We start from the raw sequence: 144,179 nt of genomic DNA on the forward strand, positions 1-144,179 counted from the left end.
CACCTGATTTAAATGAGTTGAAAGTATTTAAATTAGTTTTGAGTTTGATTGGCGTCAGATAAATTGATTGAGAGAAAACATGTCTATTTTTAGGCTTGTATTCACAGAGTCACTATGAATGGAACCATACATGATATGCACAAGAACACATAGGATGAACACTTTCATTTAGGTCAACCTTCTTATTGTCATTGTTAGAAAGTTGCCCTTTTATGTTAGCGGGTCATTTGACCCATTTAACTCAGTCCAAACAATCAAAAAAGAGTATCATCCAATATAATTATTTTACACCTTGTAACTAACTTAGTATGCATTCATAACCATGCAGTGATGCATACCATACTGAAATATTTAATTAATTATTAAATGAACACAGCTGTGGGCTATCAAGCCAGGTATTGGCGAACAGATTTAACACAGAGGGCTAATTATCTATGGCATTGAAGAAGGCCCTCGTTAACCTTGGCACATTACCTTTTACTGATGATAAATGGAGACTCTTAAATTAACCATCTGTTAATACTGTACCTTTACAAAGCACCCTATTGAAGGGAAGAGACATACTGCACGGCACCTTGAACTGAGTCACTTTAACCATGAAGCGGTCTCTGCCGGATGACTCGTAGACAACTTTTCCAGTACTATCCAGACCATACAATTTGATTTGGCTCCCATCTTAACTTTTTCCAGTCATGTCAGGGGCGGTAATGCACTCTTGATGAATGTCTCCATCTAGCCCAACGGACACAAGTGGAACTAAGTGTAAATTCTGTCTATACATTTCTGAGTCTTCCTGTCTTTTGAGAAACCAATCAAATAAAAGAGAAGATGGGAGCCAGGAGCTGTTTCATGGTCGTCATGGAAATATGACAAGGACAGCTGCTGTAATAGGTTTACTCGGATCAGAACCTGCTCCCATCATGCAATGTCTCACTGCCCCTGATGACGTTTTAGACACGCGGATCTCAAAATGGTGCCCTTATTTGATATAATTTCAGACTCATTAACATAAATATCATATGTACATATAAAGTCTATTTGAATATGGGTGTGTGTTGAGGAGAAACAGCTTGAAAGCCCACTTCTTTCACTGAAATTAAACATGGATATACAGGAAAAGGTTGTCTTTAAATCAATATTTATTTGTAAAACAAAATAATATAATTCAAACCTATGGTTGATTAATTACATAACACAAAGAAGAATCATTTCATTGACTGAAAATAAAACAAATGTTACAGTAATTTTCCTTTTAATTGTATTTTGATATGCAATGGAGCTTATAGCCATACAACAGTTGCAACCATATACTGTACATGAAATGTAAACACAGACACAACAAACATGCCTTTAATAAAAATATCTATAAAAATGTACATTTCTATACAACATTTTCAATTGCACATCTCTCCCCTGTCTGTTTGTTCCCCAAACCAAGTGTTGGTCTTTTTTGAGCACACGGGGGTCAATTGCAACATTGACAAGATCATTTCATGGAGATCATCCCCATCTGTGGGACATTTTATTTTCTCTAGTCTAGTAAAGCAGAGGTATGACAGAACTGATATCAAATGTTGTCAGTCGCAATATATATTTACATAGACTTGAATCTGTTTCAAGTTCAGTCTTATAAAAAACATATGGTGTCTGGGTTGCAACTGACCCTTTAAATGAAATGAAGACACATCAAAGCATGTTTTCATAGCACAATGTCATTAGCTGAGGATCCGACTCAAACCTGCACTGCAGTAACTGCGCTGCTGAACTACCACTGCTAAAAAGCTGGTGTTTCAACATCAAAAATTGATGTTTTGTCTCAATTCGGGCTCCTACATTGTCCAATTATCTTTATGAGCTATTTAAAGTGTGGCGAATATTGCACACTGTTATTAGTGTTCAGTGCAGCCATTCTGCAGTGAAGACTTGATTGCACCGGTTTGAGAGTGCTGAAACTCTTTTTCTTTAATTTAACACACAATAATGATTAATCAAATCTATTAGGCTGGCAGCAGAAAAGATAAACATATAGCAAAACCATTACTTCAAATAGATTTGGAAATACAAAAATAGTGCTAAATATTAAATATTAACAGACATTTTTAATTGAGTGATTTGTTAAGAACAATTGTTCGTGTGGTTTGGAGATAGTGTCATGAGACTGTTGTCCTAAACAGTTCTGATCAACAGACCTTGGATCAGAGGAACTCTGACTAAAAGGCAGAACATTATTTTGGGCGTCAAAGTGAAAAGGGGATAATTTAATTGGCAGATTCACATTCCTGCATCCAATCACACTGATGACTTCAAACGACATAATTAGTCCACCGGGAAAATTGCATTAATCATCCTATTAGGTTTAACAAGTACATTTGCTAAATTGGGTGAGATGTGAGTCTGTACTGCGTCGGTACTCTTTATCTATGCCGACTGAATTATTATTATTTTTTTAATCCACTCAGCATACGGGTGGTGCAGTAAGAAGGAACCAAAGGGAGAGCTGAAAAACATCTCTCCTTCTTAAGTAAAGGTCAAACCAGTGTGGGAGGAGAGAGGCCTTCACCCCCTTAAGAGGTGTGCCTGCCAGGCAGGGAGCGACGCGGGACGCTGCTCTATGGCAGGACGCCCGGACTGCGCTGACTCTGGCTGGGTACCGTGGAAGGCCCACTCTGCTTTATGCGTTTGGCAGGAGCTGGGGAATACGTGATAGGAACATCCCCCATAGGGCTAGAATGTGATAAATGGACAAGCTGCTACAGTAAAATTATGGTCGAGTCTAATGGCTTATGCATGAGTAAGAGCTCCCAAGAAGTCAAGACTAATTATCCTCAGGTTTGAAAATCCTTTTTTAAAGTCACTTCATGTTTTGTCAAACTGAGATGGCGGAATATAATCACGGTATCAGTTGTGTACGATTCATGATGCATACAGTACAAGTAGTATGAGTTAAAAATGGTTCTCTTGGTGTGTTACAGAAGTTGGACAGCATACAGTATACAAAACAAACACATTCTAAAAAAGAAATGGCAACAATCAGACACTGAGAATAATCTCCCCACTGTTGTTTTTTTCTTCTAACATCAATATTTAAATCAGTCTTTTAAGAACAATGTGAACTCAGATTTAGATCAAATGGAACTGAACAGTGGGTCAACATTCACTTACTGTTGCACGGTTGGAGTGTTTTTTCTCAGCCTCTCGGTAACAAAAGGGAGGAGGACAGCAATCTTGTTTACACTCAAAAATGTATCTGTATCCCCCTCCTGTGTTGCTCCTCGGAGGCGGCGATAACACCGTGACCCATGGGCCCGGCGGGCGCTCCCTCCTGAAGGGACAACGATTAAAAAATAATAATGAAAAAAGCAGAAAAAATACTCTTGAGACGGTGTACACCAAGCTTAATGTTGATTTATTTTGAATGGTCTCAGAAATATCTCAGTAACGTCTAAGAAATATCTAATTTGGGAGCTGGGAGGGAATCCTGCTTCTCTGACCCATTCAGTTACTCATGGAAGCTTTTCACTGTCATTTCCTATTCCTACGGTACAATATTGTACTTCTGAAAGAACCCAAAAGGGATTGTCAGTATGCGATTGGAGGCCCTGCTGTTGATAGAATAGCTGTTTTATATGTGGGTGAGTGAGGGGGTAGGGGAATTGGAATATTCCAGATTCATGGAATAACAGAGAATGAGTGGGAGAGAGAGAGAGAGAGGGAGGTTGGTAGTAAGTTATTAAGATGGGTGGCATGTTGACCCGTGCATTCATATTTTATATCTCATATGCTTTCCTCAAACACAGGGAGTCACACATGTTTAATGGCCAAACAGACACACGACACACTACTCTGCGCTACTCTGAAAGAGCTTTGGTATTAATGTGGCGTCATCAGGACCCACACTCATAAATACCCAGAAGTAGCTCTGCTAAGATAACCCAACTAGCATCAGGCCTCACTGATGATGCGTCTGGATCATTACCCCCCAACCCGAGAGGCAGGATCCGGGGAAACACATCTCCTTATAGCCCTGCCGTTCACGGCCACTTCCAACACAATTCAATTAGATGGATGTTGTTTATAGGCTGTTCTGGGCCATTGAAACGTCATTACTGCTCCCTCTATCACAGCCTGCATTAGCCACCCTTCGCTGGAGCTGGTCTTACAAATGTCACCCAGCTTATGAGTTAGGACATGATTAATGCATGTTTGGTGATAGTGCAAGAGACACTCGGTTGGGTGTGCCATTAATACAGTCCTTAAGGCCAGAATGCTCTAGAGGAGCTGTGCAGCCGTCATAATGATGCCTGAATAAAATAAACATGGTCCTTAACAGCCCTTACCTGTTCTCAGTTGTCAATGTCTGATACATGGTTCTCTATCTGGAAAGAGAAGGGCACAAAAGTACTTCAGCACACAAAGAAAACACAATTCACTTCAAAACGAGCACTTTACTCAAGGAAAGTCACAAGGGGGAAAGTTCTGCCAACTTGCAGAAGTGTCTTTGGCATAAATTATAGCCGCTTTCCTCATTCTGACCTTCAACGTGGCAACAAATAAATCTCCCCGCACTTTGGCCCCGAAAAAATAATCTCTTCCATTAGAGAGGAAGACAAAGCTGAGATCTAGGACCACATGTTCGTATCTGCTGTTTAATGGGTAATAAAGATAGCGGGGGAAAAGCATGGCCGTGCTGAACCACAGACAGCCCTGATAAAGAAAAGAAGATCATTCCTTTGATCTATCTGTTTAAACTTGAAAGGCTGAGTAGAATGAAACAGAATAAAGTGATTTCATATTTCTCTCTCTATATACATACACACCCACACACACACTCACACATACACACAATATTTAGTTGAGTTAATCACAATAATAAGCTTTGATTAAGCATGATTAATCACAGGTTTTAAATACTAGTTTTTACTTGTTTTTTTTTGGGGGGGGGGGGGAGTGAAACTAACAGCCTACATGGTCTTAGAATAAAGAAATGCATGACAAAGTGGTTAGTAGCCTGACATTCAGATTCCGGGCTGGAGCCAGGCTAGGTGGAGGAATCAAGTTATTGTTGCTGTTTTTACTTGCTTCGCTGGAAGACATGTCATCACTGCAATATGCACATAACCTGTTTTAATCTAAACCACCTGGAAGCTTTTTGAGACGAAATTCACCATACTGAATGTGAACGTCCGTTGAATATCTAATATGAAACCAACTTTACCTCGGACCGTCTCGTTGTCCCAGCGAGTCTTGTTATCTCAGCGAGTGTTTACGTAGCTGAATTACTGCATGTGAAATGCAAATATCTTATCAGCGTTTCACATGCCTTTCAGTAATCCAGCCAGGTAAACACTGGCGTTTTGAATTACGAGAGGAAGTTGGGGTCAAATTTGGTAACATGATTAATTTGCGTTAATTATTTTTAACACGTTAACGTTTCCAGATTAATCACGAGCATTAACGTGTTAATGTTGACAGCCCTAATATATATATATGATAAATATAGGTAAGCGAATAGATAAACTGAAGCAGTTCAAACCCATGTTTCTAGCACTCCACACACGTGCGCCTCTCCAGCCGGAGTACAAAGTGACTTTGCAGAAAACTCTCTTTTTGCCCTCGGTCTCAGTAAGAACTCTCCTCCATCATCACTTTCATCTCTACACTAGTTCAGACAGGCCTCAAACTGTCCCCTGTGTGGCCACAGCTCTGTTTTAATTACTATATGTGATGCTTTGTGTGTGTGTGTGTGTGTGTGTGTGTGTGTGTGTGTGTGTGTGTGCGTGTGCGTGTGAGGCCTGCCACTGCCTTCTCTTGATCCAGGGCCAGCAGGGACACACTTGTCAGCCAGGGCGCCGCTCCACCGCTCACTCACACAGTCACCCCCCGCACTCTCAAAGATCTCAAACCATGAATAATTCCTGTGAAATTAAACTTCTGCAAAGGGCGAGACAGCGTGACCACTCCAGACCCCCCCTGACTGTCTGGTCCTGTTTTCCTGTACCAGATGGTGGCCTCCCTCCTCTTCGTAGTCATCCTCGCCGCCGTCGGTCATCTCTCCGGCCTCCACGTCCAGCGCCCCATCGCCGGCCTCCTCCCTGGAGTTCTCGGCCGCCTCCGACACCGACTCCTCCTGCAGGGAGTCGCAGTTGTCCTCGTACTTCCTCTGGGCCTCTTGAGCGACAGGAAAGGAAAGCGGGGTTAGCGGAAGACATGGCGGAGGAGACCGGCCGCAGTGCATTACGAGTTAAAATAGTCGGAATCCGTGTGTGTTTTTCCAACAGGACCGTCTGTGTAGTGATGAAAATGTTCTAGACTGAACCTCTTCCCCCACCCCTCCTCCCCCTCCCCTCACCTTGCAGTGAAACCGCGTCCTCTAACCTTGAACATCTATAAAGGCCTCTCATATTGAGAGAGCCAGCGCCTGGCTGACACCCAGCTCTGTGTTATGACAGAGGGCTCCGGCTGCTTATCTGCCTCTCTGTCAAAGAGACTGATGGCCGGTAAGCTCCCTTAATTTCCTTCCCCCTGGGCTGGCAGTAGTGTGTGTGTGTGTGTGTATTACATCTACCAGCGGTGTGAGCATACAGGCTCTGTTGCATTTTCTCCCTCCCTCCCCTAGACTACATCTGAGGGAGATTTGTAACAGTATGTATGTGTGTATGTGTATATATATATATTTGTTTTTACCGGCCTTGGCCTTTCCCACCCCAACGCCACCCGGCCCCGCCCCTATGTCCTCTTCCCCGGTCTATGTCCTCCTCCCCGGTCTATGTCCACCTCCCCAGTCTATGTCCTCCTCCCCGGTCTATGTCCTCCTCCCCGGTCTATGTCCTCCTCACCGGACTCGGCCCTCTGCTGTTTCTCGATTTTCTCCAGGCGGCCGAGGAGGGAGTCGATCTTCATCTTGATCTGAGTCAGTTCCCGCTTGATGGTCAGGAGCTGGTCCGACTTCACTGCTGAGGCGAACAGATACACACACACGCACACACACACACACACACACAGACGCCGAGCGCGCACACACGCAACACACACGGGTATAAATCGATTTATCACTAACTAGATGAGTGCTTTTTTTGTGTCCCCCGCTGCTTTGCTGTGTTCAGCGGTAATATAATTCCCTACATGATTCCGGATCATAAACAGCTCATCACAGATCTCATGTTATCATCCGGTCGTATTACCAGATTTCTCTCACGTTTCATCAGCCAAATTACTCCCCCCCACCTCTGCCAGGGGTGCACATCTCAATTTGCCCGACTGCAAGGTTATGCATGAAGCTGCTGCTTTCAATCACAGGATTAGCTTGTGGCTTACGTCCGCCATGCTGTGCGATTCCTGCTCAAACCGTGACAACACCTCTGTCCATACAAGCCATCCATCTTACTGTACTGTTATGTCCTTATCTGTCCCACGGCTGTTTGAAGATCATAAAAGGAGGACACAAAGCCAATGGCTTTCTTCTTTTTTTTTTTTACATTGTAGAACTAACAACTAACAGCGCAGCATGTCAGAGTAGATTGAATCTACTTGAATCATTCATGGACTGCATTACAGGGCCTTGAATTAAATCCCTCTACTCATCGCCAAACCGTCTCGCTAAATAACCATGGGAAAGTCTGAAAAGCAACAGTAAAGACCTTGATCTGTCAATGTGTGGATCACATCAAATAAATGTATGTTAGGATCAATTCCAGCAGACCCGTCTCTCTATAAATAAGGGTCAGTAGGTACTGTAGAGCTGAGCTGATTAGGGAATTTATGCTCAAAAGCTTTAGTGATACCCCCCCAAGCCTCGACCAATATGTCAGCGAAAAGAAGGAAGACAAACATTCAAATAGTGATTGGTGAATAGTGAATAATGAATGGGTGTAAAACATTGGTATATTTAGGTTATATGTCTTAAAATGTGTCAAAATAATTCCGTAAGGGATGGGCCATGTTGTGACGGCAGGACACGAAAATAAAATTATTCATTCATTCATTCATTCATTCATTCATTCATTCATTCATTCATCACAGTGGAGCCCGAGCCTCAGAGTCAGAAGCAGGGGCCTTAAATAAAGGAACCCATATGGAACCAGCAGACCAGGCCGCTTCTACTGCTGCTGCGACAGAGGACAATGTTCTAGAGACGAAACCCCCTGCTGCCACAAAATCCTCAAACTCCGGCTACACCACACAGACGCCGTCGTATCCCTTTAACCATCTCCGTCTGCATCGTTCTGCCAAAGTGTGCGTTCGCGGTGTACTGCTACCAGGGCTGGACTGGGACAAAAAATCGGCCCTGGCATTTTTGGCCCAGACCGGCCCACCACAATCGGCCGGACCCAGGGCTGGACTGGGTGAATATTTCCTACCGGGAAATGTAGCCCCAGTCAGGGGGGGGGGGTGCTTCGCGATTTGTTGACGGGGGGGGGGGGGTGCTGCTGCGCGATTTGTTGACGGGGGGACAGGCCAGCTGGCTCTCTAACGGCCCACGCAAATGACACCTGAAACTAACAGAGGGAGGGGTGGGGCCTACATATGATTGGGCCAGCCCAGTGTCAGTATAGAAAATGGACCAATGGGCCGCTGTCCCTGCTCTATGGGCCGTTCGTTAGCTCTTTTTTTTTTTAGATCGGCCCACAAGTAGGTCCGGCCCACCGGGCATTTGCCCGGTACGCCACATGGCCAGTCCGGCCCTGACTGCTACTCATGTACACGCACCTCTGTGAACATATGCCCGTGCTGTGTGCTGTGTATGTGCACGTTCAGGCGTGTGGAATGCAACGTCACATCAGAGGCATGGATCTCACAGAAAGAGCCTCCTGTTGTTTTCCGAAGTGGCCATCAACCCTGAAGGACACTAACCACTGTGAAGAGAAGCTGGACACGGCGAAGACAGGAGCTCGAAGGACAGGGCTGAGAGGCTGCGATTCATTGAAGTGTCCCTCTCTGTCCTTGTCACAAACACACTTAATTCACAGGCAGGTATGCACATTCGCACACGCACACGAACAAACAAGCGATCTGTTCCGTGGAACATCTTTCTGTGTTATCTCTGGGCATCTTCCCTGTTGCCCTGTGATGATAAGAAAGTGTGGATTTCATCACCAGCGTCAGGCTCTGGTCCTTATAAGCCATAAAACCCCATAATGGGAGGCATTCCAGATGCCACAACTTAATCCCAAATGTAATCAACACAGCATCCTTTCATAGCTTCGACTAAGGGGGGGGGGGGGAGACATAGTCCTCTTATAGCAGTTTTGCAGGGGGTTGGTGAGTGGGTGGAACTAATTTGGGGATTTCACGAAGGCCACAAAAAGAAGGTTCTTCTGAATCATTTTGAGATGAAGAGTAGTGAACAGTGGGAACCGGGGCAGCTGGTGCTGAAGGTTTAATTCTCTGAAGAGCCTCAACAGGATCCCATTACTGCTGTAGCACGGCCCCTTGGGGCATCAGAGCCTCACCCTGACAAAGCAGCAAGGCGGGACCGTTGTCAAAACAGACCACCAGATCACACTGAAATTGTGTTTGTCGCTCATACAGATGTTTATCATTTAATATGACGCCACTCATGGTCGGCGACGGATGCTAAATGATCATTTCATGACCTTAGCTCCTGAACGAATGAATGGGTTAGGCTCACGAGGGCGTCACTGTCACTTGCTGGATTATCTAGCTAGCTGCTTTACGTTCTGCCAAAACGTGTATTTACTGTGCAAAAAGAGGCATGCAATGTGCTGCTAAATACGTGAGCCACGAAGTCGACGTTCCCCGTCACGTAACCTGGTTTCGCAAGTAATGCCTGGGTTGCATACAAATGCCTTTCCACGCGCAGGGTCCCTGCGTCAAGAATCTTGGGTCAGTGCCCAGTATTTTGTACATGGTCAAAATGGTTATTGAACTCCAGAATGTAGCACAGTGAAGGTCAGTATAGAAAAATATGAGTCCATTCATCAGATCGTCCATGTCCTTGACAGTCCAGGTTGTTATACAAGTCCTGCAAAGGGCCCAGACAGCGGGATGGCTTGGACCGTCCTCAGTGGGCACGTAACTTAGCCCATCCGTCTACGCCGATGTAAACAGCAATTGCTCATGATACTGGCTGATCATTACCGCCGAGTCTCCCAGACATGTTGCTGAAGATTTGTCTCCAGGCTGAAGAGAGAAAATCTATAAACTCCCAACCAAAAAAAAGGAGAGAAAATATGTTTTTCGCCCCCTTTACTGAGACCAGTACAGCAGGCGCCCTGGCAGATATCCCCAAGCTGTTTTTCCTGATAAGGCTGCCCTAAACAGACAACAATAGCAGTTCAGACCACACTGTGGGTCCAGTCCTGCTGCCTACAGTTAAAGACTCCTGCTTAGGAAAACACAACTCGCCGCACAACTCCACAGGGATGGCCTGGACTGCCTCTAATTACATTTAGCAACACCACAATGTTTTGTATTTTGAGGGCATCCTGACTCAGTATACCGTTTTGTAGAATGTGGTACAGCTTAATCATGGCTCACATAATCGAGTAACTTGCCTGAATAAATACATTTCATTTTTTCAAACGGCTGTAATACAATACAGCTAGCATAATGTTTTTCTGTTACTGCTGGAATGGCTGTAGTATTAACCAGTGAGTGAGATGAGGCAGTCCTGGGTTCTACTGTAGTATCGTCCATCCAGCGAGTGAGATGAGGCAGTCCTAGGGTGAGTTCAGCCCCAACAAGACGTTGCAAAACGTTTATTGAAATGGCAATGGTAGTGTGCTGAACACCCGCTCTGTTACGCAAGCATTGCACCTATGGCAGCTGAGAATATAGGGCGGGGTTTACATATCAGTCTGCTGATCGGGTAACACCTCTGAGGCACCCACCAAACGAGAGAAAACCTAAGAACGTTGCACGCCGTTTCCCACCATTTCGAGGTCATTCAACCCGGAAACCGTAGCAAAACGATGCGCACCGTTTTCTGATTGAACTCACCCCTCGTGAACTTACGTTTGAGGCCCGAGGAGGAAGAGGAGGAAGAGGTGGGTGGCCTGGAGGAGGAGGAAGAGGAGGAGGAAGTCTTGACGGGGAAGGTGTTCTTCCCACGGCGCGTGGATGGGGCCAGGACCCGAGAGCGTTTGAGGGGGATCACAGCCCTGGGGGGCGGGGCTACCCGCCCATGGTAGTCGAACAGCCTGGGGATCGGTGCGGAAGGTCAGTGAGAGCTTTTGTCCTCGTCTGCAGACCTCCATCATATCTCACCGACTAAACGTCTCTTTCTTTCTGCGGGCACGTTATCTTTCCAAACAGCTCCTCTCACATGCAATCAAATGTCAAATCTCTCACTTACGGCCCCTTAATCTTCATGACTAAATCGTTTAGCAAAAAAACAACAAAAATCGTCACATCCCTCAAAGGAAGCGAAAAGGGACAGAGAAAGTGGTAAATGTCAACAGAAGGGGTCGGCCTCCATGTCTTTGATCGGCGCCACAGAGTAGACTTCTATCACGTCTCAGTCGGCGTGACATTTAGAAAATGGCTCCCCAGATAAACGCTCTGAGCACCGCCAAATAAACGACTGAGACAAAACGAGGGGAGGGGACGATCGTATGCTGAAAGGATGAGCTCTGTGCTTTCTGTTCTGTCATTTCAAACGTCTCTTGAATCATCCTTTCAATTTTCTACTTTCTGTTCCTCCCGCTCAGACTCAAGTCAAGGATGATGTTTGTCCAGTGGAACAGAATATTACACGGAGGGCAACTTTGATGACGCAAAAAAAAAAGTATTTTGATTCACCTGTGCCATCTGAGAAGTGGATAATGTGCTTCGTACCTGCTGTAGAAGTCGTCCCTGTAGTAGTCATAGTCAAATTCATAACCGCTAATAAAACAGAAAATTAAGGGGAGAGGGGAAGGGGGTGAGAGAGAGAGAGAGAGAGAGGGAGAGAGAGAGGGGGAGGGAGAGGGAGAGAGATTCTCAGTCAGGCCACTGTAGGTTTAACAACAAGCCAAGCAGACATACTGTACAGCATGGAGGTCAAAATCTAAGGTTTTGAATGGTTTCAGAGTTTACCTTTGGTTAAAACCTTTGGTCAAAACAGACAAAATAAATTAATCTACATTTTGGTAACAAAAAACCCTATTCAAAATAGGAAGAAAGCCTTTTCACAGTAAATGTATTAAGATTAATTAATTGTAATTTCCATTTAGAGCTGGGTGCAGTGTTGGTTCTACCGTTACTCTTCCATAATGACCGTGTTCCATAATAACTGTTTTTGCACTGCTGTATTAAAATGAAAATTAGGTTTTAATTAATTTGTCTCATCATAAACAAAGGGCACAGTTATAAATAAGTAAACAAAAAGGCATAATGGAACAAGCCAATAACTGAGAAAGACAAAGATGGTCTTTGTGATATGTGTCAAAGTTGATGTGTGTCAAAGGACGACATTTCACTATGAAGAGAGAGATACAGTATCATCTGTATTTATTCCATTGAACAGACACAACCACATTCACTACAGTGATCGGGTTCCTATTCAACAATGGCCTCATTAGGACCATAATATCTTCATAACTTGTCATTACATTAATATGTCAAGATCCTACTGAACAGTGCACGCAGTGAATGAGTTCTGCCTCTGAAATAGGATGAATTAGGATTTCATTTCACTTGGTACAATTTCAGTCTCCTGCCTTTGAGAGAGAGAGAGAGCTGACTATATCAGCCCAGGTGTATGCATAGAAAGAGAGACAGAAGAAGAACGGGAGAAGGAGAGACCGATATGTCCTTCCCGTATGAATACCTGAAATGTTACTGTACATTCAAATCACTTTAGGCAAACGTTTGTACATTACAGTAAATGTCTCTGACAAGCCTCGTGCTTTGTTCATTCAGGTGTGTGTGTGTGTGGGGGGGGGGGGGGGGGGGGCAGACAGAGAGAAAGAAAGAGAGAAAATAGAGAGAAAGAGAGAAAATGAGAGACAGACAGACAAAGAGAGCGAGACAGAGAGAGAGAGAGAGAGAGAGACAGTGGCCTACCTGTAGACGGCGGAGATGGGTCGTTTGGACCCTGCCTTGGGCCTGTATGGTTTAGGCTCCCCTGCCATGTTGATGTCTGGGGAGAAACAGAGAGGAATGGTGATTACTCAGCTCCCCTCTCTCTCATAATGTCTTTGTTTGTTGTTGTTTTTTTTCCCCCCCCGTCAGGTTTTTAAGTAGGGCCGTCAATGCATGTCAGGACCAACCCTGTCTCCTCTGAGTCATGCCAGCATCCAATCCAATTTAACACTCTGCTGCTGTGTAAATGAACAGCTGAGCATCAGCTGTGTGAGGAACAGCTGCCAGAAAGGGGATGCAAATTACCAGTCATGGGTTATCTCAGCTGAGGAGACTCATTTTGTGTACCCAAAGGGATTGCAAGTATAAAATCCGGCATTCATTGCAAATTGATTTTATTCAAATGCAATACAATATATGTACTTCATTATTATAAACAGCTTATTGACTGTACTGTATATAACAGAATCACTGAATAACACTGAATAATTCATTACAAAAAAAATCCACGGTATTACAGTCTATACGACAAACAGGTAGGCTAAATGAGTCATGCTTGGTCATGTGATGGCACAGCTCCTTCTTGAAACGGGGGGATAATCCCAGAGGCTCAACTCTTAAGCACATTCCTCAGAAAACACAGATAATAACCTTGCAAGAGCCTCAATAAGAGCATGGAATGATATCCCCAGACTAGTGTAGGAGTGATGCCAGTATCCCACGAGTATCATAAAAATATTAATATGCAGGAATGGTACTGTAGCCAACAGATGTGTGTGTTGGGGGGGAGGGGGGAGGAGGGGGTTGAAAGAGAGGACTTTGATTCATAACCATTCACTGTCTCGGGGCAAAAAGTTTCTCAGATGCAAGTGATCACAATTTAGGTTGAAGAAGACCGCTCAAAAATCTCTTCACCTCGCACGGTCGTTGCAAGGTCTCCCCGTGCGACTCCTAACATCCCTTCTCTGGAAACGTATCCACGCGGTCGAGAACCCATTTGAGAACCGATGTCGTTCAGATTTTTTTTAGTACAGTTCACTGTGGTATGGGCAACAACAATGCTGTGCACTCAGTTAAAATCAGCCACCTCTAACTAAGCAGATGAGTTGGCCCTGAATAACACATGCCCTCCCTGGACACCAACACCAGGGAGCAGGCAGAAAGCCTAAGACTGGGATCTCAGCAGGGAGAGACTAGGGCAGCCAGAGAGCCTAGCACTGGGATCTCAGCAGGGAGAGACTAGGGCAGCCAGAGAGCCTAGCACTGGGATCTCAGCAGGGAGAGCCTAGCTCTGGTGGGGGGGGGGCAGCGTCATGTGCGTTAGTGTGTGTGTGGTTGTTGGAGCTTGAGTTTTTGATCGCCGTAAGGCCTGATATTACATGTTAAGCTTGACACCCCTGCACCTGCAAAAACACACCAATCCACCAATCATCCTTTCCACTTTAATTACACATCTTGTTGCTAATAGTAACAATATTCTCTTCTGAAGTCAACCAGGCGACAAATATCCCCTGCTCGATTTTACAATCCCCAGCAACGGTCTGTGTCCTTCGAAGGTCACCCAGCAAGACCTTCCCTGCGCCATCCCTTTAAAGATTAGCCAACGCGACTTTCAGCAACATGGACAGCACAGCAGAGAGAGCCACTCAAGTGTTCACTTACATACACTGAATTAATTCCAGCCAGCAAGCTGACAAAGGAATTGACAACACTTGGCAGAAGCCTCAGAGCAAGGGCGTTAGATTTACAAGATTTGAAACTTTTCAGAATCAGAATCCATTAATTGCCATGCAGTTTTACAACGTGCTAGGAATTTGCTTTCCAGCGAGGTGCATAGCATTTAGATTTAGATTAGAACATTGGACAGGGTGCAGGAACGAGACAGGACAGTGCAAATAGCATTTAAAAGCATTTTGATAAATTGAGAGGAATACGTGATTGAACTCCTCTGTGAAAACTGCATCTTTGTAGACTGCAGTTTCACTCCACTACAGAGATTAAAATAATGATTGTAATTTGGTGTCGGGCATAAAAAACAAAACACGCCTGGTTCAAACTAAAGCATGCTGGGATCCTATCAGGAACACACAGGGCCTTCTTCTATGGCCTTATGGGTACCCAAACCCATAAACCGTGAGACTAAAGCAGATTTGAATTGAACTTGGTAGACCGAATTTTCCCCTCATTACCAGCTCGTAGCGCATCCGTTGCATGCGTTGACACAACCGCAACACACCACAACACAGTTAGGGAAAACAAGGGAGGAAATGTTACGAGGGAGGAAATGTTTTTTTCCCCTGAGCTCTCATTACGGCTGTCGTATTCAAAGGGACGTACGCGTACCACAGCGCTCCAGAAGACCGGGGGACTGTCTACGCTGCGGGTTCACGTTCCCAAGGTCAATGCCGCACTCGCAGCCTGCGTGGTTTATTCATGGTCAATCAATTATTCATTTGTTCGCTATTCATCCTTCCATTCGTTCAGTCTGCCACCTGTACACACACACTTAGAGCACCAGGGGAGCTGTCCGCAGTGCTGAAGGCGGGAGCTAGTACTGGAGAGAGGAGGAGAGAGGGCAGCTGTCTGTGGTGCTGAAGGCAGGAGCTAGGACTGGAGAGAGGAGGAGAGAGGGCAGCTGTCCGTGGTGCTGAAGGCAGGAGCTAGGACTGGAGAGAGGAGGAGAGAGGGCAGCTGTCCGTGGTGCTGAAGGCAGGAGCTAGGACTGGAGAGAGGAGGAGAGAGGGCAGCTGTCCGTGGTGCTGAAGGCAGAAGCTAGGACTGGAGAGAGGAGGAGAGAGGGCAGCTGTCCGTGGTGCTGAAGGCAGGAGCTAGGACTGGAGAGAGGAGGAGAGAGGGCAGCTGTCCGTGGTGCTGAGGACTCAGTATACACAATGCGGGGCCAAATCCCAGCTTGTGAAATATACAAGGTGATCTGAACTGGCGGTGATGCTAGTGGTGATTCAATGCATGAGATGCACAAATTCAAATGAGCAGAGCTCCTACTGCATATTTGAAGATAATCCTCAACAGAGAAGACATGGAGGCTGCGGTTCACTATGCCTAATCAGAGCCTGCTAGAGGAGGAGGGGGAGGAGGAGTAGGAGGGGTAGGAGGCGGGGAAGGGGTGGGACAAGGGGCCAGCTTTTGACTGCAAGAGAAATTAAAGCTCTCTATTCAAGAGAGGCTTTTACGCAACAGAGAACTTCCACACCTCAGTGGATGTCATGATTTCAATGCGCTGTACCTGCAGACTATAAACCAACATAAAATAAATGTTACAGACACAGGAGAGGATGGTAGGTCGCCCAGCGGCACGTAGCCCAGAAGTCAGGGTGTCTGATCTGCGACTGAAAGGTTGCCGGTTTGAGACCGTGCCAGGCCACTTGTCAAGTGATTTCCCATCCATCAATTGCCTGTTTTGCCCTTGAACAAAGCACTTAACGCAAGCTGATAATTACAAGCCGCTTTGGATGAAAGCATCTGCTAATTAACTAAAAGTAAAAATGTGAAGACGCTTTAGACTTAGAACAATCAAAAATATTTCTGTAGCCCATTATTGCGCATATACGGTGCATTCGATCTGTTTAATATTACACAGTTGGATAAACAAGTGAAAGAAGAATAAATATTCTTCAGAAAGATGAATAAACAAGACGCCACTGTGGATTCAAGGCGGAGGCCAGCGGCATCTTTTCAGCTTGGTCTGTTTCTCTGACAAGCCAGCATTCAGCCCACCACCTCCTTGGGGAACCCTGGCCTGCTGGACTCACTTGTGCTTTCTTTCTCTCTCTATCTCTCTCTCCTCTCTCCATTCTCTCTCCCCTCTCTCATTTTACCTCCGTCTCCCTTGGAGTCTTTGTCTTGTAAAGGAGCACAGACCTCATTATAAGACATTTCAATGCTGAGGATCACCTGTGAGCCCTTCTCTATGTGACATCTGCGCCGGGACGAAAGCCTCGCACGACGGCCCCCCCTCTCCTGGAAGTGGGGGATGGGTGATGCCATCAATAGCAGCGCAGCGCTTGAATAAATCATGACTGAAACCATTAAGCCATATGCACAGGCTCCCAACATCCACCTCTGCGGAAGTAGATTAAGATACGGCATATTACTGCCACCGACAAATGGAGAAAGAGGAAGAAAGAGAGAGAGAGAGGGAGAGGGGAAGGCTATTATGGTGATCATGCTGCTGGAAGGATATTCAACTGAGCTACTTAAGCAGATACTGTAGACTTGGGAGTCGTTTCAGATGCGCGCACACACACACACACACACACACACACACACACACACAAGCAAATATACACACCATGTGCATACGGACACACACACACACACACACACACCTACACTGGACCACACAGTCAGACAGCTAGAAACAAACACACACACACACAGTTGGACAGCTAGAAAGGGCAGATCTAGATGAGGTCAGTGCTCCTCTTATTGCGCACGCGCACACACACAGATGGAAAGGGCAATTCTATAGATCTTGATGTCAGTGTTCCTCTCTCCCGCAAGCACGCAACACACACACACACACAGACGCGCGCACACACACACACACACACACACACACACACACACACACACACACACACACACAGTTAGGAAGGGCAGTTCCATAGATCTAGATGAGGTCAGTCCTCCTCTCTCTTAGGGACAAACAAACCCGGGACAAGGGAGTTCAGCTCATAGCCTGGGGCTTCAGAGAGGAGCTGGCAGGCAGTGACAGTGACCAGCACAAGGGGATTGTTGGTGACGGAGATCCAAAACAAACCAGCATTACTGTGGGAGGCGTACGGTCTCCAGACGGGAAGGACACAGAGGAGAAAGGTGACTGGATGGAGCGAGTGGGTTGGTGTGTGGATGGAGGACTGGGAATATGTTACAGTTTGATTAGTGTGTAGCTGCCATCGGCTGGTTTCAGAATAGGGCAGATATTTTCTTTCAGACTCTTCCTGGTCCCTACTTCAACTTGACACGTTCACAATCAGCTGATGCATGGACACCTACTGTAGCTCCATCCTCCTACCTTGAAGTAACTCAAGATCAAGGTCAAGGTTATCTTTATCATTGCGCAAGGAGAAAAATGTTACACAGCCAGACAAACAAGCAATACACATGAAATCACTACACACATTATGCCATATGGGTACAGAAATAAAACTACTAACTACAAAGTATGCTGCAGATTTAGATGCTACCCTACAGTAGATAAACTGCATTAATGCGTCCGCTCTCTCATCCTATATTGCAGTCACATCTCAACTCAAAACAGTTCTAGCAATGGGTAGGAAGGTACAAAAAGCACATTTTCTCTTGATTAAATCAAAGCATTGACGCTGCCTATCCGATGGATACTGGCACTGGCGTGAGACGCTTGATCGGCGGCATAACAACCCCCCCTTTTTTTGGTCACACAACAACTGCGACCTTCAAGGAATGATAAATGTGCACATTCTACGCCTTAAAAAATGGGGCCCGGATCCCGGCGGGCTGACGCCCCTTAAACATCTTTGTCGTATTTTCCGTGAACGTTTACAGTCCCTTTTCCCTCCCTGTGGTCCCCCTGTCTATTTGACGAGATAAACAATAAAGGAGGACAGGGAGAGGGAGGGAGGGGGAGAGAAAGGGAGAGCGAGAAAGGGAGAGGGAGAGCGAGAGGGAGAGAGAAAAGGAGAGTGGGAGGGAGGGGGAGAGAACGGGAGAGAGGGAGGGAGAGAGAAAGGGAGAGCGAGAAAGGGAGAGAGGGAGAGCAAGAGGGAGAGAGAGAAAGGGAGAGCGGGAGGGAGGGGGAGAGAACGGGAGAGAGGGAGGGAGAGAGAAAGGGAGAGTGAGAAAGGGAGAGAGGGAGAGCAAGAGGGAGAGAGAGAAAGGGAGAGTGGGAGGGAGGGGGAGAGAACGGGAGAGAGGGAGGGAGAGAGAAAGGGAGAGCGAGAAAGGGATAGAGGGAGAGCGAGAGGGAGAGAGAGAAAGGGAGAGCGGGAGGGAGAGAGAGAAAAGGAGAGATTTGATTGGTAATAGCTAAAGCATGCCGCCAATCTTCCTCTCGTCTTAATTAATGGAACGGAATAACTAATTAGGGTATGCGGCGGTAGTGGGAGTGAAAGAATGGAAGAAGAGAAGCTGAAACTGGAGGAGGGGTGGAGGGGAGGGGGGGGGGGGGGCTGACGGACACATGAAGGCAGGGGGAGCTGTCCGCTAACGGTGTTCAGCCCACACATCTCGCCGGAGAGAGTTTGTGTTTGATGTGGTCTGTGCTAGTCGTGTGAGGAGGAGAGTAGATGTGTCTCGGGAGGGAGGAGTCGTGTTGCATCTCCTGCCAGATGAAATGACAGCAAGACCAGAGAGTAAACACGAACCTGTAGGAGGTACTCTGTTCAACTCAAAGAAACCTTTTGATCTTGGATGTTTTTCCTGGTATTTGGTATGGTCTTTTTCCATCCATCAAAAATGCCCATACACAGCTTTTTTTTGTAGAGCATAATTCCAGATGCTGCATAGAGAAGATACCATTAACACATGATTCGAAATGTACCTTCTATCTGCCCGTGGAGCCAGAACTGGGGTTTAGTCAAGCTACATATCAGAGTCTCACAAGACAAGTGAACTATGCAGCGCAGCTCACCTCACAGAGGGAAGCCGTCACAGAGGCCTGCCTCCCTGCTGTACCACAGTGAGATGACTTTGTAGTCACCTTCCAGTCAGAGACGTCACTCTCCCTTCTCTCTCCCGGTCCCGCCTTCAGCCGAGGTCACCCCGCGGCGACGGCCCCATCACGCCAAACCATTTACTTTGTCCTTCTTTTTTCACTTCAATCACCACTCGCCTGCGAGGTTCAACGCCAGGCTGTTAAACTCTCCCCCCATGGCGAAGCATAACCTGTTAATGTATAAGAATGAATGCTAGAGTGAAGTAACAGTGGCGGGGGGGGGGGTGTCTGGCAGGGATGCGGCCTGTGGCCAGCCCTTTTGTTTTTATATCAGTAAAAATACTGCTCTCGTAGGCTTCACCTCACTCTGCATGTCTATGTAATTGTCCTCTGGACCTCAAATAAAACAAGGTCATTCATTAAAGTCACAGAAGGAAGATCACATTGATGGAGTATATTACTGATGCCTGTAACATACAATGCCTATACAGGCAAGTGGTTGACTTATCCAACTCCATATACAGTAGTATGAGTACCGTAACTAATGCATGTATGGCTGAAGTATATTTCACCCAAATTGAAGCCTGGGCCACTTCAATACTATTGGCTTGCATGAATCTCAGCCAAGGTTTCAAAATGCCCTGCAAGCAAAACTTGTCCTCTCTGTGATATCATATGAACTACAGCTCACCCTGACCCTCTACATTAGACTATTAGGGGCCGTAGTATGAGGGATTGAGTTTCACACTTCTGCTCCACTTAGACTCAGAGGAACGATAGCCCGAGCTGCAGTCCCGAGTGATCATCTCAAAAGCGACTGGCACCACAGTAAGAGATACGGGGGAAAAGGCATCTCGATGAGATAGGATCTCAATGCATACTGTAGCGAAATGGCAAGGGCGGGGGTCCGTGTGTCCTTTTCAGTGTCCCTCATGTGTCCCTCCTGAGAGCAGCCTGTATGTTGTCCTGTGCGCAATAAACCCCCGATAAGCGAGGATTCAACTATCCTGCTTCCTTCCCTTTTCATTACAGTACTGTTACATGAAAACCAAACCATAGACCCCCTGCAGCGTGCAAACAAACAACGACACACTTGGTCAAGAGCCAGAGAAATCAGCCTGTGGGGACGGACAGATTAATATTGCAGTGTGGCTGAAGGTACCAGACAGTCATAAAAGTGAATCGGCTTAAAAGCTCCTGATAAATTGATTGTGGGGCAGAGACGGGGGAAGAACAACAAACAAACAACAAACAAACATTTAGTGCATGCGTTCTCTTTGATACTCACTGGTTAGGAATCACCATGACGGACCATGATAATCAGGTTACTCACTGTGAAGGGTATATCTTACAAAACACTGCTGAACACAGGCTAAAAATACTGCTACATCATCTCGCTTTGAATGGCTCCGACATCATCCCTGCTTAGCATTCTCTAGTTCAAAATATATTTATTTCAATGAGGAAATAAAGAGCTTTACTAATAACAGTAAAGCATCATAGTTTGCATAGGCCTAGCAGCAGTTGATGTAGACAAAAGACTAAAGGCTTAAGACTTTCGGGGCTGTGGCTCCTAGACTCTGGAACGCGCTCCCACAGGATCTGAGAGCTTCTGCGTCTGTGGACAGTTTTAAAGGGCGCACCTCTACAGACAAGCCTTCGAGTGCTAGGCCGTCTCTATCTGCCGCACTCTCTCCTTTCAGCTTGCCTGTTTTCCCCTGGCTCTGACCTCTTTTATGTCACTATGTTTATGTGTACTCTTTCTCTTTAATGTATTCAGTGCACTTGTATGTATCTGATTGGACTCTGATGTTTTTAATGTTCCTACTGTAAAGCACTCTGTGCACTCGTGCTATATAAATACAATTTTACTTACTTAAAACTTAAAAGTGTGATGCCCGCTATGTTTGTCCTTCAAAATGTGTGTGTGTGTGTTTAACAGATGTAACATTCGACAGAACTGTTCCACAGAATGCAGTGGTAATGTACACGTCAGTCAACTTCTCATTTTAAGCCCAATTAAAAGTCATTCACACACAAGCCTGTTGTACTACACAGTCAATATGTTTCTAGAAATGTGAAATTCACAGAACTCATCATTAGTGAAGCAGAAAAGTTGAATCACAATCTGTCAGTCATTGTGTAAGCGTGTGCACGTCCTGGTGCATGTGTGTGTGTGTCAGAGTGAGTGACAGAATATTCCTACAATATAGAGTGCCTAAGTGAAAGCAGGAATAGAAAACTCCCATGGGACCTTAAATCTGAAAGAAAAAAAACAAACGGTAGCAAGACAAATAATTAACCAGGCTAATCTACAGTATATCTTGAGCCTTTCCATCGATGCATAGATCCTGTGTGCACTAATGACCATGCCTTCATTCCATGAGCATGCATGGTGCTGTACAGCAGCAGTGTGTGGTTGGGCATTCGCGAGATGCAGAAGGAAGCGTGAGGGGAGGGAGACGCCGGTGACAACATCTGCTCTGAGTCTCCGTCTGCCACACACTGCAGCCGCTACAACATGGTAGGACCGGCACACTTGAAACCAGAGGAAGGCTGCGGGCATCTGGAGGGTGGCGACACACACCTGTGTACTTGTTAATGTGCGCGCGCACACACACGCATAGCCTCATTCACATATAGACAAAGCCAGGGTTGGGAAGGTTACTTTTAAAAAGTAATCCCTTACAGTTACAAGTTACTTGTGAAAAATTGTAGTCAGTAACGTAATCCGATTACCACAATTTAAAAGTAAAGTAAGGGATTACTTTCAGTTACTTTTGGATTACTTTAAATAAAATGTACTGTGTATTTCACCAGATATAAAATGCACTGTGTTTTTCACCAGAAATCCTACATTATTTATTCTTTTTCTGTGTTCTAGAGCTGACAACATAGCTAAACAGCAGTTGCCCAACGCCCGCCCAGTTAGAGCAAGTGTTAATGCCAAGAGGTTAGGGTGCGTGTCATCTTGCCTTGGCTAGTTAATTGCAGTCTGCAAAACACGACACTCGTTGCTAATGTAGCTAACGTTAGATGTAAACGTCGGAGCCAGCTCTAAACTCCAGCTCTAATGCATTCTAAGCAGCTGTGATTGGCGCTATTCAGCTATACAGCTTGCCAGTGGACACACAGCCTATATTATGGATAAAGCACCCACTGACCAGTTTTCCCAGGCAGTTAGTTATAGCTCTTGAATAATGGTGCATTCGTTTATAAGTGGGAGGTGGCAAATTGCGACTTGCTACTAGGAATGATTAAATAAAACGCTGCTTGAACTCGCACTTCCTCGTCGCAAATTCGGATATGTTTCTCAGCCTCCAGTTGCCGGCTGATGTCAATATCATATCATCGTATCATTCGCTATAGCTCGAATGCACACAGGTCGGAGATAGGTATTTTGCCACTTGCGACTTGCCACCTCCGACCACAAACGAACGCACCATAACACCGACAGGCACTATTGAGTGAAAATAATCTGAATGGGCGCTTGGGTCTGGTTTTCTGGTTGAACATTAGTGCTACTAGGCTATAGAAGCCTACTGCTAGCTAATTTAGCTGTCAGTGGAAGTAAGGTTAACGTTAGCTACCTTAACGTTTGACATTAGCTAACGTTACCGGCAAATGTTTTTTCAGGTTGGACATTGAGTCCTTGGCCGTCGAGGCAGGTGGCTGGGAGGCATAGTTTACACTGTGCTGTAATATTGTTGTGGTTCTGTGACAGGTAAATAAAAAAAATGCTGGTATTTCCAGGATTTTAATGCACATTGCGGTATTTCTGCCATGATGCCCGTGCTGCTCGCTGTATGGGGGCTGTGGTCCAACGAGCACATCAGTGGGAATCTTGTTGGCGCGCTGCGCGCAATTGGTATTACTAGCCTACTTCTTTTTTTTTTATTTTAAGCTATTTTGTAAAACTGATGAGGAGGCGAGGGGTGATTGTAATCACGCCTGTAATCCCCGTTACTATGCAAATGTAACTAATCTAGATTACATATTTTAAATTGTACTGTAACGGATTACAGTTAGGCTACTGTTTTTTTGTAATCTGATTACGTAACGGCGTTACATGTAATCCGTTACTCCCCAACCCTGGACAAAGCCTACACATACAGTGCCCCCCCCCCCCCCACACACACACACTCATACACATAGCCTAAACACATAGTCGTCCACCCCCCCACCCCACACTGACGCTCAAGGATGAAATCTCTGTGTGGATCAGGGAACTGAAACTGAATCTGGGCTCAAAAGATTCCTGAATTGCAATAACTTCAATATTCATGGTTTCAAACTGAAAATCCAGACCGCAGCTGCAGACACACATGAAACAAACGGAGCTTTTTTCTTTACTAAATTGCAAAGGGCCGGAGCCGTTTCTCAAGTTCAAAGACTGATATTACATTTAATTTCTCCAGATATCGCACAATCGCAATAGCCTACATTGCTTGTCGAGTCTTGGCAGTAAAGTTGTCCCATTGGACAGACAAGCATAAAATACATTATGGATCTTAAGATTGCTAGGACTGTTTAACGTCAATAAAAAAATCGAATATCTTTCCAACTATGAATTAGGACAGCACTTAACAATTATTTTGAAAATGTAACTGCTAGGGGTCGAGATTGTAGCTATGTATGGTCTGAAAACATTAAACATAGCTTGAGTGTAATATACAGTAGTATACACATTTTTTTTTATTTTTTTATAGTTTTTTATTTTCAGTCACTACTCCAATTAGCAGAATCTGCATACCTTTGATCGCATTATCAAAAACACCATCACATTGAATAGAACCTTTAAAGGAATTAAACTCTAGGGCCTCCCCTAGCCTACACCTAAAACTGCATTCGTAGTTTTATGAGATCACAGCTTCGATCTGAACGGCAAGGCACTTTTAGGTTGATTAGAAATGTAAAGTACAGTAGGCCTAAAATACAGGGCTTATCTACACAGCGTAGGACTCAACCGTTTCATGCTATCAGTTAATGATACAAAGTTCACAACTTCATAAAACGTAGGTGGATGCAGCGTCCTCAAAACAGATGCTTAATCGACTAGTCAAGTCTCGACCGCAACTTACATCGCTGATTACGACGTTTCCCCTTATACATGGTCATTCTGTATGGGTCCAGTTTTGCGCGAAGAAAGATCCCTTTCGAACGAAGTCGACACACAGGAACGTCAATCTACAGCACAATGTTTGGCTAGGAAAGGAATCAGCTTTCTAAAGGAACTGGAACCGCTTCTTCAGTTAGGACCGTACCAAGTAGAGGGACCAGAGGGGGGTGTCTGATTTTTTTTTTGCAGTGAGCCGACGCTTTCAGTTCACAAAGATGAGACAATACAGATTTAAATGATGTAACTGCTGCCCCACACATTCCATACTGCTATGCAATCTTTATTCAAACTCTGCGACATTCTGTCTCCATTATGGCAACAAAAACATAGCCTAGGATGCTGTGAAAGACTAGATAGGTTACTGCTTCATTACACAGTATGGTCTAATTTGATTTGGATAGACTTTGATTTGATTAAAAATATATCTTATATATCAAATCCATCCATCTGCCCATCTACAGAACAATGATGACAGTATTAGCCTACACATTATGTACAGAAGGTATGGCTATGAATTATATTATCTGTCCATGTGTGTCGTGGGTGAACAAACAATGCAATAGTTTCTATAATATCACATAGGCTACGGTACCATACCTATTATTTGAAATGTACAGGTGCATTTGCAATGCAAATTCCCATCGTGAACACAACATTGATCTCATTGTAGTTCATTCCAGATAAAATGAGCAGTCCCCCACTGGCAAATACAACAGGACCCAGGGCTTAGATGGACAGAGTGATGAAGGCTTTGACACTGCTCTGGAGTCTAGAGATAGCAGCACTGAGCGCTGGACAAATCCTTGCCACAGCAGAGCTAGACTCACTAGTCAGTCTCTACAGCAGAGCTAATACGATTAGTAGGCCATACAATCACCAGAAGTTGTAGCATGAATTCTTCAGTGGGGTCAGTACATCATATTCCACGGTGTTCCACCTCTGGGAGCACTCGCGGGAAAGATCAGCTCATCTCACTTGCAAAGAAAGAACTGTGTTGCTAAGGAGACTAGGGGAGTAGGAACACGGGTTAGTGTGGTGATACCATGGATGTATTAGGGTGATACCGGGCGATTCATTCTGCTATGATATCATACGTCTATTGTGGTGCATACTAGCAGTTTTCGTCCAGAGATGAATTACACACTGGAAAAGAGCAAGACAAAAAACAATTGCATTGTATGGTAATAACAAGAATCCAATCAATATTTCTGGGCTCTGTGTAACTACAGCTTGCTGCAGCTTGAAAATGACAAATAGCTTTGTTTATTTATTTATTTTCCCTCAAGAAGATGGCTGATGAATTTTAGTAGAAATGCACTTCTATTGCGCTACTACAGCTTGGATCTATGGGTTTTTCAGAGGAGCAAGTTGCTATTTTTTCATTAAACACAACTGCTGGCTGCGTGCAATTGCATGGGCATAGATTTACAAGTGAAATGGTGGTAATACATCTTCTTTTTTTTCTATAAAATAAACCAAAACAAAGCAAAACAAAATGCAACCTTGTGTTCCTAAAGAGACAAGGGTTAACAGCATGATTAATCTTTTCAGGCCCAACTGAAAGCTTACTCTTTGCCTGTAGGGCCATCTAGTGTCCTTAAAGGAATATTGCAGGGCATAAGGCTCATATGGGATGACATGAAACTGAATCCTTAATATGGTCTCCCGAATGTGATTGCATAGCACACACTTTCTGAGTCTCGAGGAATTAAATAAAAATCAAGGCAAAGTTATTGATGCATCCATCAACATTTCCCCTTCGACTAAAGGGCAACATAAAAAACAAGTGTTGCTTCAATTAATATTCAGAATTATGTCATTTCTATTTCAAAGGGATCTTTGGGAGAATTTATAGCAAATACTAACTAAAGAGCTGATGTAGAGCTTTCAAACTCAAATTTAATGTCAGTTTTGCACACTCCCCCCCCTTAAAAGCTTGTTTAAAGATTTGGGAATGAAGAACACATGAATAGGCTTATGGAGCAACTTTACCCTGTTTCTTATGGAGCAACTTCACCCTATCCTCTCCACTATAATAGTGCTCTACTGTAATTGTAAAATAAACTTACTAGGTACAGTATACAATAGATGCTACATACAAAATAAATGGTGGATACAGTCGGATTTAGAACCACTCATTTATATAGCCCATACTGTAGGCCTAATGTGGAAACTCTCCATAAAACAACACCACATGCTACCCCATTAAAAGCCACAAGAGCACCACTGCTAGTGGTGAGAACAATAATTCAATTTTAAAATAGAGAACCACATAAAAAAAAACATGGCATTTCTAAGGCTGCCATTTACTGTAAAAATGACCTCCATTTGTAGCGGAGGTGGAGAGGTGCAGTACTTACCCTATGGGATACCGCACCATTACTACAGCATGGATTTTCAGCTTCCAACACCATCAAATCTCACTCAACCACAGGCTCATAGCATCTATAGCTACAGTAATAAGAAGCATACTAGGAATTATGTTCTATTGGATATACAGTAGCCGGAGTAGCCGGACTTGAGAGTAGTCAACTGAAAAAGTATTATAAATATGCTGTAACAAGAAGATAATAGTGTGATCCATTATTTAGTAGAGTACATTAGACTTGCTAGTGTCCATACTGTGCATGCAGTAGGCTTTCCACATCTTACTTGTTGAACCTCTTCCTCCATTTCATGGACATATGAGCTTTTTTACACTGGCGGACACAGAAATGCTGAGAAAAGTAGTATCACAACATAAGTCCTCCACATGCCTGCTCAATCCTATCCCCACTGACTTTTTAATTTTTTTATTTTCACTAGCCATTGTAAACGACTCCCTAATTACAGGTAACTTCCCACCAACTCAAAACTACCTTGGTGAGACCCATTCTGAAGAAAAGTAGCCTAACCTAGACTCTTCATTTCTTAGCAGTTTCAGACCAATCAGTAACGCTTTATAATACAGCCTGTGTTTTACCTATGTCTTACGGGGTACTTACCGGGTACTTACAGGTAAGTATGTGTTACGTACGTCCAATGTCTGGTTGACAGGAGCATGGAGTCATGTCCCCTTCGCTACAAGTGTCTTACCCGTGTCTTACCAGTGTCTTACGGGGTACTTACTGGGTACTTACAGGTAAGTACAGGTTACTTAGTGGGTACTTACATGTAACATGTCCCTGTGACTTACATGTAACATGTCCCCACTTACATGTTACATGTCCCTGCAACATACTAGTGTCATGTCCAGGGGGTGTACTTGTACATCAAGCTGCCTCACGCTACAGAAACAAGAGATAGGCTCCTGCCCTATGGGCTACTAGGCCTGAGAAACATTGGTTTTCAAAAGGCTTACTTATTATACATGTAAGTATGGGGTACTTACCAGGTACTTACAGGTAAGTATGGGATAAGTACCCCATACTTACCTGTAAGTACACCGTAAGACACTGTTAAGACACGGGTATCCTCATAGACAGACAGACAGACAGACAGACAGACAGACAGACAGACAGATAGATAGATAGATAGATAGATAGATAGATTCCTAACCAGATAGTCTCTAGAGTAACATTTTTCGTTCTCTTGTGTTTTTGTGTGTGTTCATACTGTAACATTACGGATCCTGTTGTGCCAGTGAACTTTGTGAAAAGTTTCACAACTTTGTCTTTGTGGAATTGCTAAAGAAACAGCCTGCTGTAGATACCTGCGAATCGACGCGCTGAGTATCCGCTTAAATAGCCCATCCACAACTGTTCCAGGATCCAACCCCCCGGCAAGAGCGGGGGTTTGAACAGTGAGACACTTGCAACTTTAATTCTGAACCATTTCAGTTGGGCTGTACCAAACAGCACTGAAATTGAACTCTGTACTCTAAGTCTGAGCGCTAAGTCCGAACTCTGAGTCTCTGCGACTCCCAAAGTTCACCAAACAGCCTACCTTCAAAGCTGCATCGACGGAAGAGCCGGCGTGCGATGCCCTGCACCAGATCCAGCGACCATTGCTCACGTGACTTTTCAAAGTCTCCACGCCGAGAGCTGCCAGCGACGCTAGTCAGCGTGCATCACATCACGTAAGGTCGCAACCCAGCTGCTCTCTATTGATGTGGGGTGATGCCATGCTATTTGAGCTTAGAACATTTAGGGCAGGCTGCAATCTTATATCATTCATTTAATTTCTGCTGTGTTTTCATACTGCCACATTTGTGTTTCCATCTATTATTGAATTGTGTTTTCATATTATCTTGATAATTGATTAGTGTGACTTCAATACATTTTATAAGCTTTGATCACGTTGTTGTAGCGTCATCAACTGGTCAAAAGGAGCTAGCTTACTACTGCACCGATCGGTTTCATTGAGGACAAAGCGACATTTGAGCTAAACTTGCTATGACAGCGCCGTTCCCCTTTAATCAGGCACAAACTTGGATCCTGGGGTTACGTGTTACTTGGAGAACACAGAACCTGAGAGAGTTGAGAGAGACTTGAGAGAAAACTTTGAGAGAGCGAGAATCTATCCGGTCCCCACTTAAAAAGGGCAGGAAATTGAGGTGTGACCTGTTTGCATAGACAGCACCAATTGGTCATTCACACAGAGTGGGGGCCTGTGGGCTGCTTTGACCCCCACTCTCTTCGGCCGTAAAAGAGGAGCCAAGATTCTCTTAGGAGTCTGGAATCATCAAATATCCCTGTTATGGTTTCAACATATTACATTTCCCCAACATGCATCAACTGATTCATGATTTTAGCTTCAGATTGATACCAAACATTGCTAGGTTGACTTAGCAGCATAGAACCAGTTATTTACAGCAGACAGTAACACTTGTTTACAAATACAATGCGTCAATGTCCATACTTTATTCCTAGGGCCTGTTCTCATGGTGGTTGCATCACAGAGTTAGGAGAAAGTAATTGCACTTTATTAACGAAACAAGACAAAGAATGTTCATATTCCATTTTTTAACTGAGTCTGCTGGGAGAGATCTTCATTGGAATGTTGTGCCCTGGGTTTTTTACCGCAGGGGCGGAGAAGAGAGGAGGACCATGGCGAAGAGAGAAAGAGTTAATGGTTTCCCCAAAATCCCCTTTCACAGAACCAGTCCTTGCTAAAAGGGTTTTGTCAGATTTACTGTGGCTGACAGGAAACAGTCTAAACTGACCTCTCATTGATTAGTAACTGGGTAGGGGAGAGCAAGCTGTCTCTGGCTTGCCAGATCTTTATCAGACATCACCAACATTCCAGTCAGTGAGATGGTCTCACAGTATGGTCTGTCGAATATTTGTCATGTTCATAATATGCTACACTTTCATCAGAAGCAGGCTGGACTACTGCAATGTTGTACTGTCTGGCCTACCAAAGAAATCCATTTGTAAACTACGAATGATACAAAATGCTGCAGCACGAGTCCTCACTAAGACTAGACGGAGGGCAAACATCACTCCAGTCTTAAAATCACTACACTGGTTACCTGTCAGTTTTAGAATAGACTTTAAAATTATTTTACTAGTCTTCAAATCTCTCCAGTCACACACCTGAATACATTTCAGACAGTACATGTCTAGTAGATCCCTCAAGTTCTCAGGTAGTGAACTCCTAACAGTTCCAAAAACAAGGACCAAGAGACACAGAGAGTCAGCTTTCAGTTTCTACAGTATGCCCCTAACCTCTGTAACACCGAGCCAGAGAACCTGCAGGGTTGAAACTGTGGATATATTTAAGCAAATTCTTAAGACTTACAGTATCTATTTAATCACGCCTACAATCACTAGGACCTTGAGACACCTAGAGACAGAGGCAGCCGCCACCTAGTGAATCCTTCGTGTACATCCTTGGTGTATATCATTTTATGCACTGTGTGTATATCTAGATGTGTGTTGCGTAGAGACTGGCATTGTTTGGTGAAAATGTGTGTTGCTTATGTGGCTCTGCATGCTACTACAACCCTGTTCTGCCTCTCTGCTCCCTAGGACGATTAAAAGTCAGCACTCGGCTTCAATCAGTAATGCAAAAAAACACACACAAATGAAGCCAGAAATCTTGGTGTAGTCATGGACTCAGACCTGAATGTCAGCAGTCACATTAAGACAATTAAAAAGTCAGTCTACGTTATGAACCATCCAGACCTCTCAGGTCGTCTGGCGCAGGTCTGCTTTCTGTCCCCAGAGTTAAAACAAAACATAGAGAAGCAGTGTTCAGTTTTTATGCTCCAGATGTACAGTATCTGAAAAAAACTTCAAGAAAACTGCAGGTCTGCTGCAACTCTCAGTTCTTTTAAATCAAGACTGAAGACTTTTCTTTTTAAAATCTTTTTTATTTAATCAAATAATTATTCATTCATACAGTGCACTGTAACTTTTATTTTTCTCTTTTATTTTTTGCATTTCGTTCTATACAACCTTTTATAATGCGTTTCTTGCACTTTGTGTTACAAAGTGCAAGATACTATTACTATACTATTAGCGTCTCATGTAAAGCACTTTGAATTGCCTTGTTGCTGAAATGTTCTCAGCAGGAAACCGGTGGTCTGTCCGCTCAGAGTAGGAAATGAGTCCTTATCCCAAGTGAAGGAGTTCAAGTATCTGGGGGTCTTGTTCACAAGTGAGGGAACCATGGAGAGGGAGTTTGGCCGGAGAATCGGAGCAGCTGGTGCGGTTCTGCAGTCGCTTTACCGCACTGTTGTGACAAGAAGAGAGCTGAGCCAAAAGGCAAAGCTCTCGACCTACCGGTCTATCTTCGTCCCCACCCTCACCTATGGTCATGAAGGATGGGTCATGACCGAAAGAACGAGATCATGGATTCAAGCGGCCAAAATGAGTTTTCTCCGGAGGGTGGCTGGGGTCTCCCTGAGAGATCGTGTGAGAAGTTCAGTCATCCGGGAGATACTTGGAGTAGAGCTGCTGCTCCTTTGCGTCGAAAGGAGCTTGTTGAGGTGGTTCGGGCATCTAGTGAGGATGCCTCCTGGGCGCCTCCCTAGGGAGGTGTTCCAGGCATGTCCGGCTGGGAGGAGGCCCCGGGGTAGACCCAGGACCAGGTGGCGGACCATCTCCGCACTGGCCTGTGAGCGGCTAAAGGTTCCCCAGGCAGAGCTGGTTGATGCTGCTAGGGAAAGGGAAGTCTGGGGCCCCCTGCTGGAATTACAGTACTGCCTCCGCAACCCGACCCCGGATAAGCGGATGACGATGGATGGATGTTGCTGAAATGTGCTATACAAATAAACTTGCCTTGCCTAGTGTCTGTCCCTCTTATTTTCTAACCAGGTCCTGTGGACACCCCCTGTCACCTGCAGACCACCCTGGGCCGGTAGAAATCCCCCTGACTGCTGTAAAGACCCAGTGCAGCTACTAACCCTGTCTTCCTCTCCCCTCCCTAGTGTCTCCCCCTCTTGTACTGTACTATACCCAGGTCCCGGAAAGTCCACTCCTTCCCCCATTCCCGGTTAAGGTCCTCCTAAGGCCCTCATGGCTCCAGGAGAGGCCTCCTGCTTGCTCCCCCCCACCCCTTTTTTTTCTTGGCTCTCTGCTTTTTGTTTCCTCACTTCTGCTTAGCGGCTTTACCTAGTTTACTCTACATTCTTTAGGTTATAAATCTGCCCTGAGATTTATAACGAATTGCAAAGCCCTGACTCATGACTGTGAGTTATATTCTCGGGTGGGTTGGCCCTCCTTGGCCACCCGCAGGCTCCATCACTGGTACACCTTCATATATAAGACAATTTTGGGACTGCGTCCATCGTACCTATGTGTCTTTACCAGGCAAAAGAGTACTGGACAATATTCCTTGCGCTCCAATGACCTTTACCTACTTTGTCCCAATTGTCCGCACAGAACTTGGGAAAAAGGCATTTGCTTACTCAGCCCCCATGGCTTGGAACAATCTGCAGAATGTCTTGCAATCTCTTGATTGGCTAGTTTCTTTAAATGAGTTAAAATCACGATTGAAGAATTTAGAGACAGCTTCTATAAGCTGTCAGTGTCTTTGATTCTGTACGATGAACTTGGGACTTTAAAATGTTACAGGTTTACTCTTTAACTCCTGGTTAAATAAAAAAATAAAAAGGAACCTGTCTTTCTTGTTATGTGATACACTTAAATGTTCTATTATGGACTACAGCGATAGCTAGCATATAACGGTAGGTAACGTCTCTGTAACAATAGGTAACATCTCTGTAACTATTTATTAGGGGTGTAACAATATATCGTGCCACAATCGCGATACAGAAACGTCACAATACTTATCGTCAAGGTGAAAACAATATCGTGATATGTTTATTGTATATGTGAACCTGTGAACACTGGTAACAAACACGTCTTTTGTCTAGGCCTATCCATGATATTACAACAGTTAACCTCTAAATTCACAAAGTGTAGTGGAGTAGAAATGTGGAGAAATGCACTATTGGAGTGAACAGCACCGCTACTGCAATGCTTCACACCTGCCCTTAGTGTATCGTATCGTATTGTTATCGTCAACCCAATATCCTGTATCGTATCGTGAGATTAGTGTATCATTACACCCCTACTATTTATCTACTCTACTGATAGTCATGTCTCTTTTATGAAGTATTTAGCCCATGTTTAGTGCTCTGTAAATGTTCCTAGCCAATAGAGTGAAACATTTTACAAGAGCTTGCTCGATCGTCTTGTAGAGAGAGATCAGGGAAGAATTTTTACAACTCACCCTGGGTAAACAGTTTTTTTTTTTTGCTTCCCTCATAAGGGTAGAATCTAGGGGTAGAATATATGTCCATCCCCCCACTGCTCTCTGTAAAGCGCATTGTGTTGCCTCTTTGTACGAAATGTGCTATGCAAATAAAGTTTGATTTGATTGATTTGATTCCACTTTGTGAGCACTTAGCACAAGTAGCCTGGTGGGTAAATCCTATTCTTCTCCCCTCCATTGTCCAGTGAATGAGGAGCACCATCCCACTGACAATAACATCGGTTCCACTTAAAGCTACAGTATTTGCCAATGAGGAGAGCCATCTATGAACGCAAGTCAGACTTACAGTACACACAATATTGCAGCCTTGTTAACTTGTAGCCAGTTGTTTTCAGACCAAAAAGCGAATACAAAAATCTAAAATAAATTGAGAATTTCTCCTAATTAATTTCCGCTTCCAAACCTTTCACACCAAGCGCGGTACGAAAAATAGCGTTCCATGCATTCCAAACAGAATTTGTGGAAAATAAAAACTCCATGTCAATCATTTTCATTCAGTCATCACGAGCCAGATGCTCCACCCACCACTTTTGCACCTAGGGTACTTTTGCTACAAAGTGTCACAAATCAAATTGTATTCAGCGCTTCAATGTTGCATCCAACACATCGAAATAGCTGCAGTTGCATAGGCCTATTGACTGGTTACTTGCAACGCACGTGACAATTTCTCGAGCAGGATAGCCACCCCAAAAAAATCCATTGATCACTTTCCATTGATCACCAAGTTACTAGCGACTCACTACAGTAAAAGAAATGTCGATCTGTATCTCTTCAGACAAGCTGATCCATTTGGTAGAGCAATATCCAACCTTGTATAAGAAGCTAAGCACTTACAAGGACACTGACATGAAGGACAATATCTGGGGCAGAGTTGCCACCTTCAATGGGGAAAAATAAGGGACGCCTTGCCAGCAGTCCCATGCTCACGGAACACAAATCAAGCAGGGATCTGGGGGTCATCCCCCATGAGATTATGAGTATCAGACATCTCATTTCCTGCATTCTAGTGAATTGCACCAATTCCAACACCAAAGTCCTCTGCTATTTTCATCATGAATGAAGGAAAGACCTAGCCAATAAGAGTAGGCCTAGGCTAAAGCACAGCTGCATTGATTATATTAAGATCAAATCAATAAACATCAGATCATAGACATGGGCAAAATGTTTGGCCTGATAAACTTGGAAATAGCAAATGACCTGGACGACCACAGAGACCATTGGCATGGTTGTTTATAAGTTTCGTCATCACTGTAAGTTTTAAGGCTGCCTTCAGTCATGACGCCGCTTTGAAGCACCGCCACCACCACCGAAGAAGACTACCTCGGAAAAATAATTTCACTCGGACAGAACGCGTCTAAATAAGTTATTTAATGGTAGCGCCGAGGCTTCAAAACCCAGCATTGTTTAAATAGACCCTTTTGCTTAGGTAAGTGAAGTTTCATGTTTATCTGACACTTGTAAATATAAGCGCCTCTCTCTCTATAAGCCGACACCAATTTATTTTGACGGCGAAGTGAATGGAGCAGGAAAGGACTGTTGTCTGGCATGAGCGAGCGTAATGCGACAACAGGACTGAGAAGGGATAGGTAAGGCTCGTGTCTCGTGCTGTGCTTTCAGCATGTTCGGCTTGCCGTCATTTGATTGTGACGTGCCTGTCAGGCTAGAGAAATCCGCAGAAAAATCAAAACATTTGCAAACATTTTTTTTCCGCTTTTGGAACGCGGAAATTTCGCGTTTGGTATGAAGAGACTGCGTTTGGTGTGAAAATACCTTTAAGGCTGACAGTAGGCTAATGTATGAGGTGGATGACATGAGACTGAATCCTTAATGTGTCCCATTATATAATAATATAATAGGCCTATGATATATAATATAATATATAATTGCATCGTTTTTTGAGACTCAATGAGTTGTATCTTGCATCAAATTGCAAAGGATTTGCTCATGGGTAGTCAAGATGATGTTATGCTCAAGCATGATACCAACAGTATGCATCAGTGGCAGCTGGTGACAAAAAACTGAGGACAGGAGGAAGAGAGGCGAACCGCCCATGGGCGCCGGGGGGGCTTTCCCTCAGTCAGTTATTATTTGAAATATCAGCTTTAAAGTGGATTTACAGTCAATTTTAGCATATAACTGAATAACACTTTCTTTAACTACATGCATCATTTATTTATCATATTCATGATAAAATATTACAAAACAACAATAAAACATTGTAAGCAATAGTTGTTGTAATGGATTGTACTCTTCTCTAAAGAGAGAAAATAACTGATATTGGTGAGGTGCTGGAGAGGTTAGGCGATATATTAAAAATGTTTTTGATTAGGGGACACTGAGGTGTGCTGGCTCTCAAACAGTTTGTTGGCAAATAGATTTGACAACTGGACAATGGAACGTTGCACAGCAAATGCAGTATCCAACAGTTCGCTCATGGCTAGCTAGCAATGGTACAGCTACGGGATTAGCTCATTTGGGTTGCTGTCAAAGCTGCCACTCTTATGTTGCTATAACCTACAATTATCAGAACAATATGAACATTCAGTTGAAAGTTTTCCATCCACCCATCCATCACTGGATGAGGATAAGCACTGCAAAGCGATCAATTCTCACGCAAGCAGGAGCCAGACTGGATTTCTCTGATCCGGTGTTGCGACCCAGTCTCTAGAAATGTTTTGGACGAGTTGCCGACAGTTTGCGCCTCGAGGCAATCGTGCCTGCCTGACGTGCACCACCCGTACAGTAGCTAATTTATTTTTTATTTTTTCGTACAGTAGCTAATGTTACTGGCCAGCCAGTGGAACTGTCGTGTTCAGACGGCTCTAACTCAAAAAGTATTTATGTCAGCTTAGATATTTAGATGGCTAGAATCAAGACACATAGACGAACAGTTTGATGTATAATATGTCCCATAATACTTTCAGATGTATTATATTATGGAGCTACGAACACACAAAAAGTCTCCAATGGCACAGGGAAGAGAAACACAGATCAACGCCGACTCAATCGGCCTTCACTGTGGTAAATCTGGAATCTGGAATGTGATTGGACTAACAAAATGTCAATATCTGAATCTGGCCGGAGTATATAGATATGTCTATGGGAGTACTAGCCTCCCTTGCGGTAAATTTTCAGCGTTTTGGCCAATCACAAATTAACAAGAACAAAGGCATTACATTGATTTAATAGAAAAGAACCCGCCCTAAGGGAGGCTAGCCTCCCTTCCATAGATATCTATGGGTCCTCCAGCTGCATGTTATAGATGTCACTGTTGGAGCTTTATAATTTCAATAATGGGTTTTTTATCCATAGGGAAAACCTGCTATATGAACAAAACTGAGATAATATTAATTATGAATAAATACATTCATATATTTATATTTTAATCCCTCTCTTCTCTCCAAAAACTGAGGAGGACTGTCCTCCCCTGCTTCAATGGACGAGCCTCCACTGGTATGCATGATACCAACTGTACCACAGAACCATCAATCCCACTGTTGTGACTATTCCACATGGAGATTTAGAGCACTTTCAGCACCTAAAATGGTGCAGTGCTGCCACCCTCTGGTGGATCTGTGCAACAATTATCAATACACAAGGCTGGATTCAATTTACTTCATCTGTGCTTACACCTTATAATGATACGTTTCTGTTGTTAAAAATGTTCACCCTGTAATACAACCCACCGACCACTATGCATCTCGTATTGTACATGCGCGCACAACTGTTTTCTCTCTTCAAAAAAGCATCACTAAATTCTGTACTAAAATCTGCACTGCTGAGCATTTAAATTTAGCCATCCATTTCCATCCACCAAGGCAATGAGATTTGAATAAATTACTAGTTCTTTCATGTGGATATAAGCAATCGCCACTCTCTTTCTCCCTCTCCTCTCCCTCTCTCCATTTTTCTCTTTTGCAATCTCTCTCTCATTCTCCTTCTGTTACTCTTTCTCTCTCCCTCTTCCTCTCCCTCTCTCTCAATCTCTCACTTATTCTCCCTTTCTCCCTCTCTCTCTCAATTCTCTCAGGGGTAGCAGAGTGCAAAGAATCACATTAGGAAGTATTCAAATGTTGCCGATTGCTATGCAGACAGGCATTAGCAGCTGACTAATCGAATTTGGCTCAGACGCCATCACTCTGACAGTCACTCATCCAGCCAGCATAGATAATACAAACCACACAGGCCAGCGGGGTGTGTGTGTGTGTGTGTGTGGGGGGGGGGGGTTAGAAAAACCTAGTCACTCATCCAGCCAGCAGAGTTAATACAAACCACACAAACCACACAGGCCAGCGGGGGGTGTGTGCGTGTGTGTGTGTGTGTGAACCTGCCGCAACAGAACGTCTCCAAGAAATAATGAATCCCCAAATGGCAGAGGCAACACCCGTGGAATTATATTTTATGAGACAGAGAGAAATAAAGTACAGGAGATCTCTCCATTTCATAAAAAATAAACGCCTAAACACATCTCCTTTCTCTCTCATCCCATGCTTGGAATTAAGCTGTGGAAACATCATTCATGTATGATAATGCTATTTTCTCCCGATGGTCTGTGGTAGGGAGCCAGTCTGAGGAATACAGCGTGGATGATGGATAGCAGAGGTTCTGCAGGAGCCTCACCAAGACTTCTCTTGGGGAGGGGGGTACTGACTAGGGGGTGGAGAGTGGGAATGAGACTAACTGGTGTTAAAATAAACGTGAGGACATGTTAAGAGCAGATCCCATTTACGGCGAGGAGCAGCCCAACAACAAAGGATCACACCGTCTGTACCTCTCAATTGATTATTTTTCTTTCTCCGTCCTAATAGAAAAGGTATGAAGTAAATGATGAGTCTGCATCAGTTTCAACTTTGTAGAGGACTTGCAGCTGTGTGCACACACAGAGCAAGAACCACAGCTAAAGCAGAAGTCAGAAAGGAGAGGGCTTACATGCACTATGAAATACCCAATGGGCATTGTGTGTTGAATCTGATTAAAGATACAACCACTGCTTAATGTCCACTGCAATAATTACAGCTGCTGCACAGCACTGGATTGGGCTGGCGTTTTAAGGAGGAAGAGGAAGGAGACAATGACATATACATGACGGCCACTTTAAAACTTCTTAAATTAAAATAAAAACGTATATATTATAATAAAAACTAAAAAAAATCATGTCTGAAATCCAAACAGTACAATGCCCGAGTAGGCATTAGCATGTTTATTCTGCATCACCTGGGGCTTGTTCTTGTTTGAGCCAAGTGAGAAGCTGGCAGTTTCACCCAAGTATAAATGTCACAGCTAGATATTTACACCATAGAAATCCTGCATGAACATTAGTAAGCCTACATACTGGATGACTGATTTGATTGAACACAGGTGGCACTGATTGACAAAAGACTGTTCAGATGAAAAGATGCAAACAAAAGCAAACAAAAGAAACTAACGGCTACAAATTAAAAATATCGTAAAAAATCATGTCACAGCACAATGGGGTATGCATGAGCATTTTTATTCTGCATCCCCCTGAGCTTGAACTCTTGTTGAGCTACCTGCCATGTGAGAAGCCATAGATGGTTTCACACTGACTTAAACATCACCACCACAAAGGTTGCATGTAAATGTCCCAGGTGCATGTACTGTAACATGGAGGTTTCAGCAGTTTCCACAAAATATTTAGTTTCCACAAAATATTTGTTAAAATGAAGGCACCATGAGGGGCAAAAACCAAAACCAAAGACTAAACAATAAAACCAAGGTATACGCTCAACAAGTGGGGAACAAAAGACAAAGCTTACAAACTTACAAGTTGGCACAGGACAACACCAGGGACAATGCACAGCTACCGCAAATAATGAACAGACCAAGAACAATAGGGGTGCTACATGTAGGCTATATACAGTATATACAGATTAACAAGACAGGTGGAAACCAATCAAACAATCAGTGGCACAGGTGTCCTCTCAATCCGAGTCAATTCAGCCAGTTATAGTCCTAGGGTCCACTATTAGGGCGGGGTTGCCAATAACAACATCTCTGATTGGTGGAGACATTGCTGTTGCACTATAGGGTTGTGGCTAGTTTATTTTTTCCTTTATGAACAGCAGTAGTTTGAGGGGACTGACTTCAACATACTGTCAAAAATACAGTTTTTGAGATAAAACTGAAAATTTTCACACTACATCCACCATGTCATGAACATTGTGTCATTTTTTTCATGAACATTGGAGATTTATTGAGTGAGTATTTGCAGTAGCTGCATACAGTACTGTTTACAGTAAAACATTTTGATGCGCTGTGGGCTCAATTTTTGATATTTCAAAAATCTGTGAAGATTCTTTGTGGAGGACAGTCTGAAGATGTAGTGTAGCAATTGGGGTGTCAATTGACCAAAAATGTGGGAGTAGTAGGGTTTGATAGGTTTTACAGTTTTTGAGAAAAACAGAGTGATGGACTTGATAATTCCTGTCAGCTCAAAGCATATGGAAGTTTCTGTTCACTTGAGCCTACATTTTGGTGGTAGTTGCAAAGAGACAGCATGTATGGCTGATTTCTTAGGATTTTTTAAAAGGTTTTTAACTTTAGACGCTTGCTGTAGCAACACCATCAGTGCTATTGGCCCACAATGTTAGGTGATTTTTCATGCATGGGGGAAGAAGAAGAATATTGAGAAATACAAGAGGGAGGCAACTGGTAACTGTGGATTATACATGATTATTGTCATCGATTTTCTACCTTCCCAGGTTATCAAAGAATAAATTGTGTCAAAAAAGCTTGAAGCTGGAAACATGCAATATAACTGTCCATTTTTATAGCACTGGGAGCAGAACGTGTGTGAATGACAGGGTAAAATGGAGACTCTTGTAGAGGGGACACTGACAGGACAATACAACACACTGTTAAACAGGCCAGGCACTAACCAAAATCCGCCACAGTGTGGCGCTCACTGACCAAAGAGACAGATGACTCTCACCCAGAGTCTTACTGTAAGTCACAATCATCATTCCTGTTAATAAGGAGTTCATTAAACAAACACATTACCTGAGTGACAGTGGCTTAAACAATCATTTCAAATGTAATTAACATTTGGACGAGTTTCCACTTGGGTTTACACAACAAGACCCCATCGTCCCGGCCCCGGACTCAAATCTCATTTGACACCAATGCGTCCACATCTCAAATTAAAGTCAAGTCAAGTCATCTCCTGCAGGAAGATGAGGTCCATAAATACAGATACGGGCCATTAATAATGCTGTCACACAGGTATGCCTGGGAGACATGACACACTTCAAAGAGAACAAACACACACTCTGTGGATTCTTTTTGTCGTGCCGCCTGGCACCGACTCGGTGGATTTTACACTGGAGAAATGGCCCACTTTAGAGATCTAGCCTGTTCTCTATGGATTCACAGGTCTGTTTCCTCTGCATCTGATTAGCCTATTCAGAATTGAGCAAGAGGTTGAGGCACAATATATTGCTAAAAATATATCTTAGAACATTTACTGTGAAAAAGGGGTACATTTAGCTGTTGGTGATCTACCACTATTACTGATATATCTTCCACATACAGAGAGGCAGTATCACTGAGACCTACAGTACAGTAGGTGATGAGGCTATCTGTCACGCACCAGTGCTTAGCCCGCAAAATAAACTTTGTGGGAAGACGTGAAGTGTTAGTGATGGCTGGAGGACGATGTTTAGTGTTCGTTCACCACCTCCGGGATTTGTTTGACAGGACCTTGAGAGATCTGAGGGCACAGGGCTGCCCTGTTCCTCCAGACCTCAGTCAGCAGCACTCAAGACCAGTCAGGGACTTCGCAGTGATCCAAACCCCTTCAGCTGCCTCACCACTAATTGTGTGTGTGTGTGTGTGTGTATGTGTTTCTTTGTGTGTGTTAATGTGTGTATGTTTGCGAGTGTGTGCATGTGAATGTGTGTTTCTGTATGTGTGTGTGTGTGACAGACAGCGAGAGAGAGAGAGAGAGAGAGAGAGTGCTAGACTTAGACAGAGAGTGAAAGAGACAGGATGAGGACCCTTCTAATCCCCTCTCAATCCTGTCCCTTCCACTCTGCGTCTAAGTGGAGGCTGCTAAAAGCAGGGGGCTGCTACAGTAAAAGCAAGTTTTAATGGTTTTTGGTTTTACCTAGCTTGTTTTTAACAATGTCTGTCTTATATATCCTCAAGTGAGATCTATCAAAAAGATGTTTAATTTCTCCTAGATGTGTGGGAGTCAGCAGTGCTTATCACAGTCCCGTGAATATGGACACGAACAGACCGGAGAGGGTCAAGCTAATTAGCGCTCCGGACCTTGTAACAGCCGCTGGTCCAGAAGTAGCAGATGATAATGTGATTCCAGGTCAGTCCCATGAAGGCCCGTCTGTATACTGCTGCTGTAAAGGGATGCTTGGTTCAAAGGTCGCGGAGGTCATACTCGCACCCACGCATGCATGTTTGCACACACGGATACCACTCACTTGCGCGCGCACACACACACACGCGCGCACACATGCACGCGCACACACAAGTAAACTTCAAAAGTATTTAGAGAGTGAAACACCTTTAGTTATTTTGGCTCTGTACTCCCCCACTTTGGGACAGGGTTAAAGTGCAGACCGTCAGCTTTAATGTGACAGTATCTTAATGCATTATGGGTAAACCCTTTAGGAATTACTCGGTCTTGGCAGCCAGGGCTCATCCAAAATTGATTTAAACAATTATTTTAAACAAACTGACACATCACAGCTGACAGTTTGCTCTTTAACTCCACAGTCATTATACTCTATCATCCAAAGTGGTGGAGCATGGTGCCAAAAAAATAAAACAAATAAAAAACGTACGCTGTCCAAATAGTTAGCGGTTCTTGGCCCCTTTGAAGGAGTAGTTTGGTATTTAGCATTATAAGCCTTTTTATAAGGTTATTTATGATCATATAAAACGGCCCATATACTTTTTTTTTGTACAGCACTACAGCTTAATGGTAGACAATGGATTTCTATGGGCATGTATACTGTATGTATATGCCCATAGAGATCCATGGTGTACTTAGCTGTGCCATGAGCAATGGACACTCATATCTCAAGAGTGCAAAGTCTGCCAAAGGTTTGATATGGACCGGATACAGTATGATCGCTAATAACCTTATAACAGGGCTCATGATGCTAAATACCAAAATTACTCCTTTAAAAGCCACGAGAAATAGTATCTGTGTCCCTGAATGTAACATACTCTGAGGTCTATTTCCTCCTCTCCGGTGGTGTCAGTCCTGTGGTGCCTCTGAGAGAGGTCTTTGACCTTCATCTGACCTCCAAACCTCACTACCGCAGCGCAGTGAGTATGCATCTTTTATGTGGTTAGGCTGGGAAAATATTGCAACACCAGTCATTGACTCGATGAACCACACACAATGAAACACACAGATACACACGGGCACACATGGACACACGCAGATACACATGGACACACACAGAAACACACACACACTTGGCAGAGTCCACTGAGGTATGTTGACTCTGATTCACTGCTCAGCATTTCTGGTTCCAGAACTCAAGTTTCTAATCACAGAATTAGCTGCGCTTGTGCTGCCAAAAGGCATGCAGTAATCAATCTCACTTTACCTAGGCTAGGGCTCCTGTCACGTGGAGTTCTGCAAGTGTGTGTGTGTCTGTGTATTCATGTATGCAGGTGTACGTGCGTGTGTATGTGTGTGTGTTTGGGTATGCGTGTGTGTGTGTTCGTGTATGCAGGTGTGTGTGTGTTTATACTGTAATGAAGACTGAGGGTATACAGTAGTAACTGTATCTATGACCCCGTTTACACCTTGCATTAAAATGCGTTTTTGGTGATCAGATTGCAATCTGATCGTGCTAAACCACATGAAAATACAGCTGTAAATGCGCCCAAAACGTTTTGAGGACGGATTGCGATCCGATCGGCCAAACCACCTCCGGAGGTAGTCAGGGACGTATTTTGATCACATTTAATAGAAGTGTAAATGGAAATGCGTTTTTAATCCACATTTCAACAACGTGGGCGGAAATACGTAGCCGTTGGAACGCGCTGGTCCCAGACCAGCAAGGAGCAGGCTTCCATGGCAGCTAGCAAGAAAGCGTTAAAATGGATCCTGGTCAAGGTTGGAGTCCAGACGAGACAAAAGTGTCTACTCTCAATTTAGTCAGACGAAAATATTAAAGCACAAACAGCACTAAAATACTGTATATCGTGACACAACATAATTCATTTGGGGCACCACACATAAATTAGTATGGTTTACCTTAATAATTTGTAAAGAATGTAACACTAAAAGTATACTAATATACTATACTTTTATTACACATACTAAATTTGTGTTAAATTGGCACAACTATTTATGTACTAAGTTGTATAGAAGGGGTACAGGTTTTTACAGTAAATTACTATGAAATATCTTAGTAATTGTTTTTTTTTCTGTGGTGTTTTTCTCCTGTGTGGTATGAAAAGCGGAGGTATGTGAATGAGCCTATACATGCTTGTTTATATCAGTAGAGGACCCCAGAATAAAAACACAACATTATATTTACATATATGTACAATATCTAAACACACCTCACTATTCACCGTCTCCACCTCAGTGTGATTAATGGGAGAGCAGACAGAGAAACCCACTAATCACCCACAATGACAGGGAGAGAGAGAGAGAGATTATGCGTTGACATTATTACTATTCCAGTGAGGTTGTTCTGCTTCCTGTTCAACTCTCCTTTCTGTGGAGAACAGCAATTCCTCTTTTATTTCCCGTCTCTTTCCCTCTGTTCTTCTCTCTGGTTCACACACGCACACACACACACACACACACACACACACACACATACAGTAGGCTCAGGATCCAAAGGCAGGGAGGGACATGAAAGAGACCTTATAGGGTTCAGCCTGACAGAGCTCAGTATAGTGGATCAGGAAGGATTGGCCTTCTACTTCCACACTACAATCCTCACAAGGCCTCACTCAATCAGGGGGCATGCCATGCATTTTAACAAGCCTGGAAGGAATAATAATGTTCAAACTTGTAGCATCTAGCTGCAGAGCTAGCGTTATATCTACAGTATGCCTATTGTACAGTAAAACGCTGTGTGATTCAAGCGTAGGGATGTAAAGAGAGAGGGAGGGATGAGAGGGATGTAGAGAGAGAGGTATGAGAGGGATATAGAGATAGAGAGAGAGGGATGATGATCATCATCGGGTCATCCACAGACGGGCCTCCCATCTTTGTCTCCAGTTATCCTGGTCCTCCATACACCTGACAATCTAATCAGTGGTCTCCACTCTGGCACCCATCTTAAAGGACAGGTTCGGAATTTAGCATTATAAGCCATGTTAAAAAGTTATTTACAGCTTTGCAGCTGGTATTTCATTGATAGTGTTAGGTAGAAGTGTTTGTTGATCAAAACAAATATGGGACGCGGATTAATCTAAACTTCTCTGGCTTTGTCAATACAAATCAATGGATATAATATGATCAATAAATCAGAAGCATACTTTGTGGTGATTGTTTTGCCAGAACATCAATACGCACCAGTGACCACTCGGTGAGTTTCCTGTCTTTGAAAACGAGAGTGTATGGTGTTTTTGATGGATTTTGTCTATGCCCTTATGGATCCATTGAGTGTGTTAGCGGCAACAAGCTATATTTCTAGAGTGCACCGTTTGACGAAACTTTAATATTAGCCGTTGCATATGATCTTAAATGACCTTATAACATCGCTTATAATTCCGAACCTCTCCTTTAATTATGTCCACGAATGTTTTGGTAGGACGTCCTCACAACTTGCGTCTGCGCCATGGAGATGGCTCCCATTCTCAGTGTCTGTAGCAGAGCCCAGCCAGCCTCATTCTCCTTGCTGCTCTCTTCCCATTCACCCCCGGCCGCTCTCCATACAGATCTCAACACTGACGTGTGCGTTATTACTTATGTCCTCCAATGCTGCATGTAGCATTGTAGTGTAGCATCCGTCCAGCGACCTCTATAGGGAGTGGCTCAGGGTCCAGCACTCACAGCCATACAAGAGAACAGCCTCCACGGTGGTGTCGAAGAAGTGAAGCTTGGTTTCACGGGGGAGGTTGGATTTCCACACATTGCTCATGCCGACTAGAGCTCTCCACTCTCAATGCAGACCTAACTTTGAGGTCCTGCTCCGTTGAGTTGTCCCAAGAGCTCCAGTATTTGAAGCCCTCAACCTCCTTCAGAGCAGTACCTTCAGCTGTCATTAGGGTCAGATGTTCCGGGATGTTATTCATTTCATTTCAAACCTTTATTTATACTCGTAAAGCACTGAAGTTTCCCTCATTTACAGTGTTGACGAGTTCACACAGACAGAGCCGGCCCACCCTATAAGCAAAGTAAGCGGCAGCTTAGAGCCCCGGACCCTCAACGTGGCCCCAGTTGCTTGCTTTCACTTTCATTTATTAGGGACCGCACTGTGAGCCAGCATGTCCAAACGGATTTACCTGAGCGGTGCAGAAAAAAAGAAAATCAAGGACGGCAAGAGGCAAGCACTAGTTAATGTTCAGTGGTTTGTATTTCTACCAGTTGATTTCCTAGCCTAGCTTGCTGCTAGGCTTGCGTTAGCTAAGCTAGGCTTGCGTTAGCTTGCTAGGCTAGCAGCAAGGTAACACTAGCCTAGCAGCTAGCTAGCTTAGCTAACGCTAGTAGGAGCAACCACTGTTAACAAATGTATCTCTAAAAGACACACTTGTGTCGCTAAATGGGCTGCACCTTGCTGCACTGTCTGCATGCATCCTCTTAGCTAGCAAGCTAGCAGCAGCCAGCAGGACAGGCAAGGCAAGCCTCTGACTAATGTGTGTGTGAGAGAGAGAGAGAGAGAGAGAGAGAGAGAGAGAGAGAGAGAGAGAGAGAAATGATGATTTAAAAAGGTGTGTGGTGCAAAAAAACATACTGTTTGCAGTCTTGATTGGTAACAAAATCTACCATTCAGTAAGGATGCTGTATCCTCCACTTTAATAAAGCATTATTGGTGATTAAAAAATATTCACTTTCGCAGAAGGAGCAATCCTGAAATATTTTGGTGGTGGTACTGGTGACCAAAACAGTCATGATGAAAGCACTGTAAGTGAAAATTGATCGTTTGATGTATCTTATCTACTCTACATAGAATGTTCTCTCTCTCTCTCTCTAATATATATATATATATATATATATATATATATTATAATTGTCCCACATGGCAGCTGGTGATGAATCCAGTGCAACTCCAGGCTCAGATAGAGAGGATGATGTTGCAGGTAAGTTAACTGTCTTATTGTCTATATGCCATTGCCATCAATAATGTCTTTGTTTACAACAGATTAGTTTATTAAATTCGATTAGATCAAATTAGATTTAATAAATATGTTGATCTATGTCTGGATCTCTATTTCTGGATGTCTGTCTGGATTGCTCTCTGGATCTCTATCTGTGGATGTCCGTCTATATGTTGTCATGGTAAATTAATACGGTAGTATGTCTTTGTTTACCACAAATTGACCTTACGCATGATTTAGGTGAGATGATTAAGATATGCTTTTTCATACCAGGGCCGTCGTCACACACACTGACATGAACTCAACATCCTCAACCCCTATGGCAGCTGGAGAAAACGGTACTGCACTTCTTGGTTTTGGTACAGATACCACCACAATGGATAATGTTGCTGGTAAGTTAACTGTCTCTATGTTGCCATGGTAAATGTTTTTTTTTTTTTCAAATTGACCATATGGCTTAGATGAGATGATTAAGATAATCATTTAAAATTACAGACTTTAGAATTAAGAAAGTTCAGTTGGAAAGTTTCCTGTTTGTTGCTTGCCACAATGTGTTTATCTGTGTTGTAACATTACATTGTGTGTACACAAGTAGCTATAACAACTTAAATGGAGAGCAGGTGGTGACAAAGTGAGTGAGAAAAGGAGAAAATACTGAATGACATCACAATAGTGTAATCCTAATGTTAATTAGATGGGCTAGCTTGCAAAAGCTAGCCCAACTTGTGATATTCCCACTATTTCTTTCTTTCTTTCTTTCTTTCTTTCTTTCTTTCTTTCTTTCTTTCTTTCTTTCTTTCTTTCTTTCTTTCTTTCTTTCTTTCTTTCTTTCTTTCTTTCTTATTAGTGTGAATGCTGATTCAGCATTCACACTATTGTTATCCAGTTCTTTATTTTTTATACTTCTGTTTCTTCCATACGTTTTTCGCCGCGGCTTTACTCCTTCATACTTTGAGCTACTTAAACCATTCAAGTATCAAAATGTTCATCTTTTTAAGGACACAATGGGACTTCTTTCAGATTTTTTTTATACCTTTTATACTTTTTAAAATATTCAGTTTTTCAAAAAAAAAAATGAATGGAAGCCAATGGGGGAGTTTTGAAACCTTCTTCAGCCTTCAACTCCTTCATACTTTAAGCTACAAAAACCATTCAACTATCAAAATGTTTAAGCTCTTTAAGGTCTTTAATAACTTTCATACTTTTAAAATATTCAGCTTTTTTCAAAAAAAAAATTTTTACAATGGAAGTCAATGAACGGAACTTGAAATCCTCTTCAACTTTGATCTTCTCCTTCATTTTTTGTGCTAGAAACCTCCTTCAAAGTTTTAAATGTTCAGGACCTTTAGATGAGTAAATGATCCATTCAGACCTTTAAATTCTTTTTAGTTTTTATGTAATTAGGGCCCGAGCACTGGCGGTGCGAGGCCCTATTGAAACTCGAAGGATTATTATTCTCCTTCTTCTACCTTCTCCTTCCAAAACAAATGCCTTTTTGGCGGCCTAAACATCGATGAAAACGGATGAAACTTAGCAGATACGTCAGTCCCGGTGAAAAATTTGATAATTCATGGGTGACGGAAATGGGCGGGGCAAAACGGCTCAAGAGCGCCCCCTGGAAAATTTAAAATGGCAAGCCCCACCGTTCAGTTTGATGTATGCGAACGAAATTCGGAGGGCATATGTATTTCATCGAGACACACTAAAATGTCTCTTGGAGCTGTACCCAACATGCAACAGGAAGTCCGCCATTTTGCTCTTAATGTGCCATTTTCCCCTTGTTTTTACCATTTCCATGCCTCGTACTTTAACGAACTCCTCCTACAGATTTCATCCGATCCACTTTCTATTCGGTCAGCTTCATCTTAAGACCTTTGTGATCAAAAGTTATCAAAAAAATTGAGTTTTCACCAAACATCCTTGCCGTGGCGCCCCGCCAAAGTTTGACATTTCGCCATAAAACACGAAGTCCTCATAACTCCTCCATACATTATCCAATTTGTCCGATATATCTCATGCTTCATGACGGTTCTGTCCTGAACACATCTATGTTTCAGTATTGCGTCATACTTATAGCGCCACCTATTGGTGAAACAGGAAGTCCTCATAACTCCTCCATACATTATCCAATTTGTCCGATATAGCTCACGCTTCATGACGGTTCTGTCCTGAACACATCTATGTGTCAGTATTGCGTCATACGTATAGCGCCACCTATTGGTGAAACAGGAAGTCCTCATAACTCCTGCATACATCATCCGATTTGCACCAAATTGCTGATGCTTCATGAAGGTGGCCTTCTGAACCCATCTATGTGTCGGTATTGAGTCACACTTACAGCGCCACCTACTGGTGAAACAGGAAGTCCTCATAACTCCTACATACGTTATCCGATTTACTCAACATTTCTCACGCTTCATCAAGGTACCGTCCTGAACACATCTATGCTTCGGTATTGAGTCACGCCTAGAGCGCCACCTACTGGTGACAGGAAGTTTCTCTCAGTAATGCACACCGAAATAGCACAGCCTTTAACGGCGCAGCACCCCGACACGCGTGGGGTGCGAGGGCCCGCTCACTGCTGCTCGCAGCACTAGTTAGGGCCCGAGCACTGGCGGTGCGAGGCCCTATTGTATTTCGAAGGATTATTATTCTCCTTCTCCTTCTTCCAAAACAAATGCCTTTTTGGCGGCCTAAACATCGATGAAAACGGATGAAACTTTGCAGATACGTCAGTCCCGGTGAAAAATTTGATAATTCATGGGTGACGGAAATGGGCGTGGCAAAACGGCTCAAGAGCGCCCCCTGGAAAGTTTAAAATGGCGAGCCCCACCTTTCAGTTTGATGTAGGCGAACGAAATTCGGAGGGCATATGTATTTCATCGAGACGCACTAAAATGTCTCTTGGAGCTTTACCCAACATGCAACAGGAAGGCCGCCATTTTGCTTTTAATGTGCCATTTTGTCCTTGTTTTGACCATTTCCATGCCTCGTACTTCGACGAACTCCTCCTACAGATTTCATCCGATCAACTTCATATCGGGTCAGCTTCATCTTAAGACCTTTGTGATTAAAAGTTATCAAAAAAATTGAGTTTTCACCAAACACCCTTGCCGTGGCGCCCCGCCAAAGTTTGACATTTCGCCATAAAACACGAAGTCCTCATAACTCCTCCATACATTATCCAATTTGTCCGATATATCTCACGCTTCATGACGGTTCTGTCCTGAACACATCTATGTGTCAGTATTGCATCATACTTATAGCGCCACCTATTGGTGAAACAGGAAGTCCTCATAACTCCTCCATACATTATCCAATTCGTCCGATATATCTCACACTTCATGACGGTTCTGTCCTGAACACATTTATGTGTCAGTATTGCATCATACTTATAGTGCCACCTATTGGTAAAACAGGAAGTCCTCATAACTCCTACATACATTATCCAATTTGTCCGATATATCTCACGCTTCATGACGGTTCTGTCCTGAACACATCTATGTGTCAGTATTGCGTCATACTTATAGCGCCACCTATTGGTGAAACAGGAAGTCCTCATAACTCCTGCATACATCATCCGATTTGCACCAAATTGCTGACGCTTCATGAAGGTCACCTTCTGAACACATCTATGCGTCGGTATTGAGTTACACTTACAGCGCCACCTACTGGTGAAACAGGAAGTACTCATAACTCCTACATACATTATCCGATTTACTCCAAATTGCTCATGCTTGATGAAGGTCGCATCTTGAACACATCTGTAGGTCAGTATTGCGTCATACCTACAGCGCCACCTACTGCTTACAGGAAGTCCTCATAACTCCTACATACTTTGTCCGATTTACACAACATTTCTCACGCTTCATCAAGGTACTGTCCTGAATACATCTATGCGTCGGTATTGAGTCACGCTTAGAGCGCCACCTACTGGTGACAGGAAGTTTCTGTCAGTACTGGACACCGAAATAGCACACCCTTTAACGGCGCCACACCCCGACCCGCGTGGGGTGCGAGGGCCCGCTCACTGCTGCTCGCAGCACTAGTTTGAGTTTGATTTTGAGCTTTTTTGTGTGGATGTGGATGTGCGTTTTTAGAGTGTGGCAGCTAGTTTTTTGGGAAAAAAAACATCAAAATGTCACAACTGTGCTGATTCGTACGATGTAAGTATCTAAGCTGTGTGACTTAAAGTTTTTGCGGTATGACGATTTGTTTGACAACCACGCTCCATTGAAACGAATGGCACTCCACTCTAACTTTTAAGCTGCTAATTTTGAATTCCTACCCCTTTTCTAACTTGTTGCCATGCCTTCACTTTTTAAGATACACAGACATATCATAGACTAAAATGTTCAGCATTTTCTCAGGATTCCTACGGTGTCAATATATAGGCTGTGTCAATATCTAGGCTATGATACTTTTTGGGAGAGAGACGTCTGAAGTCGGCATGCCTTTACATGTGAATGAAGGGCTGCTCAGAGTGTCAGTTGGGATTTGAATATAGGGACACAAACAGGCTCTCTGTACAGGCACCCTTTTGTGACTACTGTGTGACTATATTCCTTCCTTCCTTCCTTCCTTCCTTCCTTCCTTCCTTCCTTCCTTATATTCAAATAAATATTTAGAATGACAATCTTTTTCAGGCTGTAAACTCATTGATACATTTTCTACTCTTTCAGCTATTGAACTCAATAAAACTATGAGTTATGATGAGTGGTCTAATCTATTTATGAGGGTAGTACTAGCAGTACTTATAACAAACACCTACTGCTTCTCACTGCTATTGCTTCTCAGTTCAACTTCCATACAACACCTCCACAGCTACTGCTCGGCCCGGAGTGGGTTATAGACCTGCGGTCTTCAGTGAGGGGTGCATGGGGATGGCCTAGTGATCATTGACCCACCTCTGACCCGAGGGGGCGGAGTCTCGCAACTATCCATGCAATTCACCCGTGGTGCAGGTGGGTCACCCAGAGAGCGGTACACTGTCCTCGACCGACTCTGACCTGAGAGTCTCGTCACCACTCCACTATCCACGCCACGTACCTCACAACACAGCCCCCAACATGCCATGGACCACAGAACTCAGCCCAAGTGGGCTAGAGACACAGTCTTCACTGTTGGGTGCATGGAGATTGCCCGGAGGTCTTTGCAATGCCTGCAACCAGCTCTGACCTGAGGGGGTGGAGTCTAACCATCACACCACTATCTACGCCACGGACCCCACAACTAAGCCCCTGAGCGGGCTAGAGACACAGCGTCTTCACCGGTGGGTGCAAGTCGGTGACCTTGACTTAAAAGAACATTCCTTTGACATTATACTTCATATACTCTCTTAGCATTTAGATAAGACAGCTCCACAGACTGTGGTAAAATAATATCCATCCTGTGTAGGAGAGATAATGGCCCACACAGTGAGAAACATGGTAAGAACAGCTTTAATTTATTTACACATACTTCTTACCATATGTATCTGGTTTCTGCAGCTTATAAAAAAGTGGAAAGGCACCTCGGTAAAGGTAGGGTGCACTTAAATGTGATTTGACCCGTTTCTGAATGTTACAGCATACCTTCTACTACAGATTAGAGGTCAAGAAGGTTCAAAGATATTTGAGTCTAGAGCACAAGTGTAGTCTTAGCCATCAGTTAAATGGCAGCATAATTGTTTCTTTTTCAGGATGAGGTGTATCTCACGGCTCCTTCTGCTATACCTAAACCAATAAATCTGGACAATTGCATCCTATGCCAGAAGAAGAAACCATCTGAGAATCTCTCCAGTGAAATTGGAAAGGATAATATTGTTCTCTTGCCAAACAAACAAAAAGTAATGACACTCGAGCTGAAAGGGTTCTTCAACTGACAGTGCAAGAGCAGGGTCTCATGAGATACAACACTGCATCTTGCTACAGAGAGTTTCAAAGGGATATGGCCGAGACTGAGAGCATAACCCATCCATTAGAACAATCAGAATCATCTCAGCAGGAGACAAGTAATAATACATCTGAGTGACGCAGCAAGAAATTTAAGTCCAGTGTAGTATATTTTATACTGTATTACATTAATCACATCTGTATTACTCTCATGTAGTAATAATTTTATTAGAATAATGAATAAACCTCAGCTAGTTTGAACCGTGTTCATTTAAGGAGTTTAGCATGTGAGTTACAACAGAGGGCCTTTGTCTTTGCCTCTGAGTCAGCATGACCTAAAGTTCACCTCTGAAAGGGAGTCCAGTCTTGTAACATGATCCAAGGAAGTACACCCGCAGCCCCAGTGTCCGAAGGGGGGCAAAGTTCAAGCTGACACATTGATCATTTAGAAGACTAGTTGACCGTTTGTGACCATATTTATGTTAAATGAACATTCTTTGTATGCAAATTTGTTTGTCATGTGATTCCTGACTTGAAGCCAGTTTAAAAGCTGAAGTCACAACACTGTGAATTTAGTATTGCCAAAGTTCTGACCCCATGTAATAGGCATGCTCAATAAATTGTTGATTCAACCGTTTTTTTCTCCTGAAGTACTTTTTGACTCGAAGATTATGCATTTGAAATACACTGCACCAGTGAAACAAAAAATGTCTCTATTATTTGTGGTGCAGATCGCAAAACAGTTAAACAGAAGAAAATCCACACATTATACCGAATCTGTGAAAAAGCGAAGGCCCAAAAACTACTAAATGCAGCCATGTTGTTCAAGGACCATGTATACACAGAAACAGCGACCATGTCTAGTGTAGATGATGTTTTTGCAGCTGATATCCTTTATCACCACCATTTATGGAATATTTCCATAAATATCAAGCTAAAATTGAGGAAATAATGGAAAACCTTGAAATGGAAGACTCATTAACAGCTGAAAATGACTCCTTCAAGGCAAGGTATTTAACCCTTGGGATTGATTTTAGTAAATCAGCACACAGTCTGACCTCCATCAGAGACAGACTAAATGAAGGTTCAGCCCAAACAGTGTCGAACAAAGTTGTAAAGAAGCTAATCATCCAGCTGTATGGAGACTCGGTCTGCTTTACATACCCAAGTAATAAACGAAGATGAAACAAAAGAGATGAAAGAATACAGCTTCGGACTGCAGAATTGCTTCTGTGATCCCCAAGACCTCCAACTGTGCAACAACATGTTCATTAAGAACCGACCACCAAGATGGGAGGAGTTTTGCTCTTGGGAAATCAACTTCTCAGCTGAAGATGGATGTAGTCTTTCAAATGATGCACTACATCCTGACTGATGGCAAGGAACCAACACCTTTTCATGTCATGGTGGCTCAAGGACTGCACAGTCTGACACGATCAAAAGAGCTAGAGACCTCACTTAACCATCACAGTGTGTGTCAGCTACAACACAGTCAGAAGGATTGATGTGGATCTCGCTGAACAGATCATCACTACAGCAGGAAACAGCAGAGTACCTCTTCCCCCTGTCCTCGAAGCAACAAGCCCACTAAATGGGGCAATGGACAACTTTGACCGCAATGAAAGCACCCTGTCAGGAACAGGCTCCACACATGATACCATCCTTATTCTCATCCAAAATGTTCCAATTAATCTGAAGAAACCATCACAGGAGAATGAGATATCTAAAAGATGTGATAGTTATTTTAGACTTGTCTAGTCCAAAGATTTACCAAGATACGTTCAAAAGGTTGAGTCTGGTTTATTGAATGAAATCATTACGAGCGCAAGGACTTCCTGACAAACGCAGCAAAGGTGGTTCAGTCAGAGAAGTGAAGTCAGTCACTTCGCTCTGGCTTATATACAGATTGGCTAACTCATTGCACGTCATGTGAAATGGCAGGCGTGGCCAAGAGTAGACATGTGAAACAAAGAAAACAAAGCTCTGAATCAGGACGAGGAAGGACAAGGTGTGGCCTTTCTGACTTGGACAAAAGAGCGAGGCAGAGCTATGCAGAGTGTGCTCACAATTACAAAAGAGGGAGCGCTGAGGTGTTTTACATGACTGAAACTGGGGTTTTGCAGGGGACTTGGGGGGAGGTGATAAATTATAAAGACAAAGGCTTAAGGTGGGTTTAAGGTGTTTGGATGTAAATTCCTGGACAATCCCTCATTTGTGCCTGAACAGGCACACAAAAATAAAATCCAAACACAGTGTAAACAGTCAGCTATGCTATACATGTGGAAAGGAAATAATCTCTCCACTAGGTGGAAACTTTAATTATTTCCTCTCAACGTGCAAAATCACACACCAAAACCCCTTGCTTCAGAAATTTGACAGGAAACAAGATAAAAAAAATTGACATGATTATATACTATTTATAGTCTAAGAGTGGACAACCATTCACCAAAAAACAAACTTGATTTAACAAGGCAAAAAAAGATAAAATGGTTACCAGTGTAAGAGGGGCAAAAAACCTCTTGGTCAATTTAGAGGAAAAACCCAAACTTATTTATCAACTCATGTTTCAACAATTTCAACTCTTGTAAACAAATATGATATTTTCCAGATTATTTCAAAGTTCATTAACTCTTGTGAATAATTGCATGTGATGTCCTATGGAACATAGATTCCATGTGTGCGTCTCTGAATGTTTAATGTAGGTTCCAGTGTGTGCGATCAGAGGTGCAGTCCGATTTCTCATCAGAGGAGAATGTCATCTGGGGAATGCAAGGCGTCTTCTCTTCTAGATCGCAACTTCAATGTCGCGTTGCTTGAAATCAGTTATGTTCAATGTTAGTGTGTGCAGGTGTGTGTGCGTGTGTGGTGCATCTTGTGAGGAGGTGACCAGCAAGGTCATTTTTCCTCCGATTCCTCGTCAGAGGAGAGGACAGTGTGATGGCCCATGGTTTTGGCCTCTGAGCCCTCTGGTTCAGCTGCATTCTGATCTCCTGGTGTTTGCGATCCCTTGGTGGACCGTCCTCTGCTGCTTGGACCCGTCGGCAATGGCTTGCATGGGTCCAACGAAGTCCTCTCAGATCGCTGTCTGCGTGATGAGTAGAAACTGGTACGGCCCGAGCCACCTCGGCGAGTTCCAGCTCCTTCGTCTGTGGTCGTGGACTAGGACCCAATCCCCAGGAGAGATGTGATGCAGGAACCCCTCCTTAGCCTCAGGAAATGGCGGTCCTCACTCTGTTGGAGACATCTGTTAACATCTTCCGCCACCCCTGTTTTTGAAACATGATCTGGCCCGTGGGCTAGTTTGAAAGCATAATGAAAACATGAACGAGGTAGTACAGGTTTGTCATTAGGCCCTAGATACAGGTTAGTTTGGTGGTGGAAATGTGCACTTAGTCCTTCATTTCTTTTTCTCCGCAGGTGGAGCAGATGCTTGTAGGTCAGAAATGTAGGCTCTTGAACTGAACCCGGTCCATCCCTGTACTGCTCCACTTAGGGTCGGCCCGGGTCGTGCTGCTGGAGGGCTCACCTCGGCGCTCCCGCCTCCAGCACAGGCTGATGAAGTGCTCCGTCTGTGGATCCACAGATGAGAGAGACAAACAGAGACAAAACAGAGCAAAAGAGAGTCCTCTGGTCTGGTCTCCCTGTTCCCTTCTTTGGTCAGGAACGGTTATTCAACAGTCTGTAGGAGATACTCAGAAACATGGTTAAGCGCAAGCTCCTGCTTTGGGGAAAAAATGTTATTCTGTCAGGAAAACTTAAACAGGGTGACTGTTCAAGTGTCATTTAGAGCCAGTCTGCAGTAGCCTACAGTGACATCAGGGGCAGCGTTAGAATGACTTCAACACGCCCAGTCCCCAGTCATGATCAAGGCAATTGGATTTGGCTCTAGCAGTTCTCTTCCGATTTTATGAAAAATAAAATAACCACATTCTCGTCTCAGCAAAACAACACCCCCTAAGGGTGAGAGCAAAAATTTCCTGAAGTCAGGATAAAAATAGAGACGGGGCAAAGAAAATGACACTAAAATGAACTGGCTTCATTTACAATTAACTAATCAAAAAAAAAAACTCCATCAAAGCTTCATTTGTATAGCTAAAATTTGTATATCTAAAACCTTCCCTCTTCTGCATTTGAGGACAGAGTATTTGGGCACTGCTCCTGTTTCATACTTATCTGTCGCTCACAGTGAGTTGGTGACATGGCGTTGGTCTGCATCTCACGAAACCCAGATCGCCCATCTGTAGGGAAACAGGCCAGTAATCTCCATCTCCACCTCCGGTCTGTGCCCGTCTCCTGGTTCGGCATTCGCCCATCACTCCCGGAACGACAGTTGTCTGTAAAAAACCACTCAGAAAAAAACACTCAGGCCCGATGAATGTGCCTCAAACTATAAACATGAGATATTTAACATACTCATTTAAAATATATATAAATTGGGTTATGAGATGCTGCATTCAGATTAAGATACTGGCAACCCTTATCTATTCCCCCCACTATTATGCACAACGCTTATGTCTTAAGCTACATATCAGAAAGAGAGACAAAACAAACAGTTAAAACAGACAAACAGCAGGTCCCAAGCAGTCCCCAGGAAGGCATGATCCAGGCTTCTCAAAGACCTGCCGCCCAGGGTCCATAGCACCTGAAAATTAAGACTCAAAACACAGACTGGGTTCAATAGCAGAGGAGAAGGCCTAATGCCAGCTCCTCAAAAAAACACATTATCATTATATGAATGAAAATTCATACAGTAGAAATGCATAAAACGAACAGCTTATGGCCATTCATTGACTATTGAAACAAAACTCCTGAATCAAACACCTATTCAACCCTGTCAGACTTTTGAGTTCGCTCTACATCTATTTCATCCTGTTTATTTACCTTAAAAATTAAAACTCTCTATCTTGGCTAGTTTAAAATCACCCTTATGGGTTGTTCAAGGGAAGTCCAGCAGGTGGCGCTCGACTTCAAACTCGGAGGCTCTTTCTTCCGGACCTGTTCGGACAAAATACCTCGTAGAAAGAAGGGGCGTGGCTAATGGCGCAACAAGTCGAGGGGGGGAATCTAATTTTAAATCAGAGTTATTCTGCTGGGGAAATGGTGGAGACTGTTTGCTGAATCTCCTTATCTTTCCTTCCTGACCTAAAAAAAAAAAAAAAACTCTCTCGTTCTACTCTCCCAAATCTTAAAAACAGACCAGTCTAGAGAATTAACTCTACTTTTCCCTTAACCCTCTAGCTGAGTCCGAATCTTAGAATTTAACACTAAAATGTCAGATGTGGATGTAAGAAATCGAAAATGCTTTAGCACATAACGAAATCTGCCACAAACGCTCGCAGAAATATGCTTCAGTGCAACAATCACATCAGGCTTAGACGTTTGCAGTAGAATTCTTTACATCCTCTAGCATATCTTAATAACTAGTGTTACAGGGACACCTAGTGGTGATCCCAAAATGTTGCATGTATGACCCGGAAGTTGTCTTTGGCAGCGCGGGGAAATTTAAAGAAACAACGTCCCTAATAACAGCCTAGAAACCCCAAAACAGCAATGAAAGGAAACCTTATGGTTAACTCACGGCGGTAAAGAATACAATTTCGAAGAAACAAACATTAAGACACATTAAAATTCGCTTAGTACTCACCCAGTCAGCGAAGTGCTTTGTTCTCTTCTGGCTCAATGGCGGAACACCGCGATAGCGGAGTTTTCCTTATCTCCTAGGCAACCAGCTAGCTAGCCTACTGGGAATCTAGCAGAATTTTAACAGTCTAAAAAGGGTACAAAACAATACTTTACCTGGATCCATGGCGCGCATAACAAACAATAATCAAGAGCCGAGGCTCAAAACAGTGAACACATAAGACGACCAACCCCCCGTGCACATGCAAGAGAGAACGTAGCAGACTCACACGGGGACGCAAACAAAGGACGACCAAACGACGACCAAAACCGACTAATATACGACTTAACCCACAAACATGAAACAAAGGCCCACGTTTACAACAAAACACTCTCGGCTGCACTAGCAATTTGGTCCAGGCTAAACCATGATGTCTAGATCCTACCAAATATGTACAGCCCCTCTGGTCAAAATCTCTACCAGAAACCGCGGATTGCAAAACTCTCAATTCCGCCCTGTAGCTACATCTCCATTGAGCAAAAACTCTCTCAACGTGCTCTCGGTTAAAAACTCTCCCGCGACCGGCCAAAAGGAAACCTGTTCTGTGCCAAACTCTCACTTGAACAGCTGTTAAAACTCTCCCGCGACCAGTCAAAAGGAAACCTGTTCTGTGCCAAACTCTCACTTGAACAGCTGATACCCTCGTAACGAAACAAGGACGAAGTCAAAAGACAAACGATATAAAATCTATTTCTGTTCACATCTCCTTAGATAGTTACTTACTAAATACCCACGCTGGGGTTTTCCTGTTTTCAACCAATCCAGACCAATACAACTGAACCAAATCAAGGCAAATACAACTCAGAACCACAAGAGGGTTCGTTTAAACGTACCTGTGCGCTTCAAGAATCCAGTGGAAGAACTGAGGAAATAATCTCGGCTGGCGCTCTAGCGCAAGAGAGAAAATTGATTTTCCAACGCCCACTATGGACCGACACGTCTGCCGATCAGTCCCATCCACTGGAATCCCGAAGCAAACGCAGGCAGTGCTCCCATTCCCGTTCGCCAAACTGTGATAGTTATTTTAGACTTGTCTAGTCCAAAGATTTACCAAGATACGTTCAAAAGGTTGAGTCTGGTTTATTGAATGAAATCATTACGAGCGCAAGGACTTCCTGACAAACGCAGCAAAGGTGGTTCAGTCAGAGAAGTGAAGTCAGTCACTTCGCTCTGGCTTATATACAGATTGGCTAACTCATTGCACGTCATGTGAAATGGCAGGCGTGGCCAAGAGTAGACATGTGAAACAAAGAAAACAAAGCTCTGAATCAGGACGAGGAAGGACAAGGTGTGGCCTTTCTGACTTGGACAAAAGAGCGAGGCAGAGCTATGCAGAGTGTGCTCACAATTACAAAAGAGGGAGCGCTGAGGTGTTTTACATGACTGAAACTGGGGTTTTGCAGGGGACTTGGGGGGAGGTGATAAATTATAAAGACAAAGGCTTAAGGTGGGTTTAAGGTGTTTGGATGTAAATTCCTGGACAAAGACCTCTTGCCACTCAATGCCGAACCACATTAAAGTTTCGGTCTAAAGTCAGTTGTCAACAGCTCATCAGGATGGGGGCAGTGAAGGAGCGTGGGGAGATACAAACCAACTACGAGGTATTAGAGACCCTCTCCAAACAACAGTCTCGACTACAGCAGCAGAACCCTCTACCTCAGCAACAGAATCCACCACTGTAGTATCTGATGTGATACACACTTCCACAACAACAAACCCCTCATCTATGTCAACAGATCCTATCACAATGGCCCACTCCAAACACAATAAGCTCCACTACTGCAGCAGCAGAATTATCTGAAATGTCAACAAACTCCTCGACTGCAACAACAGCTTTCAGTGAATCCACCATGTCAATAAATTCTGATTATTTTCTGTGGATAGTCAATCGCTTCAACAAAACAGTGACACGTGAGAGTGATGATGTAATTGTCCCAGGATTTACAGCTGTGAGAAGCGCAAGTGTGAACTGCAACTTTCATCCTACCACCAAGATTCTTACCCTCATCCTTCCCTATCCAGCTACAACGTATGATGCAATCATCACCACAATGATTAACTTTCAGGATGCACTGAAACAGAAAGGTGATACCTACGGGGGATTGTGGGCTGATGAAGGTGTGTACTGTATTGCCAAGGAAATCCAGCTCCTGAAACCAGACCAGTTTAAAAATACATTCCTTGGTCTAGGTGGGTTTCATATGGAGAAAATTGTGTTGGCCTGTCTTGGTAAATACCTGGAACCCTCTTGAATTTTTGCTAGTTGAGTTCTAGTTGAGACAGAATGCTTTGGTACTGATGTAATCAAGACTATAGGGGCTTCCCAATGCCACTATATGTGGTGCATGTCTGCGAAATGTTTGACGCGTGCCGATTTGCCAGCGGCAATAACAACTGTCCAGAGCGTTACCTTTGCTTTTTGATAGATGTCCATTTATTCCTTATAGGTGACAGTAGCATCCCGGTAACATCATATAATTAGTTAGGCAGCCTAACACAAGTTACTGCTCAACCCATCTGGCTCCGTGGCCACGGTCAAAAACTGTATGTTTCCCCCGGCATGCACACCTGTCCCAATCACCCCCATGGTACTCATAGAATCCCCTCAGGGGTAACTGCCCTCCATTGGCCCAAATGTGCATTACTCCACAAATAACACACACACATAACAAATATGGCTCTTACACTCCGACCCCTAATTGTTAATGGCAGGTAGACACAACAATTCAAACAACAAACAAAGAGCCATTCAACACCCACATAAAGGTAATAGTGCCAATGATAACCAGCATTTGAACATACGGTAACACCGCACTGCATCAGCAAATCAAACATCAGAAATCGCCTTTAAAAGGCAAAGTTTGCCTACAGGTCTGTCAAGAACGTTACATTTAGTTTTGAGACGAACAGACCGCACCAGACCATCCTTGCCGGGGAATGTGTCCAGCACTTTACCGAGTAGCCAAGAGCCACGAGGAGCAGTCGAATCCACCACTAAGACGATATCCCCGGGTGCAAGACTTCTCTTCTGTTGGTTCCATTTCTGCCTTTCCTACAGCAAGGGAAGGTACTCCCGCACCCATCTCTTCCAGCACAGGTCCGAGATATATTGTGCCTGCCTCCACCTCCTCTTTGCATACAAATCCTGTTCCACAAACAGTCCGGGTGGCAAGGCAGGTTTGCCTTTCATAAGAAGAATGTGATTGGGCGTAAGGGGTTCAAGATCATTTGGATCCCCAGAGAGTGTAGTGAGTGGCCGATCATTCAGTATGGCCTCGACTTCACAGAGAACGGTATTGAGTCCATCATCATCGAGTGTCTGCTGACGCAAAATGGAGCCAAGCACCCTCCTGATCGTGCGAATAATACGCTCCCAAACACCTCCGTAGTGTGACGCTGATGGAGGATTAAAACTCCACTTGATCCCATGTTGCAGCAATGCCCCCTGTATTTTGCTGTGATTCAATCCTGCGAGAGCCTCCCTTAGTTCTCGTTCTGCGCCAACGAAATTGGTGCCATTGTCGGACCGCATACTTGAAACTTCCTCTTCTGCTCATAAACCGTCGCACAGCATTAATGCAGGCGTCAGTATCCAAGGAGTTCGCCACCTCCAGGTGAACAGCTCTGCTTGCTAGACAGGTGAAGATAACGCCATAGCGTTTACACAGGCTTCTCCCTCTCTTCACCTCAATTGGGCCGAAATAGTCGACTCCAACACTTGTAAATGGAGGGAGATCGGGTGAAATCCTGTCCAACGGCAAGTCCGCCATTTTCTGTTCACCTACTCTTACCGAGGAGCGTCTACAAGTACAGCAGTCAGATATTATCTTTCTTATTGCTGAATTAGCCTTTGTGATCCAGTATTTCGTCCTTAACTTGGCAAGGGTGTGGTTCCTCCCACTGTGGCCCTGTTGCTGGTGGATATGCCTAAGAATAAGAGTTGAGACGTGCTGATCTTTAGAAAGAATGAGTGGATGCTTGGTCTCTTCAGGCAGTGCTGCCCTATTCAGCCGTCCTCCAACTCTAAGCAGACCATCCTCCAAGCAGGGATCCAGTTTGTAAATGGGACTTCCCTTTCTGATTGCCGACTTTCCAGAGGAGAGGGTGTCAATTTCCTCCTTGAACCGCTGCTTCTGAATGTAGCGAATGATGGCAAGTTCTGCCTCCAAAAGGTCATCCAATGAGACACTCTGACCCCCAACCGCACCTCTGACCTTCTTCATCTCCATATCATGGATGGGTTGTTTGCATCAGAGGCCTGCAACTCTTTTCTCCTCTGGCTGAACTTCAACAAAGTACTCTTCACCTTGAGGTACCAGGCAACCGCAACCTTGAGATCCCTCCAGTCTGAGAAATAAGACAGTAGTTGGTCAGTAGCATTGGGTGTGTCCTTGGCAATAACAGCGTTCACAGTGAAGTCCTTCTTGACTTCTGGGTCATCCAATGGAATGGTGATTTCCACAATGTTTTCTGGCCAATAGTTCTCTGGCTTCCAAAGAAAGTCGGGCCCTTCCATCCATCTGCTGCCAGTCAGTAGATCCTCAACCTTCATACCCCTGGACGCATCATCTGCGGGATTGTCCTTAGTATTGACATACCTCCATTGTGACACGACCGTAGCATTCCTGATGATCGAAACCCTGTTCGCTACAAAGGTATGAAAACGCCTGTCTTCATTCCTTATGTACTTCAGCACAGAGGTGCTATCTGTCCAAAAGACTGAGTCTTCCAACTGTAGCTGAAGCTCTGTTCGTAACATCCTGTCCACATGAACAGCCAGCACCGCAGCTGTAAGCTCCAGGCGTGGAATGGTAACCTGCTTTAGCGGTGTAACTCTTGATTTGCCAAGCAGGAAAGTTACCTGAACGCCATGTCTGTTATTCTCCATTCGAACATAACTAACGGTGCCATATCCACCTTCACTTGCATCAGAAAAGTGATGCAATTGGGAAACCGTGGGCTGTCCAAAACCGTTTGGTTTAATGCACCTCCTGATCTTGAGCTCTGACATCTTGCTTAGCTCTTCCAGCCACTTTGTCCAGTGCTGCTGTATGTCATGGGGCAAATTGTCATCCCATCCACAGCTTCTCCTACAGAGCTCCTGCAACAAGACCTTTCCCGGTAGAGTTACTGGTGCAATAAACCCCAAAGGGTCATACACTGAACTGAGCAGAGACAACATACCACGTCTAGTGTGAGGCCTTTCCTTCACCAGCATCTTGAACTGAAAAGCATCACTCTCGATGCACCACTGCAGACCAAGGGCTCTCTCTAAGGGAAGATTGTCTCTGTCCAGATCCAATTCACTCAGGTCCTTGGCTCTGTGTTCCTCCGACACTGTCCGCAGCACCACACGGCTGCTGACCCACTTCGTCAGATGGAAGCCTCCTCTTTGGCAAACAGCTGTAAGATCTTCAATCATTTGAATGGCCTCTTCTTCTGATGCTGTGCTCTTTAAACAGTCATCCACGTAGAAATTTTCATTCACTGTTTGAATCACATCAGCTGGGAAGAGTGCCTGACTGTCCTTGGCTGTCTTCTTAAGCGCATAGCAAGCACAACTTGGAGACGAAACAGCCCCAAACAAGTGGACGGTCATCCTGTACTGTGCCATCTCTTGACTCAGGTCACCCCCAGGCCACCATAAGAAGCGAAGGAAGTCTCTATCTGCTTCTGCAACCTTGACCTGATAGAACATCTGCTGAATGTCTCCCATCAAGGCAACAGGCTCCTGCCTGAACCTTGTGAGCACTCCAAGCAAACTACTAGTGAGGTTGGGACCCTGCAAGAGTTGGCTGTTCAGTGATTGTCCTTTAAAAGTTGCCCCGCAGTCAAATACCACACGCAAAGTATTTTTCCTTGGATGGTAGACTCCGTGGTGGGGGATATACCACGCCTTTCCTTCTTCACAGTCCAACTGGTGCTGAGGTATCTTCTCTGCGTAACCTTTACTGATGACATCTGAGAAGAAGCTTGTGTATTCCTGATGGAACTGCTCATTTTTCTCAAATCTCCTCTTGAGTCCAAGTATCCTTTGCTTAGCCATAGAGATTGTTAGGGAGAGTGGGCTGCACTTTCCGAAAAGGCATTTTTAAGCTGTAGTGGCCATCCAACAGTACTGCAGACTGACTTACGATTTCCAAGAATCTCATGTCTTCTCTAGACATTTCCTTGTCCTCATAGGACCTTTCATTAAAGTCATGCATATACTGGTTGTTCAGCAGTCCCTCCAGCTTACAAACAGAGATCCTATTCACAGCAGCAACAGTTAATCCAGTTTCCAGGTCAGTGGTGTCGCAGCCTTGCATGGGACCATTAATGACCCAACCCAACACTGTCCTTATAGCATATGGGCCTCCCCCACAACTGTTGACAATCTCCCAGGGTTCCAGTAACTTGGGAATGTTGCTACCAATCAACAAGTCAACATTGGCCATTATGCAAGGAATTTGGATGGCTGACAGGTATGGCCACTGCACCAGATCTTCTTGTGTAACGATACTGTCCGCTGTTACAGGCATTTTGCTTTGAGTGAGCACGTCCGGTAGCTGGTAATAGCACTCATTGCTAAGACCAGACATCTCAAGCCCGGATAGCACATACGTTGGAACGACCCTCTCCTGTCCCATGGTCCGTAAGAGAAAGCTTGTATGTCGTCCTCCAATATTCAGCCTTTGCATTAGACTCTCCGAGCAGAAAGTGGCAGAACTGCCAGGATCTAAAAAGGCGTAAGTATGTATCACCTTGTCTCCTTTGCTGGACTTGACCTTGACAGGCAGTATTGACAGGACACAATCGTCTTTTCCGACCCCTGTATGTCCACAAGTTCCTTGAGAAACCAGTGTCCCACTGGCTGGTGGTTCCTTTGACAGTTTTGAGTCTTGGCTAGCTCTCTCCTTCTTGACATGAAGCACGGTAGGATGACTTTGACCACAACTTTTGCAAGTAAGGCGGCGCTCGCAGTCCTTGCTCATATGTCCATCACACAGGCAGGCAAAGCAGATTCCTTTCTCCTTTAGAAAGTTGATCTTCTCCCAGTGCTTCTTCCTGTTTAATTGTGGACAATCCTCCAATGAGTGCTCGCGAGCGCAGCACATACAAGCAGCTGGCTTACGCTTCTCAGTCAATCCTTGTTTTCTTGGAACATTACCTTTAGTTCCTTTCTCATCCGCACCATCAGCAAGTTTAACTGTAGTGGCAAAGCTGTTTCCTCTCACGTCTTTCCTAAGCATAGGCTTACTCACAATCTTCAAGCCAGTTTTCACAAATGAAGAGTCCTGAATATCGCCAAAGACAGAATCGGAAACTATCTTGACTTCACGCTCAATAAAGATGACAAGATCTGTGAACCGTGCCCTACGTTTGAATTTCTCCAACACATCATGTGCAGCGGTCCTCCATCTTTCTCTCAATTTGAACGGCAGCTTTGACATTACTGTTCTCATGGTGGTTGGTGTATCCAGCTCTTGCATATATTCAAGTTCTCCCATCATATTGCAACAACCGCGCAAGAACAAAGAGTAGGCCTACAGTGCCTTCACATCCTCGGATCTTACTGTAGGCCAAGCAAGAGCCTTTTCAGTGTATGCAGATGCGATTTTAAACTCATTTCCAAAGTGTTCATGTAGAAGCTCTTTTGCCAATGCATAACCACGTTCAGGAACCATATGCTGACAACTACGTATAAGTTCCCTTGGCTGCCCTCTAGTGAACTTCTCCAAGAAATACAAGCAATCATCTTTGCTGGCCTTTTCTTCCACGCCATGCTCGAATGCTCGTATAAAGGCCCTGTATTCAAGTGGATTACCATCAAATACTGGGATGTCTCTAGGTGGTAAGGACAGTGAGCGTTGCTGTTGCACAAGAGTTGCTGTAATCTCATTCTGTCTTTGCATTATGCTGTAGATGCCTCCATATTCCTTGCCTTTGGTTGGAGGTTGCAAAGGTTGTGTGAGATCCAGTGCTGGTTCTGCATCGGGAGCCAAAAAAGCATGTATTTGCTGATGCACAATAGACCCATGTTGGTACCCTGGGTTGACGTGGGCATCTTGGCTTGGTTTAGATGAGAGTTGTTTAGTGAGCTCCTTGGGATGTGTGCCCAGTGATAATGAGTCCCTTTGACTAAGTAATGGCTCATTTCTATTCCTTAATGAGTTTCCTGAGAGAGGTTCATATTCCTTTGCCATAGGATTGAGAATTTTGGAAGTTGAGTGCTGTTGAGTTCTCCTGTCCAGATAGGAATTCATGCCATCAGACCGGGCTTTGGATACACTTGTGCTGTCTGAAGCTTTGAGCACTGCTAATTTAGCAGTTGATGCAGCTATCTCAGCCTCCAGCTCAAGCTGTTCCCTTCTTCTCCGTAGCTGTTGTTCCTGTTCCTCCAGCATGTGTTTCTCCTTGAGAGCAGCTATGCGTGTCACAAGTGCAGCTCTTTCAGCTTCTTCCTTAATACGGGCAGATGCTGTGGAACTACTGCTTTTCCTGCTGCCAGAGCTGTGTCTACTGTGGTGTTTGCTGGCAACATTTGACACACTGTCCTCAGGTTGAATGTCTTCAATGACCTCATTTTCATTGTTTTCATTTTGAACATCCTTAGTGACCTCCTTTTCATTGGCTTCAATTTGTGACAAACCGTTATTATGTTCATTTACATTACCTTGATTGTGTGACAACGATTTTTGCACATCATTAATGAAATCATTATTTATCATCATTTTTGCTTTAAACCATGTTTGTTGCCTTTCAAGTTCATCACCTGGTAATAAACCCATCAATGAATTATGCAATGTTTTAGCTTCATCACACAAAGCAAGAAATTTGTTAAATGCGCATTTTATCTCATTTTCACAATCTTTCTCAGACATCAACTCCTCCACAAGTCGTTTTAGATTACTTGCTTTGTTAAACTTAGCCTTTCTTGTGTTTTGTAGCCTTTCTACTTTTTCACAAAACGCCTTGTTAGTTAATTTAATAACACGTTTTGGCCTAGTGGTGCTATCTGATTTGATTTCGCCATAGTTATTTGCGTCATAGTCGGACGCCCCATTGTCATTCAAGTCATTAGGCCCATCCTCGACAGGCAAGTCCATTGGTATCAAACCATCCCCACTGTTGACGTCTGCCATACTGTAGCGCAACGATCCCGCACGAACGCGCAAACGCAACAATCAAGTCAAAGTTGTGTGCACACAAGTCATATTATGGCCATTACCTAAGTAGCGCTACTCATACCTCAATGTTTGTAGATCGTTGCCCCTTGGTCTTGATTAATCCATAATCGCTCGGTTTGGCAGCGGTGGTCCAGGTCTCGACGAGTCGGCGTCTCCGCTGGTTACAATCAGTGATGCTATCTGTAGACTATTGTAATCCACATTTTTAGCCCTGGAAAATATCATGAATTTTGTTTTATTAGAATTGAGAACAAGCTAAAGTTGGTGTAGGGCATCTTGCAAAGCAATAAAAGAGAACTGCAAGTTTTCAGTAGCTAACTGCACAGAATCCGCCATACAATAGATAACCGTGTCATCAGCATATAAATGTGCTTGACAGGATCCATTCAAAGATGATTAAATATTGTTGATGTAGATTGTGAAGAGGACAGGGCCCAGCACCGAACCCTGTGGAACTCCCTTGCCTATGGACAGAAACTCAGACCGGACATGGCCAACTCTCACACACTGACGGCTGGTTGTTAAATAGTCATGAAACCAGCTAAGGTCATTGTCATCCAGACTAATACTAGTTAGACTATGCAGTAGGAGGAAGTGATCGACTGTATCGAAGGCCTTCGAAAGGTCTATGAAAAGTGCTGCGCAATGCTTTTTATTATCCAAGGCTGAGCTAATATCGTTCACAACCAGTGTAATTGCAGAGGTTGTACTATGCTGGGCTCTGAAACCAGACTGATGAGGACTAAGCACTGAGTTACTTGAAAGAAAATATTTAAGCTGATTGTTTACTAGTGACTCCAATACTTTTGCCAAACAGGGCAGCCTAGAGATCGGTCTATAGTTATCAAAATTAACTCTCACACCGCCCTTATGTAGTGGGAGTACGCTAGCCGATTTCACCTCAAGAGGAAGCTTGCCAGTGGCAACAGAGATATTAAAGATGTAAGTCAACTGCTCGCCCATAACTGGAGCAGCGAGTTTGATAAAGTAAGCTTCCAGGTCATCTTCACCAGTGGAACACTTATTGTCTAATGCTATTACTGCATGATAAACCTCATCAAGTGTAAATGAGATGAGAGGAAAATTAGGATGAGGAGACATTTGACCCTGACTATCAGTTGCAGCAGCTGACAGAGACCCAGTTATATTTCTGTCAAAAAGATGCCTCATCCTCAGCAAAATGCTGGTTAAATGACTGACAGATGTCATTCTTATCAGAGATCTCACGGTTGTTGATAACAATATGGGTGGAGAGGGAATTAGAGGATTTGTTTTTGTTTACATTTACTGCACTCCAGAATTTAGCAGGATTAGAATATGCATTAGTAACTAGATCGAGGTAATAGTCTGTTTTTGCTTTTCTTACAGCATTTGTACACTTGTTCCTAATAAAAAGCAAGCCAGTTTTGAGAGTCACCAGAGTGCCTTGCACAAGACCAGGCCGAGCTCCTATCCCTAAACAACCAAGATAACTCAGGGCTAAACCATGGTGTGACTCTGTCCTTAAAGGAGTAGTAAAGGGAAAATGCATGTTTAGCCCTGTTTTAAGGTTACTTATGATCATATACAATGATTCAGATCAAAACGTTGACAAAGCTAGCATTTTCGAGAAAGTTGATCTCGAAAGTCTCGAAGTACATCATACAGTACTCCCTATTCTCTCACTGATGTCACAAAGAAGGATGGATACCAAAACTGTCTACAACATTTATAATGTGAGGAAAACTTTTACAAATAATTAGCAAACATTAGACATTTGTTTATAATGAATAATCTTCACTTTAGATTAGGGCACACAATAGCATCTGCAAATGATTTATAGATTGTTAATGGATGTCTAACAAATCATTTGTTAAACATGATAAGAGAAGTCTCAGAATTTTGTGTCTATTTATAAAAGTTGGATTGTTCATAACAGATTGAGAAAAAAGTAAAATGTTAGAACTACAAATAGTTCTAAACATTAACTGACGTTTCTAAATAATGAAGTCTTCACTTTAGATTAGGGCTCACAATAACATCTGACAATGATCTATAGATCTTTTAAGAATGTCTACATCTACAAATGTTACTACACATTAGAGAACATCTTTGAATATTTCACTAATAATTTACAAATAAGGTTGATCTTGTGTAAAAAATTATCTACTGATCATATGAACGATGAAGTAGTACATTTTCAAATTATGTACTAATCAGTTATAAATTATTGTATAATCATTAACAAATGTATATTCATGGTTTGTTCATGATGAGCAAATTATCTACTAATAGCTTACAAATGATTTATAACTTAAGTTACAAACTATTTATTAATCATTTTCAAATATATACAAAGTCTTACTTCATGATTAGTTTACTATCTACAGTACTAATGGCTTGTTCATGATGAGTAAATTATCTACTAATAGCTTACAAATGTTGTATAACTTAAGTTACAAACTATTTATTAATCATTTACAAACATATACAGTTGCTTAATTCATGATTAGTTTACTTAATTCATGATTAGTTTACTATCTACTATTAGCTTATAAATGTGTTATAACACATCGTTATTATAAAGTGTTACCGGATTTTGTCTTTCAGAATCCTCATAGCAGCCTTGCTGTAGTTGTTGGTGTTGTTTCCTCTTACAGGCATGGTGGCCCTGTAGCAGAGAGTCCAACACTCCCTCCGGCTGTAGAGCTTAGCTTCTCGATGTACACCTTGAACTTTGGATACCTTTAGAGCATTAAATACAGAGAATTAATGATATTGAACTAGGTATAATTCCCGTAACTCCAATGACAAACATTCAGGAGGGCTGTTCTGATCAGATAAAATGCATGACTATAGTGACTGACGTGTCTGCTGTCATTCTGTCAACACCAACCTGTTCAAAACAGATCTCTTAAAGCCTGATGGTAACAGCTGTGCAATGAACTTTCCTCCCTGGCATATAACAAGTCTTTGATGACTGTTTTTCATTTGGACGACGTTACACATGGCATAACTTTATCAGATTTAGAAAGGGAAAAAAGACAATGGCGAGAACTACAGGAAGTTCACTTAGCTAACGTTAACGCTAGCTAGCTAACAATAACTAAACTTCAACCGAGTTTAGCAGGACTAATAAAGCGACACTGGCGAATGACAACTCTCGGCTAATATAATTGACTTTAACGATACTGATTAAACACATAGTGGAAGAACAGAGTTTGATGATTTATTGTTAATTTTACGTTACTGTTTTTCTTCTTCACTCAAAGGCATAACTAACGTTACTTTGTGCGCTCTTTCATTGTCTGCAGTGCGGCGATATGACTGAGTCGCGTTTGGCCTCTTCTTGTACGCGGCAAAAGTACAGTCCAGTCGGCATCGAGTCATGGCCAATCCTGATGCTCGAATGGCAAAAGGGGGTGTCTTGCCATAAACTCCCGTGGGTTCCATAATAATGCGGCCTGGAAAGGGGTACACTGTCCCCAACCGGCTCTGACCTGAGGGGGTGGAGTCTCGCCACCATGCCACTATCCATGCCACAAACCCCACAACTCAGCCCCTGAGAGGGCTAGAGACACACAGTCTTCACTGGTGAGGGCAGGTGGGTGGCCCGGAGAGGGGTACACTGTCCCCGACCTGCTATGACAGAGTCTCGCCATCACACCACTAACCACGCCACGGACCTTAGCTTTTGCGTGGGCTAGAGACACATGGTCTTCACCAGTGGGTGCCACGAACCCCACAACTCAGCCCCTGAGAGGGCTAGAGACACACAGTCTTCACTGGTGGGGGCAGGTGGGTGGCCTAGAGAGGGTTACACTGTCCCCGACCAGATCTGAACTGAGGGGGTGGAGTCTCGCCGCCACTGTCCACACCACGGACCCCACAATTCAGCCCGAGTGGGCTAGAGACACACGGTCTTCGACGGTGGGTGCATGGAAATTGCCCGGTCCATAGTAGTACTACCCGTACCTGTTACATACAACTGCGGCAGCTAGCCCACCTCACATTTTCTCTAGGAAATGTACTTTCTAGTTTAAAATTAGATATTCCTCTAAATCTGGCTAAAAAACATCCAAATATATTTATATTTTTCCCAGCGGCGTCCAAGGGGCCCCAAACCAATATCCTACTTAGGGCCTCCAGATGGAAAGGGCCGGCCCTGCACACAGATACACAAATAACAACAGAACAAATATAATATACAATAATAATAATAATAATAATTAAAAACAATTACAGATCGAAGTACAAATGCCAAGAGACAAGGATTTAAACTCTATGACTGAAGGAAGTACCTCAAGCTTAAGCTTAGAGTCTGTTGTAGAGTATTCCAGGTATAAGGAGCATCATGGACAAAAGCAGATCTACCGATTTCAGAATGTGCACGAGGAACCCTGAAAACAAGCTGATCGTTTGATCGGGTCTGGTAGGTACCAACGCTCCAGTCCAACAGAGGCGAGATGTATGGTGGAAGTTTACCAATAATGGCTTTGAAAACCGTTACGCCTTACACAGAGAGGAAACCAGCCTATCTTATCATAAAGAACACAGTGGTGGGTGTCATAACCATCACCCATAATAAATCTTCGAGTGAAAGGGCGGAATGGTAGACAGAGTCTAGGGGTTTCAGGGTAGTCAAAGAAGCATGTTCATAGATTGTGTCACCATAGTCTTATACTGATAAGAAAACAGCTTGAACAATTCTCTTCCTGCTGAACATAGGAAAGCTTGAACAGTTTCTGTACAGGAAGCCAATTTTCTGCCGCAGCTTAGAGGCTAGACAGTCTACATGAAACTTGAATGAGAGTTCATCATCCAGCCACAGACCAAGATATTTGTACTCAGTGACTCAATACATAAGCCATTAGCCGTTAGAAAATGAAGCCTATCATAATCTATAATCCTGGCTCTAGAAAACAACATAAATTTAGATTTGCTAGGATTAAGGACTAGTTTCAGATTGGTGAGAGCTTCTTGCAGCATATTAAAAGAAAGCTGCAGGTTCTCAATGGCTTCCTGAACAGTATCCACAATACAGTAGACAACTGTATCATCAGCATATAGATGAGCCATCCTGGTATCACCCGGCAGACGTCAGAATTCGACGTTTGTCCATCGCCTCCAAACTTAATTTCTAGGCGGCATCATACAACTCCAAACGTCATTTCTAGATGGCTCCAAACGTCATTTCTAGACGGCATCATACAAATTATGTAAATAACGTATATGCATGGAGGCGCTTGGGCAGCGAGCATTGAGCAATTCCCCTGGGCGCCCACGCATGCCTCCAGGCGTGCGTGCCCGCGCAGGGGTATTGCGATATGCGGAGCGCGCCCACTAAGCGCCATCCGAGTAGCTCCACTCCTGGGTCCAGTTTCGTTAATTTGCCTGATCCCTGTGTCCACGTTAGAGCACGAACTATAAGAACAGTAGCTAATGTGAGCTAGTTGTCTAGCTAGTAGTCTTGTTTGCTAGTTGCTTGTAAAACGTTGTTGTTTGCTAGTTTCGCCAGCTAGTTTTGCACTTGGTGTTGTCTCACCAAAGTTTTTTGTTTGACCCACCCAACCCACCCTCATAAGCACTCGCAAATTTATACCCCTCTTCCATCACGTGTTCCAATGTGAACTACCAACCACAAAACTCTGAGAACAACCAATCAAAAACTTAGGCCTATCCCACGTCGTCTGCCGACGTTTATAACTATGATGCCGTCTACAAATGACGTTTGGAGGCGATGGACAAACGTCGAATTCTGACGTCTGCCGGGTGAGACCAGGCTGAGATGAGCATGACAGCCAGCTAGTGCAGAGACAATATCATTTATATAGATGGTGAAAAGGACAGGACCCAATACTGAGCCTTGGGGCACACCTTTAGCTAGAGACAAGAAATCAGATCAAATGTTACCCAATTTCACACACTGACACCTTGACAACAGATAGTTCTGAAACCAACCTCAAGCACCTCTATCCAAACCAATACTAGATAGTCTATTTAAAAGCAGGTTGTGGTCGACTGTATCAAATGCTTTTGAAAGATCTACAAAGAGGGCAGCACAATGTGTCCTGTTGTCTAATGCAGAGATTATGGCATTAGTAACAAGAGTAACAGCAGAAATGGTGCTGTGGTTAGCTCTGAGTCCAGATTGGTGAGTACTTAAAACTGAGTGACTTGAAAGAAAAGATTTCAATTGGTTATTTACCAAGATCTCCAGAACTTTGGCTAAGCATGGTAATCTGGAGATAGGGATCCATTTTATCCCTATCACCTCCTTTGTGCAACAGGACCACCTGGGCAGATTTTCACACCTGAGGAACTATACCCGACGCAATGGAGAGATTAAAAATGCATGACAACAGCTACTAATGACTGGAGCTGCCAGTTTTGTGAAAAATGAGTCTAGATTGTCTTCACCAGCAGAACACTTAGGGTCTATGGATTGCAAGATTCCTAGAGTTTCGCTGGGTGTAAAAGGCTGAAAGGAAGAAATGAGAGACACGGTCCAAAGGGGGAATGCAACCAGAATCAGTATCAAGGGGAGCCAGTCCAGTATACAACCTATCAAATAACTGCCCATTCTCAGTGAAGTGCTTATTAAAAGCAAAACAAATATCTTTGGATCAGAGATTACATGATCATCCACATTAATGGACAAGGGCAGTGAACTGGAGGGCTGTTTTTTTCGTTAAGTTCACTGCACCCCAGAACTTTGAGTTCTAAACTTTGAATAGGAGTTCTAAATCCAAAAAGTAGTCAGATTTAGCTTTCATCACAGCTGTTATGCATTTATTTCTAAGTTATCTTAAAGAAAGGCAGTCTTGGGTATCCCTCGTGCGTGAGGCATAGGGCCAGGCACAATTCCTATCATTAAACATGTTATAGGTGATGACCTCGATTTTCTTTGCGTTCAGTCCAAGACCCACCTTGGCATATTACTTTTCCACTCTGGTCATTTCATTTCATTTCAAACCTTTATTTATACTTGTGAAGCACTGAGGTTTCCCTCATTTACGGTGATGACAAGTTACACAGAGACACTCTGGTCAGGAGCTCTTGTGCTTGCCTCCCATGGTTAGATATCAGGCTGATGTCGTCGGCGTAGTCCAGGTCTGTTAGGACTACAGCGGGATACTTTCTTGACCTCCCAGATGTTATAGTGAACCCGAGATCCTCCTCCCTTCCCTGTATTGCCTGCCTCAGTGCGCAGTCCAGGACTATTATAAAGAGGAAGGATGGGAGGGTGTCCCCTTGTACAGTAACCAAGGCTCCGATCCGGTTCAAGGAGCGGAAACGAAAACCGAAAAAGAACGGTATTTTACGAGGAACAGAAACAGGAACGAAAACGAAATGGTCTTTAATTGTTCCAGAACAGAAACGTTAATTTGAAATCTTTAAAACCAGTTAATGACGTTATTTTTTCGTTCTTTGTAGTAGGCCTATATAACTTAAAAATAATTGTAAAAAAGAATAAAGCTGAGCCTTTTATGGCCGAATAGGCTAAATTAAATTTATTAAATTTGTAGCCTACATCTTGTCCTGTTTTTGTAATGTAGCCTAGGCCCCTAAATCTGTTATTTCACAGTCAGGATCTTAAATGCTTGCTTAGCGAAATGAAGAGATTTAGATATTAGGCTACAACAACACACCATAGCCTAGTTCAGACTAGGGATGTGCGCAGCGACTATTTTCACTGATGACTAGACGGTGGTTTTGTAACCGATTACATGACTAGTCTAAAAACAGGATTCCCAAGTTTCTACAACAAGTGCTATTTAGAAAAATTGAGGATGTTTCTCAAACTCTGCAAGCTGAGATGCATGACTATACTTGATGTTTCCCAACCACTCAACGGCAGCCAATTTGCATGCGTTGCGCAGGGCTTTCACACACTCTCCTTTGTTTGTCTGTGCAAAACAGTAGTTCAGCCTGTCCTTACAGCTTAGTACTTAGCAAAGATATCAATGTGATTTATTTTGTTTAATTGAAGAAGAGTAGGCTAGCCTATAGCCTGTAATGTTTCAGTAGGCTAAAACTAGATTTCACATAAAGACCGCGGATGTCAGAGAGGGCAATAACGTTCGAAGGCAAATTTATTCCAACATTGGTCCACAAAGAATGATGCAAATAATAAAGTGAAAGAAATAATAGCCTACTTTGCAAATATAATGTTTTATATGGACCTGCCTACTGTGCAAATATAATGTTTTATATGGACCTGCGTGTCTGCAATAAAGTTCCTCTATCTTTATAACCAACATTCAGCGGAAGCCAATTTTCACTCGTTGAGCATCTCGCTCCAAGTATGGTTTGGCTATTTAAAACACGGAGTACAGTTGCTTGGATGTATACTAGTATGCATAAACCTATGTTTTGTGAATTTAATGGTCTGCCTCCTTCAGAGTTCAACTCGGCAATTAGGCTGTGAAAGCGAGCGCGCCTCTTGGAATCTAGTCATAGCCTATTGTTGCACAGATTTCTGTCACGTCTCGACTTTAACAAACCAAATGATAAGGCTACATTAATTAATATGAGCACACTTTAGTGACAATGTGCCGTGCAACCCTGATCATTGAATAGCATAAGTTAAATGACTATAATATTAAAGACCGCGGATGTCAGACGATAGGCTACGTATTACGCGTATAGGCGCCAAATCCGGAGCTCCCATACAAAAGGAACGCAGCATAAACAATAGGGATTGTGCAGATGAATGAATGAGGTGACTAATTATTTATAAATAACATAAAACATTGTAAAACGAAATAAAAACAAACAATAGGCCTACAGGCGCAGAATAAAATAGCTTGCAGCAACAGTACAAGAAAATATTTGTACAAGAAATACTGTAGGCCTATAGAGTCTTAATAGGCTAACACCCCCGGAACGGAACGTTATTTTTCGTTCTTAACCGGTTCAGGAACGCTATGTTGGTGGCGGAACACGAGAACGGAAACGTTAAATATTCTGGTTCTGCTCGGAGCGAACCGATTGAAAAATAATTTCATTTTTAAGCCCTGACAGTAACACTCCCACCATGATGTAAAAATCCTCACTAGCCATCCGGTGTCACAACCCTTGCACTTGTGTTTGAAGGTGCCCTCAGCTGGTTCCAGGATTATCTATCAACTAGGCGCCAATGTGTGAGAGTTGGTCATGCCCGGTCTGAGTTCCTGTCCTTAACCAAAGGAGTCCCTCAGGGTTCAGTGCTGGGTCCTGTCCTTTTTACAATCTACATAAACAATATTGTATCTGCATTGAATGGGTCATGTCAAGCACATCTTTATGCTGACGATACAGTTATCTAATGTTCTGCAGATTCTGTGCAGTCAGCCACTGACAAGCTGCAGCTTTCCTTTATTGCATTGCAAGAGGTCTTTTTTAATCTTAAACTCGTTCTCAACACTAGCAAAACAAAGTTTGTTATTTTCAAGGGCTAAAAATATTGATTATGATAAATTACAGATATCATAAAAAAATGGCATTCAAATAGAGAGAGTCACAGAGTATAAATATATAGGCCTGTGGATTGATGAAAAATTATCTTTGAAATACCATGTTGAGAATCTTGCCTCTAATCTGCGCCAGAAGGTTGGCTTTCTGTATAGAAATCGATTTACTTCCTCTGTTCTGTAGAAAAAGGGTTATTGAATCAATATTTTTATCTGTTCTTGATTATGGTGATGTAATTTATCGGCACGCCGCAGCCTCTACATTGAAACCTCTGGACTCTGTGTACCACTCTGCACTTAGATTCATTACAGAAGACAAGTATGATACACCTCATTGTATTCTGTATAGTAAAGTTGGTTGGTCATCCCTAGCAGCTCGGCGTGACCATCACTGGTATCTGTATATCTTTAAGGCAGTTATCGGTAGACTACCCCCTTATATTGCCGCCCTACTGGACTGGAATGTTCCTTCCTATCAGACTCGTTCCAGTAACTGGCTTGTTTTTAAGGTCCCTCGAGCTAATACAGAGCTTGGCAGGAATGGTAAATGGACTGCACTTATATAGCGCTTTTCCACCTTAGCGGCACTCAAAGCGCTTTACAATGGCCTCTCATTCACCCATTCACACTCTCACCCCGTTTACACCTTGCATTAAAATGTGTCTCCTATCGAGATTGTATCTAGATAATGATTTAGCCTGATGACATTTACACCTGGCATTAATATGCGTTTCAATTACCTTTAACCTGATCCGTTTGAGATCCGATCGACTCTGTCCAGCTGACAATTGAACGTCACATCCTGTTTGTGCTTGAATATTTTCGTCTGACTAAATTGAGAGTAGACACTTTTGTCTCGTCTGGACTCCAACCTTGACCAGGATCCATGTTAATGCTTTCTTGCTAGCTGCCATGGAAGCCTGCTCCTTGCTGGTCTGTAACCGGCACGTTCCAACGGCTACGTATTTCCGCCCACGTTGTTGATATGTGGATTAAAAACGCATTTCCATTTACACTTCTATTAAATGTGGTCGAAATGCGTCTCTGACCACCTCCGGAGGTGGTTTGGCCGATCGGATCGCAATCCGTCCTCAAAACGTTTTGGGCGCATTTACACCTGTATTTTCATGTGGTTTAGCACAATCAGATTGCAATCTGATCACCAAAAATGCATTTTAATGCCAGGTGTAAACGGGGTCACACATTCACACCAATGGCGGTAGCTGCCATGCAAGGTGCCAACCTGCTCATTGGGAGCAATTTGGGGTTAGGTGTCTTGCTCAAGGACACTTCGATATGTGGACAGTCGGAGCTGGGATTCGAACCACTGACCCTTCGATCACTGAACAACCCGCTCTACCAACTGAGCTACAGCCGCCCCGCATGCTTGTATGCTGCTCCAAAGTCTTGGAATGACATTCAGACTTGGTTGAAGATGGAGGTTCTCCCTTAAATCACAGAGTTTAAAAACTTGATCTCTGTCTTTGGTGATTCGAGTTGTAATTGTTTTATTTGATGTGTGATTTTTATTTGATGTGTGCATTGTTCACTCGGTGACACTGTAAATGAGGTGCATGCACTTCAGTGTCCTTTCGAGTTTAAATAAAGGTTTGAATACATGGTCCCTATGGCGCAAAGTAAATTGGGGGGAACACCATAGGCCTTAAGGATTTTCATCATGACACATGTGTATTGAGTCAAATGCCTTTTTGAAAACAATAAAACAGTACCGCTGTCATGTTGTTCTTCTTCACCTCCTCAATGATCATCATAGGGCCAAGACCTGAATTACTGTGGACCTCCCCTCTTGACAGCCATTCTTTTTCTCTTTCAAGTGTGGGTCAATGGCGCTCCACAGCCTGTTAAGTATCATGCGGTTGTACATCTTTGCAATGATACAGGTCAGGCTGATGCTGCGGTAGTTGTCTGTCTTTGAGAGATCCTGGATTTAGGGACTGGGGTGATGTTGGAGAGAAACCATATATCAGGCCTGTTATTTTTCATTAGGGCAAGATTGCAGATGTCCAAGATTATGTCATCAAGGTCTTTAAAAACATCTCGGAGAATGCAGTCTGGCCCAGCACTCTTTCCCTGCTTCAGTGTGGATTTCACCCTGGTGAGCTCTGCAGCTGTAAAGGGGCCATCGCCAATATTGAGATTTTCGAGCACCACAGGTATCTCCTCCTCTGCTTCTTCCACTGTCGGGTGAGTGCCTAGCAGGTTCCTGAAGTGAGTGAACCAAGTGTTCACCCTCTCCACTCAACACACAATGAGCTGTTGCCTGCGACTTGGCCTTCCTTTGCCCTTTTTCGTCCACTCATCTTGTTAATAACCTTCCAGGCCTCACCGTATCGTTGCTCTCCCTGGGCTGCCTCCACCCTGCGCACCTTTTCCATCAGCTCTCTGAACCTATTTGTGGCTGTTGTAGCTATAACTGATTTTAATCTTTTTAGAAGTGAAAGGCTTACCAGAGGTGGTGGGGTAGCCATCTATGTTAAATCCTGTTTTACTGTCTCTGTTTTACTTGCTGTCACTATACCCTTATGTTTCGAATTTCTTGCCCTTTAACATTGAATGTGGGTCTAACAATTATTTTATTGTTGTTGGAGTCTATAGACCCCCTTCTGCTAATGTCAGGTGTTTTGATCGTTTGGCCGCTCTATTCTCCCGTTTTACTATATCTGAAATGATAGTCCTGGGAGATTTTAATATTGACTGGCAAACAAATGCTTCTGCCTATTTTAAAGATGTTGCTGCTAATCTTAATCTTACCCAGCTGATCAGAGACCCTACAAGGCCTAACTTGAAGAACCCTGCAAAATCCTCACTCATTGATCTAATCTTCTCTAATAAGAAGGATAAAATTACTGCAAGTGGAGTTCTCGATCTGGGTATTCCACTGACCTATTGTTTGTATTCGTGACACTCATGTCAAGAGAACCTCATCATGTATTATAATCAAGAGAAACCTGAATAATTTTAACAAGCAAGCCTTTCTTCACGACCTCTATAATAGTGATATCCACTCTACATATGCTATCCCTGATGTTGAGCTAGCTTTAGAATTTTTTATTTCTAGTTTCCTTTCAGTTGTTAATAAACATGCTCCCTTTAATAGATACAGAGTAAAAAACAGATACAGTCCCTGGCTTACCCCTCAACTGGCATCCCTGTTTTTATCTAGAAATACAGCATGGTCCTGGGCTAGACGTACTAATAAGGATTCTCATCGGGCTGCTTTCAGAGCCGTTGGGAACAAATGCACGTCTTTAGTTAGTAAAAATAAATCGGATTATTATCTCAACTTAATCCCTCCAAATTTTGGAAAGTTGTAAAAGCTAGCAGTAGCAATTCCACTTCCGCTGTGCCCACTGAGGTTAAATATGATGATTGTATATTAACTGATCAACCTGATATTTGCAGAGCTTTTAATAGACACTTTGCTGCAGCTGGTCATATTTTTAAAGACAATGTTCTTAGATATCCCTCTTTTAATGATATTCATCTGTCTCTTGAACAGGCTTACATGCCTCCCCTTAATGCTGCTTCCCAGTTTTCTTTTAGTTCTATCCCCACTAGTGTGGTACTTGATGCTCTCCTAGCTATTGACACTAAGAAATCCACTGGTGAAGATAACCTGGATCACTTTTTTCTCCAGCTATCTGCCCCATTAATAGCTGAACAATTATCACATATTTTTAACCTGTCTTTGTCCTCTGGTGTTGTACCTAGAGTTTGGAAAATTGCTCATGTTCTTCCTTTACACAAGGGTGGTGAAATGAATAACCCCAATAATTATAGGTCAATATCTAGACTGTCTTGTTTGGCTACACTGCTGGAGTCACTTGTAAATGGCCAACTTAAACACTTTCTGTCACACCACTCTATTTTATCTCTACACCAGTCTGGTTTTAGAGCTAACCACAGCACTCCCTCAGCTATTACTCTGGTTACTGATCATGTTTTCTTTGCACTCGACAAAAGCAAACATTGTTCTGCCCTGTTTATTGATTTGTCTAAGGCATTTGACACTGTTGATCATCCCTTACTGTTAGATAGATTACGTAACATTGGCTTTGATGTAAATGTTTGCAACTGGTTCCAGAATTATCTAAATTAAAGATCTCAATGTGTCAAGTTACCGGGGGTTCAGTCTGACCTTTTACCAATAACTAAAGGTATTCCCCAGGGGTCAATTTTAGGTCTGGTGCTTTTTACCCTATATATTAATGATATTGTGTCTACAGGAAGTGACTGTCAATTTCATCTTTATGCTGATGACACCATTCTGTATTGTGTTGCTGACTCTGTTCAACTAGCTATGGAAAAGTTGCAACTTTCTTTTAATGTGTTTCAAGATGCCCTTGTTTCTTTAAAGCTCGTTCCTAATGAGAACAAGACAAAATTCATATTGTTCTCTAAGGCAAAAAACCTTGACCCTGATAGTCTGCGCATAACTGCTGTGAATGGAGCCATCATCGAGAGAGTCTTCATATATAAATATCTCAGTATTTGGCCTGATGATAAATTGACTTTCAAATTTCACATTGCACCATGCAGTCGAGGTGATGAACGAGCTCCTTCCCACTCTGCTGTACATGATTGGGTCTGAGCTCTGGTGTACTGTCCGGTGTTCCTTGACACCAAGAATCTCCACTCCACACTCCTCGGCACAGTGTGCAAGTTCCGCCAACCTTGCATCTTCCCTCACTGTGTAAGCGTTGAAGGTTCCCATTGTGAGTGGTCTCCTACAACGCAATAGTGCTTTGTACTGTGGCCTGTCATCAGACTGGAGCCTTTCTTCCAGGCTCAAGGTCCCTTCCTCAAGGTTTGGTGTCCACCAACACCATAGTCTGCCACAAAGTTTAGCAGACTCCTGCCGCTTGAAGTATAGGAAGTATATTTTAAATGTTGTGTAACTCCATAATGTTCAGGGGGGTTAACTGTAAGACTCCATGGGGGGTCTTGGCAGGCTTAGTTGTACAGACTACGGGTTCGCCAAGCCTCATAGTCCTGTTTTTTGTTCGGAGTGACCTTCTCCTAGATGGGTTGCCTACATTGTCTGGGCCCCATCTGTCCTTGCTATTTGCCCAGCTGGGACAGTGGTTGAGAAGACGCCAGGGCATGTCCACACACCGGTGGGCCTTTGCGCCTTCCCTCTGGGGCCCACTGCTGCTCCAAGATCCCCTACAGTTTAGCCTGGGACCACAAGGTACCCAGTTACCGTGTGTGGCCACGAGGAGGCACTGCAGAAGTCTTGGCGGTAGAGATGCTGTATATTGGCAGGAGATGACTTACGCACTCCTCCTTTCACCCCCCACAGAGAGGGCTAGCTAGCGGCAGTAGCTGAAAGCGGAACGTAGCAAGCAGAAGGAGCATGCAACATGCACTAAGACATCACACACGCCCTGTGCTGAAACACGCACACTACTGTAGAGGGGTGTGGAGAGAGAGGGATGAGAGTGATGTAGAGAGAGAGAGGGATGAGTGGGGTGTAGAGAGAGGAAGGGACAAGAAAGGGATGAGAGGGATGAAGAGACAGAGGAATAAGAAGGGTGTAGAGAGAGAAGGAGAGGAGGGATGTAGAGAGAGAGAGATGAGAGGGATGTAGAGAGACGGAGGGATGAAAGAGATGTAGAGAGAGAGAGAGGGATGAGAGGGATGTAGAGAGAGAGAGAGGAGGGGGGTGTAGAAAGGGAGAGAGGGATGCTGCTGCGCGATTGGTTGACGGGGGGGGGGATGCTGCTGCGCGATTTCTTGACGGGGGGGGGGGGGTGCTGCTGCGCGATTTGTTGACGGGGGGACAGGCCAGCTGGCTCTCTAACGGCCCACGCAAATGACACCTGAAACTAACAGAGGGAGGGGTGGGGCCTACATATGATTGGGCCAGCCCAGTGTCAGTATAGAAAATGGACCAATGGGCCGCTGTCCCTGCTCTATGGGCCGTTCGTTAGCTCTTTTTTTTTTTAGATCGGCCCACAAGTAGGTCCGGCCCACCGGGCATTTGCCCGGTACGCCACATGGCCAGTCCGGCCCTGAGTACACCGTTTTCTGCGACCCACCGTATTTTGTGACCGCAGAAGGTGCTGTTCCACATTTTCTGCCGGTTAAACGTAGACTACGCAAATGACGTAAACCTGTAGTGCTGTCCGGGTTATGTGCACTTAAAACTTCTCTGTTAGCTTGACATTGTGCAATGATGCATTAAACCATTAAGAATAACTCTGCTATAAACTTTCAAGCCGAATTATCATCTTGATCCATTTAGCTTTACGGCCCTATTCTGTAAACTATATTTTGCTGTAGGTTATTCAATTCATGAGAGTAGGATATTAGTTAAGTTGAACTAGCAGTCTGTATGTTAACGCTGTAGTGCTAGCGTGTGAGAATTGTATCAGTGATAGTAATATTATCTAGTAATATTGATTAAGTATATAGATTAAAGCTCAATGAGATAACTTTTTTATAGTTCAATATTGACCCTTACTTGCTATTAGTTAATGAATTGGCTTCAGCAAGACCCCAAAAATCATTTTCGTGACATGACACTGCATGAGACCCTGTGAATTTATTATTTTAGAATTTTGTGGAAATCTTGTGGTGGAAGTGGAAGAGACGCGTGGAAGAGACGCGTTTTGCATGTCACAATATCAGGAAGACAACAAACACTTTGCCCCGCGAAACGAAATCTACATGCACATAAAAGAAAGAAGACTAGTATTTACCTGCATTGAAGCCATCCTTCCAGAAAGTAGCTACAATCTTACAATCCAGTCTGCGCCACATGCGTTTGTTATCATTGCTTGTTGCTGCCACTTTCTTGTCTCTCCTGGGCTAAGGGGATGTATTAGGAATGTCTCTGCTCGCTCCCTACATCTGTTGGATGCTGCCTATCATGGAGCTCTGACTGCTAACTGGCTGTAAACCCCTCACACATCACTGTACTCTGTATTCTTTAGTAACTGGGCATCACTATCCATGTACAGAACTCTGCACTGGTATCTTTTCATGTATAAATCCTCTCAATGACATTTTTACCTGTAGGTACTGTGATGTCATGAGAGGTAGGCTCTCTGCGGTACAGGCCTGGGGCCTCATTTATAAACGTTGCGTAAGTACAAAAGCGTGCGTAACCCATGCTGAGCAACTTTCTACGCAACTTTCAGTATTTTAAAAAAATGAGCTGAGCGATAAGTTGGCGGAAGGTGTTCGTAACTCTACGCACACTTCGACCCTCCTTTAACTACGATAAGCACGTTTCTGGAGAAAGGGGAAAACGCGACTCCGATGGCAGAGGGATGAAACTCGGGAAAGTCTGCGAAACACATGACATATTGAATAATAAATACATCGGTCGCTGCAAGAAACCCTCCAATGTGTCACACAGTTTAAACGGTATCAATCGCCACCGTAGCCTAATCACGAAATAATGTCGGCATTGCTTTGGATGTGTCTGTGAATTGACCCATTTGTATCATAATATAATGTTATGTTGTAGGCCTATTCATTTATAGGCTATCCCGAGAAGCATCACGGGCAGTAGCCTATGAATAAAAGCCACATTACGTTGATAACACAACACGACACGAGCCTATAGGCTTATTATAGTAATGATTCCGTATGTCGATAGCCTACAACTATAAGGCCTATACCGCACAAAAAAAATGTTGCATTCGGCGTTGAAGTATATTTATTCAGTTAATCATTTATTTAGTTAATTATTCGTATGTTTAATTATCCACCTATTCATTCGTTAATGTATTTATGTATTTATAGCCTATATTTGATTAGGCTTTTATGTAAACCCGAATGACCACTGAGGCAAGCCGCAATTACAATGATGTTGAGCGGTGAATGGAAATGTCCTACTTGAGGCAACTGTAGGCTACATTAGGCTATATTGTACATCATCATATATCCTCATATTGTCTTATGATTGTCATGTAGCAGGCATGCGAGGAATGTGGGCCTAAAAACGCATGTCATCCCAATGCTCACATGCCGCTTTGGTAGAATTAGCTGTGCGCAAAACAGCGCATGGAGGTGATGCGTCTCCAAGTTGTAAGAACACAAGGGAGCAAGTTAGATTATTAATTTGTCGAATCGTCATGTGTGTAGCTATAATTACGCTTTATAGAATCACATGAAACTCATCCATGGACCCCATATATTTACAAGACCTCGATACAGGCACTGATATAGCTGGATTATAGTAGGCCATGACGCACGGGGCCTTGGATATGCCGGTACTTGGCACAGATGTTCTAATATGTGCTTGGCTATCCCGCAACATCCATTAGAACACGCAGCTTCTATATGCCTACAGAATGTTTTGAGAAAGTATGTGAAATGCATGATATCCCGGAAAATACACAAATTGGCTGCTGCAAAGAACCCTCAGATCTGTCGTACAGTTAAATTGGGGATACTTGCCTCAAGTAGTCACTATAGGCCCACATGTTTGCATTGTTATGGATGTCATTGTAAATTGACCCGTTTATACGTTGATAAGTTAGGCATTTTATTCATGGGCCACCCTGTGAAGCATTAGGTTACGTGCAATATAGATCCAAACCCCATTACCCATGCAACAACACTATAGGCTTATAATGATTATCAGTTTGGATGTAAGCAGCCACCTAATAAGGCCTACCGCACTAAACGAATGCCAATATAGCCTGCATAATAGATAATTAATTATAATCTAAATGGGACCACTCAGGCCTAACAGGCGCTCTTATCAGTCGTGCACATGTGAAATCATCGTTCCGAAAAGATCCTTTTGCGGCGTCTCTACCTCGTTGACCAATACCTCCACCTCGCATCGGTAAAATGTATCTTTCTCTTTCTGCCTTTTGCACTCGGCTCCATTGTCGTTGCATATGTATAGGCGTATCACTGACCATTTATAGGCAATTGTGGGCATTAATTGGGGTGTGATCAGAACGCGAGTTCACGCGCGTTCACGTGCGCCAAGTTAAGTGTTGATTAGTACTCACTTAGCTAAGCTAACTTAGTTACGTGTATTCTACGCAATGTTTATAAATGAGGCCCCTGGTCTGTGCTAAGGATGTCAAGGAAGTGCACACAACACAAGGTTCAAAAGTGAAAATAAAGATTTTACTGAAACTTTACGGGGATAACAGAAAATCTTCTCAGAAACCACAATTGTAATCCAGGAAAGCAAACAATAATCCTTTTGGCAGTCTCTCTCTGGCCCTAAAAACCCCTCTATCTCACTCACTCACTGATCAGCCTCAGGTGTGACAGCCTGGCATAAGGCAATCACCCTGTGAGACCCCTCAGGTGTGTTGAGTGAGGGTTCCCATCCCCTGCCACCAGATGGGGACATAGTTAGCGCCGTTGGCTGCAGCCACCAGAGGGGGACATATCTTTCTTCCAGCAACCAACCTCTTGTGACATCACACAACATGTACCTATAAATAAAGGTTAAATAAATAATAATAAAAAATAGTAGGCTATATATTTCAACAACCCACACCGCATCGTGTGTTATCCCTTACTTAATTCATATTCCATATCTTTCTATTAGTTTCACTGTGTGATTCCAGTAAATGACAGATTCAACAGATGGCCTCCCCAGTGGTTATTCTTATTGGGATTCCTGTTTAAGATGTTTGTAGCCGATATGTCTACTAACAACAACAACACAAATGCATTACTGTACATGCATTACATGAATACTGAGACCAAAATACCAGAATAATACGAGTCAAACAATAATCACGTTTTATGATGATTTCCCATCCTCTCACCTTTATGTGTACCATAGTATTCATGTCTAGTATAGTCAAGAAGCCAGCATAAAACAGGTCACCATATCTGACAGCAGCAGCCGACAGAATATGTGACCGCACTCTACCAGCAGAATACATTGATCAAACAATAATCACATTGTATGATGATTTCCTATCCTCTCACCTTTATGTGTACCAAAGTATTCATGTCTAGGTTAATCCAAAAGCCAGCAACAAACAGGTCACCATATCTGACAGCAGCAGCCGTTTATTTAAAACGTTTATTTAATATATAACAACGTTCTCGGTACCCAATTTCACTTAAAGGAGTAGTAAAGGGAAAAATCATGTTTAGCCCTGTTTTAAGGTTACTTATGATCATATACAATGGTTCAGATCAAAAAGTTGACAAAACTAGCACTTTTGAGAAAGTCTGATAATTGCTCTACCACCGTTTTGGTCATACAATGGATGTGGATGGGCACCGTGAAAAATCATTCAAAAAACATGTTAAACTCTCAATTTCAAAGACAAGAAACTCACCGAGGTGTTAGTTGGCGTTCTGACATATGATTCGCCATAAAGTAAGATTCTTTCATCTGGAAAGGCTTTTTAAAATATTTAGCATAGAACTATTTAGTCGCAGCACATACATGTGTAAACTTCCGCTTGAACTAGCTAGCCTAGCTAACATAAACATAACAATAGCTACCGTAAGTAGTTCCGCTTCCTGAATCCCCTCTGCGGATTGATCGAATTTGATGTCAGAACACCAACGGACACCAATTACCCCCTCGGTGAGCTTCTTGTCTTTGAAATCCCCTCTTCTATCACGTGTTCCAATGTGAACAACCAACCACAAAACTCTGAGAACAACCAATCAAAAACAACGCTTCTATTTCACTTTTAGTGTGACGTCCCATAGGAATACATTGGATTCCAAATCATGGATCTCACCACAAATTTTTAAGTGAAATCGTGGTACCGAGAACGTTTTCATAGTTTAAAGATGGGTCGTGTGCCACGAAAATTGTGTTATATCGGGTTGCATTACGATGCCTTCGCCAGGCTACAATCACTCTGCCATGATCACTGGAAAGGCTGGCCATGACACCCTTTATAAATACGCTTCAGTTACCACCAACTCTCTGAAGACACAAATGATTTCACTATAACTCTATGTGGCAATTAGCGCCAATCTTTGTGAATCAGACTGTAGAAAGGGGGACATTTTCCGCCCAGTGTATTACCTAATTTAAATACCCAGGCGCACAGAGATGCAATTATGATGGCGATGCAGTTATCATGGTATTTCACCTGAGTTCTTTGTGAATAGCAAAGTTTATTTTGGGGTTATTTGCAGAAGGATAGCATCAGAAAAATCTTAAATTTTTAGAAACTCAAAGAAGACAACTATTTAGCCTCTTTCAATGTCTACAGCTACCTTGAGCCATGTGAGTGGCCTTTCTTACAACGTTAATGAAATCTTTCCTTTATGAATACTTTTTTTAAAGGGAAAAAAAGGATGGCCTCATTGTGCAGCTCAAGGATAATGGGCAAAGGACATCATGGACGGTTCGACACATTATCCACAGTTTTCCACCACAAAAGAGTATAATGTTCTTTCTTCAAACTTTTACTTTTGGCCCCCAGCAGCATATACTGTATGTACAGACATTTAATGAGCCATGGTAGCTATTGAATTCATGAGCGTAGATAACAATTGGGACAGAAACTATGAATATGATCCCACAATCCATGATGTATTGTATTTGATAGAGCAATAGAGCATGTGTTTCTCACTCTGTGCATGGGGAGAGGGATCCAACTATGCCTGCACATCATTTGCATTTCCTGTTTATGGGGTCATTCGTCAGCCACGTGTCAGCCTCTGCATCCGTAGACATGCCCACGCAGACACACAGACGTAGACTTGCCTACTGTGGCCTACTGTACTTATAGGCCTCCTGTATATGCTATTTTGTTTATAGGCCTTATACTTTGGCAATGTACAGCCTATATTGGTTTCACCTTCTTCTTGTTCTTGTTCTTCTTGTTCTTCTTGTTCTTCTTATATAATTGTTATATGTGTGCCATTTTCTATTGATTTATTATAGTAGGCTACCAATAGTGATTTTAATGAGCAAACTATACACAATTATTATGTTAGTTATACATTGTAGTAGTTTGCTGTTGGTGAAGTGGTGTAGGCCTACATATTGCATAGTTACTGAAGCAATAACTCATGAGAGGATGTGGTATATGGCCAATATACCACGGGTTGTGCTGCGGTCATAGGCCGTTGACCAGCACAACCCGTGATATATTGGCCATATACCACAACCCTCGAGTGAGTTATTGCTTTTATACTGTACATGATTACATCATCGGGAAACATTTATGGGATAAATACCTACTATTTCAATGTCTTAATATCAATTTTAGTGAACTCCCCCAAGAAAGGTAGTTCCTAAAACATCACATTGCTATGGAATTTCAAAATGACAAACAATGAGCCCTCGCAACCAAAACTAATACTCCAACCTAGCTAGCCATGAACTAAGTGTAGCCTACCTTTGCTGTGCAATTGCGAGTTGCAAAAGTGGGGATAATAAAACCAAAGTGGTAGGCTACAGGACGGATAGAACTCAAAATTGACATAGAATGTTTCCATTTTTCTTGAGGAGAAACCATAAATTAACCAACAGACGGTTACGCAATGGAGCTAACGTTTTTACAGACAGTAATAATTGACGCAGAAATATTTCACATAGAACTGTAAAGAGGCTTTGCCCGTGGTATATTGTGAATATACAACGGCTCTTAACCAATCAGATTGTGAGGTCGGAACTACCCGTTGTATTATATAGGATATTATTTATAGTCTCATGCCTAGTGATTGTTATTTGAATAGTGTACATATTATTTAACATCAGGCCTTTATTGTTATTCAAATGAATTGATGATCAGTTGGTTGTTATCGATCAATCAGTTGGCAGTTGCATGGGATCTCTCCTTGATTTCAGTAGCAATTGCTTGAGCTGGCAACCTTTATCTCTGGATGATTTCAGTCTCGCTTAAATCAAAAAGGGATATTCTCCTTCGAAATATTCTCGCATGAGCACGCCTGGCATTACGATGCCTTTGCCAGGCTACAATCACTCTGCCATGATCACTGGAAAGGCTGGCCATGACACCCTTTATAAATTTGCTTCAGTTACCACCAACTCTCTGAAGACGCAAATGATTTCACTATAACTCCATGTGGCAATTAGCGCCAATCTTTGTGAATCAGACTGTTTTTGCAATGAGGCTCATTTGCATAGAAAGGGGGACATTTTCCGCCTAGTGTATTACCTAATTTAAATACCCAGGCACACAGAGATGCAATTATGATGGTGTTGCAGTTATCATGGTATTTCACCCGAGTTATTTGTGAATAGCAAAGTTTATTTTTGGGTTATTTGCAGAAGAATCAGAAAAAAACATCTTCAATTTTTTGAAACTCAAAGAAGAAAACTATTTAGCCTCTTTCAATGTAGCTAACACACACACAGTAGTAGTTCTGCTGGGACAAAGTTGGGTCAAAGCCTGTTGGTTTGAGGAGCAGCGGCAACTCCCCTTGACCAATCTAACCAGGAGTTAACTTGCTCTGTAGCAAACTAGCAACATGTCATGTTTCGTTTCAAGATGTCTGAGGGTCAGAGGACTTAAAGCAATACATTGCGATATTTGGACCTTTACAAACATGTCTGGTGCTAATTCTCCAATTAGATTTACTAAAAGTAAGCTGAATTGTCCAAACAGTCTACTCAGAAAGATAATACATTGACATTTATTACCTTTTAAAACTCGCGCCCCTAGGACACAAGCATTCAGTCGAAGTGCGCATGAGCAACGTTGTGCTTAAACAACACAGTAGTAGCTAACTATTCCGGCGTCTATGGATATCATGCATGGATGTATTAATAGAACATGCAATGATATAATGGCGGAGGTGAGAAAACCGAAGCGAAACATCATGGAGGAAGCCAGAAAAAGAAAAAGACAATCTGATAACTTTACGACAGTACGACAGTGCACTTACTCGCAGAGCCTATGGGGGCGCAGTTCCGAGAAAACCGGAGAAAAGGCTATGTATTGCTTTAAAGCTCAATGAGATAACTTTTTTATAGTTCAATATTAACCTTTACTTGCTATTAGGTTATGACTTGGCCTTAGCAAGACCCCAAAAATAGTTTTCATGACATGAGACTGCATGAGACCCTGTGAATTTATTATTTTAGAATTCCGGTGTACTGGCTAGTACACTGGCGGGAAATCTTGTGGTGGAAGCGGAAGTGACGCATTTTGCATGGCACAATATCAGGAAGACAACAAACACTGCGGCCCGCAAATTTATCTACATGCACATACAAGAAAGAAAAGACCAATATTTACCTGCATTGAAGCCATCCTTCCAGAAAGTCCATAGAATTACCTACAATCCTACAATCCAGTCTGCTCCATGCACATACGTTATAATATTTTTTCACATCATTACAGCGAGTGAGTGGGGAATTGTGGGAAGTGTGGTTCTTAAAACGCAGTGCCGATTTTATCACTACCAGAGGGGCCGCCAAAGTGCAGAGTTATCTCATGTAGCTTTAAGCTGAGGTTTCAAATAACTCCACCAGCTATGGGTTAAATGTCACCTTTCCCTTGATATGATCAATGATGGAATATTAGAGTTCTCATCTAAGAGTCAACAACCAATCACAGATGATGGTGATGAGATATGATGCGACCACTGAGTTGTTGTGCAGCCAATTGTCCTTTGAGAGATCCATTCCACCCAACATAAAACGATGCATAAAACTAGAAATGGTGCTTAGAGGGCACAGACCTCCATCCATTAATGCATTTCGTGGCTCTGTGCACACCAAAATTGAATGGGTTCTAAATTGGACCATGCTACACCCCTCCACCTAGTTTCATGAATAGCAGTCTGGTACTGTAGTTTTTACGTAATCCTAGTCCAAAAAATTAATGGAGGTAAATGGCTGTCGGGGCCATGTTTGGGCGACTCATGGACCCGCCCTGTTATTCGCTGGGGTAGAGGTAAAAATGACTGGAAGTGAATGGGTGGCTGTATTTGCCCGGCTCTGTGGCAGCCCCGTGAGTCACAGCTGGCGGCGGGCAGTCCAAACCCTGTGTCTCTAGCAACCCCACAAAGGGAGCTGGCTTCGTTCTAAGATTTGTTTTCATTTGTGGATCTGGCCCGTGATTCATATCTGCTCCAAAATGTAATGGGTCTAAAGTAGCCCATGATACACCCCTCCATAAAGATCGGTTTGGTTGTTTTTGGGAAATCATAGTCCAAAAAATTAATGGAGGATAATGGCCAGTCTGGCTGTGTTTGGGTGGCCCGTGGACCGGCCCGTGATTCGGATCCACTCCAAACGCACGCACGCACAAACAAACGTAAGCAGGCATCCACACACACCACCGAAAACAACACTGGACTGGCGCTGGGGCAGAGGTAAGAATCCCCTGGAATTCAACATCATCCTAATAAGACATGTCAGTCTGGTAGAATGAGATTTAGGGTGTCCTTAATTGTCAATTAAGGATGTATTTTCGACCATTACTCCGCCACACGATTTGTAGATTGAGTTGTCATGATTGCGAGATTGCCTCTTAGCCGAGTTGAAAAAGACCTTACTGTAGATGCAATGAAAATACTTAGCATTCCTCTGGCTTCTTCAGCCCTTCCATGAGCGTTTGAACACTGTACGATCCCCAAAGAGACCTACAGTAACTGTTTTTGATACTGTATGTATAACAAAAACACTAAATGTGCATTTAATTTTTGTCTATTTTTTTTAGTCCGTCTCACAACTCCATGTGAGTGGTCCTCAACTTTTTTCTGTCCTTTTTATGTGTATTCTACTACTGTATTCTATCTATCTATCTATCTATTTATCTATCTATCTATCTATCTATCTATCTATCTATCTATCTATCTATCTATCTATCTATCTATCTATCTATCTATCTATCTATCTATCCAATCATCCATCCATCCATCCATCCATCCATCACCATTTCAGGAAGGTCATCGTCAACAGAAGCAAACGGAAGAAGATCGGTACCACGGGAAGTCTGCCAACAGTAATGCAGGGCCTTGTAAGAAAACCGCAGAGGCCTGGGGCCATTATAGTGGTTCTACTGGCAGATTGCAGAGAAAGAGAGGGGGAAAATGAAAGCTTTTGTCTTTTTATATGGGATTGTAAGTAGTGTTAAATTGTTTGTCTCAACAAAAACAAGAGGAGTGGCAAGGTGAAATAAATATTTACTTCATTTGCCAGGAAATTTTGGGTGATATTACTGTAGTGTACTGTACAAGGCTTCTCAAGCACACTCACATCGGCTGTTGAGAGAGAGAGTGTGTGTGTGGGGGAGGGAAGGAGAGAGAGAGAAAGAGAGAGGGGTCTAGAGAGAAAGAGAGAGAGGTTTGAGTTTTATTGATGTGGTGGTGTGTCTGGCGATGGTATCAGACTGGATTCCATTAGGCGATGCCCGTTTCTGTTTACACACCAAATGCTCAAGTACATTGTGAGGTGAAACAGAGAGAGAGAGAAAGAGAAAGTGCTGAAATGCATTAGCTGTCATCCATATGATGTAGCAGGAGAGTTTATCATCACTCTCATAGTAGCCATCAAATACCTGCTGTTCTTCACTGGGAGATTATGTGATGGGTGAATGATGACTCTCTTTCTCTCTCTCTCTCTCTCTCTCTCTCTGTGCAATCAGTTAGCAGAACACATTGAAAAGATTGAGAGGATGACAGAAGCTTCCCTAGTTTCTGAAGTCGTTAAAAAATGGAGGACCTCTCCGGCGTTGAGTACTTTTCTTTCATGAATGTGCCACACGCAACAACATCATTCATACAGTATCTCATCTTCCCTCCCTGGCACCGTTGGCCTCTGAGCTCCTGGTCCTCTCTTCTCGTTCACACAGTGACATCTCTCCCAACTCCAAGGTGGGTTTTAATGGAGATAATCTTGGCCGTACTCTGCATACTGTCTACAGAGCTGCTGTATTTTCCGCAGCACACTTGAATTGCAAAAATATGAAGCTAATTATGAAGCAGGTCAAGTGTATAATGAGACTGCAGATAGGGTAAGTGCTGTGACGTCTGGGTCCCCATTGTTGAACACAGCGGAGCCCAGAGACTGGAGAGAGGAAAGTTAGGTGGAGCTCTCCAGAGAGTGTCCTGCTGAGGCAGAAATCACACGGAGCCGACATGACTGCCAGTTACAAGCTTACTACTCAGGATTCATGCAGCATGCATTCATCCAATTAAAGTCACCGACAGAACAGATGCCAGCAGGGGGCAGGAAGTGATCATCTTGGAGAAGGACTGAAGTGTAGAACCTGACAAGCCTGACCACAAAGTTGCACTGCAAAACCCACCAGGTGCTCCCATCACTGCTGTGTATCATCCTTTTGTGGCTGGTTTAGCCAAATGGTTCCTCTTAAAGGTAAGACTATCTAGTACACACTCAAATCAATTTAACTCACGGCAGAACTCCTGCTAATGGATTCAGCAGGCAGGGACTCAAAACAGCATGACAAACAGACACTTCAGCATTTAATTGGGCATATATAATATAATATATAGAGTCCCTGTCTTAGTGATTTTAGTGCTTGTAATGCTAGCTCCCTAGTAGCAGCTTCTATAGTCCATTTCCCTATAGAGACCATTATTACGACCAGTAATACTGGCGATCTCTGCACGCTATGGAGTGAACCACCAAAGCCTCCGGCCACTGAGACGGGCGCCGCGGTTGGAAAATGTTCTGGGTCTGGCGGCTCCCACCAGGATATCTCTGACAAACGCTAGATTGCTAGCAAATAAGACATTTATATTGAAGGATTTCTTCATCTCCCGTGAACTTGACTTTTTATGTGTGACTGAAACATGGTTAAGTGCTGGTGAGTCAAGCCCTTTCTCTGAACTTTTACCGCCTGACTGCTCATATTTTAACTCGCCGAGGACCACTGGTCGAGGCGGAGGGGTGGCGACCGTGTATAAAACCAGCTTTGACTGTCGACAGCTTTCGCCTGCCTCCTTCTCTAGCTTTGAAATGAACATCTTTGAGCTTGGCCATCCTCACCCTGTTCTGTGTGTGCTCATCTACCGTCCACCTAAATACAACAGGAACTTTATCAATGACTTCTCCGAGTTCCTGGCTGATAAAATGCCGAAGTATGACCGTGTTTTAATCCTGGACGATATGAACATTCACGTCTGCTGCCCCACCAAGCCGCTGGCTATAGGGACTTTTTAAATGCTTTCAATCTTGTGCAGTCTGTGTCTGGTCCAACCCAAGAAGATGGGCATACTCTTGATCTTGTATTGTCATGTGGTTTACCAGTTTTTAACGTTGAAGTACTGTATGTGATGCCTTTTTCTCCGATCACCTGCCTGTTTTATTTGAGATCTGTATTCCATGTCATCCACGCCTAGAAGGTGCACCTGCGCGTATTTCCCGCATGCTTAAACCCTCGTCAGCTGTTCAGTTCTCTACTGCTTTTAATAATGCCAGTGACACTGTTTCAGAGTTCTCAGTTTGTCAGAATACTGAGGAGCTGAACTGTAAACTTATTGCCACGTGTCAAAGCATCATTGACAAGGTAGCCCCTCTTAAAGTCAGGTGCCCTAAACCTAAATCTGAGCCATGGCTCAATGACTGTACTCGTGTTGCCCGACAGGAGTGCAGGAGAGCTGAATGGAAACGGATAAAAGACAAGCTACATGTGTCTCATTAAATTCTAAAGGAAAGCTGGCGCAAATACAAGGACACGGTGAAAGCCCAGAGAAATAGATACTTTGCCGACATTATTGAAAGTAATTGCCATAAGCCTCGTGTTTTATTTAGCACCCTTAATTCTGTTCTTAACCCTCCCCAGGCCAGCTGTATTAGAGCCTCTGCTGAAACTTGTGAAGCATTTTTACACTTTTTATTGACAAGATCGCAACTATTAGAGCATGTATTTCACCTCCCTCTTATGACCCTTCACTCACTGTCACCTGCTCGGCTGTTTTTAGCCACTTTGAGCCGGTCCCTCTCTCTTCCCTGAAGAAAATTATAGCTCAAATGAAACCATCAGGCTCTCCTGCTGATATTCTCCTTCCTCGATTAAAAAAAAAAGTGTGGGACACTATTGGACCTTATGTTCAAATATTAATAAACAGCAGCCTAACTTTAGGTGATATACCAGTAAGTTTTAACCCCTTCTAAAGGCTGCTGCAAGCCCCCCCCCCAGAACATAAAATGTTTGTGTCATCCGCAAAAACAAAAAAATGTCAGTACATTAGAAACGTTCCATATATCATTAATGTATAATATAAACAATTAGGTCCAAGACTGACCCCCGTGGAACAACACAGGTAATGTTTAAGCATTCTGACTTATGATTACCCAACTGTACAAATTGCTGCCTATTACTAATAAAGCTCTGTAGCCACTCCAGTGCAACCCCTCTGATACCATACCTCTTCATTTTTATGAGTAATATCTCATGATCAATTGTATCAAAAGCTTTCTTTTTTTAAGTCCATGAAATTTCCCAACTGCAACCCACCTCTGGAACATTGCAAAACTCTGCCCCAGGCTCTCTCAGATGCTGAAAAGCTTGTCCACGCCCTTGGCTCCTCCAGGCTGGACTACTGCAATTCCCTTCTCATAGGGATCCCTAGAAAGAACATCCAGAAGCTGCAGTAGGCCTACTTTCAAAACAGCGCTGCTAGGATCCTGATGAAATTGCGAAAATACAACCACATCACAACTGTCCTCAAATCCCTTCACTGGCTTCCTGTCCCACACAGATTGAGTACAACGGCTACCTGCATACCTACCAGTGCCTGCATGGAAATGCCCCCCTCTACCTCAAAGGGCTGCTCTCCCCCCAATCCTCCACTCGACACTTCTGCTCTGGACAGGCCAACCTCCTCCAGCCCCGGATGACCAAGCTCCAAACCATGGGAGACAGGGCTTTCTGCTCCACTGCTCCCAGTCTGTGGAACGCTCTTCCTGGCCATCTGAGGGTACCACAGACAGAAACTATCTTTTTAAGAATAGCTTTTTTGTTTTTAAGAAAGCCTTTTAAGATTGAAATGTCTAAATTAAAATGTTTGTTTGATACAAACAAGTTATCATTAAACTTGAACAAAAGATATTTGGAAATTGTAAAATAAGCACAGAAAGTTAAGGTAGAAATAGAAAATGTTGAAGTTGAAAGGGATATATGAAATTTAGTTTCTGGGTGTCTTAATAGATCACAAAGCTCTGCTGGAAACCTCACATAAAATATCTGTGCTCCAAGATCGCTAGAAGCATTGGAATATTGTGTAAAACCAGACACATTCTGAATCAGAATACGTTACACACTCTGTATTGTGCACTTATTGTTCCGTATCTGTTATATTGTGTTGAAGTCTGGGGGAATACCTATAAATTACAAAGGATTTGCACATTGCAAAAAGAGCAATAAGGATAGTACACCATGCTGTGTATCGAGAGCACACCAATCATCAGTCACATACAGTACCTTGAAATTCATGGACTTGGTGAAATTTAAAACTGCTCAAATTATGTTTAAAACATGCAATGGTAGATTACCAAGCAATATCCAAACCTGTTCATGGGTAGACAAGGTAGTTGTGATTTAAGAGGGAAACTTATCCTCATCCTACTGTCCGTACTACTCTTAAAATCATATGTGTCTCAGTTTGTGGGTAACCCTCTGGAATGGTCTTGATGTGGAAACAAAAATGAGCAATAATGTTGATACCTTTAAACGCAGTTACAAACAATCATTTATGGACATTTACGAGGGGCTCGTAAGTTGATTTTGTTTAGAAAATGTGATTTATGTTTGTTATTAGTGTTTATTTATTTTTACTATTTATTTCTAGGTTTGTGAGCACACACACGTGCGCACACACACATACAAGTTGTTGATTGATTGATTTAAATTGTAAGGAGGGGGTACAAGATGAGCTTTTGCTTCCTTCTGCCCCCCTTCTCGAACTTATCATTTGTATTTTATAGGGACTAGGTGTTATCCTTGTATATAGAAACGTACTGTTCATTTTTGTTGTGTTTTTATGTTTTGATTGTTCAAGATAATTAAAAGATCAAAACTGGTAAAGAATACAGTACAATGATTTTGTCAAAACATACACTACACAACCACTGACACTGATGGTGTGTATCTCACAAACTGGTGAATGGCTTTGTATCCCCTCCCCCCCCACACACACCCCCCTTCACATCGGACAAGGATAAGCCCATAGTTTGGCATCTCTGTACATCAGGATTTATACAGTACTATACTATCATAAACTAATAATGCATTTTTATTTGTAAAACACTTTCCATCATAAGAAAAAAGATTTTAACCCATCTTTTTTTGTTGTTTTTTTATCCCAGGGCTAAACACACACACACTTTTTAATTTTATTTATTTATTTGAACAGGGACAGTACACATTAACCGCAGTGGTAAATGTGTCACTCTTAGCAAAAAAGCTAAATTTCAACTGCAGTCCTTGAGGCCAGATATAATAAGCCATCGCTAAATGGAAAAAGGTTATAGTTAAGAACATAGCACACACTATACAGACTCTGCTAAAATAGACAACAAAGACACCAACAGGGCAGACAATTGAGACTGACATTTAGTTCACTTATTGGCTTGGGAGTCACGATTCATGGTCACACAGTTTATTGTTAAGAAGCCAGTTCTTCAGGCTGAGTTTAAAAGAGTGATACGTTTGAACAGTGCGTATGTGCAGAGGCAGGGCGTTCCAGAGGTGCGTTGCTTTTATAGAAAATGCAGACAGGCTGAATAAACTTTTCCTATATGGAGTAGCACAATCACCTCTCTTGACAGATCTACACACCTGGGCTTGTTACAGTAATGGCTAGGGGATCATTGGGGGGACAAAGTGCCTTGATCACCCAATACACATTTGACACAGAACATGTCAGATACAATAGGAGCCTGGTAGCGCGAGAGAGAGAGAGAGGCTTTCATCACACCATGTCATAAATCCTACTCACACACACACTGTCACACACACACACAGACCTGGCCCCCCTCTGGGGGCTGGTCAGGATGTCAGATGAAAGGGGTTAGCAACAGTGGATGGCTGGATATCAGATGGGTAGGGTGGCAACGCGAGAAGTCAGGACACAGACGTGGGGGAATGATGGCTACAGTGATATCGTAAATTCACCCTATAACACACAGACCTGCCCCCACCCACCCTCTGGGGTGTGGATGGGAAGCCAGGTTGGAGAGTGGGATAGTGGACAGCCAGGCCCACAGAAGTGTGGAATAGTAGCTACCCTGATATCTACATTCACATCCTATAACACTTTGTCAGGATGAAAGAGGTGAGGGGGGGCAAAAATGTGGGAAAGTGGGACTCAGGACAGGATACTGTAACTCAGGACAGGACTAGGGGGGCAATATGTGGGATAGAGCAGGAAGTCAGGAGAGCAGATGAGGGAGATCGTATCTACACAGATATCATAAAACCTTACAAAGACACAAAATGTCACTCTAGATGGACACCACGATAAGGGGGGGCAGACAAACCCGGACAGAATCCAGGTGTATGTCATAAATCCTTACACAGGCACAAAATGTCACTCTAGATGGACAACTCGATGAGGGGGGGGCAGACAAACCCGGACAGAAAACAGGTGCATGTCATAAAATCAACCGGACCTCATTTGCATATCAATTTGATAGGCTCATAAATGCTCATTAATTATTCGAAGTGCCCACTATATAGTAGTATTGTCCTATTGTGTTGTTGTGATCTTGTATTGTTTGAAATGGAAAGCACTTTGGACAACTCTTGTTGTTTTAAATGTGCTCTATAAAAAAAAGTTGGATTGGATTGGATTGGAAGACTAAAAGACAGCAGAAGCACTACAGTACATGTCCCCAATCCATTTCTCTTGCAGAGTACAAGCTCTATTCAAACACACTTTTGGACAAATGTACAAACCCTCTTCCTGTTTATCGAGAGGAGCACAATTTCCTGGGCAGAACATACAAAGCTTGTAACAACAAGCGACCACCGCATGCTGGTGGAGATTCAGGCAGCCAGAAGGGAAAACAAACAATAAAAAATGACTTACAGGGGAAAACAAACATGCAATGACTAACAGAGAGGAAAACAAACAACTTACAGAGGAAAACAAACACTAAACAACGACTTACAGAGGAAAACAAACAATAAACAATGGTTTACAGAGAGGAAAACAAACAAAAAGCAATGTCTTACAGAGAAGAAAACAAACAATACATGACGACTTCCAGAGAAGAAAAACAAATAGTAAACAATGACTTACAGAGGAAAACAAACAATAAACAACTTACTGAGAGGAAAACAATAAATGATGACTTACACAGAGAAAAAACACAATTAATTAAAGCTGTAAGCAGCGTTGTGGGGGCCAAGCTGACCACACGAAAGATGAAGCGAATACGACTGTTGTTTTGAAGGCTTTAGAGATATGTTTGTTGGACTGCAACTACACTGCACACTTATGAACACTGCAAACTTGGTAAACACAGCAAACTTTATAACCACTGCAAACTTCAACCACTGCAAACTCTGAAAAGAATTCAGCTCAATAAAACAAGAAAAGTAGGCTGGTCTAATACTAGGGGTGTAACAATATATCGTGCCACAATACAGTATATCGCGATACAGAAACGTCACAATACGTATCGTCAAGGTGAAAAAAATATTGTGATATGTTTATTGTATATCAGTGAACACTGGCTACACAACGCTGGTAACAAACACGTCTTTTGTCTCTAGGCCTATCCATGATATTACAACAGTTAAGCTCTAAATTCACATAGTGTATTGGAGTAGAAATGTGGAGAAATGCACTATTGGTGTGAACATCAGCACTACTGCAAAGCTTCACACCTGCCCTTAGTTTATCGTATCGTATTGTTATTGTCAACCCAATATCAGCCTCTAGGCAAAAAGCAAATGAACTCGCTAGCCACAGTAGCTCCGTTTCATGTAGCTAATTATGCCTCAAAGCTGCTGTGCTGTGAACTGTACAAACAGAAAAGGACAAGATGATGGCCTCAGATTCTTCAGCATCCCCTCGAGATGTCACCCTTTTCAGAGGAACCGCCGAAAGCTGTGGTTTAAAGCCATAAAGAGAGCAGATTGGGGACCCGATGGTCAAACAAACACTTTTTTGTGTGGTGCGCACTTCATCTCTGGTAAGTTATCTAGCTAACGTCACCTCTGGGTTTTTTTCTCAGCAAATTACATTGATTTGACTGTTGGTTTAGCTATTTATTTGTTTACTTACAGGCTATATAAGATTTAAATATTCACATCTAGGAGCCAGTTGAAATTAGTTAGTAACGTAGGTAACGTTAGCTACCTACTAATCTATCAGCTAGCGCTAGCTAGCGCAGCTGAACGTTAGCTAGCCCTAACGTTTACTAGCTGACACCACAACTAGCTAACGTTAACTAGAATTGTGGGTGGTCATTGTTTTAAGTAGCCTGCCATTCTAAAAAATACGAATAATTATTAGTGTTTGTTTCCAGTTACTCTGAATTAGCTAATGTTAGTGTACATTCTTGTGAAGCCCCTTCTCATGAACCACCGTTGACTGGTTTTCTTGTCAGGAGAACCATCGATGGACTGTGAAAGTCCAGATAGATTTTGTCCCTTCTAGATTTTCTTATGCCACAAACAGTGAGCAGTCTATGCAAGGTAGACATCTATAATTTATATCAAGTTGTGAAATGTTTTTGCATTTGGGCAGTTGGGTTAGCTTGTAGACTATAGTCAAAATGAATTACTAATTTCTGGTGGTGGTGTATTTAGATATGTCAGAAAGCGCAGATGGGAAAACCTGTACTCACATGAGCCAAGATGCAACCCTGGAGGTTGATGGTCCTCCTGAAAATTTTTACTGTTCGTATTAGAGGAAACTGTAATGTGTGTGTCTCTCTCTCTCCCTCTCTCATTCTCCCTCCTCTCTCTCTCTCCTGCTCTCTCTCCCCAGTCCAGATCCCAGTATATGATGATGAGGATATGACGGTATATCTTTACTGTAGTAAATGAGTGTGGAGATCAAAGCCTGGTATGCTGACTTCTGATCTGCTGTGTGTGTGCGCGCGCATATACTCGTCTCATCAATTACCTTGACTGTTAGGCCTACATGTTGTAGATATAGCTTACTTGTCCCCATTTGAACTCAGATGTACAGTTAGTCAGCATTCTGTGCACATATGTGAATGATATAATGGAATAGGAATGATGTAAATAAATAAGTAAAACTTCTGTGTTGCAGATGAAAACACTGATGTGCAGAGAGAACTACAGCAACTACATATGGTCTGGCTCTTCTGAAGCTGTGTCAGTGTCAGAGTCTGCGGTGGCTATGCTGGTTACAATTGCAGCTTTTGGGAAAATCTCGCAACGCCTGAATGTCCTCAAGTGTGATAACTGTAACATTGTAAATAAAACCATCAGAGAAGGCCTATATATTGCATTAACTTTAACAATTTCACTCAGAGTTGTGTTTGAACTTTAAGCCTTATCTGCACAGATGATTCAGTTACATTGAAGTGTTTCAATTACATTGCATGGTACCTATAGATTATTAAAACCATGTTACCTTTTATTAATAAAAGCATAATTATACTTGACAGGTTTTGGACATTGTAAGAGGTTGATCTGGTAAGGATGTTGCATTTTTAATAAGGCTGAAAACATTTATGAAGGTGATAGGCCTATTATGAATTGCATAATGAAAAGGGGCAGCATCTTTAAAAGGCGCATGACCTCTGAAATGCAATACCATTGGTGGAGATCTAGGCTTTTTTAATATATATATTGAAGTTTATGCGCAGAACAGTAGGCTTAGGCTATTTACCTGGCACGTCTACGGAACTTGGAGCGGGGAGTGGGCAACGCGGTCAAGTGTGTTTTGGGTCTGCTGAAATTCATTCCCTCAAACTTTTGTGGGTCCACCTTTGTTCGGGACATGTCCTTCCAAGCATTTCGCTTAGAGGTGCTTGCAACCGGTTCTGTCCCTGCTTGGCCCCGTCGCACGGACAACTCAACCGGCACATGATGGCTGCAGCATGGCTGCAACATGAACCTACAGGATACATTAGTATGGTGGATTTTCATTGTTGAACTTAATTATCTTGGACCAACACTAGTCTACTCTGTCACTTACCCAGCCATACATGTGCAGTTGGCCGTCAGGATCCAGCCAATGTATTTGTGTACATCAGTGGCGGCTGGTGACTCAAAAAACTGAGGAGGACAGGAGGAAGAGAGGCGAACCGCCCATGGGCGCCGGGGGGCACTTTCCCTTAGTCAGTTATTATTTGAAATATCAGCTTTAAAGTGGATTTACAGTCAATTTTAGCATATGAAAAACTGAATAACACTTTCTTTAACTACATGCAGCATTTATCATTTATATTCATGATAAAATATTACAAAACAACAATAAAACATTGTAAGCAATAGTTGTTGTAATGGATTGTACTGTAGAAAATAATTGATGTTGGTGAGGTGCTGGAGAGGTTGGGTGATATATGAAAAAAAAAATTGATTAGGGGACACTGAGGTGTGCTGGCTCTCAAACAGTTTGTTGGCAAATAGATTTGACAACTGGACAATGGAATATGTTGCACAGCAAATGCAGTATCCAACAGTTCGCTCATGGCTAGCTAGCAAAGGTACAGCTATGAGATTAGCACTAGCTCATTTGGGTTGCTGTCAAAGCTACCACTCTTATGTTGCTATAGCCTATTATTAGAACAATATGAACATTCAGTTGAAAGTTTTCCATCCACCCATCCATCACTGGATGAGGAATAAGCACTGAAAAGCGATCAATTCTCACGCAAGCAGGAGCCAGGCTGTGGATTTCTCCGATCCGGTGTTGCGACTAGTTGCCGACAGTTTGCGCCTCCAGCCAATCTGCGCGCTTGCCTATGCCGTAGCCTGTCGTGCACCTCGTAGCTAACGTTAGCGGCTATAGCCAGAGCTGTCGTGTTCAGACGGCTCTAGCTCAAAAAGTATTTATGTCTGCTTAGATATTTAGATGGCTAGAATCAAGACAAATAGACGAACAGTTTGATGTAATATGTCCCATAATACTTTCGGATGTATTATATTATGGAGCTACGAACACACAAAAAGTCTCCAATGGCACAGGGAAGAGAAACACAGACATCAACGCCGACCCAATCGGCCTTCACTGTGGTAAATCTGGAATCAGGAATGTGATTGGACTAACAAAATGTCAATATCTGAATCCTGTTCAGACAGGGCCGGAGTACTGTCCTCCCTTGCGGTAATTTTTTAGCGTTTTGGCCAATCACAAATTAGCAAGAAAAAAGGCATTACATTGATTTAAGAGAAAAGAACATGCTCTAAGGGAGGCTAGCCTCCCTTCCATAGATATCTATGGGTCCTCCAGCTGCATGTTATAGATGTCACTGTTGGAGCTTTAGAATTTATAATAATGGGTTTTTATCCATAGGGAAAACCTGCTTTATGAACAAAACTGAGATAATATTATTATGAATAAATAAATTATTTATATTGTAAGCCAGCAACCTATGTAGGCTACTAACGTTACTCATCGCGATCAATGTTGGTGTTTGTGATCTTTAGTTAATGTTAGCTAAAAACGAGCTTGTCTGAAGTAAACACTGATGTAAATTTGTTTCTATGGCAGCATAAATCCAACAAAATCAAATGAACTTTATATTCACAGTACAGTATTATAGTCCCGTATCAACAAGCTGAATGGAGCTATAACGTTAACTCATGTGTGGAACGTTAGCTTTTTGCCTAGTGGTTGCGTGCGCATCCTCCTTTGTTTGTAAACACAGAACCCATCTATACTCAACACTCGTGGGCAGCGGATGTTGCCGCTGCAACAGCTTGCTCCTGCTCCGAGCTAAAGTCTTTCCCACACCCATGTGGCCAGCCCATTCGTGGCAATTCTGCCACACCTCTTTCAAGGCTGTAGGGAGGACCAGCTGAAAGATGGAGTTTGCGGTGTTGGGGTCCCTCACACACTGATGCAAGACTCCCTCCCTCAGAGTCAGCCTCTTCCTCTCCTTGAGGATCTGCCGAGTGTCACGTTGCAGGGCGATCCTTTCTGTTGCACTGGGCGGTTTCCCTGTCTGCAAGGATAACAGCATGTGGCAAATCATGTCATCTGTTTGCTGGGCGTCCTTCCATTCTCCAGGGGGTTCAGCCCAGCTGCACTTCTTCTAGGTGAACTTGGACAGGAGAGTTAAGCATTTCTGGGCATGGGTTTTCCACCCTGGTGAGAAAAGTCTTCAGGGCCAGGATCTCCTCCTCTTCATCATCCTCTCCTCCATCCACAGGTACTTGAGATAGGGCATCTGCATTAGCATTGGTTTTGTCAGGCTGGAAATTGATGTTGAAGTGGTAGTTGTAGAGTCTGGCTGCCCACTGTTGCTCCAGGCTTCTCAGGTTCACCTCATGTACGTTTGTGAGAATGTTGTTGTCAGTGAACACTACAAAATGGGACCCTAGCAAATACTCGTGGAATTTCTTCTGCTGCACAAGCAAAAGACGGCCTACCTTCTGATAGCGATGAAGGTAAACAAGAGTCTGGCCAGTGTTCTTCACTTGAACTGGAATCTGGCTGCCATCTGCAGAAACGATTGCCTTTGCCACTAACTAGGGTGTGTCTTCGAGGATTGGCTCTACCAGTGTAAGGTATGGCCTCTCCAGTTTTAACAATCTAGCATACTCAGTGATCACACTGGTTCAAATAAAGAGTACAAGCAGTTTCAACGATCTAGCATAGTCACAGTGATCACACTGCTTCAAATAGAGAGTACAAGCAGTTTCAACAATCTGGAGTAGTCACAGTGGTCACACTGGTCTCAAATATCTGCACATCTCTGTAAAAAACAAAACTCCCTTCTGCATAACATTCACAGAACATTAATTGTAATTGGACACACCAACTCTCTCTCTGCACAATGCCAACATTACCTTCCCATCCAGACAAATTAGACTCCATGGAATCCTCAAAACCTTCCCCTACTCCACAGGAGTCTACACCCACTCACTGAATTTCCTTTACCCACTTTGACTATTTGGACACGGCCATTAACATGGCAAACAATACGCAACCAAGTTCCGTCTGCTGCATTTTACACAAGAGGAGCGCATTATTGTACTACTGTATATGCGATTGTCTGTACTGTATGTGCTTGTGTCCGATTTTCTCTACTGTATGCAATTGTCTATGTGATTGTCTCTACTGTATGTGCTTGTCTGGGTAATCATCTCTACAACAAAACCCCTGACAGTACTGATACTGTACTGTATGATGTCTGTGATTGTCTGTACTGTATATGCTTCTGTCCGATTTTCTTTACTGTATGTGCTTGTCTATGTGATTGTCTCTACTGTATGTGCTTGTCTGGGTAATCGTCTCTACAACAAAACCCCTGAATATGATGTACAGTACTGTAAGATGCAGCAAGAGCCGAATCGACAGGGCCGTCTGGGAGATATGAGAGGCCTGAGGCGAAGTCAAAAACGCGAGGCCTACTATAATGCACTATACCCGCGACGCAACATGAACTCAGCACGCACGTCTTTTTTAGTCACATATAAAATAAGCACCTGCGCCTTCCACTGTTGTGACGCTGCACTCACCATGATGATGATGATGATGAGTATTTAGATTAGCGTAGCCTACAACCATGTTTATAGTTAGGATTTTTAAAGCAGTCACACCCACATTAAGTTATGCATTAAACACATTATTATGGACGTAAAGATGTTACTCACCATATGACGAGAAGAATCAGGCCAACATTTTCCTCCCTGCTTTCATTGCCGCAAATTCGGCTATGAATCCTATGATGTACTTATAGTCTTTCTCTATTGACAGGATGGCAAGTCCACATAAACCTCTTTTCCATATAAACACCGATCCGTAGGCTCGATAATTGGCACACACCCGAATGAGTGTGCCAATTTTCACAACTTTTCATCATACGGTTCTATAGGCCGCCATAGACTCCCATGGCAGAAGAAATAAAGAAAGAAGAAGAAAACGTACAAACACAATGGGTGCTGCAGCAGCTGTGCTGCTTGGCCCCCAATGATGGCTCGTCAAAAGGAAAATAATAAATTACAACTTATAAAGAGAGGAAAAGCAAACAAAAAACAACGACTTCCAGAAAGGAAAACAAACAATAAAACGCAGACTCACCGAGAGGTTGTCCTGCAATGATGCGGGCATTCTCCCCGGCCACGGCGGCGCGGGCGTTCCTCTCACTCATGTACTGGACGAAGGCGTAGCCCTTGTGCACGGAGCAGCCCACGATCTTGCCGTACTTGGCGAAGATGACCTCTATGTCCGTCTTCTTGACTATGGCCGTGTTGAGGTTGCCGATGAAGACGCGGGAGTTGAGGGAGCGAGGGTCATTCTTGTTGGTCACGTTGCTGGTCTGAGTCTTACCAGTCATTCTCCTCCAGTTGCCCTCCTGGTACACAGACAGAGGGGGGGACAGGGGCTTTAGAGTCTTTGGTCAGGCTGACCTCTGGCTGGTCACTGGTCCCTAGATGTCAGTGGAGAGAAGACAGGGTTAGCATTAGCTTTGGTAGCATTAGCATTGGTAAACAGTGTTTAGTCAAATCCTAGCCGAAAGAGCAGCTACTATATTATGTGTTGGACAGATATTGGATATTGGCCAGGGAGTTATGGAGAGAAGGTCTTCTTGTATAGTAATAGTTCAGAGATCAAACCTGGAGGAAAACAGAATACTGACTGTTAGGAAAATGGCACGGAGTCAACGGTACATCAATTGAATGACACGCCGCTATTTTCGAGTGTGTTTAAAACATGCTAATTTTGATAAGAGCCCTAACAAAGAAGGGTCGTTTTATAAACCCATGTCAACAGCAATTGCATTCAAGCGAGCCTTGATACAAAATGTTATCTGACATTTTGAGCTACCACTCAAATTGGATTAGGAAAGAATTCAGAGCACTATTGTGGATTCAGTCTGATACGGGATTGTATGCTGAGCCATCCTCTCCTGCTTCGCTGTCCCTGAGAGACAGCCATGTAATGTAACAACTATGCAGCTTTGAGACCAAATGCCTGAATAATGGATCTGTTTTTCGGCGAACAGGATTAGTTACCACGGTAACACTGAAACTGTCAATTCCATACATTCTCACAAGCACTCACAAAGAACCAAACACACACACACACTTCACCAGATCAAGGCTTCACAGCTCCTATCGAATACCAACAGAGATAATGTATTGCCTGTTACAATTCCCCACAGAATGTTTGACTGTTCTAGATGTTGATTTATAAAAGGCTCATTCAGACTAACATTTTGCACAGGTACATTTTCCTCAGGTCGACCAAACTCAACATAGAACAAGGAGAATGCGCGCACTACTACAAAGGTTTTATGAACACCTTGATGTCTCTTACTGGGTGCACGGTCAGAAAATGTCTGTAAAAGGAAGCGATGTCCAGCACTCACGGATAGTATCACAACTAATTATTTATTCAAGTTCATCTGCACGGGCATGCTGCAGCAACAAACGTTTCGGCCAGGGGTCTTCTTCAGTGTTACACATACAACATGTGTGTTCCCCTTAAATAGTCTCGGGGTGCAACCCCTTCCACACTCTGTGTGTGGAACAAATAATGCCAATTAGAATACAAATCAGCGACATACATACAGTACAATACAATACCCTGCAAATAGCAAACCCACAAATATACAATTCTATAGAAAACACCCCAACAATAATTCCTCGTTCAAGCCCCTCAGGCATTCAGTTTGCAGGGAGTGAATCCAAAAGGCCTCTCTTTGTAGCAACTTGCGAGGTGCTAAATAAGTGTTCATTAGACCTGATGTTACTGGTGATAGAGCATACTAACGAGGAGCTCTTAAAAACTTATCTAATAGAGTCCTTACCAAGAATGAGACTGACATCCTGTCGAAGGGACTTTCCTTCCGTCCTTTTAAAAGAGCGGACTCGTTTACAACTGGAGTTGAACTATTTAAATTCTTGAGGTCAGTGAAGCTAAGAGCTTTTTTTGATAAGGATGCCCCCTGCCAGCCGCACGTGCCTCAGACTGCCATCTCAGGTGTTAGGCCTACACAGGAGTCTCCCGCAGTGGGGACTAGAATCCAAAAGTACTTTCATACCCCCTGCGCTTAATGCATCTGTGTCCACGTTTTGCAGGTTAGTAGACCAGGATGTTGCTGCTTTAGCCAATGCAAATGATAATTGTGTGTACATGTGTCTGTGTTGGAGAAAAAAGCGTTAAATTACTTGTCTAATGACAATACTAATGTTATACGCAATGCCGATAAAGGTGGAGCTGTTGTTTTACAAAATAAAGAGGCCTACAGAACAGAAATAGTGAGGCAGTTGAACAACAATGGTTTCTATACCCCAATGAGTGGTGATCCGACTTTAAGATTCACTCAGGAGATTACTGTTTCTAAACAAGGCTGGTGATGATCAGTTGATATCTAAGAACGAACGTGATTTTATGATGCAAGAATACCCGATACTTCCTATAAGAGTTGTGTAGAGCCGGTTCCTGGTCGCCCCATAGTAGCGGGCACACAATCTCTCACAGAACCTCTGTCGCAGTATATTGACCAACACATCAAACCTCTAGTGGCGACATTGCCGTCATACCTTAAGGATACTACTGATTTTTAAAATAAGACCCAGTAACACAGTACGTAAAACTGACGGGACACATTGGTGTAATTGTGGTAACTTTGCGACGGTACCAGCAGCGGACCTAGCTGACACCTAGCTGACACTTGCCTTTTCAGTCGCAAAATAACCAAAATAGCCGTCCTCAAGGACACTGTAAGGGAACGTAGCCGCCACTGCTGCTTAAATCCGTAACTACGATGTAATTAAATAATGTGACAATGTGGTTACATCACAGTCCCAATCTGACTTTATTGGAAATGTGTCACAGTGGGTCAGAACATTTGTAAATTACTTAGGTTTTAAAATAAATTTTGAAGTCATACAGTTACAGAATTGTAATAATGAGGAGAAATCCTGCATGTCTGTTTTGTGTGTAATTTCTCATTTACAGTTAATATTAACACTAAAGATTTGCAGTCTAGGCCTAATAAAAATAATGATAAAAAATATGCCTATGAATAAAGTCCTAATTTTGCAACCTAAATGTGAGCAATGAACGCTGAGCAGTGAACGAAGAATGCAAGGCATTGGGCTACTTTCTTAGGTGACACAATTGAAGAACTAGACAAACAAGTTACACACTCTGGTACAGTAGGTGGCTGTATGCACATTAAAGTTGTTTGCGATCCGCCACTAAACTCAGCGAAGTAGAAGAAGACAACGACGGGTTAAACTTCCGCTCCGTTTGAAACAGAAACGATTGAGAAAGACCAACACGCTGTCTTTGTCCCCGCGACAACACAGATCCTGTAAGTATCTCAATTTCAATGTATACATAGCTAGCTATGTATTTTGGTATCGTCCCAGATAAAACACCAACGTTATGTGCAAGCTACCCTTTTGTAATGATTATCTATATGGAGATGCTCTCTTTCCAATGTTAGCTAACTAGCTAGCCAGCTAACGTGATTAGCCTTTTTCTGTACATAATGGCTAGCTAAGTAGCCCACGTAAAATTACTCTGTCGCAATTATTGTTATAACTTTCGCTTTTGTGTAATTGTAGCTTAAATTATAATGTTGGCTTGGCAACGTGAGAATATTTCAGTTGTGTACACTATAACTTTTATGAAGTGTTGTCATGGGCCATTGTTTCCTAATTACGGGCAATGGTGGAGTCTTCTCAAGTCTAGCAGGCTCGCGCGAGCTCCTGCACGTTCGTACTGTTTCATCGCTTGGAATAAAATGCGATAATTAGCTTACTCATTGATTTCGCATTAACCCACGACACCGTTAGTATGTGTTTGTTTTAAGGCATTCATTTTTCCGAAGTTAACGTTAACAGAATACTAGAAGCCCCAACAACGGAGCTAGGCTAGCTAGCAGGATTTGTTATAGCAGCCATCTTGGCTTTTTTGGTTACAGCAGCCATCTTGGTGATTTTGGGATGTGATTTCATGTTACTCTTAACTGTTGAAATGGTTGCTCATTTGTCAAACGGGTAAAGAATTGTGTACTACGTTTTCACTCACATACAAATCCAAATTTTGCATAATAGGTACTCATGATGTGGACTACTAATATAGTGTCTTGCAAAATCTATTTAATTACTGAGTGTGAAGGGTGGTAGACATGTTGCCCTGTTCCTCTAAACGTGTCAGAAATCACGTGGTCCTGTGGAGTGTGCATGTCAGCCAACGAGAGGGTCACCCACCCACTCTCTCTCTCTCTCCCTCTCTCCCCTCCCATGCTCTCAGTTGCCAACCTCCCAGTTCTTGTTTGAACTGAGCAAGAAGCAGGTGAGCGGGACAGGAAGAGGCGCTAAGACGGGGACAGGCGTGGCCAGGGGAGAGTCCTGGGACAGCACCACAGGCTCTGTGAGTCTTGTTCAGTTGAATGCCCTCATGAGTATTAACAGAAGAGCACCATAAACATATGCACACATACACATGTCGCTCTCTCCTCAGCTCAGCCCAATGGTCTCTGATGGTTCTGTCTTGCCAGCCCTTAGGTGGAGAAACACCTGATCATCAATATAGGCAGGCACACGTAAGTACAAATGCACATACGTTTCCATAGACGGGATAAACAAATGGGAATATTGATATTGAGTTAATGTTAGCGGTAGACATGTGAGATTCATAAGACGCATCACTGACGCCAGTGACGCCACAATATCAGGGAAATTGAGCAATTGCTTCCCTGTAGTGCAAACTTGCAAGATTCGCTCAGTTATTAACCCTTCTTGCCTTTTTTGTTGTTGGTTTTCTCTCTCCTCCTTCCTCTCTGTGCAGTTCTCCTGTGTGCTGAGCCGCTATCCCATGTATTGCCACTGCTGACAGGGTAGAGCTCAGCCCCATGCAGAAGTGAGTGATGAGGAGAGGGAAGATCATTTTCCCATTTTTTTTCCCTCCAGTTTTAGGAACCGTAAGAATGTGTTCCCAACTTTTATGCCTTTAAATCAGGGTTGGAGTATTCCAGGTGTGTGGCCATGGCCATGAACACCAGTAGAGGAGGGAACCAAGTGTCTCATTCTCTCTCCACAGTTGTGTGGTTGTAACCCCCCACAAGCTACATATTCATTCAATCTTTATTTAACCTCGTGAATCAATTGAGAGTAAGCTCTCATTTACAATGACGTATAATCACTCTATATTTGAACTTGTACTACAGGTGAGATAATCCTTTTTAATGGTCTCTCTCATTCGCTCTCCTAGCTGTGATGTTAGAGTTGTGCAAGACTTGGGTGTTCTCCTGCTCTGAGTGCCCATTCTCCTATACCTCCCAGATCTACCTCCACAAGCACATCAAGAGGAGCCATGACAACCTCTGTCTCTGCTGAGGAACACACAGAGCATTATGAAGTAGCCAGTGCCTTGGCGAAGGTGTTTGAGCAGCAGTCATCAATGGATTAACTCCCAAGACACAAGGAAGAGACAGCGCAACACGCGCTATGACTCCAGTGACGAAGGTAATATAATAAAGTGCATTCAACAGTCCCAAAAGAGTACTACTTGAGTTGACTAATCTGAGCTAATTTACCTCTACTATATGTTCCAGTGCCCAGGCAGCCGGTCGGCAGAACTCAGACCAGACCAGCTATGCCAGGTGCCAGAGCCGGAAGGCCTGCTCTGCCAGTTATCAATGCAGGTATCCATGCATGTTTGTGTTGGTGAAATGTCTATGCATATTTGCAAACTTACAGTTAACTCAGGACTTTCTGAAGACTCATGTACTCAGTTCACTAATTCGCTCATCTCACATCTCACTACTCGGCAGTAGATGTTCATCGCCCGGGTCCTTTGAGCCAAGGCGCTGTGAGCCCCTTCAGCCCTTCAGACATCCAGGCAAGAGCAGCATGCATCAGCGATTAGCACCCCGGCCAGACCAGGTCAGGGTCTGACATGTCTCATGTCGAGTTGATTCTTCCTCTTATGCCAGAATCACTACGCCGCCAGCACCATAGTTTCCTGCTCATCCCTTTATCCTCTGGTTTTCAGGTAGTTCTCTGATGCCATCGCCTGTGAGACCAACAGCTCCAGCAGTGTTGCCATCAAGCTCTGCAGATGCTGGTATGCTGAATTTTGTGAACTACTTCATGCTGCATGTAGGGATATACTTTGAGTTGAATATCCATTATGGGACCGTACAATTACTTATAGCCACATCTGTGTTTAATATCCAGACTTCCAGAGGATGATGTGTCAGCAGTTCTCCAGCGTCATGCAGAGTCTGAGGGAGATGGCACAGACAATGATGAGGCTGGAGCAGAGGCTGGAGCAGAGACTGTCCGGCGAGTCTGCAGACAGCTATCGGGGAGCAGTACTGGATGACCTGCACCCTGCTAAAACGGAGGAGGAGCTGCTGGTCTTGGAGGAGCAGCTGAAGGACAAGGATCATCAAAGAAAGATGGTGAGTAACTTCAGGGCAGAACTTTGTTCCTTATTTTTGCAGGGAAGTGTTAAGGAAATGTAAAAGTAAATGATTGTCTTTATGTTTTGCAGACGCGATATCTGAGTTCCATTGGCGGCAAAGATCTGCCAGATGTGGTCCGGCGGGTGCTGTCAGCCATTGCCATACACAGAGTGTGGTGTGTCTACAGCGTCCATGGGAAGAGGGGGAAGAAGCCTCTGAAGAATATGACCCTCTACAATGTCATATTACGTAAGGGATTGTTCATATTTTCGCAAAATAATACATTGTCTTTGCTTCATGCCATGTGCATTGAAACCATTCCCTTTTTGGTTAAAAGGTGCAGTTATGGCCTTTAAGCCAAGCACCACTGTGACGGAGGTGTCTGCCCAGCTGCAGGAGATGCTGAAACATGCCCCTGCTCGATGCAAAAAGGTATGTGATGTCAGGCAGTTAAATGTCTCGTATCCAGTGACATGGCACGCTTCCAATGAACGTATGCGACTTGCTTTTACAGCCATTTCATTATGTCCTTAGGCATCTGCTCCAGCCCAGCTGACCTCCCCAGCCCAGCCCCTGACCGCAGCTCCAGCCCTGACCACAGTGGAGTATTCAGATGAGGATGACCTCTTCTGCCCAGACCCTCGATTCAGATGTGGGTGACCCCCAGCCCGTCTCCCTAAACCTGCCTTTCCAGCCTGCCAGGATGGAGGCCTTTTTTGTAAATAGTTTTTGTAAATTTTAACCTTTTTTTTGTGGGATACAACGGTCTGTTCCCGGTCTGCCTGCCACAGAATGCGCACTTTGTTTCATTTTTGTTTTTAGAACTTTTGCAATTGTCAGATAATGGGTTGCTAGCCAGAGCTTGTACATACTTTTTTTTGCTTTTCTGGCTATGCGTAATGTGACAGACCGTAAACCTCATCCTTGTAAATATGTATACTTTTAATTTGTAATGTACTTTGTGTAATAAAATGTTCTAAACTGTTAATGGTGTTCAGTCTTATATTGGTTTGTATCATAATGCTTTCTGCTATATCCCCATATAGCATTAATTCGTTTTTGTACTGGTAAATGCTAAATATAGCCAGTGGTACTGCAAATGCTAAATATAGCCAGTGGTACTGCAAATGCTAAATATAGCCAGTGGTCAGTAAGTGACCATATTTGCACCGTGCGAAAAAGACGTGCAGACCAAGTCATATAAATACCTGTTAATCTAGTGTCAGCCAAGTGAGTTTATTACGGAAGTTCCTGCCCACGTTTTTTGCACGCGGCCGCAACCATATTTGCACCGTGCGAAAAAGACGTGCAGACCAAGTCATATAAATACCTGTAAATCTAGTGTCAGCCAAGTGAGTTTATAACGGAAGTTCCTGCCCACGTGATCACGTGCGTTCTTTGCACGCGGCCGCAACTTCTGAATGACGTGTCGTTCTAACGTAGCGGCTACTAATCGGCAGATCTCGCGTTTCCGTAAATGGCCGCGTAATTTCCGCACGTGGCGCAGATTAATCGTCACCTATAGCGGCCGTATGTAGAACGTTTGCGCAACCTGCGTGTGTTAGTAGGGCTATTTGCCAACAAACTGTTTGAGAGCCAGCACACCTCAGTGTCCCCTAATCAAAAACATTTTTAATATATCACCTAACCTCTCCAGCACCTCACCAATATCAGTTATTTTCTCTCTTTAGAGAAGAGTACAATCCATTACAACAACTATTGCTTACAATGTTTTATTGTTGTTTTGTAATATTTTATCATGAATATGATAAATAAATGCTGCATGTAGTTAAAGAAAGTGTTAATCAGTTATATGCTAAAATTGACTGTAAATCCACTTTAAAGCTGATATTTCAAATAATAACTGACTGAGGGAAAGCCCCCCCGGCGCCCATGGGCGGTTCGCCTCTCTTCCTCCTGTCCTCAGTTTTTTGTCACCAGCTGCCACTGATGCATACTGTTGGTATCATGCTTGAGCATAACATCATCTTGACTACCCATGAGCAAATCCTTTGCAATTTGATGCAAGATACAACTCATTGAGTCTCAAAAAACGATGCAATTATATATTATATTATATATCATAGGCCTATTATATATTATTATATAATGGGACACATTAAGGATTCAGTCTCATGTCATCCACCTCATACATTAGCCTACTGTCAGCCTTAAAGGTATTTTCACACCAAACGCAAATATTCTTGCGAAAAAAATAAAATCAAAACCCATATTTCTCAATTAGTCTCTTCACACCAAACGCGAAATTTCCGCGTTCCAAAAGCGGAAAAAAAATGTTTGCAAATGTTTTGATTTTTCTGCGGATTTCTCTAGCCTGACAGGCACGTCACAATCAAATGACGGCAAGCCGAACATGCTGACAGCACAGCACGAGACACGAGCCTTACCTATCCCTTCTCAGTCCTGTTGTCGCATTACGCTCGCTCATGCCAGACAACAGTCCTTTCCTGCTCCATTCACTTCGCCGTCAAAATAAATTGGTGTCGGCCTATAGAGAGAGAGGCGCTCATATTTACAAGTGTCAGATAAACATGAAACTTCACTTACCTAAGCAAAAGGGTCTATTTAAACAATGCTGGGTTTTGAAGCCTCGGCGCTACCATTAAATAACTTATTTAGACGCGTTCTGTCCGAGTGAAATTATTTTTCCGAGGTAGTCTTCTTCGGTGGTGGTGGCGGTGCTTCAAAGCGGCGTCATGACTGAAGGCAGCCTTAAAACTTACAGTGATGACGAAACTTATAAACAACCATGCCAATGGTCTCTGTGGTCGTCCAGGTCATTTGCTATTTCCAAGTTTATCAGGCCAAACATTTTGCCCATGTCTATGATCTGATGTTTATTGATTTGATCTTAATATTATCAATGCAGCTGTGCTTTAGCCTAGGCCTACTCTTATTGGCTATGTATTTCCTTCATTCATGATGAAAATAGCAGAGGACTTTGAACTGGATACATTAAACATAAATTGGTGCAATTCACTAGAATGCAGGAAATGAGATGTCTGATACTCATAATCTCATGGGGGAAGACCCCCAGATCCCTGCTTGATTTGTGTTCCGTGAGCATGGGACTGCTGGCAAGGCGTCCCTTATTTTTCCCCATTGAAGGTGGCAACCCTGCCCCAGATATTGTCCTTCATGTCAGTGTCCTTGTAAGTGCTTAGCTTCTTATACAAGGTTGGATATTGCTCTACCAAATGGATCAGCTTGTCTGAAGAGATACAGATCGACATTTCTTTTACTGTAGTGAGCCGCTAGTAACTTGGTGATCAATGGAAAGTGATCAATGGATTTTTTTGGGGTGGCTATCCTGCTCGAGAAATTGTCACGTGTGTTGCAAGTAACCAGTCAATAGGCCTATGCAACTGCAGCTATTTCGATGTGTTGGATGCAACATTGAAGCGCTGAATACAATTTGATTTGTGACACTTTGTAGCAAAAGTACCCTAGGTGCAAAAGTGGTGGGTGGAGCATCCGGCTCGTGATGACTGAATGAAAATGATTGACATGGAGTTTTTATTTTCCACAAATTCTGTTTGGAATGCATGGAACGCTATTTTTCGTACCGCGCTTGGTGTGAAAGGTTTGGAAGCGGAAATTAATTAGGAGAAATTCTCAATTTATTTTAGATTTTTGTATTCGCTTTTTGGTCTGAAAACAACTGGCTACAAGTTAACAAGGCCTGAGCTCATTCCTGAAGTTGAAGTGATAAGGAATATTTCTATTACATCTGTGACATTTTGGAGAAACACTTGTCTCCAGAAGATTATTATAGAAGCAAGCTAGTTGAATATGGACTCTGTAGCATGAACCATCTTTTTGTTCAGATAAAGAAAAGTCATGTGTGTTGTATGGTTATTGATGTTTTGATGTGTAGTTATTGTGTTCCTTTTAAGAAAGAATGTGTGATGTGAAATATTGAAAGAGTGATGAATGTTCAGTTTATTACAGGAATTTGTTATAATAGTAGGAGTATTCAGTTAAGGTTTCATATAACATCCGTTTAGATAATTGGTCTACATAGCTGTTTAGTCAATTCAAATGGTTTGGATTCTTGATGAAGTTGGTTACAGTCTGGTATATGGAAAGCTTTGATTTCTAGGATTGCTCTAGTTCTTTCTCTGATATTGATGTATTGAGTTATTCTGATGAGTTTATGGTTTAACGGATAGCGAGAAGTTTAACTGGATAGCTTATTGTTATATCACCAGGTGAAGGTTTTCAGAAACTATGATGAAATAGTTGAGTCTTAGGAGCGATGATAAGAATTTTTCTGAGGATGATCTTTTAGGTATTGGTGCGAACTCAAAGTCTGACAGGTTTTGAATAGGTGTTTGAGTTTAGGTTATGTTCTCACTTTGATTTAGGAGTTTATATGTTTCAATAGTCAATGAATGGCCTTAAGCTGTTCGTTTATGCATTGTACTGTATGAATTTCCTTTTCATAATGATGTTTGGCTTTAGGCCTTCCCCTCTGCTATTGACCCCAGTCTGTGTTGAGTGTTATTTTTCAGGGGCTAATGGCCCTGGGCGGCAGGTCTTTGATGAGCCTGGATCGTGCCTTCCTGGGGACTGCCTGACACCTTTTGTTTGTCTGTTAACCTATTGTTTGTTTTTTCTATCTCTTTCTGATATATGTTGGAACATGAGGTTACTTAATGTTTAGCATTATATATGTTATTTCTGTTTAGGGTCTCTTGTTCAATCAAGCTTGAGGGTGTTGGCTACATTTCACCTGTGTTACTGATTCAGGTGTGTGTACACGACTCCTTGGTTAGGTTGTTCTGTTTTGTAGTAATTTGGGTTTAGTCTATTACTTTTGGGATGATCTGTTTTCTGTGTAGTTTTGTGTTGATGTTTTCAGACTATCCTGGAGTGCATTGTGTGGACGACCAAGGAGTGGTTGCCCCTCGCCAGCATGAAGCTATGAACTGTGTGGAGTCACAAATGACTTTAAGGGATATTCCTGGAGTATTCTCCCTGTTTCTGACAGGGTGAGCTTACCATCTTGCTACGGACGTTGTTCTCTGGGTGTCAAAGATGCCACCTGGGGGATTGATGTCTGAAGATTGCTCCATCATGGGAAGAGGATATGAGACAGCGCTGAGGGCTGTTCTCTTTCGATAGGGGCTATGTGCTAGTAACCTCTGGCCCCTGGATAGCTTTGCTGCTGTGTGATGATTTGGTTATTTGTATGTGTCTTTGGGGAGTTTGTTCTGTTTAGTGTATTTATGTGTCGAGGCGTTAGGACGCCTCGAAGGGGGGCTATGTAGTATATTTTTATACTGTATCATACTGTATTACATCAATCATACTGTATATCTCTCATGTAGTAATAATTTTAGTAGAATAATGAATAAACTTCACTTAAGTAGGAACTGTGTTAACTTAAGTGGTTTAACAGGTCAGTTATAGCAGATGTCCTGTCCTGAGTCAATAAGATAGCACCTTTGAAGTCAGTTAGCCTACAGTTGTAACATGATCCTAGGAGGACACAGGAAGGACCCAAATAGCCCCATGTCCGAGGGGGGCAGAATTCAGTGACTGTTTGTGACCATGTTTGTATTCCTTGTATGCACATTTGTTTGTCATGTGATTCCTGGCCTGAAGCCAGGATATAAGCTCGGCACCTCATGAGAATGCTAGTATTGCCTTAGTTCTGGCCCTGTGTTAGGCATGCTCAATAAAGTGATGATTCGACGTTTTTGGCCTCCTTGAAGTTCTGTTCCACACGAAGATGATGCTTTTGAAATACACTGCAAATTCTCTCCATTTTACGGAGGAGTTGTATCACCTCATTAACTTTGACATTACCGCTGCTTACTGTCACCTTATTTATATTCAATTACTTGATAAAATACCACCTTATTACTAGTATATTACCACCTTATTTCTAAAAAATAACTTTATATATATACCTTATTATTAGGAAATTACTAGGTAATTTCAACCTAGTTTCTAAGAAATTACTTGATAATTACCACCTTATTACTTGGAAATGATAAGGTAATTTAAACATTTTTTATTTTTGATTACCACCTTGTGAAGAAATTACTAGGTAATTTCAAACTTATTTCTAAGAAATTGCTAGGTAATTCCCTACTAACACAGTGGGTTGCAGCAACGTTGCACATAAGTTGTACTTAGGTAAGTTGTTACGTTACCATCAGGCGATGTTGTGACAACGTCCATCTAAGGTCGAAAATAACTTTACCCTCCTAAGTCTAATTAGACTTTTCTGCAACGTTGCAGAAACATTGGCAATATGGGTCCCTGCAACGTCATTACATAACGTTTTTTTTAATTTTCGCTTATATCCTTCATATTGTACTGTATGTTGAGGTTAATAACTCATCTTAGAAATGTTATTGATTGTATATTTTCCTGTTTGTTATAAATTGAATGCTTTTTCAATTATTAAAAACAATTCTACTAACTTTTCGGTGTCGACCAAGATATCAATTTTCAAAAGACGTGTCGAGAAATCCCATTCATTCTCTCGGCATTATGGAACGCTACCACTAGGGGGCGATGAGATTACTTTCCCTCCCTATAGATGGCCGCCTACGTCACAGCAGAGCGAGCACGCAGCCTCTTGGTAAAAATGCAAACGAACTCGCCACAGTAGCCAGGAGCTCCGTTTCATGTAGCTAATTATGCCTCAAAGCTGCTGTGCTGTGAACTGTACAAACAGAAAAGAACAAGATGATGGCCTCAGATTCTTCAGCATCCCCTTGAGATGTCACCCTTTTCAGAGGAACCACCGAAAGCTGTGGTTTAAAGCCATAAAGAGAACAGATTGGGGACCAACAAACACTTTTTTGTGTGGTGCGCACTTCATCTCTGGTACGTTATCTAGCTAACGTCACCTCGGGGTTTTTTTCTCATCAAATTACATTGATTTGACTGTTGGTTTAGCTATTTATTTGTTTACTTACCGGTAATATAGTATTTAAGTAAACAGAAGTAACTCATAACCTGCACGCTAAACTAAGTTCAGGAATTGGAAGCCCAATGATAGCTAGCTAACGTTAGCTAATGCTAGCTAGCACGCTACCTAGTGTTAGCTAGCTAAGTCAAGGCCCGAACTTGACTAACGTTTAGACAATATTGCAAATACTCCGACAAACTATTGCAAACCTTTTTTCTGTTACTGCTGGCTTTGTGTTCGCCGCGAACATTTGCAGAAACATAAGCGAACGGTCTGAGCTGGTAGTTTGTGTTAGTTAACGTTACTCTAAAATGGCCGCTGGACATGTGAATTGTTGACTGCTGAATTTGAGACTCACATTGGGAGCTCGCTCGTGTCAGGCTTTCTAAGGCCATCACAAATCTTAGCCTAATATTACATAGGCAACAGTGAAGGCGAAGCCAAGATAATGCTTTATATATTTTCCATTTGTCTGGAAAGTGGGAGACTGAGAGATGCCACCCACGAGGTAAGCGGGGTACCATGGACAATAACGTTAGCTCGAAACAAAGATGGAGGCAGCTTTGTTTGCCACATTAGTAGTATCGGTGTGTATTGTTGGAGTTCACGAGTCAAAAACAGGCGTTCCTGTTAAAACTGCGGTTAGTAACGCGTGATTCACGGGCCTTATACATTTAATCTATGCACTGCAGTGGCTAATGCCTAAACTAGCTTAATGTTTCCCACACTGATGATTGACCGCCATTGACCGCATCTGTCCTGGGCAGATGCCGGCAGAGAATAAAAAAAAAAAAAGAATAGTATAGAATAGTGGCGTGTCACTAATTACTTATCGGCTGTAATGACTTGTTGAATTGTTGTTTTAGTCGCTTCTTCCCCACTGCCTACTTTCCCATAGGGTCCTTGTGTGTTTATAACCTTAATATTTTTTTGTTTATTGGGCAGACTGTATTGCAGTGTGGAGTTTCTGGGGGAGGACACTGTCGGTTGTCCCAGTATCCTGGCTCTCCAAAAATTATGGGGTAAGAACATGTTTGTGTGAACAATGTTTCTGATTGGTGTGCTACTTTTCAATTGTACAGGGAAGCGGGTACTAACATGGTTTCACTCACAGTTGCAGATGTGTTCCTGGCCAATGAACAAAGTCAGCCAACGGATAAAGAGCTGTGTGGAACCTAACCCTGGCTGGGCGCTCCACAGAGTCCGGGTTTTCCCAAAGTCCACAACTGGTACTGTTTGCATTTTAAGCTGTTAAAAAATACTGATGGGGGGGGGGGGGGAGATCATGACTCATTATTCTGAGGAAAAAGGATGGCTGAAATGTATTGATTATGGTACTTTATGCACACAGATCATTACGAAGGTGCCAGGCTCATGGCAAAAGTCTTTGAGCAGCAGTCGTCAATGGACGAGTGCCAAGACGTTCGAAAGAGGCGGCGCAACACGCGCTATCACTCCAGTGACGAAGGTAATATACTAAAGTGCATTCAACAGTCCCAAAAGAGTAGTACTTTTGAAATCGAGTAATCTGAGCTAATATACTGATATTCCACTAGATATTCCAAGCCCAGGACAGCCATTGGTCCCAACAATGCAGGCCAAAGACAGTATGCCAGGTGCCGGAGTTGAAAGGCCTCTGCCGGCTGTCCAGTACATTCCACGTGTGCTGTACAATTCAGGTATGCATGTTTGTGTTGAAATGAAATGTCTATGCCTACTGCACACTGATAGTTGGACTATTTTTTATTTATTTTGAATACCATTTTACTCATCATGCAGATTTTCCAAGCTTGTCCCATGTGAGCGAGCGGGGCCCAGACCCCAGGTATAGCACCCCAGCCAGATCATATAGCACCCCAGCCAGACCAGGTAAGAGTGGCATGTACTGCTGTGGTGTTGTGATGTCTACCTGTTAATGTCTTAATTTATTTTCCTTCAAATGCCAGAAGCCAAAACATGCTGCCAACACCATACAGTTTCCTGCTAATCCCTTTCCTTTATCCCTTTTGTTTTTCAGTTAGGTCTGTGATGCCGTCGGCCAAGAAAACGGCTGCAGCACCATTGACTCCATGTACCCCTCTACCGAATCGATGCTGCTCTGCAGATGCTGGTATGGAACTACTTCATGTTGCATGCAGGGATATATTTTGAGTTTCATTTAGTTTTATGTCAATGTACTTATAGCCACATCTGTGTTTATCTAGATTTCCAGAGGTCTGTACATCAGCAGTTCTCAGACTTGCGGGAGCAACTCCGTGAGCTTGCACAGAGTGTGAGGGAACTGGCCCAGAGCATGCGGCCTGGGGAGTCTGGAGCCCAGGGAGAAGTGCTGGATGTACTGGACCCTGCCCAAACGGAGGAGGAGCTGCAGGTCTTTGAGGCCAGGTTGAAGGACCGGGAACATCAGAGGAAGATGGTTAGTGTCTGCAGGGCAGAACTTTGTCTTATTTTTGCAGGGAAGGGTACAGTAAATGACTGTCTTTGTTTTGCAGACAATACCTAGGTGCCATTGGTGGCAGAGACTTGGCGGACAGAGTCCGACGGGTGCTGTCAGCTGTTGCCACATGCGGTGTGGAGCGCCTACAGTGTGCACGGGAAGAAGCCACTTAAGAGTATGACACTCTTCAATGTTCTAACACGTAAGAAATGGTTCATATTTTTAATATTTTTTAATACATCGTCTTTGTTCCATGACCGATGTGAATTGAAACCATTACCTTTCTTGATAACTTAAAGGTGCAGTTATGGTCTCTATGCCGAAGGCTACAATGGCAGAAGTGGCCGCCCAGCTGCAGGAGACATTAAAACATGCCCCTGCTAAATGCAGAAGGGTAAGTGATGTCTTTTTTTTTTGGTTTCTCCTACCCAGTGACACTGCATGGTTCCAAAGATTGTGTACCACTTTTTTGTGCATGTATGTGCGTTGTGTATTTACGGCCATTTCATTGTGTCTTTAGGTATCTGCAGAAGTCCGCCTGAGCACAGCCCATCCAAGAACAGTCCATCTGAGCACTCCCCAGCATTCTGATGAGGAAGACTTCCCTTCCTAGCTGCCCCCCAGCCCATCTGACGCCCACCCGCAGCCCATCTGAGCACAGCCCCCCCCCCCCCCCCCCCAGCCTATCTGAGCACAGCCTGCCATTTTTTTGTAAATAACTTTTTGTATTTTTTTTTTTTTAATCCTTTTTGTTTTTAAGGGGAGACACGGTAGGTGAAAACATCGTTTTTCAACGCCCTGGTCAAATATGAGATTTTGTGCTAGTTTGCTTCCATAACATGTCTTCTTTCATACTAGTGGAAATAAAACATAAAAAATACGCATTTAGATGTTTATTTTACTTCATTTAGTCTGTTTGCGTCTGTAGATTCTTCCTAAAATCATCAAAAGTTAGCCTTTTTTCGGAACTTCTCGCAGCCTTTCTTTCGTCTGGATCCCGTAATCCGGGGTATCTTTAGAAAGCTCTAGCTCTCTAGCACACTATTATCGCAACCAAACCTGTTAGTTTCATTTGTATTAGCAACCAATCGTGGAAATACAAAGGCGGGTTTGATACTAACCGTGAAATCTCATTGGCTGTTGTTGATTTCTGAGAACGTGATTGGTTCAGCGCGTCATGTGACACGTTTCCACTTCCTTATATCTAATCCAAACAATGCCGTCTGTAAAGCGTTCTAAACGTAATAAGCAACAACGACAACAGTGTTTGCCCGCAAGGTTGAACAGAAAACAAGAGAAACTAAATGGAAAGGTTTACATTTATGAGATATAAAGTGCATATTCGCGCAAGTTGTCATTAGCCGGTGCTAGCATGTCCAGTGAGCAGCAGGGAGATGAGGCTAGCGTCAGCATGTCCAGTGAGCAGCAGAGAGATGCGGCGCGTTTGAATGAGCTGATAACTGGGTTGATTTGTCCTAATTGTGCAGGAACTGGTCTCAAAATTAACATAGATCCTCAGAATAGTGGGTTATGTAGTACTTTGCTCTTAGAGTGCAGTCTTTGTGAGAAATGGCTATCTCAAAAGTGTCAACAACTAGGAATGATGTTGCATTTGATGTCAATGTGAGGATGGTCCTCTTAGCGCACGAGTTAGGGTTGGGGTATGCAGCTCTCCAAAAGATTAGTAAAGTGTTGGATCCCAGGGCTTCATCTGAAAACGTATCTGAAACATGACAAGAGGGTGACAGGTAGGCTATTGAAACGTGTTCCCTCTTTCTCTCTCTCTCTCTCTCTCTCTCTCTAGCCAATATCAGAAGCCTATACATATGCACAGTAGTCTCCCTCTCTCTACCTGTGGCATTTCTACATGCATCCATAAACTGACCAAATAAACTGTTTTAATTTCAGTTGCTGAAATAGAGAGAGGTCTGGAGTCCTTGCACAGAAGCAGAGAGCAGATTAGGCAGGCATATGCAGATGTGGACCCAGAGGTAGGTAAGGTGACTGCCAATAAATGCAAAATGTTACAAAATTATTACAGTTATTGAGAATTATTACAATAATTCTCAATAACCAGCGTTCAGTGGACAACATGAAGGCGGCAATATGGGGTAGTCCGCTTCACTGATGACAACCCCATGCGCACCAGGAACATATTGTGGTTTTAGGACAGTTTTATGGACTGCAGCTGAGTGGGATCTACAAACCAGCTGCTTAGAATAGTTTTGTAGACTGCAGCTGAGTGGGATCTACAAACCAGCTGCCTAGAACAGTTTTGTGGATAGCTAGTGTGGTGCCATCTGAGGAGTGACTCTGTAGACCTATGACGGCGTAGCTTGATGTCTCCTATGGTGTTGCTTTTGACGATGGTTATATCACTTGTTTGTTTGGCAATCTATATTTAGCTTCTATTGGTGTTTACCCTGCATTGTTTACCACATCTTGTCCTGTGTATTTATGAATCAGCTTACTCTTCATGTTCATTCATTCATTCATGTTTTCTCCATGTAAAACACTTAAAAAAACACAAAAAGCTAGATAATCTGTTTTCTCATGCATGTCCTCGTCAAATGTGTCTATCTTTGTCCATGATCTGTTTAACAAAATAATACAAGCTTTCTAAAAGGGAATGTTCTCTTCCCTACTAACATTGTCTCATCTCTAGTCTCGTCTTACTAACATCCCACTCGTGGGCTGTACCTTGACGTGGTGAGTGGGCTTCCAACTAAACAGGTCTTGCTTCTCTATACAAAATGTCTACTCCTGGACTATTCTGAATCCACAACATGCTGTTATTCAGTTTTCAGTTTCTATGTGTTTTCAGATGTTGTGTAATGCTGTTACTAATGATGTGATTGGATATTTTGTTTGTAAATATTGGTTTACAATGCAAATGTATGGTTTTTTACAATACAAATTTTCAAAGCCCGTTTTCTCAAAATGAGTTATTTCTCATCTTAGGGACATCAAAACCACCACTTGAGTAGCACCTACATACACCTAACTTTCCAGTTTGGTTCCAATCCATATTCTGAGAGTTTGTCCAAGGGGGATTTTAAAAATTTAATTCATAGCCTGATTTATATAACAGTTTATCCCTAAAACATGGCGAAAGTTGGTCTTTTAATGAGTGTTGACAGTATTTTCTGATTTCTGAAGAGAAGAAAAGAGATATCAAAAATCCCCCTTGGACAAAGTTTGAATAGGGATATGTGAACAAAATGAAACAAGAATTTTGAATCTGGCTTGAACCAGTTAAAAAAATTGATTTCCTGAAATTATGCAAATTAGTGCATATTTAGCGCATATAATGCCTAATTTGCATATTTATCCATAAGATTTCAGAAAACTTGTAATACAAAAAAGATGCTCCTTAATGTACCTAACAAACTTGGGGAGTTTGATGGTGATACCTATTAAGGATTTTTTTTTTCCTATTCACCTGGGGTGTCTCCCCTTAAACTTGTTTATCATGTTGCAGGCCAGACATTGTGTACTTTTTTAATAAAATAAATTGTTCTTGACTGAATGGTGTTGTGTCATAACTTTTGTACCATAATTTTGCTTGCTGCATTGACTATGACATTAATAGGCTCTTTGCACAAGCTATACTACATCCTGACACTCTACAGGCGTATTTCTTTCCTGTCCTATACTAGTGGATGGAAGTGATTGATCAGGTGTGCTGCACACCGGATTCATCGCTATTGCTATCCAATAGTATAGGACGGTAAAGAATGCCTGTAGAGTTTCAGGAAGTAGTGGAGCTTGTGCAATGAGCTGATTTGTTTTGTAATGCAAATTATAAATGTAGCCAACGGAAGTGTAGACCACGTTGCAGCAACGTAACAAAGTAATATATAAACGTGTATACAACGTTGCAGCAATATACATCGAAATCCTCACGGAAATCACAACGTTGTGTACACATTGCAGGCACGTTGGACCTGCACGTTGCAGCAACTTGTGTGCAGATACCGCGTTTGCATTGCATGCACGTTTAACTTGACGTTGAGTTGACCATACAAAAGTCTAAATTGCACGTTTCTGCAACATTGCTGCAACCTGATTGTGTTAGTAGGGTTATCAACTTATTACTAGGTAATTTCGACCCCCTAAAATAAAGTGTTACCTAATGACGTTAAAGATTCAGTGAAGACATTGGCATGTCTTATCTAGTGATCTGGCAGTAGGTCATATTTTTATAGACCCGTCGATCTTTGCACATAAACGTGCTCCTAATCTGAGAGATTCTTTGGTGAAGACTGACTGCTTTGTGCCCACAAAACACTTTTTATCTGATTTAACGATGGGCAACTTTCCGTGCTCTAATTGTGTACATTGTAATGCTATGATTAGGGGTAAAGATGTCTGTCATCCCCACACAGGAAAGAAAATATGCATCAGGAGTAGGATCTCATGCAAAAGCAAGTTTGCGGTGTATTTATTGTGTCCATGTGGATTGTGCTATGTCGGAAAATCTAAAAGGGAACTGAAGATAAGAATATTTGAACATAAAAGTAACACTAGAAATAAGGATGAGAAGTCGCCAGTAGCTAGGCATTTTAACTCTGTGGGTCATGATATATGTTCCTTGAGATTTCAGGGCATAGATTGTGCAGCGTTTGAGGAGAGGGGGGGACAGCTAGTGCACGTTGCTACAAAGAGAGGCCTTTTGGATTCACTCCCTGCAAACTGAATGCCTGAGGGGCTTGAACGAGGAATTATTGTTGGGGTGTTTTCTATAGAATTGTATATTTCTGGGTTTGCTATTTCCAGGGTAATGTATTGTACTGTATGTATGCCACTTATTTGTATTCTAATTGGCATTATTTGTTCCACACACAGAGTGTGGAAGGGGTTGCACCCCGAGACTATTTAAGAGGAACACACGTGTTGTTAGGGCATTAACAGAAAAGTCGACTTGTCCTCCCCCTGGGGAGGAGTCGACAAGTTGTGTTCTTTTCCCTCTCTCTCTCTGTTTCTGTAACTGAGATAGTCTAAACGCCAGACTCATGAGTTCTTGCGCTGATACACTACGTTAGCTACGCTAACTACGTTGCTGCGTGCTCCTGATCTCTCTATTATGTAGTATGTGGAGCGCGGTGATTCAACTGACAGGGAGAGACTATGCTGGCTAGCCATATCGGAGCTAACAAGACAACTAGCATCTTAAATTACCTTCTGATGATGACAACGGCGACGTTCCTCACAAGTGTTTGCTTAGTTAGCTACGTTCGCAATACCACATGTGGACAAGTAGCGACAATTGTCTGCTCAGTCCGCAAATTCAATTTGCACATGTGAAAGCGATAGCGACGTTCGTCAGGTTTGTCTTCTCAGTTAATAAATCCACATGGGCCATAATTACGTGAGCTAACGTGAGCTACGCGAATGCTGCGACCAATGCACACATTGCTGACTTACTTCGGGCCATTATGTTATGGTGCTTTGTTGTTGTTGTTGCTGTATCTTTGTAGGCTAGGCTTTTCCTCCGCTGTGTAAGTGTGATGACGTAGTCACACGACTTGTCGACTCGACGTCGACTTTATTGGTAGATAAGTCAACCTGAAAAAATCTGAAGTCGTTAATGCCCTAGTTGTTATGTGTAACACTGAAGAAGGCCCCTGGCCGAAACGTTTGTTGCTGCAGCATGCCTGTGCAGATGAACTTGAATAAATAATTAGTTGTGATACTATCCATGAGTGCTGGACATCGCTTCCTTTTATACGACCAAACTCAACAGTCATCACTTACCACAGGGAAGTCTCCCTCTAAAGGTGCCTCTCTGGACCAGGGAGGAATCTGTTCATCCATCCAGGAAATAGAGAGCAGCCATATGATTTAGAGGAGATATCCTCTGCCAGGCATCCATTACACCTTAGACTGAACTCGTTCTAGTGGTTCTGCACACCCTTCATGAAAATACACACATTTTTCACATTCTTCTCTTTTGTTGGCCTGTGCTTTCACCAATACATACAATCAGCACCTCCAGGGAGTGTGCTTTCTGAACTATCACAGTATGACAGCAGTAGTGGTAGAAGCCATGTGTGCTAAAAAAGAATGTGTGTGTGTGTGTGTGAGAGAGAGAGAGAGAGAGAGAGAGAGAGAGAGAGAGTGTGTGTGTGTGTGTGTGTGTGTGTGTGTGTGTGTGTGTGTGTGTGTGTCTTGATTAAAAGGCTCCAAGCCAACCGTTCATGTGGCCTTCAGATTTATCGGCACTTAGAAAGATGCTTGCACAGGTGCTTGTTCACAAACAAATACACACACACACGCCTACACACACACACACACAGTGTAGCTTGATAATGACCATCAAATAGTAGTTTAGGGTGGTACCTCGTGACACACACATCAATGCCAGTGGAAGAACGGCCATAAATTAGAGTGGTGGAGTAACCAGATAAATAACCTGTGATGGCTAATGGTCACATGAGCCCTCCCCCTGCTGCTCAACGCTGTTATATTTCATGTCGCCCCCTTCCCTTTTGTTTTCTATCTGATTCATTTCATTACCACTTTCCTGCTCGCCTTGCGGTTTTCTTTATTTACAACAACCATTAAGATGTCAGCTCCATGGAGTGACAGAGTCATGTAGAGAATGTTATGACACAGCTTAGAAGAGAGAGGAGCCAGCATAACTATGAGGTACAGTGTTTATGAAATAGTGTAAATCTTACATGGTACAAGCCTGTAACAGGAGAACGATGATGTTCAATGCCACTGAAGTAGATGACATTTCAAGGTATGTCCTAGATATCACGTCTCAAAACTCCCCTGGTCATAACCCATCCATAAATACTGCACTGTATAAGCCCAACCAGCAGTATCAGCACCAACTTAAATTAGTTTTTTGTGTGTGAAGGCCAGAATAATAACCTTCCTCGTCAAAAGTCCTCTACTCGAACGAAGGCTTAAAGGTCAGAACAAACAGCTCAACGTCCTATAAAGCTGTTAATAAGGCCATTGTCACCTCACACCTCATCTAAAAACGATTTTGTGTCAAATGTTTTTTTTTCTATTCAGAAATGGCAGCTATGGCTTGAGAAATGAATTGGTGTGTGTGATTGGGGGAAAAAGATATTTGTGATGTATTGTACCACAGTACAGATGGCTCCCCGATGGGACACTTCAGAGATTGACAACGCTGTCTGCCCCGTGGCTTCATAGAGGAACTCTTTGAATTGACTTCCTGTGTAATTTTCAACCACGTCCTGTGTAATTTCACCACTGCTGCCAACGCTGACTGTTGCCAAGGCAGCCGAAGTCAAACAGAAAAGAAGGGTTGTCTAACACTGACACACCTCTCACACAGGTGTTGCATATGGTGCCCTGAGAAACCCCACATCCATGGCCCATAGTCAAGCCTTAGGCATCTTTAAATGACTTGACAGTCCAAAAGCTTAAACGTTTAGGTGTACGCCTACATACTACAATTTAGAATAAGACGTCCAATTTCTACCTTTACTTCTACCGTACATCTTCTTCTCCTTGTCCTCCCATGGTAAAGCATTCCCTCCAACCCTGGAGTCGTCATTCTGTGTTGCACAACTTGGGACCGAAGAGTTACTTTATAGTATGTGTTGTGAAGATGGCTGTAATTCACAGTTAGGCTAAACCCCCCTATTGTAATGTGCTGGACATGGATTTTGTGACATAACACCGCAGCCAGAGGAGCTCATTCCTCTTCCGACGTGGCACCAAGACGCCACTCCTCAGCGGAGCTGTCCTCTTCACCTGGAGCTGAGCTAACCTCACTAGAAAATTGCCTCACTGCTTCACCGCCTCCCACTTCCCCGATCTTCCCCTCCTCTCTCTCTCTCTCTCTCTCTCTCTCTCTCTCTCGCGCCCCAAGCAGTGATACAATTAGCTCTCATTGGGCTCCAGTCACCAACAATGGGAGAACAAGGAACATGGGGGGCATGACAGAGGAGTAGATTATGTGTGTGCTCGAGCATTGCAACGAATGGTTTACAAGGGAACTTATAATTGTCTGTAGGAATCTCTTGTCCATGATGGACAGCCAAACACTTTTGCACGACGGGATTTAATTGCTTTCTAAGGCGCGATGGAGAAGCATCTTGTGACATTTATCTGTTCAAACACAAAAGGTGGCGAATACAAATAGATCAATGCCTGCGCTCTTCCTAATTCAACTTGATTGGTTAGGTTTGCTTCAAGGGGTGATTAATCTTCATTTGAAACCGGCTCTGCATGCTGTAGAAAGGCATTTATATTATACTTGGCATGCAAAATCTCTTTAATAAGAGTAAAAGAAAAAGAAAGGTTTTGTGCAAGATGTATGTGCATGACTGAATGAGAGTACTGACAAGTCAATCACTCTGTTTTCCTTTGGTTAAGATGTGTGGTTCAACGTCAAAACACGCCCCTGCTCTCAAAGGTTTCCACTGTGCTTCGAGGCAGCCTCCACTGTTTTTTCAACATGTAATCCACGAAAATCTCCCCCCTCCTCCCTTCTCAACATCTCGTCTGACCCCTGTCCGTGGCTTCTGGCCGTGCTGTTGGGACCTGGCTCCACGCCAATCTATTATCCACTGTAAACAGGCCCCGCACTGCAGCACCGCCGACCTGCCTCGCCCTTGAGCGCCGGGCCTCTCGCCCCGCGTGTATCTCCCAGCTCACCGCCGTCCTGTGTGCCAGACAATGCCAATATTGACCCTGCAGAGCACCAGGTGTGTCTGGCTTCGGTCTCCATTTGCATCGATCTTCAGATGCGGCGTCGAGATGCCGGGAGTAAATGTATTCAGTAAATACACCGGCGAGACCAGCTTTTGAAATCGTATTTACTGTAGGCTAATGGATATCGCCGAACACCTGGCAGATGAGTAGATGAAAAGTGCTCACACAGGCAAACAGACCCATTGATGTGCCAACAGCGTTGTTTGGTGAGTTGGTGTGTCTGTCTTTTTTTTTTTTCTCTCATCTTTCAGAGGTGTGCGCTGAGCCTGCTCAACATGCCCCAGTCTGTCTGTGACATCATTAGCACTCAAAGTTCCAAGTGCAGCCGAGTTGGGTTTTTTTTTTTTTAAAGAAAAGAAAAGTGACGCTTTAATGGGAAACAATTATCATTAATTTATGTGCACTCTGCTGCCGATGTGAAAGAGTGTCTCTACTCTTCATTAGTAGCTACAGTGAAGAGTGTGGATTGTACGGACATAGAACACGCGTAGGTATTGTATCAGACAGTACCTAGCAGGCACCATTTGACAGATAGACCTACACGCTCCATGAAATTGGGAAATTATCCAAGACGGGTTTCTTGATTATCAAAACATTTTGGACTAAAAGAGTCCCTCGCTATCCCTGAAAGAGTTCAGAAGTGTATTATACATCATACATACAGCCCATTATATAGCTTCAAAAGCTTGCCAGCCAACAAACCCGATTTGAAGAAATGTTTAGCATAAAATGGTAGGGAGACGCTCAGAGCATGGCCCCTGCCATTGGCTCCTGCCATTCTTTATCATTTTAACTCTATAGTTTTCACCATTTTGTTACACTTCCTTTTGTAGATTATTAACTATTACAAAATATAGGTAGACAACATGATTAGTGAGTGAGAAACCATTCAAATATTCATTTTAGGAGGTTAATATTGGAATTAAAACTGACAACTCAGCCTGATAAACCTTGTCAGAGATACTCCCTGGCTCAGTGTATCACTATAGAAATATTTGGGTTTCAACCTTATAACATGGATCTGCTCTGCATATATTTACTATTCATTTACTGATCATGTTTACACACGGTAATAGTAACTAAATGATCTACAAACAGTTTATAAAGGATTATAATTCTAAAGCGTTACCTGTCGATTCTAACAGTTGGATACAATTAACTTCTTCTATTTGTCTTGCCCCTCTCTGTTCTCCAGCGGTGTGGTGTTGAGTGTGTGTGTGTGTGTGTTTGTCCTCCCTTGCTGCGCTGCAGCACTCAGCTCACACCACGGGGTCTTGTCAGGTCGGAAGCCCTGGCACTCAGCTCCCCACTCTGCTTCTGTAGACGAGGAGTAGCCTAAATATTTCTCCTGGATGAATAGATGAGGAGTACATATTTCTCATGACTCTATAGATGAGGAGTACATATTTCTCCTGGCTCTATAGATGAGGAGTACATATTTATCCTGGCTCTATGAGGAGTACATATTTCTCTGGGTTCTATAGACGAGGAGTACATATTTCTCCTGGCGATGAGAGCTTGATGATGTGTTTGACAAAAAGGCCAAAGAGCTTCGGGTGATTCTCCCACTCTCCTTGTCACTCAGGAGCTCTGCAATGGCTGTGAAGTGCAGGAGCCATGAGGCAAACGTAATCTGTTTCTGTGTGTCAAAAGATATACCAAAAATATGCTGAGCACATCTGTGCACATACAGTGAGGGCAATGCCCTCTTCTAAGACCAGCTACTACATATGTGTTGCACGACTTTACTTAAAAAAGTGAGGAGACAAACTTATAACAAACTTAGGGCTACTGTAGTGTGAACATAAGATCTCCTAACCTTCCTTCAATTCATCATCTTCTGTCCTCTGTTCTTCACTGGGTCAAAATTAGGACATATTCCTTTGTGTAATACACTTAAGGGCAGCCATCCCAATCACCCACTTCAAAGAAATCCCTAGACCTCTACTGCAGCTTTAAATAATCTCTCAGATGCTATGACTTCCCCTCTGTTGTGTCAAGGACAGGATACAACCACCAGCTCTAGTGGAGCAGGGACAGACATCCTTCTCAGTGTCATTGAAGTGTACTTTGGAGTGTGGCTGATAAAACTGACTAATTGAGACAGAGACTGTGCCCCTGCCTGACCGAATTGCCCCTTCCCTTGGCTGAATTACAACCGGCAGTAATTAAACCCGCCAGAACGCACCAATCAGTCAAGCTAATGTGCAATCATGGGTTAAAACCTGACATCAAGGGGAATTTGATGGAAACACATCTGTCATATCTCCATCAGGGTGTTGCGCATCTAAGCCTATGGGGATTCAAGAAGAATTAGTATGTACAGTACTAGAAACTACGGTGCAAGGCAACTCTATAATCTATGGAAAGCACATTTTCTCTCAAACTGCACCTGGTAAACCCTATATCCGTGCACGTCCCTCTTGTGACACAGGTTGCAGACTTTCCACTATAAAAACTGAAATAATACAGCAGGCTGCTTCTCTCTGCAGATTGCTTTACTTTACTGGGGTGGGATGGATGCTTTTAAAATTGTAGAAGTTATGGCATTGCTGCTGAAGAAGCCTTACTGAATACAGAACATTTCAGAATCTATCCCCGGAGGTCCTAGTCTTGTGATACCATTCTGATCTTGTGAGCTCACATTCTGTTTCACTCCACAGATCATAGAGAATTGTTTGGGCCCGATCTAAAAATGACTGGGCCAATCAGCATCCTGTTAGGAAATACAAACAGCTACACTGGGCGGGTTCGGGTGTGATGACAGTTAGGAGTGGTTGAAGTTAGTGTGTGATATACGGTGACAGACAGATGATTCATCCAATCACCTGCCAAGTATATTTGAATGCGCCTGTGTAACCGAGTGAATTGTGAATCCTTGTAAACCCTCGTGGAGTGAGTGTAGTCCTCCGAGGTAGTGGTAACCAGTAGTTGGTGAAACTCACTTCTCTAGTATAAAGGATGTGCTACCGACCCTGCCGATAGGGATATCTCTCTTGGCATAGTTGTTAGCACATCCGACTTTCCAGCGCAAGGTCGCAGGTTTGTGTCCTGCCCTGGACAATCCCTTAACATGGGCCAAACGAACGAGAAACACAACGCAGACAAGAGTATTACCATTACACCTGCCCTTTTCCAAACAGTTTCCAACAGAGAGTTCCCAAGTGGTTGTGCGAACCAGCGTCAGGTTTCTCCTCAGTGAAGGGCTTGATACACGTGAGGTCATTCATCTGTTAGTTTAGTGAGCTCAACTGCATTAATATTGACCGAAACGTGTGTACAGTACAGTATAATAATGCTCCAGTCCAACAGAATAGTGTGTGTGTGTGTGTGTGTGTGGGTGTGTGTGTGTGTGTGTGTGTGTTTGGGGGGGGTAGCAGAAACACACACTGCTTCCTGATAAGGAAGGACAGCATGACATGGATTCTCCTCCAGGCCATGCAGAGCGGCTGAACCACAACCTTGTCAAGCACTCCCCTCGGGGGACTGTGTGCAGGACGTAGCCAGGAGGCAGGAGGAGGGTCAGTGCTTCGCAGCACTTTCTGCTTTCCGTTTCCCTGTGTGAATCGGAAACAAATGCATCAGTGTTCTCTTCGCTACGCTTGCTCCTGTGCACCTTGACGGCCGCAGTATGTACGCGTTAATGTAAATTCCCTGTTCTACCGTAAGTAAATGATGTTCTTCGATCCATTTGAAATACTGTATCTGGAACCCTTTAAATGTGTGCGGCTGATATTTTTTTCTCTTAAAAGTTAAGGACACTGGATTTCATGTTTAGCCCTATTCATGGCTTCCCTGGCATGTATCTGACTAGTACAGGTTAAAATAGTTCTGTTTTGTGCAGTACAGAGTTCCGTGTCAATAACGTTTTGCACCGCGTGCACCGTTACTAGCTATGGCAACGGCTCGTTGCTAGCTATGGTCACAATCGAAAAACTCTAAAAAGTATGATATACGTGGATTTCAAGTTCAGGAATTACATGGTTTATGCTGACCAAGCTCTGAAGTCGACCTGTAAACACCATAGGTCTTTTAGCCTCTGCATTTCGAAACAACAGTAACTTGTTAACAGTACTAATTTCACTGAACGTACAACAGCCATCCCTTCACGCTGTAAACCTCCGCGAAGGATGAATTTCGCGGAGGTTTACAATCGGTTCGATTGTGACCATAGCTAGCAATGAGCCAGGGTACACGTGCCGACGTTATTGACACAGAACTCTGTACTGCACAAAAAATAAATAATATTTTAACCTGTAGTACTAGTCAGATACATGCCAGGGAAGCCAGGAGGGCTAAACATGAAATTCAGTGTCCTTATCCTTTAAAGGGAGTGTGGAGAGTGAGGCAAACAACATTAAAACACATAAATGACTGTAATTTAATGTAATGTAACATAACTATAGCTGCTGCTAAAACTATTGGATGTGAAGCACATTTGAGACTGCGACATGAAATAAATTACATGTTCAGCTGAATTATCTAATTCAGTCAGTACACGATGTCTACCTTACACATGGTCATGCCCTCTCCCTATCGAAATAGACTTGTTCTCATAATTTCCATTTATTTACTTTCTCTTTAATTGCATACAGTAGTGTTTGTAATGTACAAAGCACAATTAAAGGACCCAGAATGCTCTATAGCGGCTCCACTGCACATGAATCTTTCAGCAGAGGTGCAGTAGACGTCTGAAGCCCACTGAATAATTCAGGGCTCGTCAAAAAGTACACAGTGGGAATGATGAAGAGGCTAATATCAGATAGGGTTAATGAGAGGGCCTGGCGAGCTAAGTATGTCTCTCAATATTAGCCTCTCTCTCTAGCCCTCTCTCTCACCCTCTCTTTCCCTCATTCATTCATTCTTCCTCTCACTCTTTCTTTTGCTTCTCTCTCTCTCTCTCTCTCTCTCTCTCTCTCTATCTTCCATGTGTCTCTCTCCCCACTTCCAAATCGACTTTCCGCCATCCTCCCGGTGGTATTCTGATAATATTCCGGCCCTTCTGTTTTACCCCGCAGCAGCGGGCAATGACTGACATAATTAGCTGAGGTATATCAATCACAGACAAACGACCCTAGCCATAATTAGAGCTGTATGGGACAGGCAGTGAGATTGTATCAGGGTGTGTATGTGGCTAGGCAGAGCCCAGGGGGGCCTCCATGGGTCTTTGGAGCTCCTAAACAGTGGTTGGGGTTTCATGGAGGGTGGCAGGCTGGTTTTATTGCTCTGGACTTCTCCATCTCTCGCTTGAGAATGGGTCTAGGCATCACCCTGTAAACATGCATCAGTGAACTGGATGGCAGTCTGAGACACACTTACATAAGACATTTGTGTATTTCTGCACGCACACACACACACACACACAAGCAGGCACACAAACACACACACACACACACAGACTTATAGTTAATCTACTGTATATTGTCATGAGGTGTAACTTTTGACACTTTGACAGGGTCAACTCTCGCTGCTGTATACTTTCAGGACTGATATCTATCTCTATGTCCACACTCTTTTCAATGTGGTCTAATAAAGTATGTTAGTCAAAATGATTAGAAATCAGAACTCTGAATTTAACACCATTATCAGACCATCCGCACTCAAGGATTGTGTGATACCACACCAACCCAAGTTATTCAACCCCAGAGATTTAACTGATAACTTTGGTTTTGAAACTAGACCAGGTCCAGCCCGGCTTAAGGGCTGATGACAGCTTGTTTCTCTTCAGGATTGGTTAATAGGACGGAATCAGCTAGCCATGCCATCGAAATAGCTGTGACTATTGAAATTACATGAAATCTAACATCTGTTAAATTAAGGTCTTGTCACCTGGACAGATCAGTTCCAATGCTTCCAATGCTAATCCAGCACAATACAACCACAATAGCCAGTTAGCTCATGAGCCCAATAACTAGCAGCAGCTTCCTTAAAGCAATACATCGTGATATTTGGATCTTTACAAACATGTCTGGTGCTAATTATCCAATTAGATTTACTAAAAGTAAGCTGAATTCTTTCTTTATTTTGCTCATTACTTACTCAGAACTTCTCTCATTTACATGCATTCCAGAATATGAATGAATGAATGAATGAATGTCTTTATTGTCATTGTACAAGTAAAACGAAATTGGAAGAGCAAACCTTTAAGGTGCAGAACAATAAAAGTATATCTAAAGCATAAAAGTACTGGTGTATTGTGTGTTGTATAATATAATACATATAAATAAAGATACAATATATATATATATATATATATATATATATATACTATAGTTTATTTACATCACTAGTGTATATATATATATATATAAACTAGTGCTGTCAATCGATTTAAAGGAAATAATTGAGTTAATCACAATAATTAATCACAAATAATCATGATTAATCACAAGTTTAAAATATTTGTATTTACTTATATTTCTGAGGGGGAGGGAGGCAATAAAACAATTAAGCATACATGTATGTGTGATGTTAGAATAAAGAAAAGCATGACATAAGAACAGCTGTATGTACGGCTATCAGCCATATAATATATAAGCAAGGCTGGACCTAGCCAGGTTTTCACTCAACTTGAATAGGTAGAAAGACAGTAGCCTACATCACTGCAATGTGCACACAACTTCGGTTTTATCAACCATCTGGAATCTTTTACAAACAAAATTTGCCGTTCAGAGTTGATGCTCATTCCCACAAGTACAACCAGTGTTTCGCATGCCGTGTGATTATTTACCCCCAGGGGAGTAGCTTTATTCAATTTGGCAGTAAGAAATGCATGGAAATAATAACCCATTGCCCTGACTGTGTTGAACAAGCTGCAGGGGTGACGTAATCTCTCTCTCTGTCTTTCTCTAATCTCACCCAGATGCGCTTTCAGGTACCGAAATTTGTTGTTGTTGCTTTCTCTAACAGTGTTCATTTGGTCCAGGCGAGTGATAACGTCATAATGTTAGATTTGGGTGGACGGACTACTGCCCTCTTGTGGTGCCAACAGAGAGCTACTGGCCAGCAACAATCGATGCTATGGAGCTACTGAGCAACCAAGTGACAATGCGACAATCCTTAGTATAGGAACTGCCAGCGACTCACCACCAGCCCAAAAAAAGGACAAGAGGCAAACTTCAATTCTTATTGAGTTTTATTCAATGCCATACCTGTGGAATAACAGTACTGTACATTTATGGCCAATTAGCATTCAGTCAATCCCCTATATGAGGGGCCAGATCTGTTTTTCAATGGGTATAAAACAGTCCACTAAAAGACATCAAAATAATGCATGGACTGACTGATAGCATTGTATTGACTTTTTGTATTGACTTTTTCCTTGACAAATAGAACCAGATTCAATCCACAACCACATCCACATGCTGTCTACGAAACCACACACAACTATGATTATGATGCTAAATAATGGGATAGCTAAAATAAATAAATAAATAAAATAAAAACCACTCAGGAAGATTATGGAAGAAAATAAGAAAAGCCCTGAAAAACCAGAGGCTAACCATTCTATTCTCCATTCTATTCTATCAGCCATCTGGGTCCAAATGTCAGCATGGCTGCTTCGCCCAGCTTGATAAGGGGAAAGTAGTTATCAAACCGTTTCCTGTTGCCATGCTGCCACAGTGACAGGAAGGCCATGGAAGAAGAGAAAAAACGTCAGATTATAAGATAAACTTGGAGATAAACGTTCAACTATTCATTTTCTCTTTTGTATGGTAATCATACGAACCTATCCTTGGTAGCATAGGCCAACAGTACATCTAAACCCCACAGAAGGTGACATGATAGACATGCTTTTTCATAGTTGAACAGCACAGTAGGCTATAGGCTAATCTTATAGGATAATATTTTATGCATTTGGAAATTATACAGAATAGAAAGGAAACAGACAGAATATTTGATTTTTCTCACACATGTGAGTACAGAAACAGGATAATACCTGTACCTTTTTTGATGCTACTATAAAATAAAATTGCAAAAGATTTGATCTGAAGAAAACACCCATGTGAGCAGAGTTTCGGTCTTGTTATATTGGCTCTCCAGTAGCCTATTCTAATTCATGTATTTAGCCTAAACTGTTTTCCATGTATATATCAAAAGTACTTATCATCAAATATAAGTGCATAACTTCTCTAAGAGCACACTGGACAAGATCTCAGCGATAGTGTTGACAGGCGGGCAGACAGAAAACAAGAAAGAGTAAACAAAATATACCCAATGCATTTACATATTTAGTGCCTGCTGATATTGCTTCATGATCTCGCCGACAGTGTTTGACAAAGCTGTTTTGATCAAACGTTAAATGAACATATCTTCACAGGACATCAAATGGCGTGATGGCACTCTAATTAACTTCACCAGCCTAATCCAGGGTTTTGGACTGAATGAGTACAGCACGTTGCTTGTAAACTGGATGGTTGTTTTGGGTTCAGAATACTGTAGGTATTAATATTTACATCATATGCCTGTCGGGATTCTTTCCCTCTCTCTGTATATCTCTCCCTCCCTCTCTTTACATCTTTCTCTCTCTCTCGTCTTTTCCTACTATCTCTCTTCTTACACTGCTTCCAGTTCTCACACTGCAGCAAAACACAAGGCTGTCACCTATAGATATTCACGTCAGCAAGATGACCGTTAATAAAACAACAGAGTGGGGTGTGAGCTGTCTGTTGATAGGCCCTCTAAGGATTATGGAGCTGTAGCTGGTGACAAGCGGGACAGAGGCTGCTGGGAGTCTACAGTACAGCCGTTTCCTTGGAGAATGCATCCTGTGGACTCATTGTACATAAACAATCTTTAAGTAAAGGACTCTAGAATCTAGCGAGCCCAATGGTAAGGATAATGCATTTATTTGTTTGTTTATTTGTTTGTTGCTATTGTTGCTCATGTCATTCTTTGGATACGTTCATCTGAAGGAAGGCTTGATTAACTCATTATCATGAGTTTCATATGCCGATTTTAATTCAATGTTTTAGCAGCTGATCATAATTGACCATGATGTGGATGTGATTTTGTACACTGTATTGATTAATTGATAGATAGATAGATAGATACATATATAGATACATAGATACAGTAGATACATAGATACACATATGTATAGGATTTAAATGAATCACTGCACCCTCATTGATGCAAAATATCTATTTCCACATCAATCTGTTCCAAGTTTAGAAATACATGTAAGTAGCCAGATGCCCCGGTGGCTTGGGTGGGTTGGGGTGTGTACTATGTAAAGGCTAGTCCATACTGTAGCGGCATGGGCTTGAATCCGGCCCATGCCCTTTGCTGGATGTCTTCCCCTCTCTTTCTCCCTCTCCCACCTTTCCTATCTGTCCTTCAACTGTCCTATCCCAATAAAGCAGAAATGCCCTAAAAATTATCAGAAGAAAAGAAATAGCTAGCCAGCACCTCTACGATTCAGGTGTGTGTTTCTCTCATCTTTACAGTAACACACACAGACAGATACACCTATAGGCGTATCACGTTTAGGATTACTGAGCATTCATTTTACCAACTTGCTTTTGGAGAGCCTAAGAGGATTATCCCTTGGTTCTCATCATACAGTATCAAACCCAATAATATGTACGACAGCAGGGCTGCAGAGAGCTTAGTGTAGGCTGGTCCCTATCTCCCTGGGGAACGCAGGACAAGTGTGAGCATGCCTCAGATTGTTCTCTCCATCACCTCTTGCCTCCACTATAGCTCACAATCAGAAGGATAAAAAAAACATTATTTAACCGACGCAGTGAGCTCCCGTTATGCTGGGGCACGTAGCCACGTGCCCCAGAAGGGTCTCAATAAACCACGCTCGATTTTTTTCATACTGTCAAAAGCTGTTCTGATTGTCAAATTGAGCCTGCATAAAACCATTGGCGTGTTAGGAGTAATTTAATATGCTCTTGGATAATAGTACCTCCTGCACATGACAGTTAGCAACTTTTAATCATAAGCATCATCGGATTGTTCATGGGATTCTGGGTATAAGCTTGGATCATCAATCAATCAGCACATCACACACACACTATAATACATATATAAGGTTCAGGACTAGGGACTATACAAAGTATATAATCTCCATTCTGGGGGGTCCACGGTGGTGTAGCGCTCTAATGCATCATGTTCCGGAGCTGCCCACCGCAGTCCGGGGTTCGTGGCCGGGTCTTACCAGTTCCGAGTATGGATGGATCACAGAGGGAGTGGCCTATTGAGACGTGGCTCCCCGAGAGTGGCTATAGCTTAATCTCGGTTTGAGGGTTTGTTGGAATTACGGTCGCGAGCTGAGAGAGCCAAGGAGTTGTCTCTCTCCTGCGCGTCGTCCACTGGCCAGGTTGCGCCACAAATCCTCATCAGTTAGTACTGGGTAATTAGACACTAGGTCAGGGTCAATCGGCTACCAAATTGGGTGAAAACGGGATAAAACCGGAAATACATTCCATACATCCCATTTAAACATCATACAAACAGTATGACATTTAAAATCTCCATTCCATGACAGTGTCCATGATCTCTGGCCCTTTCTGCTCTGTAATACATGTAGCATGGTGTCCTACACCATGTGTGTTTGGCTAGCGTGTGATGTGACAGAGCCAACACATTAATGAAGGAAGTGTTGTCTGGGCAGCGTCAGGAGAGAGGGCTGGTTAGAATGCTACAGTATATTCTTGGTCCACACACACCAAAGGCCAGACTGCCTTGTAATGACAGTTTTAATGACCAACGCACGTGTCTCTGGTAAGCTCCATTATTCAGTCCTTACTGAGTGGAAGGGGAAGGGGAATAAATGTAATGACTTTCTCCTGCTATTAAAGACTCTCTATGGAGCTTATTTATGAAGGATATTGTCCCTAATAGGCAGAGGACAGGAAGGAGAGAGAGAGTGGGAAGATGGTCACTAAGATGTCCTTAGTGTGAAATTGAATGGCACTTAAAGGATTAACATGGTAATTCAATATAACACTTTCCAGATATATTTAGGCAACAACAAAACAAATGTGTTTAACTATTTCAGAATTCATCCATAAAAATTATTTTAAAATATGTTTTTATAGGTCTGAATCTGCCACTCAAAAAGTTCACTCACTCAAAACTGGGCGTGATTCATTACAACTGATTGACAGTTCTCTGAGCAAATGACCAACTGGAATCATTATGATTGACAGACGTGTGCCCCGTTACCATAGCTACCACCGCTCCGAGCTAGACAACACGAGCTAGATCGCACAACAGCCAGATCAATAGCCATTTTTCTAGCTGCTAACCAGGGGCATTTACAAAGTCCTTAATATTATATTAACCCCCAAACATTATAAAGATACACGCTACCTAACAGGCCGTATCCTCGAATTTGCATTAGGCCTATTTGGGAAAAGTACGATAAAAGTATAACGACGACACGTCTCCCCCACAACACAGAGGAAAAAGCACCCTGCAGCCGGCCACGCAAGCTTGGAGGCTTGGGCTATTAGACTAACGTTATAGCTTTCAGCCAGCTACGAACAGTACCTATTTAGTCAAATAATTGCAATTGTGGGTCTTGCCAGAAGACAGATCATTTGCGCTGTGAAACCGACATAACATCCGCATTGTTCACCAGTCTAACGTTATTTATCTTAGTAGGTGTCCAACAAAGCCAGTTGAACACTGAAACGTTACTGTTCTGGGTTCAACATCTGTCAGTTGTGGTGATGTAAGGAATCGAGCGGAATACCACTGCAATAACTGATTATTGGTCAGATCAATTAAATCATTATAGCTCATTTCACATACAAAGGCAACACAATACATTTTGCAGAAAGGGGCTGGGGATGTAGCCTACATATAGGCTAGCCTACTGATCCTACTAATATGTGGCAGACTGCATGCGTAGCGCAGCGATTCAACATAATCAATGAGTTTGGAGACAGAGGGCCGTGCACTACGACTCCGTGAGCGCAGCGGTCAAGGGGTATAGCCTACTCCGGAGTCTGGAGACTAACAGGTCATGCAGTCAATAGATCTCGTTTTGAATGTTATTGTAATGCCCTCTGGTTATAATAGAATATCGCTACTGGAGCTGTTTAATCCCAAAATGCGCAATGCTTCCTGAAGTTGGGTCGGATCGAGGTGCTGGGATGATCAACATTATGTGGAGCAGATGCCACAGTGATGATAAGCCTTACACAACTTTCAGAATGTTTTGCAGAATTACAATTATTTTGAGTTGTAAATTATGAAAGGAACATAACTTGACTTAATATCTTCACCTCCACCCACCCTGAAATGTAGTCATAATTTTAGCACAGTAGCCTCTATATGCGCATCACAACGCTGCAATACAAGACCTTAGGACAAACGATTCAGTACACAGCAGGTGTGTTTGATCAAGTTAAGATCTCAATGTGAGAATAAATAAATGACAAAAACCCGCACGGGTAGGACTACGTCTTTATTTTCCGAGGTAATTGTTGCGCATACAACATGATATTAAATTAAGACATAGGCTACTTTCTCATAAAACAGGGCGGTGTTGTAACATTTATAATATCATTAGGTGACATTGGCTGCAACCTGTCCTCCAGGACCTGCACACCTCCAGAGCCCTGAAGCGCGGGACCTGGACCTCCCGAGTCCCAGTATTGGAAATGTAGTGATCTGGCTACAAGAAAAGCGGGCAAATTATAAAAGCGATTAGTAATAGCATCGTTATTTTGCAT

The 144,179-nt window shown here is 43.0% G+C and overlaps 1 protein-coding gene across 1 annotated transcript; it reads right to left on the bottom strand.

Annotated features, from left to right (window-relative positions):
• Positions 1 to 4,343: 4,343 nt before the first annotated feature.
• Positions 4,344 to 107,311, bottom strand: ralyl (RALY RNA binding protein like; the record flags this gene model as incomplete). Its single annotated transcript, XM_084443068.1, has 7 exons — positions 107,044 to 107,311; positions 13,006 to 13,081; positions 11,797 to 11,844; positions 10,975 to 11,159; positions 6,837 to 6,950; positions 5,999 to 6,168; positions 4,344 to 4,376 (listed from the first exon to the last, which is right to left on the bottom strand). The coding sequence occupies exons 1-7, from the start codon at positions 107,297 to 107,299 to the stop codon at positions 4,344 to 4,346; spliced, it is 882 nt and encodes a 293-aa protein (XP_084299194.1). The 5' UTR covers positions 107,300 to 107,311.
• Positions 107,312 to 144,179: the final 36,868 nt, after the last annotated feature.

This window comes from Borostomias antarcticus (assembly GCF_949987555.1).
Source record: "Borostomias antarcticus genome assembly, chromosome: 9".
In the NCBI taxonomy this organism is placed as follows: Eukaryota; Metazoa; Chordata; class Actinopteri; order Stomiiformes; family Stomiidae; genus Borostomias; species Borostomias antarcticus.